This window comes from Delphinapterus leucas, chromosome 3, assembly GCF_059928025.1.
Source record: "Delphinapterus leucas isolate spDelLeu-1000000601 "Yukka" chromosome 3, BTC_Dleu_Yukka2, whole genome shotgun sequence".
In the NCBI taxonomy this organism is placed as follows: domain Eukaryota; kingdom Metazoa; phylum Chordata; class Mammalia; order Artiodactyla; family Monodontidae; genus Delphinapterus; species Delphinapterus leucas.
Genome location: NC_143131.1, coordinates 35,734,717 through 35,878,895, shown reverse-complemented (window position 1 = coordinate 35,878,895; position 144,179 = coordinate 35,734,717). Strand labels below are relative to the sequence as shown.

Sequence of the window (144,179 nt, the reverse complement as noted above, 5' to 3'; positions counted from 1 at the left end):
TATCAGAGTTCTAAGCAACTATTCATTTCAATTCCGCAAACCTTTTTTGGGTTCATTGCTCTCTCATGGAAAACAAATTAATTAAATGTGTGTATTTACTTTATTGACAAACATTTCTATAGCATTCATTATATGCCAGGAACTGTTAAATGTGCTTTACAAAGATTAACTGATTTAATTTATAACAACCTCATGAGGTAAATACTATTATTAGTCATATGATATAAGTGAGGCAACTAAGGCACAGAGAAGTTAAGTAACTTGCTCAAGGCTGCACAGTGGCAATCTAGGATTCAAACTCTGACAGTCTTGCTCTAGAGTCTTCTCTCTTGATTTAGATCACTGGGAGATGCCTTACCAACTTGGCATTGGGCCCCATCTTTGACATTTGCTTTCCTCTGATATTGGCATCAAGGTTGATGAGACACTGCATATTTTTCTACCTTTATGACACTTATAATTAATTGGTGCTAAATAAGAACATTAAACATAAGTTAAAACTTTAAATTATCTGACTCCTCAAATGAATTTTGGATCAATTTGGATGTGAATAGATATTAACTCTTACAGAAAAGTCTCAGATCTGACTTCCTTCTCATTCCTTTTTCTCCTTTTTTCTCATCTTCCTTCCTTATCATATTTCCTTGTTTCTCTTTTTCATGGGCATTTATTTCCCAAAGCACCCACATATTCACAGCATCCATTCCCAATAAACTTGACTATGCCTTTTTTATTATTTGAAATCATATGAACATATTCATGTTCAAGATGATTGGGAGTCCAAATTCAGTGATATTAGAAATCCCAGTCCTATAAGACACAAATCCACAAAATTTTCCTTAAATCATCTGGTATATACTCTTGTTTAATCAATCCTTGCAATTCAGTTTGACCAGGTAGTTGCTAAGGTAACAAGAGATAACATCATTAGTGTCCTCTCTCTTTCTCCCTTCCTCCTTTCCTCCCTCCATCCCTCCATGCTTCCCCGCAAACCCCTGCAGTGGATTATCTCCAGATATTCAATGTGTCCATCCCCCCACCCACAGTAGTGGTGTCTTCTTTGTCCTCTTTCATTTATTTAGTTTTCAGTCTTATCCATTCCTAACTTCACTCAAGGATCACTTGGTCTTTCCTAAGCAAGCCGTAGTAGAAAACTGATCATGAGTCCAGTGGCTTCTTTGAGTGGTGAAAGTTTTCATTAGGTAATATTGCATATGTGTTTTGGTGTTTGACAGTATGCCTAGCATGATAGATAGAATGAGTCATTTTCCTTTTGAATGAAATCCCAGAGTTTGGGCTGCTTGGGTAGCCTGAGTAATATGGATATAGAGAGACTTTCTAGGAAGCTGGAATAATTCTGTACTTCCCCAGGGGAGAAACACTATCTTCCAGCTCTCCCAAGTCTGTCCATAGTCTGTCTATTCCAGTTTCTGGAAATAGCCTGAACTCAGGGAGTCTTTGAAATATTGTATCAGTAAAACCAGCATTTGTTTTACCCCACCTTACTTATCTTACTGTGACACCAAATTTTAAAAACTACCTTTCCTCATCAACTGTTTGTTTTTAAATAATATAAGAAACCTCTATAAAGCATTTTCCTTGTGTAGAAAAGTGCACTAACTTTTATGAGGTGGAAGTAGGGAAGGTGGTGATAATAATTTTAAAAATTAAGCAATTTCTGAAAAAAATAAGAGTAGACAAGGATGAAGACTCTTGTGCTAAGACACTATATTAGTTTGTTATCTGCCATAACAAACTACCTCAGACTGAGGGCTTAAAGAACAGAAATTTATTTTCTCACAGTTCTGAAGGCTGGGAGTGTAAGATCGAGGTTTCATCAGATTTGGTTGCTTCAGAGGTCTCTCTCCTTGGCTTACAGATGACCACCTTCTCGCTGTGTCCTCACTTGACCTTTTCTCTGTGTGTTCACACCCCTGGTGTCTCTTTTTGTTAATCCAAATTTCCTCTTCTTATAAGGACACCAATCAGATTGAATTAATAGCCCTAATAGCCTCATTTTAACTTAGTCACCTCTTTAAAGGCTCTATGTCCAAACAGTCACATTCTAAGGTTAGAGTTTAGGGGGTTCAAGCTTCAACACATGTATTCTGTGGGGGACAAAATTCAGTCCATAACAAACATCTAGGAATGCTGGTTGAAATATAATTTTTTAAATATATGTCTAAGCTTAGAAGAAAGATATAGAAATTCCTGTGAGCCAGAGATGGAGAGGGAGATAAAGGCTAGAGGACCTATCTTCCATTTAAGCCATGACAGATTGGGGTACAAGGTGTGGGGGGGAGGGATAAATCTTAAGTTTGAACATCTTCCCAGAGATAGAAGACTAAATATATGATCCAAAGAGACCCCATAGAAGGGGAAAATAGATACTGAGGCTTCTGATGAGAGATGAAAATATCGAAGGACTACTACCCCAAGGAAACCCGACTAAGTGGACTCACCACTTGGTTTGGGAAAAGTGCAAGATGTTTGTTCCTTTTCTGGTTTTGAGTGGATCAGAAAATGTTTCCCATATTCCCTTAGTGGGATTGGAGCCCAAATTTATCCTACCTAAGTGCTACTTCAAACCCTAGGCTGAGGAAATTGGCATAAAAGTTGTTCCCATGTGAATTATACTTGTGGGGTGAATGGAGGAAGAAAACGCCAAACTGTTTGAGAGCAACACTTCAACAAGCCAGACTCCCCGAAGAAAGAGAGTCAAGATCCCCTTAGGAAAAACAATACTTGCTTAAAATGACCTCCCAAAAAAGTTCCTAAACACACCTGTAAATTATCTACCATAAACATGAGACAGCAAATAATTAATTTGTAAGGCTGGCTGGAGGACTGACATCCAGAAAACTTGAGATGATAGACAAATCATCTGAAAGAGAAATTCATGTAAGTATAGCTAAAATTATTAAAGATAAGATTTGGAATAATTATTTGGATTATTAAAATAAGATTTGGAAGCCAAAAGGAAAGTGGAAGGTGTCATTTATAAGAATAAGAGAAATACGAAAAATATAACAAAACTTCTGTGTATATAAGATTCTTCACTTAATTTAAAGCACAGGATATTGGGTAATAGCAGATTATGAACAGCTGAAGAAATTTGATGAACTAGAAAACAGACCTGAGAAAATTAACAAGATTGCAACACCACAGGAAAGAAATGGAAATATGAATGATAGGGTAAGAGTCATGGAGGATAGAACAAGAAAATCCAAAGATGGAAAACAACAAGGGTTGGTAAGGAGAAAGGTGCAGCTGCCTTGGAAAATAGTTTTGTAGTTCCTCAAAAAGCTAAACATAAAGTTCCATGTAAACCAAAAATTTCACTCCTAGGTATATTCAAAAGAAATGAAACATATGTCCACACAAGAATTTGTATGTGATTGTTCACAGCAGCATTATTCATAACAGCCAAAATGTGGAAATAGCTCAAATGTTCATCAACTGGTGAGTGAGTAAACAAAATTGGTATATCTATCCACGTAATAAAATATTATCTGACAGTAATGAAGTACTGATACAAGCTACAACAAGGATGAACCTTGAAAACATTATGCTAGCTGAAATAAGCCAGTTACAAAAGACCACATATTGCAAGACTGCATTTATATGAAATATCCAGAAGAGGCAAATCCATAGAGACAGAAAAGAGATCAGTAGCTGCTTAGAGCTGAAGATAGGGGAATAAGAATTGTGGGAGAAAATGGCGGATGACAGCTAACGGCTATGGTGTTTCTTTTATGAGGGATGCAATTGCTTTAATATTGTGATGGCTGCACAATTTTGGGGATATACTAAACACCACTGAATCATACACTTTAAACTGGGTGAATTGTATGGTATTAAGTGTATCTCACTAAAGCTGTTTAAAGAGTAAAAAGTAAAACTAATAGAATTTCTGAAAGAAGTAAAGAGAGTAGAGAGTGGGCAATATTCAAAGAAATCAGGGCTAAGAATTTTCCAGATTTGATTAGCAACATGAATCCCCATATTTAAAAAAACCCATGCATCCTGAATAGGAAAACAAACAAACAAAAAATCTACATGCAAGCATATGTAGTATAGTTGCAAAACAACAAAGACAAAGTTCTTAATAGCAACAAGACAGGAAAGATTAATATGTTACAAAGAATAAAATCTATTAGGAGAATTCTCAATAATATCATTAGTGATCAGAAAAGAGTGAAGTAATATCTTCAAAATACTGGTACCAAAATAGTCATTCTAGAATTCTCTTTTAAGATACGTTATTTAAATGAGAACAAAATTAAAGACATTCTCAGAAAAGCAAAAACTGAACGTTCTCTCAGTTCTCTCACAAAACACATCCCGCCAAAATCTACAGGTAGCCTGCTGTCAAGACGAGAACCAGTTCGGGGACTTCTGACTGTGAGGGGCCCTAGAGCACCGGGACACCTGGCTCTGGCATCCTGCCTTCTCCTTGCAGCTGGAGTTGCAGAGATGCCCACCTAAAAGTGGCTGCAGCACCGAACTGCCCAGTTCATTGTACCCCTGCGGCTCACTCGCTCCCTCCCACCCACACCTGATTACTCAAAGACCCTCATCAGTGAACTACCTTAAAAAGAAAGAAACTTTAAGGACAAGGATGCCAGAAGTAAATCTAAATGAACATTAAATGCAAAACAATAATAACAATGATTATTAATTTGGGCAGAGGATTAAAATCAAGGTAGAAATAAGATTTTTGACAATAATGACATATAACGTGGAAAGGAATACTCAGTTTTCTAATATTATGTTTTTCAAGAGGATAGAAACATCAATGCTAGGCTGTAGAGTAAGTATGTTTGTTAAAATTTTAAGGATGAAGAATAAAATAGAAATCAAATGCATAACTTCCAAACCAGTATAGGAAAAAGAGGGAAATAAAGCAAATTTGATTAATACAAAAGAATACAGAAAACAATAAAATAAGACAGAAAGAAAATGTTTAGCAAATAGAAGGCACAAATAAGATGGCAAGAACAAACCCAGATCCATTGAAACAACAGATAGAAACAAAAGATAATTAAGAAACAACTCTATTAGAAAGTACATCAAAGACCCTAACAGATACCTTACCAAAGAAGATATACACATAACAAATAAGCATATGAAAAGATGCTCCACATCATATGTCACTAGGGAAATGCAATTAAAACAACAATGAGATATCTATTAGGATGGCCAAAATCCTGAATGTTGGTGAGGATGTGGAGCAACAGGAACTCTCATTCATTGGTAGTGGGAATGCAAAATGGCACATCCACTTTGGAAAAGAGTTTGGCAGTTTCTTATAAAACTAAATATACTCTTACCATGTGACCCAGTAATTGTGCTCCTTGGTATTTACCCAGAGGAATTTAAAACTTATGTCCATCAAAAAAAACTGCACATGGATATTTATAGCAGCTTCATTTATAATTTCCCAAACTTGGAGGCAACCAAAATGTTACTTTCAGGTGAATAGATAAATATACTGTAATATATCCAGACAGTGGAATATTATTCAGTACTAGAAAGAAATGAGCTATCAAGCCATAAAGAGACATGAAAGAAGTTAAGATGCATATTAATGAAAGAAGTCAATCTGAAAAGGTTTTAATCCATTTTGAGTTTATTTTTGTGTATGGTGTTAGAGAATGTTCTTATTTCAATCTTTTACATGTAGCTGTCCAGTTTTCCAGCACCACTTATTGAAGAGACTGTCTTTTCTCCGTTGTATATTCTTGCCTTCTTTGTCATAGATTAATTGACTATAGGTGTGTGGATTTATTTCTGGGCTTTCTATCCTGTTCTATTGATCTATATTTCTGTCTTTGTGCCAATACCGTACTGTTTTGGTTACTGTAGCTGTGTAGTATAGTCTGAAGTCAGGGAGCCTGATTCCTCCAGCTCCGCTTTTGTTTCTCAAGATTGCTTTGGCTATTCAGGGTCTTTTGTGTTTCCATAAACATTTAAAAATTTTTTGTTCTTGTTCTGTGAAAAATGCCATTGGTAGTTTGATGGGGATTGCATTGAATCTGTAGATTGCCTTGGGTAGTATAGTCATTCTGATAATATTGATTCTTCCAATCCAAGAACATGGTATATCTTTCCATTTGTTTGTGTCATCTTCAATTTCTTTCATCAGGGTCTTATAGTTTCCAGAGTATAAGTCTTTTGCCTCCTTAGACAGAATTACTCCTAAGTATTTTATTCTTTTTGATGTGATGGTAAATGGGATTATTTCCTTAATTTCTCTTTCTGATATTTCATTGTTAGTGCAAAGAAATTCCACAAATTTCTGTGTATTAAGTTTGTATCCTGCAACTTTACTGAATCATTGCTGAGCTCTAGTAGTTTTCTGGTAGCGTCTTTAGGATTTTCTACATATAGTATCATGTCATCTGCAAACAGTGACAGTTTACTTCTTCTTTTCCAATTTGGATTCCTTTTATTTTTTTTTCTTCTCTCATTGCTGTGGCTAGGACTTCCAAAACTATGTTGAATAAAACTGGTGAGAGTGGGGCTTCCCTGGTGACGCAGTGGTTGAGAGTCTGCCTGCCGATGCAGGTGACACAAGTTCATGCCCCGGTCTAGAAATATCCCACATGCCGTGGAGCAGCTAGGCCCGTTATCCATGGCCGCTGAGCCTGCACGTCCGGAGCCTGTGCTCCGCAATGGGAGAGGCCACAACAGTGAGAGGCCCGCATACCGCAAAAAAAAAAAAAACTGGCGAGAGTGGATATCCATGTCTTGTTCCTGAAGTAATGCTTTCAGCTTTTCACCATTGAGTATGATGTTAGCTGTGGGTTTGTCATATATGGCCTTTATTATGTTGAGATGGGTTCCCCCTATGCCCACTTTCTGGAGAGTTGTGTTTTGTTTTTTTTTTTTTACCACAAATGATGTTGGATTTTATCAAAAGCTTTTTCTGCATCTATTGAGATGACCATATGATTTTTATTCTTCAGTTTTGTAATGTGGTGTATCACATTGATTTGTAGATATTGAAAAATCCTTACATCCCTAGCATAAATTCCACTTGACCGTGGTGTATGATCCTTTTAAAGTGTTGTTGGATTTGGTTTGCTAGTAATTTGTTGAGGATTTTTGCGTCTATGTTCATCAGTGATATTGGCCTATAATTTTCTTTTTTTGTGGTATCTTTGTCTGGTATGGTCTTAATTTTTTATTTATAATTTATACCCCACATACTTTTTGAAAATATTTGAGTGTATTATGGCAATAACACATCTGACACAGAGGAATTAAAATAAAAATAAAGGGAGTTAGCAATTTAGATAAAGAGAAAAAAGGAAGTACCATGTACCTCTAACATGGAATTATCAAGCTACTAAAGGAGCTTGTGAAGGAAGCTCAGAGAAATAATTTTCTGACAGTAATCATAATTATAACAGTTAATTCTTTGCCATTTAAGTACTGTGCTAAGTGCTTTACATGCATTACCTCACTTAATTCTCATAACAGCCCATTGAGTGAGGTTAGTCTGGTATTTTCCCCATTTCACAGCTAAGGAAACTGAAGCACAATGAGATTACCTCATCTAACCTGTAGCCAAGTAGCTAAGAAGAAGAGTTACTTCATGGTGAACATAGAGCAAAATGCTACCTACTATTTTCCCGAAACTCCAACTATGTCTTGGCATCATGGAAATTTGTCTGACTTGCCATATATGTTGTCTATTGGAAAGAAAATATCATATCCTAAGAAATCTCTTAAATCTTCCTCTAGCTCTGATTCTAATATTCTGGGAAATTATTCTAGATAATGAATGCATTGTATAGGACATAAGCCCTCTTTTTTTTGTGAGGTTATCTTTATTATCATGAAACCTGAGGGTAGGGAGTATTATCTGATTTGGGGGAGACTTGTGGCTGTAAAATCTTGAGCCACAATATTGAACTGGGAAGGGAGGGACTCTTGCTACTAGTTGCATTTTCCAATTTCCTTCTCACTGGAAACCCCATTAGAGGGCATTTTCTTTCTAAATGCTTACTCCCCAATGCCTATCCTTCCAAACTTCCAACTTTCATGTTTCTAATCACAAAGAAGGAGAAGAGGGAACTAATATTGATGTAAAGCAAGACCCACTGCCATCAGTCAAGGGCTGTGGCCTCAGTCACTCCTCCAAAATGGCAGAACCCAGAACTCTGTTGCCTGCAGCTCAGTCTTGGCCCCTCTCTGACTCTACTGCTTTCCACTCACAAGGTGACTTTATGGTGAACAATGTAACCTTTTGGGGTGTAATGGTTCATCATTTCATTGTGAATCATAAGAAATGAAAAAATATTTGAGGGTCATAGTCTTCCAAAAAATGATGAGTGATTCAGTTGGAATAACAAATGATTCAGATAGTTTATGAGTGAATGTGTTTTCAGCTGGAAACTGGGGCGGAAGATGTGGGGAGGGGGTGTGGCAGGAAGAAGAGAGGGAACAAGAAGATATTATGTCCACTTTAGGAGCCCCTGATCTAGTTTAAGTCATAACCTGGAGGACTTCAGTATATTGCCTAGGATATCACCAGGCACATGTTAAATATTGTTTACCAAAAATTTAATATAACTCATTTTTTGTCTTCAACTTCTAAGTTTATAAAAGACTTTAAGGGCTTTTTCTACTGCCTGTGCCTCTGCTACCATGTAGGGCTTTACGTCAGTAGAATTCCTTGGAATTTTCCATCCAAATACTTCTAATGGCTGTATATGAACAGCAGCCCCCAGACAGGGGTGTGTGGGGCTGTGCGTTGTTCAGAGTAGCTTGCCACAAAGAAGAAAGTCCTCTTCTCCCTCATGTGTATGTATGTGTGTATGTGTTTGATGAAAATAATCTATTCCTTCTTCAAATATCAGGAAAAAATGATGTTTTAGAAATAGATACCATGCTTATGCATTGGCTTCTAGAACACTATGCTACTATGTGCCTATATTCATTTGAATCCTGAAAAACAATACAAAGATAATTCCAAACTGTTAGTAAGTAGTGAGATGAAACAACATTTAAGGCTATTTTCTTTTCTCTATCCCATATATCCTAATCTCCGAAAACCTGCCCAGTCTGTTCAGCCAGTCTGAGGTGCACCAGATCAGCCTCCACTGTAGGCAGATTTCCTTGGCTACCCTCCCCTAGTAACCAGAGTCACCTTGCCCGAATATCTGTGGCTTCCTCACAGAATTCCGGTCATCAAAGGTTTGTACAATACAGATCTGTGCCATAGCTTGACAGCTTTGTGGTGGTCACACTTTCCTAATAGTCAGGGAAAAGATTGGGAAACTCATTTGCAACAATTAACTACTAATCAGGGAGTAGTTAATATGAATGTGTTATTCCATTCCAGGATATTTTTTTCTTCCCTTGGGATTTCTCCAAGGATTTCTCAGAGGCCTGATTGCCCCTCCTCTGTTGAGTCTTCAGTCACCAGCTGTCTTTTTGCCTTGCTAGTTAGAACAAGAAGCAAGGGAATACTTTTTCATGGTCTCATCAAACAGCACCCTCAGCCCCTCTCTTGGTATTGAGCTAAGAGTTATCATCTTCTTCTAGCTACTAGTTCCTGGGGTGGGAAGGAGGAAGCTGACCCAAGAGTTCAGCTGGGGCCCCTGAGAAGGCAGATTTCATCACCTTATCCACCCAGCTACAATGGGAAAACTCTCTTTGTAATGCAGGTATCAGCAATGGAACCATCTTTCAGGATAATAGCCATCGTAAGGAGTAGAAATAGGTATTCCTTCCTGGGATGCTTAGACAGCCCACAATGGGTAATAATAAAAATTGTGATATGTATAAAGCTCTATAATTTACAAAGTGCTATTTCACTCTTTCCCTTGATTATCATAATACCCCAATGAGATATGTGTACAAAGGAATAATGGACACCATTATTATTAAATACAGATTCAAGAAGGAAAGAGAGAGGTCTAGTAAGATATCTAGTATATCATCCTAAAATGGCCCCACCATTGTTCTTGTCATGCCCACACATGTCAGTGCTCCCAGTCTGATGACTGGTCCTGGGAAGTGTCTTTTATTCATATAAGATTAATTGTTATTTCTGGGATTCTGCTGTAGTGGAGGTTTAGGAGAGCTGCCTTTATTATTATTTTTTTAATTGAAGTATAGTTGAATTACAATGTTGTGTTAATTACTGCTGTACAGTGACTCAGCCACTTTGATATATTCTTTTTCATTATGGCTTATCACAGGGTGTTGAATATAGTTCCCTGTGCTGTACAGTAAGACCTTGTCCTTTATCTATTCTATATATACCAGTTTGCATCTACTAATTCCAAACTCCCAATCCAACCCTCTTCCACATCCTTCCCCCTTGGCAACCAGCAGTCTATTCTCTATGTCCCTGACTCTGTTTCTGTTTCATAGATAGGTTCATTTGTGTCATAGTTTAGATTCCACATGTAAGTGACATCATATGGTGTTTGTTTTTCTCTTTCTGACTTACTTAACTTAGTATGATAATCTCTAATTGCATCCATGTTACTGCAAATGACATTATTTCATTCTTTTGTATGGTTGAGTAGTATTCCATTGTATATATGTACCACATCTTCTTTATCCATTTACCTGTCAATGGACATTTAGGTTTTTTCCATGTCTTGGCCATTGTGAATAGTGCTGCTATGAACATAGAAGTGCATGCATCTTTTTGAATTATAGTTTTGTCTGGATATATTCCTAGGAGTGGAATTGCTGGGTCATATGATAATTCTATTTTTAGTTTTCCTGAAGAACCTCCATACTGTTTTCCACAGTGGCTGCACCAATTTACATTCCCACCAACAGTGTAGGAGGGTTCTTTTTTCTAAGAGAGCTGCCTTTAAACCCACAAAGAGATGTGCATCTACTCCTGTCTTCTGGAGTTCACTTCCACCTCTGACTAGAGCAGGGGTCTTAGGTGTGTGCAAAGGACCAATGGTTCTTAAACTTTTTCACCCTGCCAGATCTCTTCTCACATGGAAAGACACTTCACAGAGTTAACTCTCAAATTCTGAAAACTACCATGTCTCTTTTAAGCCAAACCAGATCTGTCTTTGGCAATGGTCCCACACTTCACACAGTGTCTGGCCTGTCATATGCTGGGTTGTGTCACTGTTTAGCAAAAGAGGATACTGAATGGATCTGGTCGTTTTGAACATTCTACTCACTTGGCCCTGGGCACTACGCTGGCTTCCCATCTGCTTCCGAGTACAGCTCTTTGATCTGATTCCAATTCTAAAAGTAGGAGATGGTCTGAGACCCACGCTCATTGGGCCCTGACTCAACATTACATGCCCAGTGCTTCCTTCCTGTTGGGAAGTTATCGTTCAATTCAGTAACTCAACTCAATTCATTAAGCATCTTGAGTAATATGAGAAGAATTATGTTCTAGTTGACAGTGGACTTAGAGTTAGGAGAACTCTACTACAACCAAAGCTATATGCCCAGATAGTGTTTCTTTTCCCCTCCAGATCTCTCCACTGTTCTTCACCTTGCCCTTGGTTTCAGAAGGCTCACTACTATGGAATTAATTAATGGGTTTCTGTGTTCTCAGGTTTACAATTCAGTTTAACCAGTGGAGGTACCTCAAGTGGCTATAGGAAAGTGATGTTGGGGCATTTATTGCTCTGCATCCCTCTCTGAGCTTGCTTTGAGACAGGTGAGTCCCTTCACTGAAGTTGCTTGTCCCTCTCAAGGCAGCCTTCATTACAGCCCTCTTCTACCAGTTTCTGGTAACACTCCTTATCCTTATTCTTTGCAGCCTAGAAGTGGCAACAGTTCTTCAGCTGTTACTAGCCTTGAGACTATACATTACCCCGTCCACATGTTCCCTTTGTAAATAAACTATCCTTGAATTATCCTAATTGGATTTTTCCGTATGTTTTCTGTTGATACTCTGACAGATACACTGTGTGATTTGGGGCAAGTCACTCCATAGGACTAGTAACCTCAAATGTATTGAGAAAAACTTTTATGACCAAGAAGCTAATTCAGCGAATTCAAATATGCTGCAATTCAAGTACATTGGCAGTGAGAAATGAATAGTGGAAAGTAAAATAATAGCCTTCTTGGCAGTATTCTATAGAACTATTAATTTAAAATTCCTTAACGGTAAGGACCATTCTTTTTTTTTTTTTTTTTTTGTGGTATGCGGGCCTCTAACCGTTGTGGCCTCTCCCGTTGGTGGAGCACAGGCTCCGGATGCGCAGGCTCAGCGGCCATGGCTCACGGGCCCAGCCACTCTGCGGCATGTGGGATCTTCCCGGACCGGGGCACGAACCCGCGTCCCCTGCATCAGCAGGTGGACTCTCAACCACTGCGCCACCAGGGAAGCCCAGGACCATTCTTTTAAAGACATTCATTTGAGTTTATTGGAGCTAGAACTTGTCTTATTTATTTTCATATCCCTCATGGTGTTTAGCTTGTTTCCTTTTACATTGCAGGTGTTCAAAATATATTTGCTGATTTGAATTGACTCTTCCAAGTCCAATGCAAAACAAAGTGGCCGTAATAGTTCCTCTTGTTCTGCCTGTTCTGACACAGAAATAGAGCCAGCTCACAGCAATCCCTTCCTTATGTTTGCACAGAGTTTGTGACTTTCATGATCTAATCTTGGGCTTATTCACTTACAAAGTATTTGCTTGGCTTGTATAAAATAAGTAACTTCTAATTAGGGAGTTGTTTTTTTAATTATTTGCAATCTTGTGTGATCAAGTGTTAACTCCCTAAGTAAATTTAAACTCTAACAAGTGTAATACAGTAAATAACAGGGTTTATTGTTATTACTTTTTGTTTTGTTTTGTTTTGTTTTTATATCAACCTGGGATCACTAGAAAATGACTGGTTACCATGGCAGATCATTCTAACTTTCATTCACCAAAAGTGAATAAGAACATGAAGTACATACTTGACCACAATTTAAATCCAATCCGAACAGTTCCTATCAGAAGACAATACAAATAGTCTGGCTCAATAAAAAAGATTTTTCAAATAAAAGAATTTCCTTAAGAAGTAAAACAGCTGTTTGGGATATATTTGTTTCTGTGTGTGCTCTAAATAGTGTGCCTCCAGGTCCAGATAATATCTAGGCTTTTGGGCATGGGGAAGTCTTTGAGGTATGGTCTTGAGTGGCTAGACACTTTAAGGACTGGCAAAAAAGAATATACATGAGGAAATAGAGGTGTGAGGTGTGAGGCATCAAAACTGAAACAAGAAATGCCTGTGTCCTGGGGGGAGCTGACTGAGAAAAGTATGGGATTAGAAGAGGGTCATTATCAGAAGTGAGTGGAAAAGGAGTTCATTGTCACTGTAATTTTCCCCACTCATAACTGCCATGACTTCCACAGCCAGCTTTTAGTGTCCTTTAGTTCTCTTAAGGTAGTTACACAACTCTGAGAGGATGCAGGAAGAAGTGGTAGAGGAAGAAAGATTGTTAAATCATCCCAAAAATGTGTCTACTGAATTTCTGACAATTTTTTGTAAAAAAAAAGAAAGGAAGAACTTTTCTTTATATAATTTATATGAGAGGAAACTCAAAAATGCATACTAATAGAGGAATTGTTAAAGTATGTATTAGCATGTGCAATATGATGCAATCATTTAAACAATATTTGAAGACTATGTAATACTATCGAAAAACATTGATGATACAATCCAATGTGCTTGGTACACACCAATCAATCTATGTAAAATATGAATGCATATGAACACAGACTAAAAGGATATATGGGTAAATGGATAGTTTTCTCTAGGGAAGCTCTCTTAAAGGTAGGAAAATTGCATATCTTCTTTATTTTTTAATCTATCCCTTAATGTTACCACATTTGCTTTGCAGCCAATAAAGTCAACATATGTATGTTGGGATGTGGAAGAGGCAGGAGGGTGAAGCTGGTGGATCACCAGGCCCTAGATGAGACTGTTGGTGTCATTTTTCCCAAGTTTCCATTGTTGTCTTATTTTTTTACCATGAGAGATTAAGAAAGATTTTGATGGCAGAGAACGGCTGTCTATTTTTCTATTGACTGCTAGCCTGGTACAGGGTACATACTAGGTGTTTGTGAAATACTAAGTTAGTTTTCAGTTAATACATTTTGAGTGTCGTTGCAATATTTTCATTTCACAAACAGCAACATCCATTACCCATTTTAGATACAATGTAGAGTCATGGGTTTTTCATTTGAAAGTAAGACAATACTGTATATCCCTGATCAATACTCTATATAACCAATACTATTGCAAGAAATAATGCTTTATAACAAATATGTACTTTGGGTTAAGTGGTTTGGGAATGTTTATATAGCATGTAATACGTATGTGTGTTCTTGGATTTATGGAACAAAATATCATGTAACATTAAGGTGATGCTATTCAGAATCTTCTTAGGTCTAATAATGGTACCTATGTTCTAGTTTTTATAAACCAGTGTGTATGTGTGCACCAGATCTACAGACATTGCTTATTATTTTAGTTTTGCCATGAGTTTGGAAAGTAAGATGAGGTATGCTTTTCTCTACACATACAGATCTCAGATCTCAAGTCTGGAGGAAGAGGAAGGGAGATTGGAAGGAAGACAGGAGGAATAAATAATCCCCATGCCTCAAACACTTCTTTGATAAAAGAAAAAAAGATCCAACTGTTGGCAAGTGGTGTTTTGTGAGGGCATCGTAGAATCAAAGGCTTGTATTTCAAGGAGATGTTATTTCTGTGGCACAAACATGATTAAGGATAATGTTGTGTTATTTCAGATTTTCGTTATTCATAAAAGGAAAACCAATAGTGTCAGACGTGCAAGAACAAAGCTAAATAGGCTTCAGAGACCTTCTGGCTCTCGAATCTAAGAGAATATAATAATTGGACTGTTTATTTGCCGTGTTTCATATTTGATTTCTTAGAGGGAAAAATACAGTAGATATTCTTCATTCAGAATAGTTGCTTTTAGTGATGGGGATTTGGTTTTATCTGCTCTGGTCCCTCCCTTTCCCCAGTACATTTCTTTTGTCTGTCCAGGTAACCAGAGCTGCTCCTGTGCTTACAAATATTCAAAGCTGCCCCAAATTCTGGAGTCTGACACTACAGGGAGGTTTTAGTGGAGAATCCAGGGAAGGAGGTAGAATCCAGGGAAGGAAGTGGCATTAAAAAGACATCAGCGTCTTAAACAGTCATTTCCTAAAGAGGAGTGGGAAGACAGGGCTGACTGTGTGACAACCACATCTGCCTTCCCAACGTTTTTCCTTTCCCTTATGATGCATACTCCCTGAATATGACTGAATCTTCTTTGCATCTCTTTCAATGCCTGCCGTGCACAGTTAGATTTAGGTAGCTGTCCCAAGGATAAAACTACGGGGAGAAGAGATGGTCATGGAGTAAGTTACCCTACAGTTGAGCCCCCTACAGGTGGGTTCTGGCTCTGGATTTTAGGAGAACCTATACTTGTAAGAATCTGGAATGGCATGTCGGTAAGGAACAGAGCCTTCCAGAGATGCTGGCTCTTGGCATTGCTGCATCTGGTACAGGAAAGGGAACTCATGGTCCAGGGAATCAATAAGGGAGAGGACTTTAAAACACATTTATCTATCTTAGGCACTCCTGGATGCTGTGACAATATTTCCATTGAGTAGTACTAAGAATTTTGGGCAGCCATAGTATTTATAACTTTTCGGTGCAGTTCTCATTCGTTTGCTGAGCCAGTATTTGGTGAGAACCTACTATGTGCCAGGCACTTAGTGCTCAGAGTTAATAATGCAGAAATAATAATTAATAGTGATGATAAAAGCCAATATTTGTGGAGTATTTTACGTGATCCATGTCCAGTGCTTATCATTTATTTTACTTTATACTTTTATATGTAGATCGCATCATCTGTCCATTTATAGATTAAGATATTGAGGTTTACAGAGATGGAAAGATATTATTTCATACAACAAATATTTGAGTATCTTTTATGTGCCAATTGCTGTGCCTTTTGCTAGAGATACAATAATGAGCAAGACAGATTAGACACTTACTCTCATGGAATTTAGATTCTAGTGGGTGAGAGGTAGACAATAAGCAAATAAGCAATTAAATAGTATGAAACTTGAAGTTGGTGATAAATATAATACTATGAAGAAAATCAAACTTGATCATGTGCTGAAGACTAACAGGGAGGGTGGGTTGAGTTAGATACTTTAGATACAGGAAGGTCAACTTAAGAAGATGACATTTAAGCTAAGACTTGAATGAAAAGGGTGTCAGCCATGCAGACAACTAAGGGCAGAGCAGAAGGAAGAGTGCACACAAGGGCTAAATTGGAATGAGCTTAGGTATTTGGTTAGCAGAAAGAAGGCTGGTGTAGCTGGGGTGCAGCAAGCAAAGGGAGTCCCATCTTGAGGGGCCTTAGGACCCTGAGCTACATGTTACTAAAGGCTCCTGGGAGTCTGATTTCTTTCGACTTCATGGAGCATCTTTGGGGGCAGTGAATGGAGGAAGAACCAGAGAGTGCTGTGCAAAACAGATTTTCTTGTTTCCTCTTAGGTAAAGTATATCCCTCTCTTAGGTACAGACTGTCTTGTCTTTCTTGGGCTGTCCAGGACCTTTGGGAGTTGAAGCAGAGCAGAATACCAGAGAAAGTGTGGTTTTCTTCTGGTTCTTTCCCACATTATTTACCAACAAAGATCCCTTTGGAGTTCTTCTCTAGGCTCTGCTAAAATAGCCAAGGCCAGCATTGTCAACAAAATATGCCGTTTTCTCCCTGATCTTTGCCACATTTCTTTCATAACCCACAACACAGTGTTTATGACATCTCTCCAAACTTGGAAATCACACAAGCAGAAGTATGTGAATCAATGTGTATGTATGTATTCATGTGTGTGTGTGTGTGTGTGTGTGTGTGTGTGAAAGGGGGAACTGGGAGTGGAGAAGCATAGGAAACTGAGGAGAGAAGACGGTGTAATGGGTATGTAGTCTATGAGCAAGAGATGCCAATATTACCTTAATTCCTCACTATTCAAAGTGTGGTCCTTCAATCAACAGCATTGATAATACCTGGGAGCTTACTGGAAATGCAGAATCTCATGCCCCATCCCAGATTTTAACAAGATCCTCAAGTGATCCGTATGCACATTAACATTGAAAAAGTATAGCCTTAATGATTGCGTATGCTTGGGTATTATTCTCACACTTTATCTTTGGTCATCAAGGATCTCTAGAAGATCATGTCCAGCTCAGGACTGAACAACTATTTTATCAAAGAGTATCACATATAGTTTATTACAGCATTTGTCATACATTATAATAATGGTGATTTTTTTCTTGCCTAATTCACCCCACTATGATATGAATTCCACAAGGATGAACAGCATGGGTTTGAACTACTTGGGTCCACTTATATGTAAATTTTGTCAATAGTAAATACTACAGCATAGCGTGATTCATGGTTGATTGAGTAGGCAGATGCAGAACCACGAATATAGAGGAACCAAGTATACAGGGAGCCACCTATAAATTATACGCAGATTTTTGGCTGCACAGAGGGTGGGCACCCCTAGCTCATGTGCATTGTTCAAGGATCAACTGTGTACTCTTTGATTTCCATATCCCTGACCCAATGCATGGCATGTAATAGATACTCAATAAATGTCTACCAAATGCTCGATAGTCCAGAGCAGGACATGAGGCATAAGGAATACTTAATAGAAGGAACCACCTTCCCTTCCTTTACTTGATAAGTGCTGTTATTTTAATCTCCCAACTGCCCACCTCTTCTCAGCCACACACAGACTCCTATCACAGTGTCTTGCACACAACAGGCACTTTATTTATTAAATAAGTTAAATACGAACCAGACAAATCTAGTCCCTGCAAAACTCGTGCCACACAGAAGTTCCTGGAGTGGAGATGGAGATCAATGAATAAAAGGTACTTATCTGCATGGTTTAATTTTAGCCTGAAAAATTTACTGATTATCTTGAGAATTGTCAGAACAATTGAAAGAAAGTTTGAGGTAAAAATCAAGAGATTGGTAGAAATAAGTGCCTAAGCCACATATTCTGTTGGGTTTCAAACAAACTCAAAACCATGCTTTGGCTGGACCTTCAAGATGGCGGAGGAGTAAGACATGGAGATCACCTTCCTCCCTACAGATAAATCAAAAATACATCTACAAGTGGAACAACTCCTACAGAACACCTACTGAACGCTGGCAGAAGACTTCAGACTTCCCAAAAGTCAAGAAATTCCCCACGTACCTGGGGTAACACAAAAGAAAAAAAACAGAGAAAAAAGAATACGGACGGGACCCACACCAGTGGGAGGGAGCCGTGAAGGAGGAAAGGTTTCCACACACTAGGAAGACCCTTTGCGGGTGGAGACTGTGGGTGTCGGAGGGGGGAAGCTTCGGAGCTGCGGAGGAGAGCGCAGCAACAGGGTGCGGAGGGCAAAGCAGAGAGATTCCCGCACGGAGGATCAGTGCCGACCAGCACTCACCAGCCCGAGAGGCTTGTTTGCTCACCTGCCGGGGCGGGCGGGGGCTGAGAGCTGAGGCTCTGGCTTCGGAGGTCGGATCACAGGGAGAGGACTGGGGTTGGTGGCATAAACACAGCCTGAAGGGGGCTAGTGCACCATGGCTAGCCGGGAGGGAGTCCGGGAAAAGTCTGGAGCCGCCAAAGAGACAAGAGACCATTGTTTCGGGGTGCACAAGGAGAGGGGATTCCTTCCCCGTCTGCCCACAGAAGGCAGAGCACCGCCTAAACAAGCTCCAGAGACGGGTGCGAGTCACAGGTATCAGCATGGACATCAGAGACGGGCACGAAATGCTAAGGCTTCTGCTGCAGCCACCAAGAATCCTGTGTGCAAGCACAGGTCACTATCCACACCTCCCCTCCCAGGAGCCTGTGCAGCCTGCCACTGCCAGGGTCCCAGGATCCAGGGACAACTTCCCTGGGAGAACGCATGGCGCCATAGGCTGTTGCAACGTCACGCCAGCCTCTGCTGTCGCAGGCTCAGCCTGCATCCATACCCCTCCCTCCCCCCAGCCTGAGTGAGCCAGAGCCCCCTAATCAGCCGTTCCTTTAATCCCCTCCTGTCTGGGTGAAGAACAGATGCCAGAGGGTGACCTATATGCAGAGACGGGGCCAAATCCAAAGCTGAACCCCAGGAGCTGTGCGAACAAAGAAGAGAAAGAGAAATTTCTCTGTGCAGCTTCAGGAGCAGTGGATTAAATCTCCACAGTCAACTTGATGTACCCTTCATCTGTGGAATACCTGAATAGACAACGAATCATCCCAAAATTGAGGCAATGCACTTTGGGAGCAACTGTAGACTTGGGGTTTGCTGTATGTGACAGACTAGTTACTGATTTTTATGTGTATATTAGTATAACTTTTAGTGCTTGTTATCATTGGTGGATTTATTTACTGGTTTGGCTGCTTCTTCCTTATTTTTTATTACTTAAAATTTTTTTATTTTAATAATTTTTAAACATATTTTTATTTTAATAACATTTTATTTTATTTTATTATTTCTTTCTTTCTTTCTTTTCTCCCTTCTATTCTGAGCTGTGTGGCTGACAGGGTCTTGGTACTCCAGCCAGGTATCAGGCCTGAGCCTCTGAGGTGGGAGAGCCAAATTCAGGACATTGGACCACCACAAACCTCCTGGCCCCACGTAATATCACTCAGCAAGAGCTCTCCTAGAGATCTCCATCTCAATGTTAAGACCCAACTCCACTCAACGATGAGCAAGGTCCAGTGCTGGACACCCACACCAAACAACTAGCAAGACAGGAACACAACCCCACCCATTAGCAGAGAGGCTGCCTAAAATCTTAAAAAGTTCATAGACACCCCAAAACACACCACCAGACATGGTCCTGCCCAGCAGAAAGACAAGATCCAGCCTCATACACTAGAACACAGCCACCAGTCCTCTCCACCAGGAAGCCTACACAAGCCACTGAACCAACTTTACCCACTGAGGGCAGACACCAAAAACAACAGGAACTATGAACCTGGAGCCTGCAAAAAGGAGACCACAAACAGAGTCAATCAAGACGATCACAAGTTAATCAATAGTCAATCAAGTTCAGGAAGCACAGAGAGTCCCATAGAGGGTAAATCCAAGCAGAAACCAGCCAAGAAACATATTAATCAAACTATCAAAAATTAAATACAACGAAAAAACATTAAAGCAGCAAGGGAAAAGCAACATACAAGGGAATCCCCATAAGGTTAGCAGCTGACCTTTCAGCAGAAACACTGCAAGCCAGAAGGAAGTGGCAGGATGTATTTAAAGTGATGAAAGGGAAAAATCTACAATCAACATTACTCTACCCAGCAAGGATCGCAGTCAGATTCGATGGAGTAATTAAAAACTTTACAGACAAGCAAAATCTAAGAGAATGCAGCACCACCACAGCAGCTTTACAACACATGCTAAAGGAATTTCTCTAGGCAGGAAACACAAGAGAAGGAAAAGACCTACAATAACAAACCCAAAACAATTAAGCAAATGGGAATAGGAACATACATATCGATAATTACCTTAAATGTAAATGGATTAAATGTTCCAACCAAAAGACATAGACTGGCTGAATGTATACAAAACAAGACCCATATATATGCTGTCTACAATAGACCCACTTCAGACCTAGGGACACATACAGACTGAAAGTGAGGGGATGGAGAAAGATATTCCATGCAAATGGAAATCAAAAGAAAGCTGGATTAGCAATTCTCATATCAGAAAAAATAGACATTAAAATAAAGATTATTACAAGAGACAAAGAAGGACACTACATAATGATCAAAGGATCAATCAAAATAAGATATAACAATTGTAATATTTATGCACCTCAATACATAAGGCAAATGCTAAGAGCCATAAAGGGAGAAACTGAGAGTAACACAATAAGAATAGGGGACTTTAACACCCCAATTTCACCAATGGACAGATCATCCAAAATGAAAATAAGAAAACACAAGCTTTAAATGACACATTAAACAAGATGGACTTAATTGATATTTATAGGACATTCCATCTAACAACAACAGAATACACTTTCTTCTCAAGTGCTCATGGAACATTCCCTAGGATAGATCGTATCTTGGGTCACAAATCAAGCCTTGGTAAATTTAAGAAAATTGAAATCATATCAAGTATCTTTTCTGACCACAACACTATAAGACTAGATATCAATTACTATATATCAATTACAGGGAAAAAAATGTAAAATATACAAACACACAGAAGCTAAACAATACACTACTAAATAACCAAGAGATCACTGAAGAAATCAAAAAAGAAATTAAAAAATACCTAGAAACAAATGACAATGAAAACAAAATGACCCAAACCCTATGGGATGCAGCAAAAGCAGTTCTAAGAGGGAAGTTTATAGCAATACAGTACTACCTCAAGAAACAATAAACATCTCAAAAAAACAACCTAACCTTACAGCTAAAGCAATTACAGAGGGAAGAACATAAAAAACCCAAAGTTACCAGAAGGAAGGAAATCATAAAAATCCGATTGGAAATACATGAAAAATGTATGAAGGAAACAGTAGCAAAGATCAATAAAACCAAAAGCAGGTTCTTCAAGAAGATAAAAAAAATTGATAAACCATTAGCCAGACTCATCAAGAAAAAAAGGGAAAAGACTCAAATCAACACAATTAGAAATGAAAAAGGAGAAGAAACAACAGATACTGCAGAAATACAAAGGATCATGAGAGATTACTACAAGCAACTCTATGCCAATAAAATGGACAACCTGGAAGAAATGGACAAATTCTTAGTAAAGCACAACCTTCCAAGACTGAACCAGGAAGAAATAGAAAATATAAACAGACCAATCACAAGCACTGAAATTGAGACTGTGATTAAAAATCTTCCAAGAAACAAAAACCCAGGACAAGATGGCTTCACAGGTGAATTCTATCAAACATTTAGAGAAGAGCTAACACCTATCCTTCTCAAACTCTTCCAAAATATAGCAGAGGGAGGAACACTCCCAAATTCATTCTAGGAGGCCACCATCACCCTGATACCAAAACCAGACAAAGATGTCACAAAAAAAGAAAACTACAGGCCATTATCAGTGATGAATATAGATGCAAAAATCCTCAACAAAATGGTAGCAAACAGAATCCAACTGCACATTAAAAGGATCATACAGGGCTTCCCTGGTGATGCAGTGGTTGGGAGTCTGCCTGCCGATGCAGGGGACATGGGTTCGTGCCCTGGTCCAGGAGGATCCCGCGTGCCGTGGAGCGGCTGGGCCCGTGAGCCATGGCCGCTGAGCCTGTGCATCCGGAGCCTGTGCTCCGCAACAAGAGAGGCCACAGCAGTGAGAGGCCCGTGTACCGAAAACAAAACAAAACAAAAGGATCATATACGATGATCAAGTGGGGTTTACCTCAGGAATGCAAGGATTCTTCAATATATGCAAATCAAACAATGTGATACACCATATTAACAAATTGAAGGAGAAAAACCATATGATCATTTCAACTGAAGCAGAATAAGCTTTTGACAAAATTCAACACCCATTTATGATAAAAACCCTCCAGAAAGTAGGTATTGAGGGAACCTACATCAACAAAATAAAGGCCATGTATGACAAACCCACAGCCAACATCATCATCAATGGTGAAAAGCTGAAACCATTTCCACTAAGATCAGGAACAAGACAAGGTTGCCCACTCTCACCACTATTATTCAACATAGTTTTGGAAGTTTTAGCCACAGCAATCAGAGAAGAAAAAGAAATAAAAGGAATCCAAATTGGAAAAGAAGAAGTAAAGCTGTCACTGTTTGCAGATGACATGATACTATACATACAGAATCCTGAAGATGCTACCAGAAATCTACTAGAGCTAATCAATGAATTTGGTAAAGTAGCAGGATACAAAATTAATGCACAGCAATGTCCTGCATTCCTATACACTAATGATGAAAAATCTGAGAGAGAAATTAAGGAAACACACCCAGTTACCATTGCAACAAAAAGAATAAAATACCTAGGAATAAACCTACCTAAGGAGATAAAAGACCTGTATGCAGAAAACTATAAGACACTGATGAAAGAAATTAAAGATGATACAAATAGATGGAGAGATATACCATTATCTTGGATTGGAAGAATGAACATTGTGAAAATGACTATACTACCCAAAGCAATCTACAGGTTCAATGCAATCCCTATCAAATACAAATGGCATTTTTCACAGAACTAGAACAAAATTTGTATGGAAACACAAAAGTACCCAAATAGCCAATGCAATCTTGAGAAGAAAAGCGGAGGTGGAGGAATTAGGCTCCCTGACTTCAGACTATACTACAAAGCTACAGTAACCAAGACAGTATGGTACTGGCACAAAAACAGAAATATAGATCAATGGAACAGGATAGAAAGCCCAGAGGTAAGCCCATGCACAAATGGTCATCTTATCTTTGATAAAGGAGGCAAGAATATACAATGGATAAGACAGCCTCTTCAATAAGTGGTGCTGGGAAAACTGGATAGCTACATGTAAAAGAATGAAATTAGAACCCTCCCTAACACCATACACAAAAATAAACTTAAAATGGATTAGAGACCTAAATATGAGGCCAGATACTATAAAACTCTTATAGGAAAACATGGGCAGAACACTCTATGACATAAATCATAGCGAGATTCTTTTTGACCCACCTCCTAGAGAAATGGAAATAAAAATAAACAAATGGAACTTAATGAAACTTAAAAGCTTTTGCACAGCAAGGTAAACCATAAACAAGATGAAAAGACAACCATCAGAATGGGAGAAAATACTTGCCAGTGAAGCAACTGACAAAGGATTAATGTCCAAAATATACAAGCAGCCCATGCAGCTGTATATCAAAAAAAACAGACAACCCAATCCCAAAATGGGTAGAAGACCTAAGGAGACATTTCTCTAAAGAAGATATACAGATTGCCAACAAACACGTGAAAGGATGCTCAACGTCACTAATCATTAGAGAAATGCAAATCAAAACTGCAATGAGGTATCACCTCACACCAGTCAGAATGGCCATCATCAAAGAATCTACAAACAATAAATGCTGGAGAGGATGGAACCCTCTTGCACTGTTGGTAGGAATGTAAATTGATACAGCCACTATGGAGAACAGTATGGAAGTTCCTTAGAAAACTAAAAATAGAACTACCATACGACCCAGCAATCCCACTACTGGGCATATACCCTGAGAAAACCATAATTCAAAAAGTGTCATATACCACAATGTTCATTGCAGCTCTATTTATAATAGCCAGCACATGGAAACAACCTAAGTGTCCATCGACAGATGAATGGATAAAGGAGATGTGGCACATATATACAATGGAATATTACTCAGCCCTAAAAAGAAATGAAATTGAGTTATTTGTAGTGAGGTGGATGGACCTAGAGTCTGTCATACAGAGTAAAGTAAGTCAGAAAGAGAAAAACATGTACCATATGCTAACACATATATATGGAATCTAAAAAAAAAAGGTTCTGAAGAACCTTGTGACAGGACAGGAATAAAGATACAAATGTAGAGAATGAACTTGAGGACATGGGGAGGGGGAAGGGCAAGCTGGGAAGAAGTGAGAGAGTTGCATGTACATATATACACTACCAAATATAAAATAGATAGATAGTGGGAAGCAGCTGCATAGCACAGGGAGATCAGCTCCGTGCTTTGTGACCACCTAGAGGGTGGATAGGGAGACACAAGAGGGAGGGCATATAGGGATATAGTATGCATATAGCTGATTCACTTTATCATACAGCAGAAACTATCACAAGATTGTACTTATACTCCAATAAAGATGTTAAAAAAAAAAAAATCAGGGCTTCCCTGGTGGCGCAGTGGTTGAGAGTCTGCCTGCCGATGCAGGGGATGTGGGTTCATGCCCCGGTCCGGGAGGATGCCACATGCCACGGAGCGGCTGGGCCCGTGAGCCATGGCCACTGAGCTTGCACGTCCGGAGCCTGTGCTCCGCAACGGGAGAGGCCACAACAGTGAGAGGCCCGCATAACGCAAAAAAAAAAAAAAAAAAAAGCAGTGCTTCATGTGTGATAGTTTTACTTGCTGTAAGTATTCAGAATACCTTCCAAGTAAAATGGCACAATGAGAAGCATGTGAGAGATGAGTTTTACTGTGGGAAAATGTGTGTGTGGGTGGAGGGAGACAATTCCATGTTTGGTTTCTGCTTCTGGAAATTACTTTATCTGCCTGTACAGTTTCAACTAGAGCAAGCTTTCTCAACCTTGTTAGTACAGTAGTCCCCCCTTATTCTGCTTTTTGAGGTTTCAGTTATCCGGGTCATCTCTGGCCCAAAAATATTACATGGAAAATTCCAGAAATGAACAATTCATAAGTTTTAAGTTGCTCACTGTTTAAGTAGTGTGATGAAACCTCATGCTGACCACTCTGTCCCACCTTGGCAGTGAATCATCCCTTTGAGCAGGGTATCCCGCCCATTGGTCACTTAGCCATCTTGGTTATCAGATAGACTGCCATGGTATCTCAGCGCTTGTGTTCCAAGAAACACTTATTTTACTTAATAAAGGCCTGAAAGTGCAAGAGTAGTGATGCTGGCAATTCAGATAGTTTCTTACTGTGCCTAATTTATAAGTTAAACTTTATCATATGTATGTCCGTATAGGAAAAAACATAGTATATATAGGATTTGATACCATTCATGGTTTCAGGCATCCACTGGGTGTCTTGGAACATATCCCCTGCAGATGAGGGGGACTACTGTACAGACATTTTGGGCTGGTTCATTCTTTGTTGTGGAAGGTGTCCAGTGCATTGCAGGATGGTCAGCTGCATCTCTGGCCCTCTACCCACTCAATGCCAGTAGCACTGCCCCCTTCACTTATAACAACACAAAACATCTCCAGGTGTTGTCAAATATTTCCTGGATCAAAATCAACCCTGGTTAAATACCACTTCTCTAGGGAAACAGATGGGTCTATTGGTCTTTCTGATTACCTAACAGCATTGCTGCTCTATTGATTTCCCTCTTAAAACTTTATGTTTCATATATAGATTCTTCCTGGTCTCAGGACCTTCCCATTTAGGAAGCTGCCCTCACCAATGCTATGCTGGCAGATTTAGAAGTTTGGGATACTGTTATCCCTGGCTTAGCAGCTCCTGTACACAGCAAAACCTCAGGGAATGATTCCATTTGACTCTCAGCTGAGAATGGTACAGGCAGATGCTGCAGTGGAGAGGGAGAATGTATAGCTGAGCAGGTTTATGGGAAGTTATCGGTAATTTAGGGATTCTTTATTTCTTAGGGTGTCTTTTAATTATTTTTCAGACCACCCTATTGATAGTCCTTGAAAGGAAATCTATATGAAAAAGAGGTTTAATAAGTTTCACCAAGGGTGGCAGTTGGAGCAGGCTTTCTTTTCTGCCCCTTGACTGAAACGCTGCTGCTCTAAACTATTCACTGTCAGCTCCTCTATTGGTTTAAAGAAATGACCCAGCAAGTTTAAAGAAATTGTGATGAATATTGAGCTTCTCTACTGGGAGGCATTAATGTAATAAGGCTTCTCAAATTTAGCATCTGGGATCCTGGATCAAAAGACTTAAAAGTAAAGAAACCAACCTCCTTTACTTCAGCTTACTGTCTCTGAGACGTGCTGAGTGAGGCTTTACACAATATGAAAGATACAGATTTATCCAAGGAGAAAACACAGCATGGTCATTTTGATTTTTCCTTTACAAAAGGATTAATCTCAGTGTTCTACAAGATGTGTCGGGTTTAATTTAATATTAAAAATTGTATGTCCTATACATTTATGTCAAGTGAAGTACAAATATTAAATTACAAGTGTGTAGTTTTTAATTATCTGTTCAGTTTTAGAAGTGTTTTAGTTTGTATTACATATTGTGCATTATCTCTGATGACACGAAATCGCTTGTATTGTCCACAAAGCCCTGATCATGTGCTGGAGGACTGAAGCAAGACTACATGACAGGAATAAGGAGTGATCCTTATTCCTCAAGGTTTGACCTTTGTCTCTGAAAAATCCAAATAACCGATCACTTTAATCGATGGGGGAAAAAATTAATGAGATTAATTATAGGTTGTCAAATAATAACCAAATAATTGATTTGACATTTTTTTCTGTCAGATTGAGCACTGTGTAGTTACAATTGGAGAGAATTGACTGACTTCCAAATCAAGTAAAAGTGATTTGAGAATTAATATTTTTTCATAATCTGTGTATGTTCCCTATTCTATTACAGTCAGAAACCAATAGGAGGTTTTGTTTATTAAGTACTACCAGGAATGGGGCAGCACAGATCTACCTGCAGAGATGATCATGTGCTGAGGTCAGAGTCCTATATGCCATCAATCAGGTTTGTACCCTCTCAAGGCCAGAGTCCACACAGAGTTGTGTTTAGGGATTTTAGTACAAGGTAACAGGGAATGGAGCTGACTAATTAGTACTCTGGAGTCAACGATATTGAAGGAACACCAACAGGCAGAGAGACTCAACACATAACTAAATTCTACTTACCAGCCTAACATTTAGTGGTGAAATTTCAGTATCCTAAGGGTGGGATGGAGTCATAAGAGAAAATAATTTCCTTAGAAGACTTGAATACTGGATAAGTTACCAAGGCCAGATTCCTGTTAATGAAAGTGAGACAGAGAGCAAGAGGAATTTGATGAGACGTGCCACTCTATTGTCTGAAATCAATTCTATAGCTTTTTTTCTAAGATTAAGTCCATTCTAGAGGCTGAGGCAGGATAATGCCTGAAGAGGAAGGTTAAATGGTAGTAGCTAGGATAAAGGGAACATTACCTAAAAGCTATGTCAGTGGTCCCAACTGGAAACCAGGCCATTGGCAATGGAATGGAAAAGAAGAGGCCATATCTGAGAGAGGATTTGGAGGTCAGTACAATGCGACTTTAAGACTGACTGAATGTGAGGTTTGAGGGGCAGGTAAGAATTCAAGATGAATCCAAGGATGAGATGGAAGGAATATGAGATAAGTATGATAGGGGCACATATAAAGGAGCAGGTTTGAAGGGGAAGATACTATGCTTCATCTAAAACATTTTAAGTTTAAGTTTCCCATGGAGCAATGAAATTTAGTTACCTGATAGGCAGACAGGGAATCTGTAATGGAGGTCAGATTAGATGGGATCAATTTATTATGCATCTATTATAAGGCATGAGGCCAAAGAAATGAATGAGATCACCCTAGGAAGAAGCATGGAGCAAGTTGAAGTCTTGAATAGAACTTTGGGTAACACTCTCGTTTAGGAATTGGAAAAGCAGCAAGAGACGGCAGAAGGAGACTGAGAAAGGACAGTTACAAGAAAGTAGAAAAACTAGGAAAGAGTCATGGCTAAAAAGCTAAAGGGGGAAAATATTTCAAGAAGGAAGTATAGCAGTATCAAATGTTCCAGCAAGGCTGAGCAGGATTCACTCATTCCTTTACTCAACAATGTTAACTTAAATGGCTGCTAAGCTCTGGGCTAGGATTTAGGAATGAGATCACAGAAGGCTGGTGAGTTTCTTTAGTAGTCACTGAGGATATTTCACAGAGGTTTTATATGAGTTACAATCGTGATAGTGTGATTACAGCAGTTAAAAATGGAACCAAAGTTGGGGAGAGAGAGCCAGGCTGTGTAGACTAATTTTCTGAGAAATCTGAAAGGAAATAGTAAAGAAAAAGGGGGTCAATAATAATGGCCTAATCTGTAAAAATGGTTATTAGTAGAAGTAGTGATTTTGCTTTTATAGCATATCCCATGTGAACAATTTTGACCCATTGACTTGAACCAAATGTTTTTATATTTATAAAGCTGGATACAGTAGTGGGCACAGGAGATTATAAGGCATAGTTTTTTCTTTTGGGGAAGCTTACAATCTAGATTAAAATCAATGTGTATGTTGGGGGATTTCAGGTGGAGAGCAAGATATAAAGACTGAATAAAAATTCAATGAACATAATGAGCATTAGTTACAACATCTAATAACTGATACTGGTTGATGAGAAGGAACTGCCGACTAGACGAACTGTGAATTCAGGGGAAAGGAAGACCACCATGAGTGAACAAAGGCTTTGCCACAGAGAAGGGAATACATGTAAGTTGCAGAAGAAGACTAGGACTGAGACTTTCATGAAGGGAAGACCAGTGGGTAAACTTCACTCCAGAACTCTGTCTCTTCCCATGGAAAGTGGAGATACTACCACCTGCTTATCTTCTACCCTAGAAAAGGGCGTCAAAAGCTAAATATACTCTTTCACCCCTTCATCCAGCAGTCTTCTTTCGGTTCACAGATTGCAGGTACATATGCTTCCCTACTCCTGTGGTGTTGGCCTTATAATCACAAAAGGTACCAAGATATCAAATACACAGGAAACCTGTTCCCAGAAAGCAGGAATCTTAAAAACCTTGGCGCTGTGCTAAATAAAACAGGAATAAAACAGGCAAGGAAAGGGAAATACAGAGTGCCATGCATAAACTTTTGCAAGCAAGCTTAGTGCCCTGCAGAGACCAGGAGAGGAGCAGTTCTTATATTGATGGAGTCAGAGCCTGAATTCTAAGATCAGGATATAGATATCAGAATTGCACACTCATGAGCATGTCAAACCTTAGCCTCCTGGGCCTTCTTGTTCTGAAGGTTCACAGATAAAATGAACTTGATGCATTTTCTTTGATGTTTATTAAACCCATAATTTTGCAGAATTTGAAATGGAACTGTGGCCAAACTGAGAGACCAACCAGAACTCCATCTCAAAGAGCTTTTATAAATAATACTGGAAAGATATTGAATGGAAGAGAGGTAGTACTTAATATACATAACAGATCAATTTTCTTAACATGGCAGAATGTAAATATTTAGCCGCTGTTCAAAGCAACAAGAAATGTGATAATGTTGATTGTCCTACATTTGCTAAATCTTAGACAAGTGATGGATAAGAATCTTATTTTCAAAAAATATTTACATAAATCTAAATCCTGCAACTTAAATCATTTCCATTCCTGCTTGCACAGATGTCCCAGTGTGTGTTTGTCTAGGCAATGTTTTTCTTAGCCACAAGTGAATAGATGTTTTGTGACTAGGTATATCACCATATGAAAATAATTGTAATTTAAGTTTTATAGTTCTTTTATGGAACCTTCATGAACATGGGTTCATTTCTTCCTTGTAAGAATCATATGAAGTAGGTGTGGAGAGTATCTTAATTGAACAAATTGGAAAATCCGAAACCAGAAGAGTTAACAATCTGATGACCCTCCAGTGTTAAACTTTGAGTTAGTAACTGAGCTCAAATTCGAGCCTAGTCTTCCAACACATTCAATGCTGTTTTCAAAGTACTGTATTGCCTAATTTAATATTAAGACCAGGCTGCATCAGTCTGAAATCAAAGTATTGGCCAAGGCTGTAATTTCATTTGAGGCTAAGGATCCTTTTGAAAGCTTGCTGATTGTTGGCAGAATGTAGTCCTTTGAGTTGTAGCACTGTGGCCCTCAGCTCCTAGAAGCTGCCAACTCTTCACTTCATAAGAAGGAAATCTTTTCCTCTTCCAGCTTGGGTCCAGTGATTGGTGGTCTACAAATGAATCAACAATAGATAGATTAACAGGAGAAAAGACAATGTTTATTTATGCATGCACAGTGTACATGCAGAAGCACTCAGAGACTAGTAACTCACTGGAATAACCAGAAAGAAAAGGCTTACATACTAAACTTAACAAAAGAGGGGTAGATAGGGCTTCAATGGGAGAGTATGGAAGGTTCTATTTTTTTTTTTTAATTCTAACAAGCAGCTGAATTCACACTTCTGGTGCTAAGTGTCGCTTTTTGTTTTTGTTTTTGTTTTTGTTTTTCCCCAATCAAGTAACTCCCTGGGAGGGAAGTCAATGGTAACTATATTTTCAGAGGTTCTATTTAGATTTAGATAATGTTTCTGTCTGCGGCTGCGATTGTTCAGATATATTCAGCTCAAAGTAATTTTCATATCATTTTGGTAGGCTATTAATCACTTCAACTGCCACACGGTCCTCTCTACCACATTGCATTTTGTTTCTTAAGGACAACAGAACATCTGCTGCTGCCTGTTGTCTGTTTGATGGGCTTACCTGCTTAGGTTAGGTCCACTCAGGATAATCTCTCTTTAGTTAACACAAAGCCAACTGATTAGGGACCTTAATTACATCTGAAAAAAAAAACTCTTCCATATACTGGAACATAATCATGAGAATGATATCCCTCATATTTACCATGTTCAAGTGGAGGGGATTATACAGGACATCTATAACAGGGGATGGAAGTTTGGGGAGCCATCCTAGAAGTCTTCCTACCACAGCAAATTATAGGATGAGATGTTAAGTTCAGTACTACAAGAGACCATAAAAATGAGATGATCACACAGATCCCTTACACTGTTGAGTTAATAAAATGGATGCTGCATTCTAGCTAATTAGACTATATGACATCTAAGATCATCCATACCAGAATGCAGAATGGAGTAACTCCTCCATTCAAGAAAACTTTTTAAACCAACTTGATTTCTTTCACTCTTTCTCTTAGCTGATACATAATTTACAAGCATAAAGAGGTGTGTATGAACATTTTAAATTTAATTTCTCTTCATTAACATTTCAAGTTCTTATATTAGGCACTTGGGTTTGTAGACCTCATTAACTCCAAAGGGTTGTTATAGCTTTCATTAGTTAACTATTGCTATGTAACAAATTATCCCCAAACTTAGTCACTTAAAACAACACACAGTTTCTGTGGGTCAGGAGTCTAGGCAAATATTAACTGAATCCTCTGCTTCAAGATCTCTCACAAGGCTGCAGTCAAGATCCCACTGGGGCAGGATGTACTTCCAAGGTTACTCAGTGGCTGTTGAAGGATTCGGATCTTTGAGGGCTGTTGGACTGAGGGGCTCTGTTCCTAACTTGCTGCTGGCTGGAGGCCATCCCAGGTCTTTGTTACATGGACCTCTGCAACACAGCAGTTTGCTTCATCAAAACCAGCAAGAGAAAGAGTAGCATGATGGAAGTCACAGTCTTTTGCAGCATAATCTCAGAAGTGGTATCCCATCATGTTTTTGTTATTTAATTTATTAGAAAAAAGTCACTAGATTGGACCTACACTCAACAGAGAGATGTAAATGTCAGGATGGCAGGGAATGTTAAGGTCTGGCTTAGAAGTATGCCAACTGTCTGAATGAGGGAATGATGTAGCCGACTGAGGAGAAACTAATAAAAGTGGCTGTTTCTAAGAAATGAAAGAAAATAACCTCTTCCATTCCATTCACTTATTCAGAGCCAGAGCAAAGGAACTTGACTGGCCTGGGTTCATAATGGGAGTGGCCAGCTCTTGTCTAAGTAGAGAGGACAAATCAAAGCCAAAATTGAAAGGCTTAAGTTCAGAATCAAAGGAGCAACTTTAAGTATCATGTCCAAGGTACGAGTTTGGGCGGTAGATAAAATAAGAATAAGAGGACAAGAGGACAGGAACACTGAACCAGTGTAGAAGCAAAATATTAGACCAGATAAGGCACACAAGTTGTGGATTTAGAACAAAGAAATAGTGTTTAGCACTGTTTTGCTCATGGGCAGGCTCCCTGATTTTAAAGACACAGGGCTGGGCCAGAGGCTTTCTCTGTTATTGAAAGTCATAAAGTTGTAGTGCTGTATTTTTGTTTTAAGTTCAAACAAATAGAAAGCTTCATGGTTTAGAGGAAATTTTGAAATTTGGGAGGAACTACTATTCCAAATGAAATTAAAAGTCTTGAAAATATTCTTTCTTGGCCAATGTTAGATTATGTATTTTCTCCCAAAATGCATAGATAGTGTTTTATGTTGATTGATAATTTAATTCTCTTCAAATAATATTTGCATCTGGTGAATAATTCTGCTCATCAAGCTTAGAACAAATACTGGTGGGGGTATCAGTGGTTTCTTCTTCTGCGTGTTATCTGTTTTTAATTTTTATTTTTAATATTACCTTATTTTGGCCTTAATAACAAATTAATATTTCTAGCAACATGTCAAAAACAAGGAGCAACTCATTTCTGAAAGAAGTCTAGTCATATTTAATTCCCTTTCTGTGTGCTTCCAATTATGTCTTCTATTAGATTACAGAAGTAACTAATTACTTTCATTCACCTTTTCTTCACGTGCCTGTAAATTAATTTAAAATTTTATAAATTAACCCTTATTTTGAGGGTTTATTTATTTATTTATACTTATTTTAATCCAATCCTAGATCATTTCATTATAACTCTCTTTTTTTGGTACGCGGGCCTCTCACTGTTTTGGCCTCTCCCGTTGTGGAGCACAGGCTCTGGACGCACAGGCTCAGCGGCCATGGCTCACGGGCCCAGCCGCTCCGCGGCATGTGGGATCCTCCCGGACCGGGGCACGAACCCGTGTCGCCTGCATCGGCAGGAGGACTCTCAACCCCTGCGCCACCAGGGAAGCCCATTATAACTCTTCTTAAGCTCACTTTTTTATTTCTTTCTTTAAACATAATCTTGCTGTATATTAAACCATAGTACAGTTTAGTTTCTTCATTTATATTAGCCATTCACTGAACAGCAACTAATAAATCAACATGCAGCAATTTAAATCCCTATTAAAATTTGCCAATGCCAGATCCAAACTGACAGTTTTCCTTATCCAGAAAGTGCTGACATTTTCTTCCCATACCATCTACTAAAGATAAATAGATCAGATAGTTCCAGATGAAAGTAAATGTGGCATTTCTATATTTTGGGGTTACCTTTCATTGTTTGAAAAATTCCAATAATTCTGAGGAATTATCTGTTCCAAGTCTTGAAAGGTTATGATTTACAAGGTATCAAAGTATGTTTCAAACTATTTTTTCTAACAACCCACCATGGTGTCTAATATCCATACTCTTGTAATTACTGTGGTCTGTTTACTGCTAGACATAGATAAATAGATATATCTCTATAGGCATAGAGATATAGATTGACATAGATATGGAATATAGACAAAGATAAATATTGCATCACTAAAAAATTTTGCTTCAAATAGCTTAACAGTTAAAGGCCCTGAGATGATAATAAACTTACAGGGGTGTGTGTGTGTGTGTGTGTGTGTGTGTGTGTGTGTGTGTGTGCACGTGCACAAGTACACATCTTGGGTTGGAAGAGTGAAAAATCTAGAAAAAGCTGTACTTCAATGGATGTAAATCAGGAGTGAGCAACAAGGTGTAAGGAAGCCTGAGTAACAGATGGGGAATAATGACATCTGCCTTTTCTAATGTGTGAAAAAGCCAGAATATATTAATTTAATTTTACCAAGAAGTAAAGGAGGCTTTTTTTTTTTTTCAAAGTCAAAAGAACTTTATTTTGATCTGGTAATCTTACATTTACCTTTAAAAATTATTTAAAAGAACTTTTAAGTGAAGATTCTCTGTAATGTTTCTGAATATTTTTTTAATTTTTTAATGTAATTTAATTTATTTTTTATACAGCAGGTTCTTATTAGTTATCCATTTTATACATATTAGTGTATATATGTCAATCCCAATCTCCCAATTCATCCCACCACCACCACACCCCGCCACTTTCCCCCCTTGGTGTCCATACATTTGCTCTCTACAGCTGTGTCTCTAAAATTAAAATGAAATAATTTTCCTTTATTGTGTCCAATGATATTTTAAATGGCACTCTGTACTTACAGGCAAATCATACACATGTTCATTGCTACATTTCTGGAGGTTTGATATTTGTAACTGCCAAAAATAAATAATTAAATAAGTTCTCCCTAGGAAGAAATTCTTCTAAATTTGGAAGCAACTCCAAAGAGAGCATTCACTGTAGACAGGAAATATCTGTGAAGAAAATAGTCTACTAGTTAATTTTTAAATACCATCAGTTGTGTTAATTTGCAAGAAAAAAAAATTGTTTATTCAATATGTAAAAAGTACCTGACTTCATCTACATTCACAATTGCCCAAATGTAGGTCAAGAATGATGTTAAAATATCAGAAATTGTACCGTCCTCTTGCCTTATTTCTCCCCTCCTTTATTCCCGTGACCTCTTGTGCTTTCCAAAGTGCAGGAAGTAACACTGATCATCTACCTGTGAAAAGGTCTTCTTTATTCATTGAAACAAGCCCTCTAGGCTTACAATCAACCCAAAATAGAGGGAAAGGGCAAGATTGTAGACAAAGTATTTGGGAACTGGTGAGTTCCTATAAATTGTACTTTATGAATGGTCACTTATGCCACCTATATGGAAAACCAACCCTAATGAATATATTAAATTCTTGGTTTACAGAAGTAGAAGATGATCTTTTGAATTTTAAAAAATTGATTAGTTGGGATTTTTTTTCTTATCATTTTACAAACCATTTGGTCAGTTGAAGTCCTCCATGTACTACACTAGGTTATAAAAAAAGACCCTTCTAAGACATTCGAATGTACTAGGTAAATATTCCTTAGTATTTCCTTTGGCTCATTTGAGGGAGAGATATGGACATGGCAAGAGGGAAAGAAGTTGGGAAGGACAAAGGACTGAAATGTAACCACATTGTGCCTTGTTATTCTTCTAGGATCTCATGATTCCTTCAGCTTCTACATTGATGAAGCCTCTCCAGTGGGGCCTGAACAGCCAGAAACTGTCCAGAATTTTGTCTCTGTGTTTGGAACTGTGGCGAAAAAGCTGATGCGGAAATGGCTAGCCACTCAAACCATGAACTTTACTGGTCAGCTAGGAGCTGGGATCCGTTATTTTGATCTTCGAATTTCCACCAAGCCTAGAGACCCCGACAATGAACTCTACTTTGCTCATGGTTTGTTCAGTGCCAAAGTCAATGAAGGCCTTGAGGAGATCAATGCATTCCTCACAGATCACCATAAGGAGGTAGTATTCTTGGACTTCAACCACTTTTATGGGATGCAGAAGTATCACCATGAAAAACTCGTCCAAATGCTGAAAGACATCTATGGAAATAAAATGTGCCCAGCGATTTTTGCCCAGGAAGTGAGTCTAAAGTACCTGTGGGAGAAGGACTACCAAGTGCTCGTCTTCTACCACAGTCCAGTGGCTCTGGAAGTACCCTTTCTCTGGCCTGGGCAGATGATGCCAGCACCTTGGGCCAACACCACAGACCCGGAAAAACTGATCCAGTTTCTTCAGGCATCCATCACGGAGAGAAGGAAGAAGGGATCATTTTTTATATCTCAGGTGGTGCTGACCCCCAAAGCTAGCACCGTGGTCAAAGGGGTGGCCAGTGGTCTCAGAGAAACAATCACAGAAAGGTAAGTGTCCTTAAGTTATCAGGGGAAATTTTTAAATAATTAAACTCAAATTCAAATAGTTAATTAGTGATGGAGTTAATTCACACCCATGTGAGTTAGTTTCCTAGGGCTGCCACAACAAAGTATCACAGGCTGCTGGGTAGCTTAAAAACAAAAGAAATTTACCATCCTTCAGTTCCAGAAGCTAGAAGTCTGAAATCAAGGTGTCAGCAGGGCTGGCTCCTTCTGAGAGCTTTGAAGGAGAATCTTTTCCATGCCTCTGCATTAACTTCTGGCGATGGTTGGCATCCATTGTGGTTCTTAGCTTACAGATGCATCACTCCAGTCTCTGCACCCACATTTACATGGCATTCTTCCCCGCTTCTCTGTCTTCTCTTCTTATAATGACTAGTCATATTGGATTAGGGCCCACCCTAGTGACCTCATCTTAATTTAATTACATCTGCAAATGCCCTATTTCTAAATAAGGTCACACTTACAGGTACTGGGGATTAGGACTTGAATATGTCATTTTGTAGGACACAGGTCAACCCACAGCACCATGGTTTTTGTTTGTTTGTGTTTGTTTTTGTTTCGTTTTTACCACACCATGCAGCTTGCGGGATCTTAGTTTCCCAACCAGGGGTCGAACCTGGGCCCCCTGCAGTGGAAGCACAGATGGAGTCCTAACCACTGGACTGCCAGGGAATCCCTGCACCATGCATTTTGACCCCATGTCCAGTTATCTTTTCATAGCACTCCTTTTCACATTTGCATAGCATTTTATAGATTACAAAGCCCTTTCTCTACTTTTTCAGAGTATTTTCACATACTTGATTCCATTTGATCTGCATAACAATCCTGGGAAGTAGATACTGTATAACAGATAAAAATTAAAGTTCAGAGAAGTGAAATGTTTTGCCTAAAGCCACTTGGACAATGAATGATGAAACAAAGACTCAAGCACCATTTTTCTCAAGCTGTATTCTATGCCTTTACACTACATTGTTAGCAAGAATCAATCGTTAGCAAGAATCAATCTCCAGAGAGTAGGCATTCCATTGGTCAAGCCCAGACATACATATAGTCACCTGTGAGGTGTAATTAGCAATCACCAAAGATCTTTGTAACTCATTCCCCTGATACAACATGTAGCATTGTACATATTATTTATTCTTTTGAGTTAAAGTATTAAACAAGGCAAACATTGAAGAACAAACACAATTCCTATCACACCTTTTATTTTTAACTTTAACTGATATTTTGAATTACGGTAAAGAGGCAGAGAATGAATGTTTTGCACAAGGTCTTGTAGGGAAAGACAAGAAAAGGAGGAGAAAAGATTCAGAGGTGAAAATGCTGTGGGTGGCCTTTAGAGGTGAAAATGCTATATGGTGGAGAATGGCAGATGAAATTTGTAGTGGGGCAGGAACACATTTGCAAGAAGGCTAAAAGCCTTCTTGCACAGTCTAGAGGACATAGTTAATGAATTGTACAACTTAAAGTGATGAGAGATTAAATTATAATGAATCTAAATTTTACCATATTAAATATAATAAATCATAACATATAAAAGAGAAAAAGATGTCACCATCACAGGTGAGGTGGAGGAGGGCTCTGGGGTTGTAGCCGGCACTGGTCAGAGCTTAGGAACTGGCACTGAGGACGGCTAAAAGCCAGGCTACAGGGAACGTCATCCTATGAGCAATGGGGAGCTAGCAAATGATATTTAGTGGTGGAGTGACTTGACCAGATGTGAATTTTGGGTAGATAATTGGTGGAGCATGGAGGGTAGATGGAGTGAAGAAAGTAAGCAGTTAAGAGGTGCTTGGAACCGTTTTAGCAAGGATATGCAAACTAAACTGAAGAAGGGAGAAAATGTAGAAGGGGACAGTATGCGACAGCAAAAGTTGGATGACTATTTAGCTATGTGGTGTGAATGAAAGAAAAGAGGGGAGAATAAAGTTTCTTCTTGAGAAGTAGAATGAGTGATGGGTGCATTCAAAGAAGCAAGAAACAAAGATACAGGGACTTGGGGCGGACAGGGAGAAGATACAATCAGGATTATGCTAAATTTAAAGTGCTAGAAAGGCATCCAAGTAGATCCAGTTGATCATTAGGAATATAGGTTAACTCGTTTGGGGGATACTGCATTTTTTGGCAATGAAAGCCACAGGTCCTTGGAGAGGAAGTATTCCTCCATGCAAAAGTGTAACGTCCTTCTGTTATTCAGGTATTTGCTGGGATCTCCCTGTTCTTTCAATTGAAGTAAGATCCCCAGCCCTTACTGGGGAACCTCATTGTATGCTCTATGCAAGTGTAAAGCCTTCCCTAAGATTTCTGCTGATGTCTAGATTTCTTACATTCTTGTGGAACGAGCCCTTGTTGCTTCTGGATTACGTAATTTTATGGATTGATTTTTCCATGTGGCCTATCCACGTCCCACCCTCTATAACCTGAGACATGAAACTTGCTTCTTGCTCAATTTCTATATAGTGGTTTATTTGGACTTTACTGAAGATCTGAGCATAAAAGGGAGGTTTTATAATCATAATAATGTAGATGCCTTAAAGTTGAATTTTAGACTCATCTGGAATTACAAATCTCCTGACCTGGAATATCTTCTGAGACATCTGTACCACTTTTCACCCTAGACTCTAGTCCTCTGACTGAATCCTCTCCTCCACCCGCTTCCTGTCCTTTCCTCATCTGTTTTCTTCCCCCAACCCCATATTGCGGTGGAGACGCTACACTCTCCTCTAGATTATTGCACCAAACTATTCACCTCTCTCCCTGGCCCTAAGCCTACATTCAGTTAGTCCCATCAATGTATTCATCAGAACAAGAAGACTTTTTCTTTAATAGAACCACTTTCTATAAAAATTAATTGTTCTCATAAATAACAACTTACCTTACATACTTAAAAATAAGGGAATTATATACACGTAAGAATGTGTTGTTTCCAAACCTACCCCATAGAGCCTCCAGATTTTGAGGAATCCCCAGTAGAGGTGGGAAGGGGACAGGAGGGGTCTGGGGAATGGCTGACTCTAATTCTGTTCATTGTTGCTACACCTTTAATTTAAAAAGCTTTACTTCGAACATTTACATATTGGGCATGAAAGGAGTCTTCCCTTCCAGCTTTACCTTCTGTTGTATAGTTCTATGCTTAGTTCTATGTTGTATAGTTCTAAACACTTTTCTGTACCATTTGCCTACTTTGCATTTGGCCAAGAACCATATCCTGACTCCATACCTGTGTAGGGAATAGCCTTTGGGAAGTCAAGAAGGAAAATCTACTCAAGGAATAAATGACTTTCATTTTTCTCTCTTATGCAATTTCATGCAATAGGACTTTGCAAGTTATACGTTGAACTGCTTTTTGGTTACTTATGCTTTAGTACAGCATTACCAAAGTAGGATTTGTAGAATAACGATCAGATAATTTAGGAGAGAGTTGAAAATGATAATATATATCTACACAACTCTCCCAAAAGATTCACAATGCACATTAGCATATAAAAGGCACTAACAAGTATTTAAGTGAAGAATCCTATTTAATTATAACTAATACAATGTTTTCCAAGCACTTGATTTTTTTTTTCAGATAACACTTATTAACAGCCCATGGAATTAATTTTGACAAAATGTCCTCAGCCATCTGCTCTAATTCAGATCCTTTCACTTGCCTCTGGCTTATATATCTGGAAAAGTAGAGTTTTACCAGTGAAAAGAGAGAGTGGGAAAAGAATTTAAAAAGTAGAAATGAAGACCCTATAGGTAGAGTCAACTATTTCCTCTCTAGGATTATGCAAATGACTTGCAAATATATCTGAACCTGGCCATGATACTTGTGCTATAAGCATTCTCAATGGAGTTTGTCTCAGTACTAGAAAGCCCCTTTTTAAACCAGTTACAAAATGTGTATTCTGTGTATGGTGTTAATGTGAAATCCAGAGGTTTGGTTTGGTTTGGTTTGGACATATTTCAGCTTTCTGGGTGAGGCCTATAGGGAAAGGTCATTGTCAATCCTTGGATAATGCCTTGCAAAGGTAACTTATTACTCCTGATACAGGTAGTGAAAAAACACTTGACTCCCCCAAAATATATTTTTCTCTTCTCACCAAGTGATAAAGCCCACAAAAAAGACTTTTACTGTCACTTTCCTTTTGCTGTTGTGCCAAAGCTGCTCACTGAGAAAGTCCTTTGCCACCAAAGGAGAAGTCACTAGGCAATGTTAAGACTTCTCTGGACCTTTAGTATATTTTCATTTGCAAAATTTGGAGTTTGAATTCAATTATCTCCAAGATCCTTTCCAGTTCTAAAATCCTACAATCCTGGATTTGACTAGTTTCACTATAATTTTTCATTATGTCTATATTTGGGTTAACAAAACTCTAAGCACATGAATTTAGAAAACAGTGTTTGAAGATGCGGGTGGCTTTCAGGGAACTAAATCCAGCCTGGATTTAGGTACCGTAACTTTCAATCTGGCCACCGGTTCTAAATACTGCAGATGCGTTCTCTACATTTTAGCAATGCCAAAAGACACAGATTTTAGTTTCTTAAAGACCTATTTTTAATTTATTTTTCAAACACCAGCTTTTGCACCTCACCCCCACGGAATTCACACGTTCTTAAAAAGAAGGTGTGTAACTTGAGTCAAGTCCTTCCCTAATTTGTGGAAGTTTATTAAATTATAGGTTTTTTTAGTTAAAAAAAATTCAGCTAGACCACCTGTCAGGATATTTAAGGAGCAGTGCATCTTTGTAAGTGAATTGAAGCCAAATTAATTTAGAAAATGTTTATACAAGTCAGCAATTTATCTCATGATGATGATGACAATGGTAATAGTAAAATGATGATTTATTAAGTGCTCTCTTTTTAATACTATGCTAACTGCCCTGCCCATTTATTCTCATGGTCACAGTCATTGCCTTGAGGGTAAGGAAGAAGGATGTGGTTGGTTTTTAATAAGCACCTTTTATCCAACTGGGGAAAGGGAGGCAACTACATTTGTTGAGCCCACTTTCTGTGCCAGGCACTGTGCTAAGTGCTTTACATGAATTGTATCCATTTAATCCTCCCTGCAGCCTTGCAAAGTAGGCATTACATCCATTAGAGGTGGAAAATGGAGCCTGAGAAATGTCTAGTACCTTGCTTAAAAGTCCCAGATTAGTTTAGCAAAGGCAGGATTGTTATTTGGGTCTGACTCCGAGTCCCATGCTTGCTCCTGCAAATTAGGTGAAATTCACCTTTCTTAGCAGTGGGTGCATGTAATGCATTATTTGTCATCTTGGAAGGCAAAGTCAGGTCTAGGCATTGGGAAGATAAAGTATACTGGAGGTGGGGTGGGAAAAGCTATGAAAGAGCAGATCTGAAGTGTATGGCTTTGCCTCAAGATAGAACGCTGGCAGGGGTCCCCTAGGGAAGCACTGCTGTTGGATAATAAAAAGGAAGGGAACTTAGACGTGACCTGACTCAGTCCTCCTTGCCTTGTGCCTGTTTCCCATGTCACTGTTTTCCATTTAGTAAGGAAACTGAGGCCAGAGGACTGCTAAAATGTCGCCCAAGGTCACAGAGCTAACCGGCAGCAAAGGTGGAATCATAATCAGGTCTCCCAGCTTGCAGGCAGACTCTGCCCTCCATACTTCAGGGAGGGATGAGGACAGAAAATGGACAGGAAGATCAGGGGGGCCAGGGAACATCAGGCTGCAGGGAACAACGTGGAAGGGCGAACCAGCTGTCAGACTGCACTGTGCACAGCATAACATGGTGCCCTGTAACCTTGACTAGAGTGGTCAGAAGTTGGGCCTGGGGATGGACCACAGATTTTGTTCAGGGCAGACTTCCCTGGGTCCTATCTCTTTCTGCTTCACAAGCACAATAGGCTATTTTTTCCTTTCAGTTGGGACACATCCCAGCTCACAGCAACTCCCCAAACAACACTTGTGCTGCTGATTTACCCTGTCAGTGCACTCACCCAGCTGGTGGGGGGCTGGGCTCTGGGAAGTTGTTCCCCTGCAGCACCAGTCATCCTAGCAGCTTTGGGGAGCCAAGAAACACCACACTGAGGGAGTGAGACTCAGAATGGTTCAAAGACAGCTACAGGTGACATCAATCTTCATGACGGACAGCTTTCTGGCTCCGCCCCCTAGACTACGCCCCCAAATAGGTCAGCACATTAGCTGGTCTGCTAGCATTCTATTCAGTAAAAGGGAAAGCTGCTTCTTTGGGCTACATATGCCTAAGGAGAAAGAATATCAAGGACATTATGGAAAACCAGCATTAGAATAATCCTTGTTTACAAGATGCTTTCATTGTATGATTCTTTTTTTCAACATATATCTATTAGAGGCTTCCTTTGTTCAACAGATGTTATTCCCAATTTGCAATTTAGAAAATCAAAGGACAATAAGGCTAAATAATTTGTTCAGGTGGTGGTGTGAGCCAGTGCTGCTATCAAATCAGAATCTAGATTTTTCGCGAAAACTCTAATTGGAAAACATACATACATGTTCATAGTAGCACTATTTACAATAGCCAAGACATGGAAACACCCAAGTGCTCATCAACAGACGATTGGTTTAAGAAGATATGATACACACACACACACACACACAGACACACACAGACACACACTGGAATATTACTCAACCATAAAAAAGAATGAAATATTGATACTGCCATTTGCAGTAACATGGATGGACCTAGAGATTATCATACTAACTGAAGAAAGTCCAACAGAGAAAGACAAATATTGTATGACATTACTTATATGTGGAATCTAAAAAGTAATACAAATGAATCTATATACAAAACAGACTCACGGAAAACAAACTTATGGTTACCAAAGGAGAAATGGAGGGAAGGAGGGATAAATTGGGAGTATGGGATTAATACATACAAACTACTATATATAAAACAGATAAGCAACAAGGATTTACTGTATAGCACAGGGAACTATATTCAATATCTTATAATGACCTATAATGGAAAATAACCTGAAAAAAATGTATATATATATAACTGAATCCCTTTCCTGTACACCTGAAGCTAACACAATATTGTAAGTCAACTATACTTCAATTAAAAAAAAAGAGTCTAGGTCTTTTGAACCACTAGAACAAGGAGTCTTGCTTGTAAATCAGAAGGAAGCTCCAGAAAGCATTCTTTTCCCTAGCCCAGGGCTTGGCAAACTGGGCAGTGCTTATGTCACCCTCAGAGGCTATGATTCATGAATCGAAGCTCAAAGAGTTTCACTTCTAACGTACCCCAGGTGAGCCTCACTTTGAGCAGCCCTGCTCCTGTCTGCCAACAAGCTATGCCTGAATCGTCCCCACCAACAGATGAAGTTGGTTTTAAAAAATCTGGAAAGAGAGTCAACCCCAAGATTTATCAGTCCCCTCCCCACCCCAGGTTCAGATAGTTCTTCCTTAAATCTAAACCATGACTCCTCTACCCACAGGACCTGCCAGATTTAAGTTCAAATTTGCTTGTCCTATCACTAAGGTAGAGCTGCCCATCATCGATTTCCAAATAATGGTCCTCTGCTATTCTCTCCCATGTATCTTCTCTCCCATGTCACATAGCTCGATCCTTGGATTACTGTGCTTCAGAAGCACAGGGAAATGCTCCTGGGAGGGATTCTTTGTTCCCCTGGGCTCTAAAGCACACCCCATGGAAGAAGCCTTAGTAACTTCCAGACTCAGTGTCTTCCACCAAAACCAATAAACATTTCAGCGCCAATTAACATCACAGCCCCTTGCAACCCAATGGCCTCCCAGCCCTGATTTTAAGCAGTAAAAAAAAAAAAAAAGATTCTGTAATAGCTTGCAACCCTGAGGCTATGTGACAGAAGAGTGATTTTAGCCTGGGTCATGCTGGGGTATGGAAGGAGGGAGGGTTTTCTTGTAACTCTCTCTTAACAACTTTTGACCTAAGAATTTTTGAAGCAGGCACACGCATAAAAGCTCTTGCTCTCCTTCATTCTGCTAATGTTGTAAGATTAAAGTACAGGCAAATGCGGATAGGAGCCTTTCATTATCTGTAGCAAGAGAGTCAAAGACCGGAGAGAATTGCCAAGCTATTGAGAGGTCAGATACCCATTCAGTGCCTGGTGAGTGTGTGTGTGTGTGTGTGTGTGAGAGAGAGAGAGAGAGAGAGAGAGAGAATACATCTACTTTTCTAAAAAGCATGGAAGCATGGTTTAGGATAGAGGTTTACTCACTTTAGTAAATCTCTCTGGATCTCAGTTTTCTTATATGGAATTGCTGGAGCTTAATATCTGAAGAGGAACTAACCTAGTATGTAGCTGGCGATGGGGGTAGAGAGCATAAAGATGAGGTGTCTAGGCAGCAGGGATATTTAGTCAACCAGGTCATGACACAATAGTGTGGGGACTTCAGCCAGCAACTCAGGGAATGGGGGGTTTGTTTGGGTTGAAAAGAACTGTGGCATGAACTGCCAAGTAGATGAACAAGTAAGAGTTTTCTGATTCAAGAAGTAAAATGGACTAGATGTGGACAGCCCAGACCACGTTCTAAGGCTGTGAGAGGAGGCCTTTGGGAGGACACACACAATGGGAACCACGAGATATCCCAGTGAGAGAGGGTAGAAAGGACTTCTTATAGAATCAAGGTTTAGGTTGGTGACTTGGGGGAAGGTTTAAAGGAAGCAGAGGTCCTCTTTAGATTGGATGCTGTCAGGGCAAGTCTATAATTGGGTATCTCAATATGTCTTATCTATAGGACTAGAGCGATGATAAACTAATTGGCAAAGAAATCAAAGTTGTTCATTTTAGTCTAGAGAGGTCAGTGTTTTGTATTTTGTAGGTGATACGGTTTCTGTGCTCAGACAAAATTACAAAGTATCCTTTTTTATCTCACTTTCTCATGATCTCAAGTAATCTTGTCAGAGGTTGGTATTCTGGGAGATTATGCCCAACAGGAGGAGAACTTGGCCTAGTTGTGAGAGTCCGGCCAGTTTCCAGATGTCAGGACTTGCTTTCAAATTTCTTTTCATTCACCCCTTTTCAGTGCACTTATTTCCATTTGGTTGGAAAATTTCTGACGTGAATTAGGCTTTACATGTTCTTTTTCTTTGTTGTTCTTTTTCTCATTAAAACAATTGAGGCTGTATCTATGCAGAAGCCCAGATCATGTTGACAATGAGGCAAATCAAAGAGTTGGTGAAAACCTAGCCCAGGGCTTATCTACTAAAATGCAAACTCTTCAGATTGAGTCATATAGACAATCAACTTTCTCTGTGGTCTTAAGTTTCTGCCCATCTCATTGGGCAAAGTTGGAATTGACTGACAAGTATCGGGAATCCTGGGTGGTGGAGACCAAAGGAGTTGAGACGGGGGTGGGGGGGGGCGATGTGTAAACAAAGCATTGTGTAAAGGGAATTGCTGATTCTTTAATATTGGTAAACATTCCAATTTCCTTCCCCAAGGTTTTACAACTCATTCCAGGCAGAAAGGAGCAGGAGGTGAGATGGCCAGCTATCATATTTTCAACCAATTTTTTTTCTTGCCCTTTTTGGCAGCAGGAGACGAATTTTTCTTGGCCTTGTTTGAATGAGTGTCCCTGAAAACTTGTTTGTGCTGTGTGTACTTGCAAGACACAGCTTTGGGTGACTGATCTATTAATTATCAAGGGTGATTCCAATAAGTATAAGTGCTTATTTAAGTGAGGTGATATAAGCCAACATTTCTCTGTCAAAAGTGTGCCCCACCTGGGCTTCCTTGGTGGCGCAGTGGTTGAGAGTCCGCCTGCCGATGCAGGGGACACGGGTTCGTGCCCCGGTCCGGGAAGATCCCACATGCCGCGGAGCAGCTGGGCCCGTGAGCCATGGCCGCTGAGCCTGCGCGGCCTGAGCCTGTGCTCCGCAATGGGAGAGGCCACAACAGTGAGAGGACAGCGTACCGCAAAAAAAATAAAAAATAAAAAATAAAATAAAAAAAGTGTGCCCCACCTAACAAAATTGTTGCAAAAATCTCAAATAACTTTCTAACACCACTCTACACAATGACATTTCAGCTTCTAATGTATCACGTTCAGTTGATAACATGTTTTCTTTCATAATCTTTTCAATGTAATAACAACAATAAAAAAAATGCTGGGTATATGAAAATTTCTCAGAATATCTGGTCTTGGAGGACTTTAGAAGAAAATTCTGCATGTATCAACTGAAGACACTAATATTTGGCTTTACTATATGAAGTACAAATCTTCTAGCTCTTGCTCTGTATGTCTGGGATTGTAGCCTATTGCTAATTAACTTATTTCAAAGTACTAAAAGTAATTCAACAAGAATAGCTAGAGACTTGTTTGTCATAATTGACTTTTTTTTTCAGAAATCACAAGTATAGTTTGAATTTTGCATTTAAAATATTCCTTCCTCCTACCCCCTGATCACTTATTTCCCTGTGGCCTCAGCTATTAAAAGAGAAGAAGCTTACAAGTTGTTTCTGGAGCTGTGACATCCTGTCTTGAAGGAGCGGTATGTGGCAGTGAGATTGTAACGTGTGATTTCATTAGTGAATGCTAAAAGCACAGACTGCCCTTTGGAAATATATGTGAGATTTGGCTAATGTAAAACTGAGCGAATTCACCATGTAGCTGCTGCTTATCTAGAATACTAAACAGAAAAGCCTATATGATTTAGCTCAGGTTCAAAAATGACCCAGTCATGAAAATAAATAACACCATAATGTTATATAAAAAGTTATTCATGAAAGTACATCTTTCAGATTTTATTAGATTCATTTTGAAAGGGTTAATTTATATTGCCTGTTTCTCCATAAAAAATACTTGTAATAAGTAGCTTGTCATGAATAGATTGTAGGGAAACTTGGTTGAGTGCAAGGTTCAGTCTAAGTTCAATCTGTTAACAGAGACCACATGTGGATTCAGCAAAGTCATGATGGATCTGTTGCTAGAAAATAGCCAGGAAAATTAGTTTTATTCCCACCTCAGTTTTCAATTTATTGGTTAGCAGTTAAGGGGGTTATGCAATGAACTTGAATCTTACTGCCATTCACAAGCAGAGCAGGCTGCCGTGTGCATACCTACATGCTTCTACGAGACATAGGAGAATTTCACACCTTTCAGGCACACACAACTCATTGCCACTGTGTGTTTGCACTTTTCCCATGTGTCCAGGCAGCCTCCAAACCAGATATGGCCAATGACTCTTGTATCATAAAGAAAGGCTCCTTAAAGCAGTGAACCATGGGCAGGGACATTTTGATGTTTCCATGCCATGGGCTGTGCATACAAAGGCTGTTTCAGTGAGCCACCATTTTCTGCTCCAACTAGCACGAGGTAGGCAGCTTTAGGCTTTAAATGTGTGTGTGTGTGTGTGTTGAAAAGGGTGAGAGGTAATTAAAATAAGTAGAAATCTAGTCTTCTCTCAACACCTGTGAGAGTACGTTGCTTTACTCCTGCTCTTGCAGGAAGGGTTTTTTTTTTTATTGAAGTATAGTTGATTTACAATGTTGTGTTAATTTCTGCTGTACAGCAAAGTGATTCAGTTATACGTATATATACATTCTTTTTTTAATATTCTTTTCCATTATGGTTTATCAGAGGATATTGAATAAAGTTCCCTGTGCTATTCAGTAGGACCTTGTTGTTTACCCATCCTACATATAATAGTTTGCACCTGCTAATCCCAAACTCCCTGTCTACACGTCCTCCAGCCCCTTCCCCCTTGGCAACCACAAGTCTGTTCTCTATGTCTGTGAGTCTGTTTCTGTTTTGTAGATATGTTCATTGGTGTCATATTTTGGATTCCACATATAAGTGATACCTTATGGTATTTGTCTTTTTCTTTCTGACTTACTTCACTTAGTATGATAATCTCTAGTTCTATCCATGTTGCTGTGAATGGCATTATTTCGTTCTTTTTATGGCTGAGTAGTATTCCATTGTATATATGTACAACGTCTCAGGAAGGAAGAGTTTTACATCCAGTGTTTCCTTATCTTCCAATTGAGGGTAGAGGAAAAAATGCTCGAATACCTAACATAGAACTTTCTCACCTAGTTTCATAATTGTCCTGGAACGAGCATTTACATTCTTTAAGCTTGCTCTAGACCTCATTTCTTCTTTAGTGTTTTTCTTGAGGGGTTTCTTTGGTGGTTGTACTCAGGAAAACTTTTTCTCTTCCCCAACAGTGCATGACTTATCTCTGTGATATTTGGGGGGCTTTTTCTTCTCTAATCCTTGCTAAAAATTCAGACAGAACTTAGATATGGTGAGGTGGAGAGGGGAAAGAAAGTAATATCACCAGTTGGTGACTAGGATGTTATTTATTCTATGTCATTAAAGAATTTTAATTTCTCTTTTTCAAAATGAACCAAAGCATTTTTTCCCAGGGTCCCAGCATAAGAATCCATCCATTTATTGAGTCAGCCAGTTCTTCGACAACAACATAATAAGACCCTGCAGTGCGCTGGGCATGCAGACAAGAGAGGCATGGTGTAGAGTCATAAAATTTTGCCTCATGATCTTTGCCCTTGGTTTGCAGGGCAATCTCCTTGGCGTGTGAGATTTACATGAGACACAATTCCAGAATGGTATAAGACAGAGTGCAGCTGCATACTAACATTTCGACCTGTAGCTTTCATATGCCGGAGGGGCTCAAAGAAAGGAAAGATGACAAAAGTGACTTCTCTAATATCTCAGGACAATAATACCCTGACCTTTCCTGCCATTTACCTTTCCTCAAACGATTGTAATATTTTGCTCAAATATCAAGAGCACGTCTATTTTCTCTACTTAAATGTGATCTACTTTTGTGGTTGTCCAATCATTGACCATTGAAAATAGTAAAAAGCGTCCTTTCTAAGGTAGAAAATTATGCTTGGTTTGGGGACTATTTCCAGACAATAAGGTTCAGATTAGGCCAACAAGGGAGAGTTTCATGGAGCAGAAAGACCCAGCCACAGACATTCAGCACTTTGTGTCCTCACTGGTGTCAGTGACAATTGTTTATGAGAGAGAGGGGGAAAGCAAAAGCATGATGTAATTACTTTTGACCACAAAATTCAGCAAATTCTCTGAGAAAATTTGGTAACTACATGTTACATGTTTTAATTTACAAACCTGAGGTGGAAAAGAATGCTTTTAGGCTTGACATTCTGTCCTATACAATGTATAGGCCAAAATGTATGCTTTATTTTCAAAGTTACATACCAAGCCAAGTACATTCCTTCACTTATTGAATTGACAACAGGGGAGCCACCTTTGGGACACCTGAAAGACAGTTGAGAAGCAACCTTTTGACACGTGTGGTTGACCTTTACCCTGTTTTCCTCCTCTCTTCTCAGTTTTTCAGTGAGGGGGACAAGTTTATAGCAACTTGACAAAACAGCAGAGCAGGAAGTCCCAGCTGTTCTCGCTCCAGCTGCCTCTGAGAGCTAATAATATAGGGTGGGAATAGCACATCTCTCTAAAGAGCACACACATTTTAAGTTGCTTTAATTTTCCTGCCAATTAGAGTTTTAAGATGCCAAATACATCTCCAGCAACCTCTGTGACAATTTAGTACTCTTTGGTAAAGGAGCCTAAGGCCGAGGGAAATGTTCAAGTGGCAAAATAGCATGGAACAAATTTACTCTTTCATCACCAAAGAAGAATTCATGCGCATCCTTTCAATTATGGAAACGGGGACATGGGGATATTAACAGTGATACTAGTGAAGGCCACCAAAGAGCCTGGGAGTCAGAATTCTCAGCCTAGAGTAGGGTTTTTCTCAGCCTCAGCAGAACTGACATTTTGGAGAGGATAATTCTTTGTGGTGGGGGGCTGTTCTGTGCACTGCAGAATGCTCAGCACCATCGCTGGCCTCATCTGCCGGATGCCAGTAGCACTTCCTCCCCTCCCCCTAGTCATGGCAGTCGAAAATGTCTCCAGACATTGCCAAATATTCACCCTTCAGGGGTGTATGTGAGAAAAAAAAAAATCCCCCCCTCCCCCTGGTTGAAAACCACTGGCCTAGGGCAGCCACCCACACGGAAGGTCTTGTGATAATCACTTCTGAAGCTCAGTTTCTTTACTTGTTAGATAGATGGTACCAACTTCCCAGGGATTAAGGAAACATAAAATATTTAGTTATATAGCTTGTTTTTTGTGTAAATGAATTTATGCCAAAATGTATCTGTTTTCAGTGTCTGCTGCCTTCAGATTAGTCACCCTGGGAATTTATTCATCCATCCAAGTGATACTGAAGAAATTTAAGAATAATTTTAGCGAGGGGTAAATCTTGATCCTTTCAAGGTGAATTGGTTTTTGAAACAGCCTGACTCATTCAGAGCCAAGTAAATAAGGTGGGTGAGCAAAGCTGACGAGGAATGCTGTTTGGAGACAAATCCAACTGGAACAACAATGAGGTTGATTTTTCTTATGTGCCTTGTGAACATATTCTGAAGGCAAGTTCAATAGAAGGGTCATAAAAAGATTTTGAGTCTCCTACCATTGACGGGTTGAGTGAACAATCATCTCCACAGGTAACAATTCTGAATGACAGCTCACTTTCAGCTTGTAAGTTTGGGGGTGTTTGTTATAAAAAGAAAACCTCACTACGTGGGAGTCATACTTCATAGAATAAGATTAAGAGAAAATGTTCTTGATTTTTGAAAAAAAAAAGTCTTTCCTTAAATATATTTATTATTATTTGTATTACTTAGATAAAATGATAGATATTTACAAAACTTTTACTGAGTCTGTGCTAAGTTCCTGCACTTCAGATTGACTGTGACGCACACCCTGGTTCTCAAGGAGGTTACTTTCTAGTAGGGAGACATATTCATGAACAGTTTATTCCAACAGTGTAGTAAGTGCTAAGATAAATCAGAAGCAGGTGTTTACCTGGTTTCTCAACCCAACACTGCCTCTTCCTAACTAACTGAGTAAACTGGAGGAAGTCAGTTAATTTTACTTGCCTTCAGTTTCCTGATCCTGTACAGAGAAGGCATTGCTAACCTTTGTCCTCTCTTCTAGCATCAATATTCTGAGCCTATGACAACAGTGACAATTCCCAAGTGCATATGAATTACAAGTGTTTTGTAAGGGAAATCTAATCATATCGTATCTAAATATTAACCATTAGTTCCATTTGAATCATTACCAAAACAGGACGAAATGCCCCATTAGATGTTCATGAGCAACTGTTGAGAGATGTGACCTGTTACTGATAGTTCATTATTAAAGAATGATCATAAACTAAGTGAATTATCCTGACTTTCTTCTTCCTGGACTAGGCAGGGTTATAATGAGCTATATGTAGCTTTGGTGGACCACAAGTTGCTATATCTGAGGAAAATGGCAAGCAGTGGGAAGTGAAGTATATAAACAATAAAATGTCTATATTGAAAATAATTCACAAATTCTTCGTTAAATTAATGTATTATTGGAAAACAAAGTAAGTTACATCCATCAACCTAGGTTCAAGTTTGTATGACTTTCAGGCCATCGGTTTCTGACCTCAACAGAATTCTCCATTCTCAACTGTAAAATGAACGGCTTGGAATGAGAAATAATATATTCTAAGTGACTACTATAGACACATAATATATTTTCTTATTTTAGAGCTCCTAACAAATGAATGATGCAGGTATTTTCACTTCTATTTTATATGTGGGGGAAAAAATGAGGCTCAGCAAAGTAAACCAACTCACCTAACCTTATACAGTGTCTGTGGCAGAGCTGGGAGTCAAACCTATGTCTGTCTGATTTCAGGGTCTGTGTTTCTTTTCTTTACCCCCATATATCCCTCCACCTTTGGAGTTGTTTGTGATTAAGTTCTGAAATTATATAATTCTTTTCACAAGTAACCCATAGTGATAGTGTGAAAGTATCACATATTTACTAACAACTGCAAAATAAAAGAGAAGAAAATGTTTATATCTACTTCCAAATTCAGGGATTTTAAATGGCCAACAACTTAAAAGTCCTGTCAGGAGGGTAGCTTTCCCCAACATGTGAAAATGACTTCCAAAGAGTGTCATTAGTTCTTATCCAGAATATTTTAAAATCCCAATGCTTCAGGGAGAGGGGAAAAGGCAATCCAATCCGCAGGTTATCCCTTCAATCGGTGTACTACCAGACATGCTAACATGAAAATAAGTGCGCTGTTCTGTTTGGTGGCTTGTCCAAAGAGCAGCCACCTCTGTCTCTAGCTTTTAACTTCTGTCTGTGAGAGACTTATTTATATTAAAATCATGATAATTAGTTCAAGATTAAAATAGTCAATTAAGTGAAATATCCATTTTAACTATATTACGTTTGGGTCATATTGTAGTATGTAAAATTGTAGAGAATTATAAGGCAAGAAATTAACTGACAGCCTTGAGATGTGGCTGCCAACAAAGAGCAAACATCTGTCCATTCATTTCTTCATTCCTTTATTTGTTCTCCCTCCTGGGAATGAGTGAGGCAGAGTCTCATGTTCATTCCATTAGGGAATCTCATTCATGTTTCCAGTAGAGATGAAGTAGCTCAGAGCATTCACTCTGGACACAGTGCTGGGCTTGTCCTGACTCTGCCACTTGGCCATTGTGTGACTTTTGGCAAGTTCCTTAAACTCTCTGAGCCCAGTTCCTTCTCCATAAAATGGAAAAAAAATACACCCGTCTCATAGGACTATTGTGAAGCATACAGGAGACAATCACCCAAGGTGTTTACCTCAGTGCCTGGCACACCGTGAGTGATCAATAAATGTTGACTTTCATTATTATTATTAACAATAAGAGTTTTGTAAGGACACTCAATGATGCTCTGCTAAATTAAAAGAGTAAATACTCCTCTTTGAGAACCTGATTTCCTAGGAAGAGATTTTGTTATAAGACTAATTAAGTTTACTTTAAATAGAACTGCATTGAAGTAGAGTTTATCATGATGATTTGGATTTTTCAATACATGTGGGCACACATAACAATTCCATACCCTAATTGTCAGATGTTTTGTGGCCGTCTTGCGACAGATATCTTGGGGTTTTGTTTCTAATACTAATATTATAGATTTCTATTATATTTATCATTATTTTTATTTTGCTATAATCATTTTCAGAACTAAGCTGAAGTGTGTTACAGTGATTTTGTGCATCAGAATTACCAGTGGGACTTTACAATCTACACGTGTCCTTGAAGAAATGGACCACCACCTCTTCAGTTTTGTACCCCTAAAATGGCTTAAAATATATATTATGTATTTTGTGAGTAGTTTTGGAAGTCAGATACCATAGAAGATAATAAAAGAGAACTTGAGTTATGTATTCCGAACAAAAACAAAGTTTTTGTTTTAAGAAATGAATTAATATCTGACAAATTCATAATTGGCCAATGCTACCTTAAATTATGACAATAACAATTTTTTAATTGACAACATTGTTTTCTAGAATCTCAGTCTCTAGTATTTTTCTGACATCTATTGATATATCAATTTATACCAAGGAGCAAAGACTAGGCACAATGAATGAAGAGTTTAAATACTTGTTCTTCAGGGATCTGTTGACAGGTTGGGCTGGCTGGATAATGTTGACAAAGCACTGTTCTGAGAAAGACATGTTTTTGTCATTAATCACATTGCCATTATTTAAATACATAAAACAACCCAGCAGATTCTGTTGCAAGTAAGCATATGTCCATCTCGGGGTGAGGCCAAGCGTGTCTGCATACATAGTGTTGTGATAATAAAACTGAAAATGGTTCATTAAGTTGATTCTAGGATCTCTGTCACCCTTGGTGACAACTTGGTGTGACTGGGGTAATTGTGCAGCTAATTCTGGGAGCTCATGTGGAGCCCTGGGATGTATGAATTTTCCAAACTCCCATGCAGCTCTCCCTGTTGCCATGTACCTTACAGTAACACCATATGACCCTCCAGATGGCATGGCCTACTGAGCCTTTCCTATTTTGTCCCCATCAGCAGAAAGATGAGAAGGGAGGATGATTCCTCCTATCACTGGAGGCGTGTCCCCAAGAGGTTTTGATAAAGCTTCATAGCATGTGTTTCAAAATACATTGATAGCAGAAAGCTTTGTCCAGATAGGATACTCTGTAAACTAGGTTATATGTAAACTGGGTTAAAGTGAGATGCCATTTTCATTCTTAAAAACAGGGATCCACACAATTTGGCAATTATTGATATGTCCAATAATAACAAACTTAACACTTATGTTAATGAAGGGACAGTTAAAAGGAGTGACCCCAAAGTCAGTCAATAGTAGTAGTATCTCAGTAATTGCTGGTGCCTGTGCTTTTAGATCCACACACACGAAAAGACTTACCCAAAGTCATTTACTAATTTTTGCCTTGATCAACATCTTCTATAATCATGCCTAGTTTTCTCCCCACTAGCACAGGAGCATCTTTTGGTAATAATGCCCATTATTGTAGTAAATCTGTCAAGGACATCAAGATGCTCAGTTTTTTGGAGAAGAAGTGATTGCGTAGTAAAGATAAACAACCCAGTTTTGCAAACAATCATTTCATATAAGTTAAAAATTGAAGCCAAAGGAAACCATTTTATGTCCAAAGAAAAAAGATACAGTAGTTGGAACATAAATAAGCCCTGAGGTAGAGTGAGCAGAAGTTATTTTCTGCTCCTGATATCGTCACCTGTCCCAATCCAAGCTCAAGCCTGACTAACACTCCCCCCTGCTGACTCTTCATGTCTTATATGCAGCCCGCTCTTGTGAGTAGGGCAGTGTATATGGGGAGGAAGACATCATTTAGTGAATAGAAACAATGCAAAGATACACATTTCCTTTCAATGTGTCAAAGGGATTCAAGAAAAATCCCTAGGCAGTCTTCCAGCTTCCCCAGCTGACATTGACATCCTCTCCAGGCATCGCAGGGAGAGTTTGGACAGAGTGTCAATGAACACTGACAGTCCATGGCATGACTCTGTTAAGAGTTCAAAAAGAGCTGGAGCTTCAGGCTTAAGCAGGAGCATGGAGGTTGCAGTAGATGTGGATTGTGATGTTATTATTTTAGATAAGTGCGTTATTGCCTAGAGGGATACTTATGCAAGCTGAAGAGTGTTCTAGAGTACATCATCCCTGTTCTGGCTGGAAAGGTGTTTCCCCAGGTGCTGTGTGGCTCTTTGTAGCTCTGTGTATTTTAAAATACAATCTCCAAAGACAGAAGAATCATTTACATCACACAATCAAACGTTGGGTTAGGAGTTGTGATGTCTAGAACTCTAAGGGTATTTTCTGTCTGTCATAGGTCTAAGAGACTGCCTACTTCTGTACTCTTAGTAGACTGATACCTGGAATCAGGCCAGTGTTAGGGGAAGGAAGAGATGGGGGTACAGTCAGGTCTGTCTTGGAGTAAGCATGGACAGAGTTGGGGTATCAGAAGCTTGGTGTATATCTGTCTTTACTCTGCTAGGAGTTTTTTTCTTTAGATATATAAACCTACAATGTATCTGGAGGTAAGAGACAGCACACAGTGCATTAGGGAAATAGAGAGGGGTTCTGTGTATTGTAATATAGCATTTGAGATTAAAGCAAGAGATACGTTTAGAGGAAAAAGCAGTGCACATTATGAAGGGCTTTCCTTTTATTTCATGCTAAGAAATTTGAGGATTTTCTTGAGAACTAATTGAAGTGTTTTATTCAGGGAAGTAATAGTATCAGATTTGGATTTAGTGGAGGGAATGAATTTGAGTGGGAAAATACTACAGCCCTGGAGACCAGAGAGAAATTACCAGACCAAAATCCCCAATGAAGCAGGGACTTTGTCTATTTTTGCTCCTCAGGATCTAGGTACATAACAGGTAGTCAATAAATGTTTGTTGTTGAATGAGGCTGTGATAGTAATTTAGATATCATATGATGATGGACTAAGCTAATGCGATGACAGCAGGTATTGAAAGAGGAGAGGTGGACAGAGATTCTAAAGATGTTATGAGGTAGAATCTATAGGAGTTGAACACCTGACTTGTTATAGGGAGAGGGGAGGATTTGGTGGAATCAAAATAAAAACAGAGTTTTCTGGCTTGGATCACCCATGATGCCATTCGCTGAGGTCGGAAACATTGGATGTAGAGCAGGTTGAGGGAGGGAAGATGATACTTTTCATGTATCAGCTATGTGGATTTTGAGTGGTATGTAGGACATCCATATCCTGAGGAGCATTAGGCAACCTGGATAGAAAGGTCTAGAGTTCTGGAGAGAGGTCTGGGCTGCAAAAGTATTTGGAGGGGTTACATCACACAGATGGGAATTAAACTATGGGAATCATGAGATTGTTGAGAGAGGGAATGAAAATCCCAAAAGAAGTAGACAGAACTCTGACAATCACCAACATTTTAGTTTGGGGCAGAAGAAAAGTGGTTGCAGAAAAACTGAGAAGGGGCCAAAGGTTGGAAGAAAGTACCTCAAGGAGTATGGCTTCCTAGAAGCCAAAGGAGAAGATCTCAAGAAGGGGCCCATATTTTATACACTGAAGACATAAAGATAAAAGAAACATTGTTCATCCATGGAGAAGTTCAAAGTCTGCTGAGATGGGAGACAAGTGGATAATACAGAGCCACCAACACCCAGAGTAGAGAAATGAAGTATTGCTGGAGCCCAGAGGAAAAGTGCTTCTACCTGTCCCTCTACGCCTAAGTTTCCAACTAAAGAAGTAGAAGAATCCTGAGCAATTGCTTACTTAAGGAGTGGTTTCATAGCACAGCGTAACTTTGTATTTTACCTGATAGTTTGTTTACTATCTGTCTCCCTTTGATAAAATTGAAACTCCACAAAGGCATAGAGTTTTGTCTCTTTTGATCACATTTGTGTCCCCAGTGCCTAGCATGGTGCCTGGCATAGAGCAGATGCTCAAAAAACATTTGATGTGTGAATAAAATGTCAATCATACATCTGGACTGGTTGTGTACTAACCTCAAACCATATCTAGGAAATCCTGCTTGTATAAAACTACTAATATGAATTCATTTTCTTGTGTTTGGCTTCTTCTCTTGAAAGCTGAATGCTCAAAGTATTGGTTTTGACTGAAGTTTCCAGTGTGCTGACTTTAGTTAAGCAAGAGTTCACTGTGTCATGAGGATTATTCAGTGCCTCTAGTAAGACTTCTTAGCATGATGGGCACCGTCTTTAAATCATATGGGAAAATCTTCATATTATCTTGCTCTCTAAAATGTTCATTAAGAGGATTCTCCTTCAGATAGGTTCAACTCTGGGAAGTATTCCGTAGCCAGTGACGACACTATGGGTCTTTTTTCAAGTTAATTCCACTCGTGTAGAACTCTCCTAGAAGATTACCTGAAACTTAAAAAAAAAATTCCACAACTCCAAAAGAATGACTTGTTAAAAAACATTTGTTTCATTTTAAGCTCTCTAAACAAAGCATTTTTCAGCTGTCAAGAATTGTTCAGAGGTATGTTTGTTATTTGCTTGAATAAAGCAAAGACACCTGGGTCTTCAACATTTCAGACTTACTAGTACAGAACTCTGAATAGAAAAGGTGGCTTCTATAAGGGATTACACCTTTATTCTAATCGAGTACATTAGAAAATTAAGAAAAATAGCCAGATATTTAATACTGGGTTAATTATCATTCATTCATATCTCAAGCACCTGCTTTTCCAGAATTTGCTAGATGTTGTCCATTTAAAGTTAAATAAGACACTGTCTCTGCCTTCATGAACCCAGAGGTTTTCAGGAAAACTTCACAGAGAAAGTGGTTTTTGATCTGAGAGTTTCCCAGATGAATGTGAGGAAAAAGAATTTTTGAGGCAGAAGGACTACTATATATAAATTGTAGGAGGTGTGAAATAGGGAAGAATGTTCATATTCAAGACACACAGGTATTTAATGGGTCTTGAACCTAAGTTCATGTGGGAGGGACCAGATGAAGTAACAAGAAGTTTAAAAGAGGTCAGACAATGGGGTGTTTCCCTTGTGTGCCGAGCCTTTTGATTGACAAGAAGACACGGTTCTGTATTTTATAATTTTAAATACATATATGCATAGGGAGAATGTATCTGTGGCCACAGTCCATACTGTGACCAGTTTTATCATCAGTCAAGTTCATTGCTTAAAATTCTCAGAATGTGGACATTTTTGGAAGAGGCCATTTCTGGCCTCATTAAGCCCACATAACTTAATGTTGCAGTAGATAAATTAGGTAAAAATGCCTTAGTTCTGAAATCTAAGAGTCACCATGAAATTTAATATTCACCATGCCAGAATACTGCAATTATTTTTCTTTTTTTTCCCAAATGTCTCCTCAAAAAAAAAAAAAGGCATATTTCTGACATGTTTCAAAGCAGTAAAGTGATGCATGGAAGTTGAGTGATATGAATTAATTGAAAAATAATACAGACTCAACATCTTGAGACCAAGATCTAATTGGTCCTTAAAGTGTAATGGGCAGTAGTAATATCATTAACATTGCTTATTCACTGAATGAATGAAGAAACAATTTACTACACTGGCAGCAGAAAGAGCCCTGGAATTTGAAAACAGGAAGACATCTCAACCATTCTCCTTATTGCAACTTCATTTTAAATATATGAAAACTGATGACCACAAATCAAAGAGAAATTTAGCAGAGTTGGTCCTAAAATTCAGGCCTTTGGACTCCTGTTCCAGTGGCTTCTTTCCACTCTATGTCTCCTGTCATCACTGAGATAATGTTTGAACGGCCTCTGTTCTGCAAGGAGCCCAAATAGGAAGTTGGAGGGAGATCCTCATTTCCCTTGTATTCATTGAAGCCTACTGTGTGCTCAGACCTCCTGCCAGGTTCTGGGGATACAATGATGGAAAAAGGAAACAGCATCCCTACTAGCCTTCAACAGGAATAGATATTAGCGTGGTACTAATGAAGTCACATTGATGTGAAACGGCAAGCTGCAAGGCGTGCTACGTGGAAAGATGTATGGCCCAATGGAAACACTTGTCAGAGGGACCTAGTGAGTCAAATTATTTACCCTGATTTTGTCGTTGTTGTTGTTTTCTTAGAAGTCCAAGCCATCTGAAGATTAGAGCAAGTTTGCTTCAAAAAAAGTATCTGCTCTGATTTCTTGGGATTTCTTTGATAGTTCATGAAACATATCATCACCTAATTTAATGTTTTTCCAATCCTTGCCACAAACGATAGTATAAAGTATGGTTTGGTGAATTTTGCCCACTGTAAGAGTAGGAATCAGTTCTTTGTAGAGCTTTTCATTTCAAGGTGGTGGTAAAGGCATAAATAAAGTTGCCAAAAATAGATACTAGTCCCATATTCCACAATTTTAAAAAAGATAAGATCTAAAAAGGAATTCAACTATTGAGATTTTTATTAGTTTATGCAAATTTTTTTTGTTTTTCATCATACTTTAAGAGGTAATTTTCTGGGAAAAATTCTATTGTTTATAATTGCCCTACTTCATGGATTTCTGGGACTTTTCCATATTGAGTATTTTAGAATGGCTACCCAGAAAAATTTTATTGACCTCCTCTTTGGACAGGATTGCACCTAATTTTTCTGATACAATATGCTCAGGTAGCTCTTATTGTATTCCTTTAAGTGTGATTCAGGAAAGATGAACTTTCTATTTAGTTACCCAGTTCTCCATTGCCTGAATAGTTTTTCTAATGGAATGTATCTAAACCCTAAGAAGAAAGAATCCCGTGAAAATTCATAGTGTCCTCTGCATAATGGAGATAGGACCTAATATCCTAAGATTAATTCCCTTACTTAAGCTTCAGGTGGAGAGAAAGGAAAAAATGGAGGAAAAGAGCAAGTGGAGAGAGTTTTAAAAAGAGCTGGGGTGTGCAGCAGACGTGGGGTCAGGTGGTGAGAACTGTAGCAAAAAGACCTCTCCCAGGACCTCCCTTATGGGGTCTGCTGTAGAATTGCCTAAAATCAAATATGCCTCATGCATCTTCAATGAATAAACAGAGAGGAGAAACTAAAAGAGTAAGAGAACTGGGCTCTTAAAGGGAGGGAAGTGGAGAAGAGGCGAAGCCAGGAGTAAGGTGTTTCAAGCTCGGTCATTTCTAGGATTCTCACTGTGGAAATGACCTTGAGTATTTTATTTTATTTTTTTTCGTGGTACGCAGGCCTCTCACTGTTGTGGCCTCTCCCGTTGCGGAGCACAGGCTCCGGACGCGCAGGCTCAGCGGCCCTGGCTCACGGGCCCAGCCGCTCCGCGGCATGTGGGATCTTCCCGGACCGGGGCACGAACCCGTGTCCGCTGCATAGGCAGGCGGACTCTCAACCACTGCGCCACCAGGGAAGCCCATCCTTGAGTATTTTAAAGTAAGGGTACTCAAGCAGCATGTTGCAAAACTGCATGCTGAGCTGTCAAATTTTGATCAATGTGTAGAATTTATTTAGACTTTGTTGTGAAAATAAAGCAGACTGCAAACTGCTCCCGATGTTTAGTACATGAAGAAGAATAGACTTAGCAGATACTCAGCACAGAGGAGCATGATTTGGCTTTCCAAGCTCCTCGGTACCTTGAAGTTAAAAATGTTCTATGCAGAACTACTTAAAAACTTGAGCAAACGGGAGATGTGTGAGGATTATGGTATCTTGTGACACAAGGGACAGCGGAAACTTCTGGCATGGGAAGTGAGTGGGGTCTTCATCAACCTCAGGCCATCGTGGAGTCATCTGAAAACAGATATTAGCTCAACTGCACAGCTTAGGCAGCACAGGGTAGAGCTGGATACAGTTCTCTGCAACAAGATGGTGCAGAGCAGTTAAAAAAAAATAATAAAACCTGTGTTTTACGAGGACGTTCCAACTTTGCTTTGGGAGTTCACGGGTACAGTCAGGGCTGTAAAAAGAATAAGCATAGTACTAAAGGACCACCAAGGGACTAGTGCTACGTAACCCTAGGTGATATATAGGCACTGTGTTACATGTGATTGTGTAGTAATAATTACTCACCTGCTTATTGCTTTTTTGTCTTTTAATCTCCTCAAGTGTGCAGCAAAAAAATTCTAGCATTTTAAAGTGTCATTTAAATCTCCAAAGGACAAGAACCACTGCTTTAAACCCTTGGACCATTTCATGTGGGAAAAGTATGAGATGTTTTTGACAACCCCTCACCTCCAACTCCACACCCACCATGGAGTGGGATATGCCCTGGTTGCTGCTGCTTCAAAGAACATTGATTTCTCCAGGATAATGTCCTTTTATCACACTGTGTGACAGAATTTAGTACAACAAAATGTTAAAGAATTCCATACACTTTTTCTAACAAGAGGACTTGACATTTCTGAATGTGGGAAAAGTTATTTCCCTGAGAATGACAGCCCTCCTTAGGAGCTGTTTGATTCTCAAAACATTTTTTCATCCAGACATAACACTTTGAACTTCTGATTGCTCCTTTTTTCCTAAAGTCATGTTTAGTGTTCTAACAGCCTCGAATGAGCCCTGCTATCCTTTTAAGAAATAAAGCTTGCTTTGGAAATACTGGCCAATTAAACAACTATTGGATAAAATTAGGAGTCTTCTTGCAGATGCAGAACTGGTAAAATATAAGTATCTAGACTCTTTCTAATACTTTTGCATTGATAGTCACTATCTGTTGATGCATATTGTCAATACATCGTAGGAAAGATTAGCAAATCACATTACAGTCATCTAAGGATTTTGAATTATATGTTTTAGATCCAGTTACTGGATAAGTGGAGCAAGTACTTGGATGTGTGGTTACTATTTGACCTTGTTAAACCCTACCACTTTTCACGGCCCTTGGCAGACTTTTCAAAGCTCAGTGTTTCTACGTTTTCTCTGAAAGTGAAGGCTTGTTCTCATTCTCAGGCAGTTTAAAGTCTCTCTTCTGTACCATTTTTGTAACCCTAAAAAATGGTACAAATGAACTTATTTACAAAACAGAAATAGAGTTACAGATGTAAGAAACAATCTTATGGTTACCAGGGGGAAAGAGAGGGAGGGATAAAGTGGGAGATTGGGATTGACATAGACACACTACTATACATAAAATAAATAACTAGTAAGGACCTACTGTATAGCACAGGGAACTCTACTCAATACTCTGTAATGACCTATATTGGAAAAGAATCTTAAAAAAGAGTGAATATATGTATACGTGATTCACTTTGCTGTACACCTGCAACTAACACAACATTGTAAATCAATTATGCTCCAATAAAAGTTAAAAAAAAAAAGAACCAATCAGATCCTTGGAAAAAAGAGTCCAAAAGTGCTTGGGAATCACGTGGTCAAACAGCAAATTAATAATTTGTTACATAATTTATAATCACAAAAGTATCATACAAAATTACAAAAGAATCTTGTAATTTGTCATTTTACAAGTGTAATTTTGAGTAAAGATTTCCACAAGAACACTAAAAAAAGTCTCTCTTTTTCCTTACCTATTACTCATGGAGAAACTGCAGGTCTCGATCCCAATGCCTTTCTAGGTAGTGAGCCTGCATTGTAGAGACTGCCAATCACCTAATGTATTCAACATCATCTCTGGCCCCATGGCTTTGGGATCTAACCAAATCAAAGAAAAACCCCCTGGTAATTTGCTCTATTTGCAATTCATCGTTTTATATGATGGTTATGACATTTCTGGAAAAAAAAATCTGTTTCAGAGTTGGAAGACGTTTTGTTATTATATTTGCAAAGGACACTTTGTCTTGTTAATTAACTAGTTAAACTAGAGTAGTAGGTATTGACATTGTACCTGGAGAGGTGGGGAAGCAAAGGGAAAGACTGATAAAGCCATCAACTTTCATTGTTAATGGACTAGTTACCCCTTGGGGACTATTTTGTTTTTTCTCTCTATCTTTTCTTTCTTGTCCCTACTTGTTGATTTTTTGAGTAACAGTGCCTCTACTTGATCTAGTTTTAGAACAGGGAAAGGCCAAAACTGCAACTTAGGGCAAAAGTGTTAGAGAGAAGATAGGGAGACTGAGGCCAGGATGGATGTGAGCTGGGCTCACACGTCCTCTACTAATATCTGTCATAATCAGGAACAACTCTAAGATGACGACCATCACATATAGACATTGTGCTCAGCACAGGGCCACAGTCTCACATACATCAAGCTTTCTGCCTTTAGAACCTCAGAGTTCAGTGAGAAAGTCTGGCATTGCAGTAGATAGTCACAGTGCAGTGTGATAAGCAAGTAATATAAGTATGAACAATGTGCTATGAGAGCTCAGAAAAAAGATCAATCATTTCATCTTGGAGTGAAAGGTTGCTAAAGACCTAGAAACTGATCTAGTAAATATCCAGAGTGGACCAACTCTACAGAGTGTCTAGCTTTGCCAATAATGGACCAGAGATCGTTTAAATAAGTGAAGCATTTTCTTTTACTGTGCTGAGGACTCTCTTCAACATTGTAATTTGGAAAGTTCTAAGATGTCCATTTATTAAAACAATGAGATACCACTACACAACTATTAGAATGGCTGAGATCCAAAATGCTGACAATACCGAATGCTCCACCAAATGTGGAGCAACAGGAACTCTCATTCTTTCCTGGTGGGAATACAAAATGGAGCAGCTATTTGAAAGACCGTTCGGCAGTCTCTTAAAAAGCTAAACGTAGTCTTACCATATGATCCAGAAATCTCATACTTAGGTGTCGATCAAAATGAGTTGAAAATATGTCTACACAAAAACCTGCACATGGATGTTTACAGCAGCTTTATTCATAATTGCCACAACTTGGTAGCAACCAAGATGTCCTACAATAGGTGAATGGGTAAACAAACTGTGATACATCCATACAACAGAATAATATCAATATGAAAAGAAACGAGCCACAAAAAGGCATGGAGGAAACTTAAATGATTTTGATAAGTGAAAGAAGCCAGTCTAAAAGGCTACATGTTGTCCAATTCCAACAACATGACATTTTGGGAAAGGAAAAACTATAGAGACAGTTGGATAGTGGTTGATGGTTGCACAATGTGAATGTACTTAGTGCCCACTGAACTGTACACTTAACAATGGTTAAAATTGTAAATTTTACGTTATGTACACATACACAAAACTATATAGACATAAAAGATCAGTGGTTGCCAAGGGTTTAGGGGAAGGGAGGATAGGTTGAATAGGTGGAGCACAGAGGATTTTTAGGGCAGTGAAACTGTATGACACAGTAATGGTAGATTCGGGACATTTTCATTTGTTAAAACCTATAGAACTGACAGCACAAAGAATGAATTCTAAAGTAAACTATGGACTTCAGTTAATAATAATGTATCAATATTGGTTCACTGATTGTAACAAATGTGCCATACTTATGCAATATATTAATAATATGAGGGGAAGTGGGATAGAGGGTATATGTGGAAACTCTCCATACTTTCTGTGTATTTTCTGTAAATTTAAAACTTCTCTAAAAACTAGAGTCTATTAAAAATATCCATTTGGATAAAGTCAAATAAGTATACAGGAAAAATGAAATATAAGATTGAGCTTGAATTAATTTCAGTTTTGATTTGAGCAAAAGAGTAAAAATCTATTAAAGTTAGTGGCTCTAAACCTGAAAATATACATGCACACACACACACACACACACAAATAATTTAGGGAAAAGGATTAAACATGATAAGTAATTGGAAACTTACAAGATATCTGGTTGTATGCATAGCTATAATTTTCTTTCAGCAGTGGCTTGAGCTGAGTGATAGGTTGTGTTCAGAAAACAATTGTTCCTTCATGAATATTCTCATTTTCTTGGCTTTCTTAGCACATTTTATTCCAGTTATTGCCTTAGTGCATTCGATAACATTAGATGAACCAGACGTAGAGTGGTACAGATGAGAGGGATTCACTCTGGACAGGACTTTAGCATAATGGGGTTCTAATTTCATCTCTACCACTGAGTGGAAACAAGGCAAAGCAAGCTACTCAATCTTCCTCACGCATAATTTCCACATCTATCCAATAAGAGGGTTGGACTACATGCTCTCTGAACTACACTTTTGCTCTCAAGTTCTTTTGTCTTGTCTGGTTAAATTTAGCCAAGACATAATTTGGAGAATCTCAAAGAAAAGCCATGTCTGCAGAGACAGTTTCATTTTGAGGCAAATCAAATGTTGACTTACATCATCAATTACTATTTGGACTTTGAAAAAAAAAATATCCAAGTCAGTATCCTGACTACCCTGACTGAGTCAAAGTCACCCTGTTATATGCACTTATAGAGCCATTTAACCTCCTTACATATCTCTTACCACAGTTTGTAATTACATCCTTATTTTTATGATTACATTGTTAATGCCTGCACACACACACACACACACACAGACCACTAAATTGTGAGTTATGTGAGAGTAGAGAATGAATTTATTTTTTTCACCATTAATTACCCAGTCCCTGGAGCCCAGAGTAGGTAGGCAATACATATGTAAGTAAATGAATGAATGGATAAATATATTAGTTTAATGAAATACAAATATAATTTTCAATTATGTGAAGTAAAATAAAATTATGAGTTTTTTTTTTTTTTTGCGGTACGCGGGCCTCTCACTGTTGTGGCCTCTCCCGCTGTATAGCACAGGCTCTGGACACGCAGGCTCAGCGGCCATGGCTCACGGGCCCAGCCGCTCCGTGGCATGTGGGATCTTCCCGGACCGGGGCACGAACCCGTGTCCCCTGCATCGGCAGGCGGACTCTCAACCACTGCGCCACCAGGGAAGCCCTAAAATTATGATTTTTAACACATGCTTTACTCTGAATGAATTAGGAAGCTTTTCCTAAATGGTATCTAACATAGGTTGCAATCTTAAGCTGAAAATTTTCCAACAGGAACTTAGGAATTTTAATTGTTAGGAATCAATAGTAATTTCCTTTACATTAATGATTTACTGTTAATTAATGTGAGTCATGGGCATCAGTTACATTTATATATTTTTCACCTAAAATAATTTCTAGGCAAACTGATGAGTTAAAATTAAGTCATAAGAGAAAATTAATGAGAGGTATGCTGAGTATAAAACTTAAAACAAAAATATTTTAAGTGACAAAGTGGAAATAGATTTTTCATTTTAGATTCAAATATTTCTTCAATTGATGATTTGGTCATTTGGAGTTTATATTTTCATTTTGCTGTGGAAAAAGTAACTGACAAATACAAAATGTCCTACTTTTTCTTGAATAAGAGCTGAAGCAATCTGAAATCTTAATTTCAGATTTAATTTACCCTTTCTAAAAATAAGTTGCACTTCTGGATGGTTGACTTGGCACTTATTCTTTCGGTCAAATATGTCAATAAGCTATTGGACAGACTACCTTTTGCCTTCTTCTATCCTGTGTTCATGGAGATGATTCTTAATGCCAGCTGAATTCTTGCCCTTTATGACCAATTTATTATTCATGTTTTAGAAGTCCATCTGAAATCATTCCTTTTCAACATGCCCATTAATTCAAAGTATCAATTTAGAAAGATTATTTCTTCACTCCAAGATAATGTTCTATGGCAAATGGAGAACCACAGATGCCATTTAAAACTCAGAACAAATACAAGATAGTAAAAAAGCTATACAGTTTTTTGTTACTCATCTGAAATTGAAATAGATGCCTGAGGTGTAAGAAAGAATTTTTCAAACAAAAGAATCATGCAGTTCAGCTCAAGCAAGTAAATAACACAATTAAAATGTTTGCCTTGTGTATAACATATATAAGCTTGGGCTTTAGGGAAAAATGCTTTAATATGACTGTGACTTGACCTTGAAAAACATTTTCATTAAGATCAGAAAAATGTCAGAATACACTATTAGCTGAAGTCATTATTTTCTCCAGGTTTACGCATATTGGATTTTCATTGTGAATAAAAATATACTCAGTCTAGACATGTGTTATGGTCTTAAATTATGTCAATCCAATTGTCAGGCTGTAGCTTACACACTGAGTTTAGTGATTTTTGCGGTAGTCCAACATAGAACCACCTACTTGGGTTAGATATTTTGACTTTCGAACTGAATTGACCATTTATTTTAGCCAAAAGGAAGGCACTTTGTATATAAACAAAGTTAATTTTCCTTTGCCTAATGGTAATTCATTTTCAAAATATTCATTTGGATACTTGGAGATATTTTGTTTTGGCTTTGGATTTTTTTTCTGTTTATATAAAAGATTTTTGAAGCAAAGCAATAGATTTCAAATAAACATAGTCTTCAGATTGCATAATAAAAGATAGTCCCTCTGTTCGAAGGAAAGAACATGTTTTTAATACCTTTAGTCCAATTTCCCTGTATCATTGCGGTGTATTGAGTAGTCTCCACGTACCATGCCCTCGGAAGCTCAGTATATGAAGGACCCAGGGCAGAAAAAGCTAGAGCCACCTGGTTTAACTCTAAGGATCCGACAGCGTGTGTGAAGTTGAAGCAGCTTTGATAGCACAGCGTGTTGATGGTAATGAGTTACCATTAAAATTGTACGTGCTTCTAATGAAAAGAATATCCATTTTCACTCTATACTCACATTCAGATAAGTATAGGCCTTTGAAGCTGTCAAATGTTCAGCTCTAAGGACATGGCGACCTCTAGGACCCACCCAGTCATTCACCACTATTCTTAGCTTTGTCCAGATGTTATCCTTCTTAGGTAAAATGCAGAAAACGCCAAAAGGGGGAAGGAAACAACCATTGCTCATATTTTCTGTATTTGAAGCAAGGATATCAGCTTATTGAAATAACTAAGTAGATTACAAGATCTTATATATGTGAATTTTGGACTGAATCAGCTCCTTCTTTCCTGTTGTTTTACATTTTTGCTGCACTAGGGTGTTTTGCTTCTGTTTTGAAATTTTTCCTATCACAGTTGCTGGTGACTGTTGATATATTAAACAGAGACAAGAATGAGATGCTGAAGTTGATAATAGAATATTGACATTAAATTTGCAAAGCATTCTGGACATTTTATTTTGTATGTTCAATAAAATATAGTTTGTGAACCTTCGTCTTAAATCATCAAGCTGCATTTTGGCTCAAACTCTTTGAGTTTTACCAAATCTTTTACCAAACTTTTTGTACCATCATTAAGGAGTTTGGTGGACAGAGTTAGTAACATCTAACTACTGCACAGATGGTGAAACTAGGGCCATTTCCTGAGTTGATGTTCTAGTGTTTGGTTTAAACTAGAAGCTTTAAGGTCTCATCTTCACATACTCTTCTGAGCTCACTCTTCAACACCTGGAGCAGTGCCTCCATTGCCTAGCACAGTACCTGGAGGGCAGTAGTATTTGGTTTAACAGGAGCAAATAGAAAACTATGGCATCATTAGCCAGAATGATCCTAAAGTGAAATACTCTGCTCAAGCTGATGTTACCATGGCTTGATCAACTGGGGGATATAAGGATTACCCTGTAAGGGATGGTGACCTCAAAATCACATCTGCTTGCTGCTGTACTCATTTACAAAATGGACAGATCTCTTCCAGGCTACCTGGATTTATTCTTGAGTAGATAGATGAGAAGACAGGAGACCTCAGCCCCATAATCAAGTCTCATTTATTACAATTGGAAGAAAACCTTCTTGTGGATGGTAGAAACTCCAACTGAGGGGAGCTGTGGACTATCTTGAGCAAGAAAACATGACTAAAAATGTGCTCCTTTGCCACCCAGTTGAGTTGTTTGGTCCCAAAGCAGCAAGCTGGAATTTCAGTTTATAACGTATAGGTACATAGTACTAGATGACTCCAACTTTGTTTTAGATTCAAGTCATTTGAGATTAGCAACATGGGGAAGACTCCAAGAAATGTAAAAATACAGAGTGATAGAAACTCACTTTCTGCCATGACCTTGACTATTTTCCACCACTCTTTATGACCTCTAATAAGGTAAAAAGAATGATGTATAGCCAAGGCAGGTTGGATGAATAAACATGGAAAACCCAATGGCAATCCAACCCTTTTACAAGTGAAAAGTTCAGATGAGGTCACGAGGATTTCCAGTTTACACAATTCCACATAATTCATTTAATTGGAACAACTTAAACTTGTAAGGTATGTTGCAATTTTCAAGGGTGTTCACAGTCATAATTATATCTGAGCTTCCCAATACCCCTGAGTTGGAGTGATATATTTCCATTCTGTATATTGCACAGAGAGGGTCAGTGACTTGCACACATGGTTTAAGTAGGGTTGCAGTCTTGGTTTCAAGAATGACTTTTTCACAGTCAGGAAGAATGATGTCCATGTGGACACTGATGTAGCAGTTTAGAGATGTGAAATTGATGCTGTTGTCTTCCATGGGTAGCCCTTAGTAGTAGAACCAGGTTTAGAATCAAAGATTCACAATTCTCAAGTCAATCTTACTGATTTTCTTTTCCACTCAGTTCTACTAGATATAATAACATAATGTAGCTGAGAAAAGTAAATCATCATTATGGACCATTATGGAAATAGTAATGAGTGTCATTCAAAAATGGAAAGTATTTTAGGAGCAGCATCTTTTACATTTATGTGAAATGTCATACTTCAGTAGGATATTATCAAAGGTTTCTATTTGTTTTTTAAATATCAGACCCTTTTCATCCCCTAAAATAGAACTGAATACCACCAATAAAACCTGTTATAAAATATATTCTATTATTAGTAGCTTCAAAAGCCACACATTTGAAGATATTTTCAACTGATTTCTACTTAATGACTTCCAGTGGGACATGAGTTCCTAATAAAATTAGAAGCAACATTCTTTAGGTTCTTTCCTGCTGATTTCAGCTTTTAGTTGAAAAGTATTCATTAATTTTTTTCTCTTGAAAATAGCGCTGACCCTCTGAAACAGTTCCCCATCAGAGAGAATTTTACACCTTGGGAGAAGATTCTACTGTGTCCTTGCCTCTCCCTCGTAAAGCTGTTGAGAAACTGGCCCATACAGCCGTCAGAGACAGTGCCCATCACAGGGGCTGCCATCTAGTTCTCCACCGACTTCCCTTTGTGGGTTCCTTTTCAAATTTGGACTCGAGCTGTTTGAAAGAAAAGCTTCCAGTCTAGAGTGAAAAAGAATACATGGCATTTCTTTTATCATTGTACTTCTAGTCTAGAACAGAGAAACTGAGAACACTTGGCATTCACATTATTTTATGACTTTCAGGTAACTGATATATAATATCAATTATATATCATATGTTTTGTTGCCTCTAGGGTAATTTTGATATTTTAGTATATTAGTTATTTAATTAAATTGTTTTATAAGATCATGTTATCTGTTTTCAGGACACTGTGTGCAGTCAATTTCAAAATTCAGTTGTAGGCAAATACCCTGACGTAAGGCTGACTGTGGTGCCTGCTGGCCATTGTGTTCCCTGAATGAGACTGCTTCTTAGTATCTCACAGAGGTACTGCTAACAGATGTCAAGAGAGCAGCATCTATATAAAAACATGCAGTTAATGCAATTGTAGGTGTGACTCTATAGAATTTTGGAAGTTAATTGAGATCCCAGAAAACACACACACACACACACACAAACACACACACACCGCCTCTTTTCTGAATTTTCAACAGGTCTTCATGTGCCCACCTGAAGGCTTCTCTGACCTTCTTTATGGCCAGTGATTTTTCTTCTATTCCAGCCAGAATAAATCCTATAACAACTTTTAAAGACCTATCCCTGCAAACCTCCCCTGAGATAATCCAGGACTGGATAGGGTCTGCCATGAGGGAGCATTTTATTTCACCTTTCTAGGAGTCATTTTTATTGCATTCTAGATGAATGTGAGGGAGATTTTAATTAAGAAAAAAAAAGGGTAGCAAGTGTCTTTTTAGGACCACATTTTCAAACACTGCCCTAAAACATAACCAGACACAGTTGCAAATAATGCTTCTCCTTCATAGGGCACATTATATGCTCAATGACTCTTAGAATCAATAGCTAGTTAATTAATGACTTAATTAAAACTACAGTGAGCACCAGCCCTGAGGAAGGGCAGCATTATTGTCATCATGTCACTTTGCCAAACCCTGCTTCTGTAGTCACTAAGTGCAGACTCAATCAGGCAGGCAGATAATTTACATGGCCAACTATTCACATGCATATATGATTCCAAGTTTTGAAAAAAATTAGATTTCTCTGTATTCATTGCTATCTTTACTCTAAAACAACCCAGTGGAGACTCACCTGGATGTTTAGCATCCCCTGACAATACCGTTGCTGCTGCCAGCTGGGGCTACTTCCTAGAGGAACCAAACTTCCATATTTCTCGTCTGCTGCTGCTTCTTAGTCTCTAGCAACTATCCAGCCTCAGATCACTCTCGAAGGCTCTTCTTAAATTTCTGGTGGGACCTCGCCTCCTGCACCCTTGGTACCTTTTTTGGTGGCCGAGAGGAGATTCCCTGAACTCAAGAGGAAGAAGAATGTGTAAGGTAACAAGCTAGTGTTGATGCTTCTAGAAGGAGAGCTGCTTCCCCTCCATTGGCACCACCTAATACCTTCCTCCTTCCTTCAGAAGAAGCCGTTAAAGAATTCCAAGGAAAAGATGGCAATGGAATGGCTGGGAAACAAGAATAGAGAAATAGTCAGAATCTTTGGCCATAATAAGAGAAGCATAGTACCCAGAATGAGGGTGGAGATACTCTATTATACTCTATACCTAAGTTAGAAAATTGCATGATTTTCCAAAGGTAACTCTTTTGTAGGGAATATACACAAAGTGGAGTGTTCAGAAGGGAGTGGCAAGGACAACCAAAATGTTCCAAATGGGATGTTTAAGATGGAGAAGGGCAGGTACAGATGGTGGGGTAGGAGAATCCCAATCATTTTCAAATATTTAAAAGAATATCATGTTGAAGAGGAGCAAACTTGTTCTGGGGGAACCTAAGAACCTTCTAACAGTGGAAGCAGTCTTAAGATGGGAGGGTCTGACTCAGGAGGCTGTGAGAATTTTCAGTCCTTGAAACATATGACAGAGTTGAGTCTGAAAAAGATGCTTTCCAACAATAATTCCGGAACAGTGTTCTGTAGAACATTAGGTCCACTAGATGTCTGTTGGTTGTTTGTAGGAAGAAATTTAAAAGATGTATTTGTGTGTGCATGCCCATGCGTTAATAGTTTGGGGACTATTCTTGGGTCAAATAAGTTTGGAAAACACCAGTTTGAGGACAGGGGAATAAGTTCTTGACTTATCTCAATGTCCTCAATATGACAATATGCTTAATATGCTATTATGTGTATTGTGAACATCAAAGAGGCTTCACTGTTACCTAAATTTATTCAACCAATATTCAAAGGAATATTTATTTGTTTTAGGAATCTCTTTCAATAGCTCATGAAACATTGTAACATGGAACTCTGTTTAGGTAACATTTTTTAGAGAATATGGTCTCAGATTATAAACATCTTAGAGACATTTTCAAACCTGATAGCCTCTGGTGCTTTTCTAAATGTGGCAAGGAGGAAATATACAAGGAAGAGGGAGGATGCATTAGCAAATTAGACACATATATGGCACCAATATGGTTTGGCAATATTTATTGTACGTTTTTAAGTTCCTAGGAATTTTCCATGTTGTCAAAGAATGCTAAAGTGGAATATTTTTAAAGTGTCAGGTAACACGATTTCCCAAAAATATAACCAACAGAGAACACAACGGAAAGCACTCTTCTCATACTAACTGACTTAAAATTTTGCACTCTTTCGGTACTATTAAAACACTCTGACTTTGTAAGACCATTGTCAGGAGGAAATTATAGAATTAACAGCATAATGAATCTTATTCTCTTGCAGAACAAATGACATGTTCCTCTGCCCTTTGCAGCTGCAGTTGTCACTGATTAAAGGGGAAAAGGCCAAAGAAATCACCCCCTGATAATTATGCATGATTGCAGGGGCCCAGAGACACACAGACACATTAGTACCTGGGAAATTATGATCAAATTAAATTCTGTTTGTATTCATTCTGCATGTTAACATTTTCTCTAAGGAATGGGAAATCTCTGAATTTGACTTTTTAAAACAATTGAACATCTGAAATGGATGCTATAACAACATTTAGCTTTGAAAGAGCATGTCAGGGACATGGAGTTGCACAAAGTACTATACAGAAGAGGCTGTGATGATGGAATAAATACCACCTCGCCACCACCACCCCACCCCCAGCTTCTGCTGGGCAATTTGGACTGGAAAAGTCTCCCATCAGAGTGGCCATGACAATTGTTTCCTTTAGAAGTAGGTTTAGATGTTCTGAGCTTCTGTTACATTATTCATAGCATAATGGTGTCCAGAGGGAAATCCTAACAGATGACCAATGTAAGACTATGTGGTCACTATTTCTAAGTAGTCTAGACTTGGTAGCCTTTCTACCAAGAGTAAGTGGAGGTACCCACATGATTCTGCATAGTGCACGGCACTAAGCATAAAGGAGGTTTTTCTCAGGTGATCTTCTCCCACTCTCCCTCTTGAAAAACAACCCTCAAACCACGATAGGACCTACCCCATTTGCATTTAAGAAATGGAAATGTAATTTTAATTTCTCTATCTCATTAAGGTTACCAAAGGCTACCCTTGATTCCTACTTGGGTGAAAGTCCATTGATCACAGAATTTCTTGCCATCTAAATTGAACACTTGTAGGTTGGGTTTCCCAAGAAATAGACTCTAAGGCTCTGAGATTTGTGGGCAGTTTTATTCCAGAGTTCACTTGGGATCCATGCCTATGGGAGAGTGACACAGGAACAGGATTGAGTAGAGGGAGGAGTCGGCTGTGATGCAGTCACAACAAAGGTCTTAGCCAAGCCTATAGGAAGCTCTGGAGCTGGGATGAACCTTCCGAGTTGTCCCACCTCGAGGCAAGTGCCTGTATACACTCCTTCCCAAAGATCAGTCATTGGATGCAGGTTGTCCCCATAAAGGGTGTGTGACCTTGAGTGATGTGACTAACTCTTTAGCTGAGGGCAATTCTCAGACGGAAACTCAGCTGACAGCTGACAGCCAACAACATTCCTAGCACTCATTGAGATGAGTGCTCTCAATCTGGAAGGGAAAATCTGGTCAGCTCTTCACAGCAGGCACTACACATCAATATAGAGAGTAACTTTTTCATAGAGTTACTTGCCTTCAAGTAATCTGAAAGTAGGAAAAATGAAGGTAGCTAACATTTATTTACTGTCTACTATGTACTAGGCACTTCAAGCATGAACACTAAGAATGGAGTAACAGCTATCATTTATTGAGTTATCACCACTCAAGTATTATGTTAAAATTTTATGCATGCTATTTCATTTAATCTCCACATTAATTCACTCTTTTTATTCTCTTTCACAAGTGAGGAAACTGAAGCTAGAAAAGTTTAAGTGACTTGCCTAAAGTTACATGAGTATTAGTGAGAGTGCCAGGATTTGAACTCAGTCTGCTGCAAAGTCCTCTTTCTTAAACTCTATGTTACACCACCTATCCATCTTGTATTGTTTTGTTTTAGTCTTGCAAAAACCCTAGGATTTACATATCATTATTATCCCCATTTTACAGTGAAAAACAACCTTCCCCAAAGTCACACATTACTAATAACTCAAATAGGGCTCTGTCTAATTCTAAAGCTCTTATTCTTTCTAGTGCCCCTGTATCAATTGTAGGCAGTCCATTAAGACTCAATAAATACTCACTTAACTTATGAGTACTTAGAGAGTAGTCTTTATTTAGCCTCATAAATATATAAGATTCCATGGAATATTTCCATTTGGAATTGGAATGTGTGCCAAGAAAGAGGCCAGCAGCTAGTTCATGAGGCCAAAAGAGGCTTCATGGACATCATTGTCAAATGTTTTCATGCAACTCTATTCAGAGCAATTAAACAATTTCTATTTGTAACAATTCAAGTATTTCCAGAATTAGTCCCATAATTAAGGCAAGGGCCATGTCTGACTCATCCCTGTACCTACCCCAACAATTGCTACATGATTAGTACTCAATAAAATCTATTGAAAGTGAGAGAGAATATATGAACATGATGGGGACAAACAGTTCCCAGGATTTCACCATCAAGAATCTCTACAGATGGATGGATAAAGAAGATGTGGTATATACACAATGGAATACTACTAAGCCATAAAAAAGAATGAAATTTTGCCATTTGCAACAACATGGATGGACTTGGAGGGTATTGTGCTAAGTGAGATAAGTCAGACAGAGAAAGACAAATACTGTATGATTTCACTTACATGTGGAACCTAAAAAATTCGACAAACTAGTGAATAAAACAAAAAAGAAGCAGATTCACAGATATAGAGAACAAACTAGTGGTTACCAGTGGGGAGAGGTAAGGGGAGAGGGGAAATATAGGGGTAGGGGAGTAAGAGGTACAAACTACTGTGTATAAAATAAGTACAAGGATATATAGTACAACACAGGGAATGTAACCAATATTTTATAATAACTATAAGTATAGTATAAGCTTTAAAAACTGTGAGTCACTTTATTGTACACCTGTAACTTATATAATATTGTACAGAAACTATAATTCAGTTTAAACAAAGAATCTCTTACACCATTTTTCCTCACAGAAACCATCTTCTCTTAATACATGTATATTTTATAGGTAATAATTTATCTCTCCATTGTTAAAATTAAAAGTATGCAGATTTCCACTAGAATTTCAAATAAGCAACAGATGGTCAGTACTAAACCTGAACTGATAAAATGGTTCTGCCCATTGTTAAGAAGAGCAGCATTTCAGTTAAGCTGTGTGACCACAGTTCATGGGTGACTGATTTCTTTTGTGACTTTCAACATTATTACCTTTGCTATCCCGAGATCCAGGATCCCCAGGTCAGGAACAATTGAGAGTGAAGGGATAAACCTAGATAGTCCTTGACATGTTTGTTCCAGGCAAAACCAGAAATGTTAAAACTTCTTTTCTGCACAGGTGAGCAGCAGCTCTTTCTCTGCAAATGGAAATCTTTCCAAAGAGGAGAAAGGACAGGCAGGTGCCAGCAAATAGAAACTGTATGCTTTGAGTAAAGTAAATTGCTTCTGAGCTTTGAGTCCCCAGATTCCTGGAGCATTTGTTCTGAGTGAGCGGCTATTTGGTACTGAGGAAGAGACTGTGAGGTGAGAACACTTGATCCCACACAGATGTGTTCATTATATTGAGACTCTACCCTTGAAAGAAAGCCCACTGTCTGCCTCATTGGCAGTCTAAATCTTATTAATACACTGAAGGGTCTCTTTGTTTAGAATGTACGAAGCTTTCTTTCTTCCTTCTCTCGCTTAGAAAATCAGCAGACAGAATAGTGCGGAGGCCCCATCGAGGGCTGGCTGCGCTCATATTCTGTCTCCTGCCAGGGTTTATGGCTTATTCTGAAACAGGGGCTGAAGGGAGTGATGGGCCTGAGGACACAGCACATTTTATGAACTCTAAACACCATTCTTCTTGCAGTTTATTTGATCTTATTTTAATTGAAAATGGATTTTTGATGGTTTTCTTCCTTGCCACAATAAAAAGGGCTACTTTTGCCATCATCAAAGGAAACAGATGGGGTCTTTTGCTTTGATTTGACTGCATTACTTTTTGTCAAACAAACACAAAGCTAAACTAAACTAACAAACTTCCAGGCATGAGAGGGAGGTGGGATTGTTCCCATGTCTTCTTGAGAACTTGGAATCTGTCCCTTTGAAAACTGAAGGTGGCTAGGATAGTTAGGGTGAAGGCGAGGGTCAGTCAGTCCCCCGATATTCCTGGTGTGACAGTGGCTCTTGTGTCCTTATCTTGTGGCCCCCCGGAGCATGTCAGCCCTCATGGCTGTGGCCGAGGTGTTATGAACAACCCCGACCTTACATCTGAATAGTACCCACATAGAGATCATCACCTTGTGCGGGGGTGTCTACCCCAAGTGTTCTCACACCTAATTTTCCAAATAGGAAAAATTGGGACTCACAGGGTTAATATAATTTATGCAAGATTATAAAACACAATAAAAGACATTACTATAGTCAGGGCCAGAACTGAAATTTCTCTCAACACCAATCCAGTTGACTTGATAGTTTTTGTTTGTTCATTTTTTTGTTTTTACTTTACATATAGTCTTTATTTTTTTTCTAACATCTTTATTGGAGTATAATTGCTTTACAATGGTGTGTTAGTTTCTGCTTTATAACAAAGTGAATCAACTATATATATACATATGTCCCCATATCCTCTCCCTCTTGCGTCTCCCCCCGACCCTCCCTATCCCACCTCGCTAGGTGGTCACAAAGCACTGAGCTGATCTCCCTGTGCTATGTGGCTGCTTCCCACTAGCTATCTATTTTATATTTGGTAGTGTATATATGTCAATCCCACTCTCTCACTTTGTCCCAGCTTACCCTTCCCCCTCCCCGTGTCCTCAAGTCCATTCTCTATGTCTGCATCTTTATTCCTGTCCTGCCCCTACGTTCTTCAGAACCATTTTTTTTTTAGATCCCATATATATGTGTTAGCATACGATATTTGTTTTTCTCTTTCTGACTTAATTCACTCTGTATGACAGACTCTAAGTCCATTCACCTCACTACAAATAACTCAATTTTGTTTCTTTTTATGGCTGAGTAATATTCCATTGTATATATGTGCCACATCTTCTTTATCCATTCGTCTGTCGATGGACACTTAGGTTGCTTCCATGTCCTGGCTATTGTAAATAAAGCTGCAATGAACATTGTGGTACATGACTCTTTTTGAATTATGGTTTTCTCAGGGTATTTGTATGGAAACACAAAAGACCCTGAATAGCCAAAGCAATCTTGAGAAAGAAAAACGGAGCTGGAGGAATCAGACTCCCTGAATTCAGACTATACTACAAAGCTACAGTAATCAAGACAGTATGGTACTGGTACAAAAACAGAAATATAGATCAATGGAACAGGATAGAAAGCCCAGAAATAAACCCATGCACCTATGGTCACCTTATCTTTGATAAAGGAGGCAAGAATATACAATGGAGAAAAGACAGCCTCTTCAATAAATGGTGCTCGTTGTTTGTTCTTAATAAATCTCTCTCTCTCCCCAACTAGAAGGTATAGACCAAGAGGGCAAGGGTTGGGTCTCTTTCTGAGCACCCTGGCGTCCTCAGCACACAGAATAATATGTAGCACATAAGAGGTGCTTTATAAATATGCATTGAACAGATGTCTTTATCAAGCTGCAGATGGAGTTTGAACTTGATTTGAGCAGAGAATCTGAGAAGGTTAAGGAGAGAGGGATTTCTTCCTTTCATGGCCACAGAGGGAAAAATTCAAACCAGCTATATGTTTAGTTGTAACTTTCATTATTTTCTGTTTTACACCTAAATAGTTGTGGGGATTTAGTTCTGAAAGTACATAGTGCTTGTCATAGGAAGACTTGGGAGGACTTTAGTCTCTTATTCAAGAAAGCCCAAGTCCTCTAAAATCTCTAGAGTTGATTTTAGGGCATTTGTTTTGCAGATCATTCACATGACTTCATTCTTTCTCTGAGTGCAATCTCAGGGGAAAAAGGTTTTTTTTTCCAAAAATGAGTTATTTTTATCAGGCATAAATCAGATATGCTCCTTTCTAAACAGAAACAGGTTTAGCAAAAAATGCTAAGCCTTGTCTTCATGCAAGTTACAATCTCTGAGATACATCCATCTGTCTATCTGAAGTTATTCTGAAGCCCTTTCTGGGGTTTAAAACTACAGATGCAAAGGCCCTGCCTTTTATCAATCACTGTATATTCAGTGCATGAAATACCAACCTTTTGGGAAAGAGTTTCTTTTTGTTTCATCTTTCCCTCCTTTACATTTTCAAGTGAAATTTCTAAGCCTTCAGAAATGGCTAGATTGACAGGAAATCACATTTTAAATATGTCAGACTTGAGTTGAATTAGTTGGTCCTGAGTGACTCAGTTGCCCAAGGGAAGAAAGACCTGTGATCATTATTTTAAATTTTGCAGACAAGTGAAGCCTCCATTTCTCAGGAGAGGCTGGGTTTAAGAAAGGCAGTAACAAGGCTCTGACATTTCATTGTAATCTTTATTTCCAAGGGCATCAGAGAGTTCTGTAAAAATTAATTTAATTTAAAGATTCTATTTCGTTCAACAAAAGAAACATTTCATTGAAAATTAAATATATTCAAATAAAATTCACTGAAAGATTCAAGTGTTTTATTATCCACATTGTTCATTCATAACCACAAAATACAACAGTTTAGAGAATTTAGAGAAGTAGCATATATAAAATGCATTTTTTATAAAGTATTAGGTATACACACACACTTGAATATGAATTTGACATGGGTTCCTAATAAATTTAATTCTAATTAAATGATAGGTAATTATAATTAACAATAAATTGATAGTAAATAAAGAAATCTGTTTAATTAAGTTTAATGCTAATAAACTTTATTCTTAGAGAGATGATGACTACTATTGTCATTATTAACACAGACTCTCAGGACACTTTACGTGTAATGCAGGAAAAGTCATTTTGCAAATTGACTGTTCAATTTGGAAATTTGCCAGTAAGACCTGCCAAGTACAGAAAAGTTAAAATCCTTCAAGTTAATTTTTAAAAGACTTTTGTTCAGCAAAATAGCAGTGAATTCACAAACTAAAATCTGTGGCAATAGCCACGGTGAGGAAAACTGAGCAGTCTTTCCATGAATTATGTTACTGCCTGCACTTTTATTCTAAAACTCAACCTTTTGTTTCTAAAAATAAAATCTATTTATTCAATACAAATTTATTGAGTACTCAGTCTATGCCAAGTGCTATGCTGAGCCTTTGGGCTCCAACAATGAGAAAACAGACAGTCTTTGTCCTCAAAGCCACTGCTGTCTAGATAGGGGGCAGGTGTTGATCAAGCATGTAAATATAATTACAATTCTGACTAGTGTTTTGAAGAAGTGACATTTAAACTATCACCTGAAAGAAAAGTGAGTGAGTTGGTCAAGTGAAGGGGCAGGGAAGATGAGGTTTTCTTGGTGAAGAAAAAAAAAAAAAAACAGCGAACAAACAACAGCCCTTACAATGTTCCCTGAGGAAAATTAGGCTGGTCAAAATGAGTAAGACTGTGGATGTGGCTAGAATTCAGTGAGGGAGAGAGGGACCAGAGATGAAACTGGAGGAGCAGCTAGTAGCTGCTGTTCAGAGCCTATAGACCAGTTAAGAATTTTTATCTTTACGCTAAAAGCAGTGAGGGGTGATTGAAGCATCCTAAGTAGGAGACTGACATGAATTAATAAGTCAGGGTCAGCACACTGAGGGTTACTGAACTCAGCACTTCCAATTCCTAAATCTTTTCCTTTAAATCTTTTCAAAATTGTTTCTCAAAGCTAGAACATCAGAAGACCTGGCTCCCACATCGCTGCTCTCCTGTTGCTTCCTTGGAGGAAGGTTTTCTGATTCCTGTAGACTTGCCTGTTTCTTCTCTAAGAAGCCTGCAAACTGTTTGAAGATGCCTTTCCTCAGGAGAGCTCCATATTCTGGAGAAGGGCTCTGAGGTTTCACGTACCAAATTTTGGTTCTGGACCTGCTCTTTTGCTAACTTAAGTTAGAATCTATGATGGGAAAAGCATATTTGGACGTTTGCCCCAATTATGTGCCCCCCCAAAAAAACCCTTCCAAGGATACTTCCCTAAAGCTTCATTGCCGGTCTTGCCCTTATACACAAGGACATCCCCCCCACCCACTTTCTATCATTGATAGGAAATTGTGAAGGTTGGAAAGAAATCCCGCAGGCTCATTTTTACATCACAACTGTGTTATGGCTGGGTGTTGCCCTCAGAATTCCCTGCTGCCTTCCTTCTTTGAGACTCTGGAGCAGGGCATTGCCTGGGCTGTCACTCAGTGGATATTCAATACATTACCACTCACAGAGAGCCAGGCACTCATCTAAGCACTTTAATCCTCATTAATATGCTAATGTAATAGATGATAAAACTGAGGCTTAGAGTGTCAACTAACTTGCTCATAATTAATGCCGGTGCTGAGACTTGAGCAGAAACAGTCTGGCTCCAGATTTGACACTAGTGCTAGGATTTTATTTAAATTTTTCTTTATCTTGAAATGATTCTCCTGGTAGTCAGTGAGGTCTTGTGAATAAACAGACTAAATCCACACTGTAAATCCAGCATCTAATGAAAATGAGAGATTAAGAAAAAGAGGGGCATTTAAAAGACAACATTGCAGTACCTATTTAGTCACATCTTTCTATGTGACTATAGGAGACCAAAGGAGACTATTCCATAAATAGATACTAAAATATTAATATACAAATTCAAAGAGAATTTAGTAATCTCCTCAGACTACATAATTTCACTAAGAAATATTTTCCTTCATAATATTAGTGAATGCTCTTCAAATTTCTGCTAGCAACTTTTTGGTTATAAAGGTGGAACTAATATGAAAAAATGAATGAATGAATGAGCAAATGAGGGCTTTTTAGGATCTCGTAGCAATCTGAGAACTTCCAAAGGGAACTTCCTAAGCTCTTTATTTATAAGTGAAGAGAATACAAGTTTCAGTGCCATTAGATGATAGACTTTGTATGGAATTAATATTAGATTCTTCATTGCATGGGAAAATCAAAGAACTCTTCTTTAGACGAAATCAACAGCAAACCTAAGTGCATATAAAGGGAAGCTCTGACTTCACAGGTTGTTAAAGGAGGCATTAACCATCTGGCCCAACACATTCCTGTTCCTCCCCTATTCCAGTCAGTCCCCCTAGTGTCCCCACACCTCCATGGCGCCTACTCTCTGGTCACCTTGTCTTTTCTAATCATGTCCTCTCTTTCATGCCCATATGCTTTTTTTAAAAAAATACTTTATTGAGGTCTGACATATAAAATGCTGTACATTTTTAATGTATACAACTCGATGAGTTTGGAGATAGGTACATACCCATGAAACCATCATCATCAAGGCTATAAATATATCCATCACCTCCCAAAGTTTCCTCCTGACCCCTTTATTATTTTTTTATGTGTGTGTGTGGTAAGAGCACTTAACATAGGATCTACCCTCTTAGCAAATCTTAGTATACAGTACAGTTTTGTTAGGAGGGCATTATGCTAAGTGAAATAAGCCAGACAGAGAAATACAAATACTATGTGATCTCAGTTATATGTGTAATCAAAAACAGTCAAACTCATAGAAGCAGAGAATAGAATGGTGTTCACAGGTGCTGGAGAGAGGGAGAAATGGGGAGGTGATGATTAACGTGTACAAAGTTTCTGTTATGAGAGATAAGTTCTGGAGATCTACTATACAGCCCATATTCTATTGGATGTGCTATTCCCTTTTCTTGAAATGCTTTCTTCTTCTTCATCTAAAAAGTCTTGACCAAGCTCATATGTCACCTATTTTGTGACATGCTCATTAAATTTCTCCATAATTTCTCCCAAGTGAAATAAATTATTTTACCTACATGCTCCCATAGAATCCTATGCCCATGTCTGTTGTGCCATATTGTATTGTCATGGTTGGTTCACATCCATTTTACTTGTTAGACTTTGAGACAGCTGAGACCAGGATTTCTAGGTAACATTTGAGTTCAATAAATGTGCTATTTTCCTTTTGGGTCCCAGGGATTGTGGCAAGTACAGGGGATATTTTGATGACTATGATATGATTTTTGTTTTTTGAAAAGTGTGCAGGTGCTGATAGAAATAGGCATGGAAGTGGAAAATCTGAATGCCATGTGCAGTGTGTAGTTACAGAACTGTGCTTATGGAGATAAAGCATCAAGAAAAGAGTTCTTCACCCAGATTTGGACTTGAGGGATGGAGATGCTGCCTGGGCCAAGTCTTGAAGGGCAAGCAGAAATTAGACCAAGAAGGGTACTGAAAGAAAGAATGGTATTTCATATAGAGAGAAGCCCTGAAAAAAAAAAAAAAAAGAGGCATGAAACCACAGGGTATGTTTGGGAGAAAACATAAGCATTTCAGTATTGCTAGAGAAAAAATGAGCATGTAGGAAGTAGCAACAAATGCAGCCGAAGAGAGGTGAGTGTGGTGGATGTGTGAGGGAGGATGGAGGGACTCATATATACTGATCAAGAGCCTATGCATCTTGTAGGTGACAGAAGACTTTGCAGTGTTCGTGTAGAAGAATAATGCATTTGGTTGAGAGAAAGAGTGCTGTGACTGTAGTGTAGAAAAGGCACGAAAAAACAGTTTGGTGGCAGGGCTGTGGCAACGTTTCTTGGAGAGAGGTGAGGAAGGTCTGAACCCCAAAATGGCTCTAGAACGCTGTCTTCCACAGATACAGTATATCTTTGTTGAATGAGTGATTTTTTAAAATTAAAGTTAAACCAGTTTTTCTTTTTAATTTTTTAAAAATTAAAAAAAAATTTATATTGGAGTATGGTTGATTAACAATGTTGTGCTAGTTTCAGGTGTACAGAAAAGTGATTCAGTTATACGTGTACATATATCTACTCAATTTTAGAGTCTTTTCCCATATAGGTCATTACAGAATATTGAGTAGAGCTCCCTGTGCTATACAGTAGGTCTTTGTTAACCAGTTTGTCTTATACCATGAAAATTATTACACTGAGACAATACTTTATTACCACCAGAGTAGGCTTTTCAATTTACTCTAATTACCTAATATAAAAATTGATTCTCAGGAGGGCAAATTTACTCTTTTTACGTAAAAAGCACAGGTATATACAAACAACTTATAAACATATTTAGAGTCTATCTGTGGTATTAAAATTTTATTGAGAAGGAGGGTGAGGAGGGAAAAAATATTTTAAAAGGCTCCATAAGGGGGAAATAATTTTAAAAGTTTAAGAAATGCCACTCTAAATAATCATCATAACTTCAGTAGCATTTGCTAGTTTTTTGTTTTTGTTTTTTTTTTTGCGGTACGTGGGCCTCTCACTGTTGTGGCCTCTCCCGTTGTAGAGCACAGGCTCCGGACGCGCAGGCTCAGCGGCCATGGCTCACGGGCCCAGCCGCTCCGCAGCATGTGGGATCTTCCCGGACCGGGGCACGAACCCGTGTCCCCTGCATCGGCAGGCGGACTCTCAACCACTGCGCCACCAGGGAAGCCCCATTTGCTAGTTTTAATCCAGTATACTGAGTCTTTTTGTTTAACATAATTCTACTTAAGTCTGTCTGAGTATTTCATATTCAACTTGGTGTTATTGCTTGTTTTGTCTTTGGTATCATACTGACTTACAAAACTATATCTGAACAGAAAAAGAGAAATATTCCCATGATTCAGAGAAACAGCATTTAAATGTAAAACTCCTATTTCACCTGAGGCCTAAAAGCTATTCCAAGATGATATTTCATCAATCCTCAAAGCAATCTATTTTATAGAGAAACAGAGAAGAGCACTCATATTCTCCTAACATAGCTCCATGGGGATAACGATTAGTTGTTCTAAATACAGGCCCAGGAATTTCAGTCTTAGAGCAGTAGTGGGCATCTGAGTATCTCTTTCTGTGATGGTCATGGTTCTAAAATGGGGGTTCTGTTGCTCAGGAGCCTCCCAAAACCTAGTACCCTAGGGATCTGGTAAGCCAGCTACTTGGTTAAACTTAATACATCAGCATCACGCTTCTCTACCCCACCTCTCACGTCTCAAAGTGAGTATATCTGCTAGAGAACTATTCTTCCCAGGAAATGCACTCGTTCTGATACTTTTTCCAAAGAGTGTCTGCTTTTTCTAAAATGCCAAGGTGATACTATATTCACAACAGAGATATAACCATCTGCCCTAGCAAGTGCAGAAGAGAAAGTAATGGAATTCAAACCCAAGTGGCTGCATACACATTGCCACGGCATCTGTCTTTCTAACGAACTTGAAAACACTGAGCCTGTGCTCTAGGGATCCAGATTTTTCATTTCAAGATAGAATTCTCTTCTGAAGCTGTTGTTGTGAAGACCAAATTTCTCCACCTGCCAGTCTATTTTCTGAAGGCAATGGACCTTTTATTTATATATTTATTTATTTATTTATTTTGGTAATGGACCTTTTAAATCAATGTTATGCTCTTTTAGAAGCACTTGTATCCTCCTCTATCTGTATGCTGAAAAATGTGGATCTGAATTTTTAAGGTATTACTCACAGGATGAATGTAGTCCAAGGCAGTTGATTCAGTTTTGCCTGGATGGGTCAAGCTTGACTGGATACACTTTCTGAGGTCTGGAGAAAGACACACATATTACATTCTATGCTTCAACCTCACAAACCAAAAGAAGCATGGATTTCTTTTCTCCTTTATTTTCATGACACTACCTGCTCCTAATTTTCATCGTACTTCTATACCTACTTCTCTCTTTTTTTAATTGAATCAACTTTTCTGCCCATGTTGTTGATTTTCAAATTTTCTCTTCTCGTCCTTCTTTATACTATCTTCCCAGGTCATTTTATCCACTCTCATAGCTCTAACTATTCTTTCTATGTAATGACCCTTGACCAGCTCTATGTCCTGAATATCAGAACTGTACTTAACTGTGAATTAAGATCTCAACTCATATGTCCCAAAGTCACCTCAAAGTCAACATGTCTCAGATTGATCTTAGCACATCCACTGGAAAGCCTTCAGTGCTGTCTTTCCAAGATTAGCGAATGATGCTCACCTGCCAGAATACCGCTAGAAATCTAGGCATCATTCATGGCTTCTTTCTCCCTCTCCATCTACATCCAATCCCACACCAGTCAAATGTTGTCATTTTATCTCCTCAGTTCCTTTCAAATATATCTATTGTTTCCACTGAGATGTAAGCTACCATTATCTCTGGTCTGGCTTCCTTCCACAGCTCCTTAATTGTTAGCCCTGATCCCAGTCTTGCTTTCTTCCATTCATTTGTTCACAATGAAGGCAGACCACTCTGTCTGAATCACAAGTCTAAGCATATTATTTCCCTGGTTAACAGCTTTCAGTTGGTCTACATTTCTGAAAGCCCTCTATCATCCGGTTCCTTCTTATTTCTCCAACATTTTTAAGACTTCCTTAAATTTTGTAACTTCTCTGAGATTCTTAATTTCATCATTGTCTCTCTACCCACTCACTTCTCTCTCTCCCTCCATCTCATCCAGGAAATTAATGTCCACATGTATTTCCTCACTCTTTCATTGTCATTGCACTACCATCTCTCAGACCTCAGTTCATTTATCCCTTTTTCATGTCAACCTCCCTTCCCGCTCCCTTAGGTCATAGTGGTTTCTCTTCAATATGCTGTCATAGGATATTGCATCTTTCCTAACATCTCCTGGATCTGTCTGCACGCCCTACTCCTAAGCACGCCCTATTCCTGTCAATGAATGAAGGAATGCTATTTCTTCTGTCTGAAAATGCACTGCATCACCCTGTTCCCACCTTTACCCAGCTAAATCTCCCTAATCCCTCAACATTCAGGGAGCGCTCTTCTGAAAAGTTTTTCCTGACTTGGCAAGCTAGGCTAGGTGACTCTCCACTATGCTGTCATGGTAATGAATCATCTTTTATAATTAAGTCAGATCATAACACTCTTTTGCTCAAGATCCTCCAAAGACGCCCCATTTTGCTCAGAGTAAACCTCAAAACCCTTATAATAGCCTACAGTGCTCTACAGCATCTGTCTCCCTTTCCTTATTATTTCTCTAACTTCATCTTTTAAGACTTTCTTCTTTCTTTTGCCACATTTAGGCATGCTACCATTTCAGGGCCATGGCAGGAACTGAAACGCTTTCCCTAGCTTTCTACATGACAACTCCCTTGTCTCCTTCAAACCCTCGCACAAATGTCCTCTTGTCAATGGACCTGCATAAGCACCTATTTTAAGTTGCGATCTGCTCCACACCTCTCTATCTATGCACTCCAAATCCTCCTTTTTTGCTGCGTTTTAATAGCACTTATTCCTTCCTATCAAATGATATAATTAATTTATGATTATTAGTCATCGTTTGTCTTTCCTTATTAGACTGTAAGCTCCACACAGGTGGATATTTGTATCTGCTTTGTTCACTCAAGTTTTCCAAGTGCCTTCAAGGGTGTCTGGAACAGAAGAGGTGATCAGTAAATATGTTTAAAGGATGAGCATTGATTGTGCTATACAGTATTAAAATTTTCTTCCTTGTCCACCTGCCCACCACCAAACCATGCACTTGTCAAATGCAGGGAGTTTTGCCCTTAAATCTATTTACAATATCCAGCATATTTGCTGAAAATCGTGGGTTCATAATAAATGTTTGCTAAGTGCATGTATGCATCTCTGACCTCACTACCCCATAGCTTTGCAGGGTTTGCAATCACACTATACCAAACTAGAATATGAGTTCAAGAATGTTGTTTCCTTAGTAGAGAAGCTTCTCTATAAATTCTCATGGCATCTGAGATCTCCAAAGATGGAGTCCAATGTGGACCAAGGTAGTGACTACAGCCATCCTTCCATATCCTAGGGTTCCGTATCCATAAAATTGATCCCGGGTTGGTTGAATTCACGGATGCAGAAACCGCGGATGAGAAAGGATGACTTTACTACTTCATTTTATATAAGACACTTGAGCATCCACAGACTTTGGTATCTGTGGGAATTCCTGGAACCAATCCCTCGTGGATTCCAGAGATGGCTGTATTTCTCCTGCAGAGTCACTTCAGAGGTTAAGAATTTGCCATTGTCCATTTAGCTTTTTTCTCCATTCTGTGTCTGTAATTGGGGCATTTATTTTAATAAGTTAAAAAACTAAAGGAAGTCCTGGGAATCGTGAGCTCGAAAAATAATATCTTTCCTTCTGTGACTTCTCTTTTTTCTTTCCTTTCTCAGAGCTCTTCCTGCCATGATGCAGTGGGTCCGCACGCAGAAGCCAGGAGAGAGTGGCATCAATATTGTCACTGCCGATTTCGTAGAACTTGGTGATTTCATCAGCACTGTCATAAAGCTCAACTATGTCTTTGATGAAGGGGAAGCCAACACTTGATAGTACCATTTGGAGTGCCAGTGAATAAGATAGAGAAAACTCACTGTATTAGGCATATTATCTATAAACACTCTGATCTTCCTATTCCACTGAGTCTCTGAGGGAATAAGGGCTGAAAGTGGGTGGGAAAAGGGGGAAACCATTTCTTCAGTGATTATTATCATACTCTACATTACTATAAATATTTCATTTCTCATTTGATGATCAAAACCTACTTCTAGTGTTAGGAATAAAAAAAAAACTAGTACATTTCGTTTCTCAGAATTAGTTTTTGTAACTTATGAGTGTTTACTTGATTGTGTTTCTGATTTCAACCTAGGGCTCCTACACTGTGTATCCTCTAAATGAACCTTTCTGCTCCCTCTCTAGCTCGCTCTTTTTAATCAGCTGTTGTATGGGACTTAAAAATAATTAAATGCCCAACATAACGTGTATTATCAATACATTGTTGTGCTGAAATGTACTTGTTTTGTGGGACCTGGTATAATATTCTGTAGTCTGCAATCTCACTAACTTTGGGTCATAAACAATATGCATCAAATCTGTTTCCCTGCATAAGTAATATTGGTGGGCATAATCAGTAATTTTTGTGTTATATAAAAACAATAGTGTTTCACAGTATTTCTATTTAAGGCAGCTATAAATATAGAGTAAAAACTTTTGTGGAAGAACTATTAGTGCCAACTCCATAGTGAAAAATGGGGGTGGGGGAAGAGATGGATATCATTGTAATTCAGAAATCTCTTAACTAATATTGTCCTACAAATGCTCAGTAAATGAAAAATTATGACAAGTGTTGTTAAAATCAGAAAACTCTGAAAATAAATCTTATAAAATTTCTTCTAACAATTATCTTGACTGAAAAAATAAAAAGAAGAAAAGAAAGAAATGAAAGATTGAGCAAGCTTTCCTAACAAATTGAGATTTCCAAATATGTCATTCTAAATCCCAGATTTTGAGGAATATATTCTGAGAAGGTTCAATCTGAGTTTTTTTACTTGAAGTTGAGGAAAATGGAAGGGTGGCAGAGTGAATTAGAGCAATGTTTTTGAAACTATGACCGTGAACTCTCAAGGATCAGTGAAACATTTTTAGGAGATTCTTAAATACATGTGATTTGGGCAGACTTATTGAAAATCACTTCTGTGTCCCACCCCAGGGTCAAGTTTGAGGCAGAGGCCCAAGTTTCACAGAAAGTTTCTGCCATCCACCATTTGATAGTCCAGGTGTATGAGGAAGAAAAATGGTAATGCAACTTTGAGCACTGCTTCTGCCTTGGTGTCTTTGTGATACTTGACAGCTCTAAACAATCTTAAAAGAGCATGATAGCCCTTACCAATATGCCTCACAGGAATATTGTGAGGCATTTATAAAACTCTATAAAATTTGCTGAATTTGTACAATTCTGAATTATTTTATCTTCATGTTTAGAAATAATCTCACCTCAATAGTTTCCTGGGAAAACACAGTCCATGTAAAATGGGGCCATAGAGAAATAAAAGCATGCTCTCAGTTTTCAGTTAATTTAGATGTATGACATGTGGTTTAATCTCTGAGTCCTAGGTAAGGGATTTAATTACAAGGTTACATACATCAAAATTATAAATATTCAAGAGTTGATTAAAAGATTATAAATACTCACTATGAGAAAATAGTGCTTACTAGCAGCTGTGGGGAAGGAAGAGAAATTGTTTATACTGAAGAGAACATTTATGAAAAGTGTGCAGGTGTGTGTGGTTGACCAAGTAGCATGCATATACACACAACAGATATGATCTCCATTCCAATTGTGTGTATATGTCTCAACAGACAAAATATATCAATATACACCCACTCTTGTGCAGGCAGACAGACACAAATACACACAAACACACACAGTCATGGACAGACACAGTGAAATTCTTCTTTTCAAGTGAAAACTTAGGTAATATTAAATAATTTAATTTTAGGACCAAAACCCTTAACAATGTATGAAAAAGAGTTGATGAGATTTTTGAAAGTAGAGTAGCTGATCATGTTCAAATATTTTTGTAAAAATCGATATTAATTATCTACAAATATAATTTTCTTTCTGCTTTCCCTCCCCTTGCAGTTTTATTGCCTTTCTATCTCTCTCACCTGCTCTTTATATGCAATTGAATATGAATCCTTTCTAAAGGACTATAGCTTATTGAAATTTATGTCCTGTGAAGTTGTTTTTTGGGGAGGTTTTCTCTGACTATTCATTATTCATCCCTCAGGAGGATCTTTAGCCAAGCACACTTGCAATGACACAAGGATTTAACTTATAAATGTATGAGAAAACAGATCTTTCAACATATTCAATACAAATGAAAAATGAATAAAATATAGAGGTAACTATGTTGTGTTTTCTTGAACTTAGATGCTTTCTTATGTTTGCTTAGAATTAGCTTTGTCATATCTGTCATTTGGGTGCTGGAAAAAAACAAACATGCTGAAGCATTAGATTAATTTTCCGGTTTCTGAGTTAGAGAAAGCTTTTAATTGCTATTAATGATATGCACATAGAGTCCTTGTTTGACAAAAGATACTTCCAAGCCAATGTTTGGTGTCCATGTGGATGTACAGTATCTATGTAACAGGCACTGGGAGTAAATGGACTTGCCTTAATTTCGAAAGGAGGGAACAGGTAGAAGTGAACCATGCATCCTCCACTAGAGGAAGAGTTCACTAGGAAGGATTCCTTTGCAAGGGGAATGGAGGGAAAATGCCTTTGGCTGTCTTCTGCCCATTGGCCCTGCTCTGGGACACACTTAGGGAGCAGGCTGTGGGCCTTAAATAAAGAGGTAGGGGGTGAGGACTAGTGGTATGCAATCAGAGCTTAGCATCAGCCTAAGCTCCTTTGTCTTAGCTGGGCATTGAGTTTCCAGAGAGTTAGAGCACAAGGGCTACAAACAGACCCCCAAATGGTAGGAGATACATCTTGGTGCATTTTTTGTTCTGCTTATTTCTTAAGACTTTTCCATCACAGGTCCTGCAAGGCAAAGAAAACAGAAACAAAATCCAACTTTTACCCAATTTACAGCAGGAATTCAAAGGAGTGGCTGAGATGAGGGAAAATATACAAAGAGTATCATTTTTTGGTTTGCTTTCCTGTCTGTAATTTCGAAGGACAAATATTTAGATACTCCTGCCATTATTCTTTATGTCTCCCTTATTACTACACAATCATATGAATGCAGAGAATGACTTTTAAAAGCCTTAGGATATTCTATATGATGACCTCAATATTCACTTTCAGCCATACTGGGAAAACTCACGTTTCATGGAGTGCCACCTAACAATGAATGTACTAGAGCATAAAGTATTTGGTATGTATGCACCTGTGTGTGTACACACGTACTCACACACACACACACATACACACACACACACACACACACACACACACACACACACACCATGCACATCTCACACATTATTCAAGCCGAAACTGCACTCTAATCACTCAACCTGATTCTATTGTCATTTTAACTCTTAAAATTAATATCTCCTACGTAAGTAGGGACAAACATAATTTAAATATTTAAGAGGAGAAAAATCACTAGAAAACCAATGAAAAATGAGATCTTCATGAATAAGAAATGCCTAGCAGTAATAGTCTAACTACACTGTCAATTACACTTCAAGCTAGAGAATCAAGGATGGACTTAAATATAAATCACAAACAGACAGACATGGCATCTTCGCTTAATGTTGTTTTAAGTTCTTTGAGTTCTAACATGTTTTAGCCAAGGTTACCCATTCAGGATCTCCCCTGTTAGGATTCCAGACTGGAAGTTTGGAAGTCTCAGGAAATGTATGTTTTCATGACTTTTTCAGTTCTACAATTTTAATGATCCAATGACACAATCTTCTGACCTTTGGTTGCTAGTCCAAATGAGAGCTCCACAGGTAGAGTGCTGGCTTTTTGAATTGCTAATAGAAAATAATGCGTAGTGTCCCTCAGGATATGCTAAACAAGGTTTTTAAAAGTATTTTATTTTATAGCACTTTAGTTTTTTCAACTAGATTTCAGTGACACGATGGTGTAAATGCTGTATTTGCCATAACTTACTGGTGGCTCCTGTGTTACATACAGTTTTAAATAATGCTCTAACTTATTTGTTTTCCCAATGACAGTGATAAAATGTTCCGTAGAATTTGTAAAACGTGTTAAGTCAGTTGAAAATTGTGCAATTTTTATTTCATTTGTGATACTCTTTTGTAGGTATTAGTCCTAAATGTGTATTTGTATGAGTCAGAAGTACGTGCTTGTATGTGTGTATTAAGTATACTGTATCTTATACAAAATCAAACTTATCCTAAAGAAAAAGGGCACATTATGACCAGCCTTAATTCATTGACATTTTTGTTATTGTTTCAATTTGGGATTAAAATTTTAAAAGAAATTATATTTTTGTTAAAAATGGGCTTTTTTTTTAATCACATGAGAAATGTGCTTTAGCACTCATTTGAGTTCCACAAGCAAATAGTCCAGCTTGTGGAACACCCAATGCTCTTTAAGTTTCAAACGTCAATTAATTTATTAACTTCATTAACATGCAAAGAAACTAAATTCAGATTCATTTCCATCAACAACAGAACCAGTGCATTCCTAAAGCTGTTCTTCCAAATATGGAACCCATTTTGCTTAAAGGATAAGCTTTCCATAAAAAATTGTTTCTCCAAACCATTACTTTTTAAAAAATTGGATCTTCTCAAGTGAGATGAACTGCCTTGGCCCTGTGAGAGTCAGTAAAGACCCATCAACATTAGGTGGTACCCTTTGCAAAAAAACAGGATGCAACACTCTTAAATTTTTGCTATCTGCCTATATGCAGTTTAGCAATAAAAAACTAAATACTAATTTGAGGATCTGCACAGGTGGCCATGTTCAAAGCAAAACTCTGTAATCTTTGGGCCTGGGATCTTGGTATGGAATATTAATCAATCTTCTTTCCTCTCTTTCTCCATCTTCAATTATTTTTGTCCCATATTTAAGGTTGCTAGGTAGAATACAGGACACCCAGTGAAATTCAAATTTCAGATACATATGAATATTTTTAGTATAAGTATTTTCCCAATATTTCATGAGATGTACTTATACAAAAAAATTACTCATTGTTAATCTGAAATTCACATTTAACTGGTTGTGTTTGTATTTTTCTCTAATCTGGCATCCCTATCCATCCTGACTTTCTACTTTTTTCATCAGGGCTACCTACCTATAGGGGGTAAAATCCTACCTCTTTCTACACTCCTGTGTTAAGATACTTCACGAAAATCCATAGTCCTAATACCCTTCATGAAGGAAAATATTGGCCCATGCCAAGTCCTACAAATGCATTATGAAGGACCAACTCAAATATAGGAGGAATAATCATATAAGAACTTTTATAAGATTAATGCCACATTCACTGGCCTGTTGTGAGATACAAGTCTCACTCCACCTGCCCCCCTTAATCCCTTAAGTAACATTTCTCAATAATTGGGACAACCAGTAACACACCCAGACATTTAAAATGACCCTGGAGTATAGTAGCACCTTCCAACCCATACCAGGACCTCTTTTAAAATTTATTATTTTTTTCTTTCAGAGAGGTAACAAACTAATCCCTTACTTTTCTCATTAACATCTTACCACAGATTATTTTTATCAGATTAGAACTGGTCTCCTACAGAACTGTAGAAAATTTGACATAGAAAGGAACTCTCTTGACTGCCTGAGGAAGAGAGGAGTCTGAGGTCTGAACACAGCTTTGTCGGTGCCTACTCGCGCAGCAGGTGGGAGATAGAATGTAGTGCCTGACAATGAAGCCAGCACCTGACAGAGACGCTTGCCAAAGCAGATTATAACAACCAGCACTTTTTCTGAGGAAACCCAACACGTCCCAGAGTAAGAGCAGTGGGATCTAAGGCCAGTTTCTAGAACACTTTTCAGAGAGTAGAACCATGTCGGCATTCCTAAAATAGAGTTTTCAAATACTGTTGTATCCAATGGTGAATCCTTGACAGAGTCCGAATGTGGATGGAGTTTCAGAACATTTGGATAGCTACCTCCTCTCTTGAAATTTGTGTAAGTGATAAGAAAATCCAAATCCCTTAATGTAACATTTCCATCTCATGGCCCCTGCTGTCACACATTTGTGTTGATTTGCTTCATGTCTAGAGGATGGGAATTTGCAGAGCTGGTGACATTTCCTTCATTGGACACTAGAAATTCACCAGAGGGAGACAGATCTGTGCCTTCTCTTTTTAGGATCTGGTCATTGATACTTTAATAAATGTGGTGTATAGAAAATACATGCCTACAGTTCTGTTTAGCAAATGTGAAATTTTTTTTGATAAGATCGTGTTCTTAATGTTTAGAAAAGTTTCTTTGTATCCAGTGAAAAGCTTAATAAAGTCCTGATACCAGTTGTCTTAATATTTTTATTTCATATTCATCAGTGCTTCATGATAGCCCCAAAGTGGATCTCTTAAATAGGACACGACTCAGAGCAACAGGAAATATCATTCCTTTTTAAAAATATAAATCACCATATTAGGATTTCCTCTGTGAAAGAATATAGTATTCTCCACCAATAAAGGCAATGCCATGAGTGCTTCCATTACATCAAAGTTAGGTATCTCCGAAGTCTGATGCTTTTAGCTTCTGATATTGCCACAAAGGCCAATATCAGTATAGCAATACTATGTTAATATAGTATATTAATATTATAAAACAGTGTCTTGAGGTTAAAAGCTTAATGTGAAATCTACTTTTGCTGAACCTCCACTATGTCCAATGCGTGAAACATTATGTCAGAAGTGAAATTGTATTTCACCAAATAAACCCTACTTGTTGGGTTCAAATCAGTCTTAAAACAAAACTTAAGCATTGTAATAGTATTATAAAAACCCAGCAAAAAATTGTGGTCCAAGATTATTTTTGAGGTTGAATTTGGACATAAATCCCCCAAAAGGCTCTGCTTGTTATATACACTAGTAGGTTCATGATATTAGAGGATTCTATTTATAAAGCTGTAATGATTTCTACATTTATGAAATCATATATATCTGCAAATAATATTCCATGTAAGTATATCTTTGACCTTAACGTAACACTGCTATAGTTTTGTCACAGCCATTATTTATTTATTCAGTAATTCAGCAATTATTTGCCAAATGCCTACTATACAGCAGGTCCCCTGCTAAGCACTACAAAGCATTTCTAAGATGTTCTTTAGGACAGTGGATAAGTACATCTCAGGTAGTTTATCATTAGAAATAACAGGTGGCATTATTTTGTCCTCTAAACAAACAAATATAAATTCATTCTCAATGATCTTTTCAAAGAAATATCCCCAGATAGTAAAACTGTTTGAACACAGTTGTTCCTGAAAGCCTGAGAAGAAAGGGACAATTTCTACAGTAAGTATAATGGGAAATAGGTTGGTCATACCATGAAGAGTGGATCCCCCCTCTCCCCTGCCATGATCCCTGTCACCATGCATAGGATGCTGTGTATGAACTTGGGTGCCATATTCTATCCATAGCTCCAAAACAGCAAAACCAGAGGCTCCGTCCCTTTTCTTTGCTCCCCACTTCCAGAGCTTCAGATGAAACTTCTTCTTCTCGACAGCAGAGGCTGACCTCCTAAAGTAAAGCAGACCCCATAAAGAAGTGTCTCCCTCCCATGGGGTAAAGATGATGATACCTCCTAGACCAAAGGAGTCCACATATCAGCTGGCTTTGGAGGAAATATTTCTTTTTTAGTGGAAAGTAATATTGTGGTACGATGGAGCATTTCAACATTGGATGTCAACAGGTGGTTTAATATTTGTCCGTCATAATAACCGCCCTGAATTAAGTGGCAAGACATGAACCTAAATGTAACTGGGCGTCTTCTACCGTATTCATCTTTCAGTCCTGTGGATAGAAATATTCCTGGGAGCATCTGGAGCTTTAGGCAACGGTGAACCACATTAAATTCTAGAAAGTGGGATTTAGTGCCCTGAGTGAGAAGCAGAGGAGGGTGGCGGAGAACTCCAGGGCTGGCAGCTCCAAGCTTTCCTTGGCAGAACGTTTATCCTCTACTCACACTTTTCACCTCAGAGGAACATGTAAGCTTGACCCCTTGGGGTTTTACTGAGAAATAATGAAGGAAAAAAATCTCTTGCCTCAACACAACTGCTCAGCTATTATTAAATTGTACTCTTTCATTATGGAAAAAGAAAAATGTGCCTGCAGACTGGTTTCTATTTGGGCATGGGGAAAAGGCAGACAATATTAATTTCGAACCAATAATTCTTTTCTCATTGGACTAAAAGGTTATGAATCTTTGATTTAAGCTTTAAAGTTAGAGGCACATCTTCGCTGTTTTTGTATTCCCAGGGCATAGCAGTTATTAAAACAGTTTGGAAACAATGAAATGAAATTGTGACAGGTTATGACCCAATCGAGCGGTAGACAAGTGCTTGATCAGGGCTGTGCACATGCGGAGCACAGTCGGATGTTGGTGAGTGTTCCGAAAAGTACCAGCAGTATCCTCCACTTCTTGCATTCCTTGGAGAAATATTGACAATATTGGGAGAATTTAGGGGAAAATACACTGCGTGGTGTTCTCTTCAAACACTAAGGCCTCTTCTCTTAGCTGTAAAGTCAACTCTAAATCTTTGTGAAGAATATGCACCCAGGGGAACTTGCGTTAAGATGCATTGATTTAAAAGGAGCTGAGAAAGGGTACGAGAGGGGATTCCATTCTGAGCTTCAACAAATCTCTTGTTAAATTTTCCCATCCCTCATCCTTTTGCAGATACAAGTGGGGTTGTGTGAATACATTAACTAAAATTCCACAGGCTCCTGTTTCCACACAAGAGCTCTGCTCACACACCCTTTGGAAAGACTGTCCCCTTCACCACACTTTCCTGCATCCCCAGATGTTTTCTGTGCCGAGTAAAACTCCGTGGCCTCTGGCTACTGGCTGTTGCTGCACTCTCATCTCAATGCCCCCTGTGGTCTCCAGTCATTGCCCTTTCTCCACCAGAACCAGCAACCTGCCCAATTGGCACTGCTTACCCCCAGCTGAGCATCACTCCAGAGGTAAAGTCCTCAGGTGCCAAAGGGATGAGTAGTCTAGTGCCAAGTGAATAGAAGTGAGGAAATACTTCTCTCTTTATGTTATATTCTTGTGTCCCAAAATAATTAATTAACCAAGATCAGAGGCAAAGAGCTTATTCAACTCCCCCCCCCCCCACCTCTCTTTCTCTCCCCGTTATGGGCTTGGGACAGATATCAATTCCAGTGACAGCCACCATGTCATTCTGAAAATCACTGCTCCCCTCTGAGGACCAAGGCTTTTTTGCTGGTCAAATTTATCTTCCTGGTTTTTCCTTCTCTCAAGAAATTATCTTAGGGATTTCCTTAGTTCTTATACAATAGGCCTCTGATAGACCCACCCTCCCAATTCTGTTATTTAGTTTCATTCTACATTCCACAGATGCATGTGGCCTAAAAGGACCAGCAGCTCCTGCCCATAGCCATCTCTACAAGATGGGCAAATGAGCAAACTGAGTAAGGGACTTTGTGTACAGGTACCTAGCTTCTCCTTACTGGGGTTCCTCCTTCCCCTGTCCACCACAAAGAAAACTTATTCCCTCACAAACAATCTGATGAACTTATTCACAATGAAGTATTGATATTACCAGGGCTTAAAATAGTGGTTTTCAAACATTTTTTACTTTAAAGACACATTTACAGAAAGGTTAAACTCACAAAACAGCATATTACAGATGGGAAAGGCCAATGGCTCTGTGCCCCCCTTCTATGAGTTCTCCTGGGTATTCCTACAGAAATTCCTAGGACTCCCCTGAGCTGTACTTCTCAAACTTTATTATGCCTACAATTACCAGAATCTTAATAAAATGCAGATTCTGATTCAGGAAAATGAGGATGGAGCCCCAGATTCTGACTTTCAAACAAGCTCCTAAATGATGCTGATCCTGCTATGGCAGGCATCCCACTTTGAGTAGCCAGGCTATGGAGCCCAACTTTAGAACAACTGCTAAGTCTTGACTTTTCCATGAGATTTATTTGGTGGGGGGGGGGGTAAATGACCAAATCTTTAACTATAAAACAAACAGTTTGAGTGGAGGAATTATTATAGGAAAGAAGAAAACCAAGCCTCGTCAACCGAAAGCCACCAGTAACTACTTGTGGTCTTATGAAGTCAGGTTTATTTACCCATCGCAGTAAGAGAGACCAGGCGGAAGATGAAACATGGATTATCTCACCAAACTAAGGAAAACAGAGTTGTTACAGAGTTCTGTGCAGGGGTGGGCTTTAGATGAAATTTAAGTCTATTATGATAGGCTCAAAGCAAAGTAAGGCTGTGTAAAGGGTCTGGGCTGCAAAACAGGCCTAATGTCTTGGCCCTTCAAAGTTAATATAGCTGAGGAAGGCTGTGTGCAGAAACCCTGGATGTGAACTTCTGCTCTCAGGTTGTGAATTGAAGCTGATTTCCTGTATCAAAGTGACTTAGATCCTGCATGCATGAGTGAGATGTTTCATTCTTACTGATAGAATTTCCAATAGCCTTCATTACTCAAGAAGGGGGTTATTATGACACTTTAGAGCTGCAGTGTGTCCTTGAGAGAAGTATTTCCTGTTAACTTTGAAGAGCTGACTTTATCTATGCCTGTTATTCCAGCCTAATGAATGGCCAGGCAGATTTTACTTTCTTAGTCCAAGCTATTTTTTTTAATTTCTCAGTTCGTAAGTGACAGAAATACAACCCAAATTAATTTAAGCCAAAAGAAAAAAAAAAAAGCGGGTACTTTTCAGGCTAATTGAAACTGAAAAAGAAGTAGCTTTGGGGATAACTGTATCTGTGCTCTCATACAATATCATTAGGGCTTGATTTTTCTCCATCTCTCAGTTTTACTTGCCTCTGCATTGACTATATTTAAGTTGGGTTTTTTCACACTAAGGCAAGATGATCAAAGAGAATTTCTTTTTCTCAATAATTTGAACTGAAAGAAAATTTTGAGTCTCATTGGTCTGAGTTGGGCTTCACGTCAATTCCCAATTGTGAGAATGGATGGAGAATGGGGAAATGGCAGCTTACAAGGAAAATTGCAGTTCTGGACTAGAAGATGTGAGAAGTTGCTCTAGCCAAGTACAAACACAGATGTTCTTTACAGACTTTCCCAATACCCTGAAATCATGTCCTGTAGGGTGCACTGCTTTCCTTTATTCAAAATGTTGGCCTTTATTGCTTTCAGTCTGAATTCCAGAGATGAGAGAGCAACAATTAATGCTAAGTATATTTTTAACTTTTATGTTTTGGGGTCTTTTTAAAAATCTTTTTTATCGTAAATAATTTCAAACTTACAGAAAAGTTGCCAAAATAATGGAGAAAACTTCCATGTACACTTTCCTCAGAGTCATTTGTCGATTAATATTTTTTCAATGTTCTAAAAATAGTGTGTTTTAAAGTATTATTCACATTCCAGAAGCAATTAAGATGTCATAACTGAAAACTTTAAAAATCTACATCCTTGGGAGGACCTTTAAGATGGCGGAGAAGACATGGAGATCACCTTCCTCCCCATAAATACATCAAAAATACACCTACATGTGCAACAACTCCTACAGAACACCTACTGAACGCTGGCAGAAGACCTCAGACCTCCCATAAGGCAAGAAACTCTCCACGTACCTGGGTAGGGCAAAAAAAAAAAGAAAAAACAGAGGCAAAAGAATAGGGAGGGGACCTGCACCAGTGGGAGGGAGCTGTGAAGGAGGAAAAGTTTCCACACAATAGGAAGCCCCTTTGCGGGCAGAGACTTCGGGTGGCGGAGGGGGGAAGCTTTGGAGCCATGGAGGAGAGCGCAGCCACTGGGGTGCGGAGGGCAAAGCAGAGAGATTCCCGCACAGAGGATTGGTGCCGACCGGCACTCACCAGCCCGAGAGGCTCGTCTGCTCACCCGCTGGGATGGGCAGGGGCTGAGAGCTGAGGCTCGGGCTTTGGAGGTCGGATCCCAGGGAGAGGACTGGGCTTGGCTGCGTAAACACAGCCTGAAGGGGGCTAGTGCACCACAGCTAGCCAGGAAGGAGTCCAGGAAAAAGTCTGGACCTGTGTAAGAGGCAAGAGACAATTGTTTTGGGGTACACAAGGAGAGGGGATTCAGAACACGGCCTAAATGAGCTTCAGATATGGGCACAAGCCACGGCTATCAGCACGGACACCAGAGATGGGCATGAAACGCTAAGGCTGCTATTGCAGCCTCCAATAAGCCTGTGTGCAAGCACAGGTCACTATCCACACCTCCCCTCCTGGAGCCTATGCAGCCCGCCACTGCCAGCATCCCATGATCGAGGGACAACTTCCCCGGGAGAACACACAGCACACCTCAGGCTGTTGCAACGTCATGCCAGCCTCTGCCTCTGCAGGCTCACCCCGCAATCCATACCCCTCCCGCCCCCCAGCCTAAGCAAACCAGAGCCCCCTAATCAGTGACTTCTTTAACCCTGTCCTGTCAGGGGGAAGAAAAGACGTCAGAGGGTGACCTACATGAAGAGGTGGGGCCAAATCTAAAGCTGAACCCCAGGACCGGTGCGAACAAAGAAGAAAAAGGGAAATCTCTCCCAGAGCCTCAAGAGCAGCGGATTAAGTCTCCACAGTCAACTTGATGTACCCTGCATCTGTGGAATACCTGCATAGACAACAAATCATCCCAAATTGAGGTGGTGGACTTTGGGAGCAACAGTAGACTTGGAGTTTGCTGTATGTGACTGACTAGTTTCTGATTTTTATGTGTATCTTAGAATAGTTTTTAGCACTTATTATTCGTGGATTTGTTTATTGGTTTGGTTGCTCACTTCTTTTATTTTTATTACTTTATTTTTTTGTTTTAATAATATTTTCTTAATTTTTTTTATTTTAATTATTTTATTTTTTCTTTCTTTTTATTCTCCCAGTTCTTCTGAGCCGTGTGGCTGACAGGGTGTTGGGGCTCCAGCCAGCTGTCAGGCCTGAGCCTTTGAGGTTGGAGAGCCGAGTTCAGGACACTGGACCACCAGAACCTCCTGGCCCCATGTAATATCAATGGGCAAGAGCTCTCCCAGAGATCTCCAGCTAATGCTAAGACCCAGCTCCATGCAAGAACCAGCAAACTCCAGTGCTGAACACCCCACTGAAAAGATCCAGCCTCATCCACTAAAACACAGGCACCAGCCCCCTCCACCAGGATGCCTACACAAGCCACTGAACCAACCTTAGCCACTGGGGGCAGACACCAAAAACAACAGGAACTACAAAACTGGAGCCTGCTAAAAGGAGACCCCAAACACAGTAAGTTAAGCAAAATGACAACACAGAGAAATACGCAGCAGGTGAAGGAGCAAAGTAAAAATCCACCACACCAAACAGATGAAGAAAAAAATAGGCAGTCTACCTGAAAAAGAATTCAGAGTAATGATAGTAGAGATGATCCAAAATCTTGGAAATAGAATAGAGAATATACAAGAAGTGTTAACAAGGACCCAGAAGAACTAAAGAGCAAACAAAAAACGATGAACAACACAATAAATTAAATTAAAAATTCTCTAGAAGGAATCAATAGCAGAAAAACTGTGGCAGAAGAACGGATAAGTGACCTGGAAGACAAAATAGTGGAAATAACTACTACAGAGCAAAATAAAGAAAAAAGAATGAAAAGAATTGAGGACAGTCTTAGAGACTTCTGGGACAACATTAAGTGCACCCACATTTGAATTGTAGGGGTCCCAGAAGAAGAAGAGAAAAAGAAATGGACTGAGAAAATATTTGAAAAGATTATAGATGAAACCTTCCCTAAAATGGGAAAGGAAATAGTTAATGAAGCCCAGGAAGTAGAGTCCCATACAGGATAAATCCAAGGAGAAACCCACCAAGACACATATTAATCAAACTATCAAAAATTAAATACAAAGAAAAAATATTAAAGCAGCAAGGGAAAAGCAACATACAAGGGGATCCCCATAACGTTAACAGCTGACCTTTCAGCAGAAACTCTGCAAGCCAGAAGGGAGTGGCAGAATATATTTAAAGTGATGAAAGGGAAAAAACTACAACCAAGATTACTCTACCCAGCAAGGATCTCATTCAGATATGATGGAGAAATTAAAACCTTTACAGACAAGCAAAAGCTAAGGGAATTCAGCACCACCAAACCAGCTTTACAACAAATGCTAAAGGAACTTCTGAGGCAGGAAACACAAGAGAAGTAACAAACCCAAAACAATTAAGAAAATGGTAATAGGAACACACATATTGATGATTACCTAAAATGCAAATGGATTAAATGTTCCAACCAAATACATAGACTGGCTGAATGGATACAAAACAAGACCTGTATATATGCTGTGTACAAGAGACCCACTTCAGATCTAGGGAAACATACAGACTGAAAGTGAAGGGATAGAAAAAGATATTCCATGCAAATGGAAATCAAAAGACAGTTGGAGTAGGAATTCTCATATCAGACAAAATAGACTTTAAAATAAAGACTATAACAAGAGACAAAGAAGGACACTACATAATGATCAAGGGATCAATCCAAGGAGAAGATATAACAATTGTAAATATTTATGCATGCAACATAGGAGCACTACAATACATAAGGCAAATGCTAACGGCCATAAAAGCAGAAATCAACAGTAACACAACTATACTAGGGGCCTAACACCCCACTTTTACCAATGGACAAATCATCCAGACAGAAAATTATTAAGGAAACACAACCTTTATATAACACATTAAACAAGATGGACTTAATTGATATTTATAGGACATTCCATTCAAAAAAAACAGAATACAATTTCTTCTCAAGCATCTTTTCTGACCACAACGCTATGAGACTAGGTATCAATTACACGAAAAAAAAAACTGTAAAAAATACAAACACATGGAGGCTAAACAATACACTACTAAATAACCAAGAGATCACTGAAGAAATCAAAGAGGAAATCAAAAAATACCTAGAAACAAATGACAATGAAAACATGATGACCCAAAACCTATGGGATGCAGAAAAAGCAGTTCTAAGACGGAAGTTTATAGCAATACAATCCTACCTCAAGAAACAAGAAAAATCTCAAATAAGCAACCTAACCTTACACCTAAAGCAACTACAGAAAGAAGAACAAAAAGAAACCCAAAGTTAGCCGAACAAAAGAAATCATAAAAATCAGATCAGAAATAAATGAAAAAGAAATGACAGAAACAATAGCAAAGATCAATAAAACCAAAAGCAGGCTCTTCGAGAAGATAAACAAAAGTGATAAACCAATAGACAGACCAATCAAGAAAAAAAGGGAGAAGACTCAAATCAACAGAATTAGACATGAAAAAGGAGAAGTAACAACTGATACTGCAGAAATACAAATGATCATGAGAGATTACAAGAAACTCTATGCAAAAAAATGGACAACATGGAAGAAATGGACAAATTCTTTGAAAAGTACAACCTTCTGAGACAGAACCAGGAAGAAATAGAAATTGTAAACAGACCAATCACAAGCACTGAAACTGAAACTGTGATTTAAAATCTTCCAACAAACAAAAGCCCAGGACCAGATGGCTTCACAGGTTAATTCTATCAAATATTTAGAGAAGAGCTAACACCTATCCTTCGCAAACTCTTCCAAAATATAACAGAAGGAGGAAAACTCTCAAACTCATTCTACAAGGCCACCATCACCCTGACACCAAAACCAGACAAAGATGTCACACACACACAAAAAAAACTACAGACCAATATCACTGATGGACATAGATGCAAAAATCCTCAACAAAATACTAGCAAACAGAATCCAACAGAACATTGAAAGGATCATACACCATGATCAAGTGGGGTTTATCCCAGGAATGCAAGGATTCTTCAATATATGCAAATCAATTACTGTGATAGACTATATTAACAAATTGAAGGATAAAAACCATATGATCATCTCAATAGCTGCAGAAAAAGCTTTTGACAAAGTTCAATACCCATTAATGATAAAAACTGGCATAGAGGGAACCTTTCTCAACATAATAAAGGCCATATATGACAAACTCACAGCACACATCATTCTCAATGGTGAAAAATCCTCTAAGATCAGGAACAAGACAAGGATGGCCACTCTTACCCTTTTATTCAACATAGTTTTGGAAGTTCTAGCCACAGCAAACAGAGAAGAAAAAGAAATAAAAGGAATACAAATTGGAAAAGAAGAAGCAAAACTGTCACTGTTTGCAGATGACATGATACTATACATAGAGAATCCTAAAGGTGCCAACAAAAAACTACTAGAGCTAATCAATGAAATTGTTTAAGTTGCAGAATACAAAATTAATGCACAGAAATCTCTTGCATTCCTATACACTAGTGTTGAAAAATCTGAAAGAGAAATTAAGAAAACACTCCCATTTATCATTGCAACAAAAAGAATAAAATACCTAGGAATAAACCTACCTAGGGAGACAAAAGACCTGTATACAGAAAACTATAAGACATTGATGAAAGAAATTAAAGATGATACAAACAGATGGAGAGGTATACCATGTTATTGGATTGGAAGAATCAATATAGTGAACATGAATATACTACCCAAAGCAATCTACAGATACAATGCAATCCTTATCAAATTACCAATGGCAATTTTTACAAAACTAGAACAAAAAATTTCACAATTTGTATGGAAACACAAAAGACCCTGAATAGCCAAAGCAGTCTTGAGGGAAAAAAATGGAGCTGGAGGAATCAGACTTCCTGACTTCAGACTATACTACAAAGCTACAGTAATCAAGACAATATGGTACTGGCACAAAAACAGAACTATCAATCAATGGAACAGATTGAAAGCCCAGAGATAAACCCACACATCTATGGTCAACTAATCTACGACAAAGGAGGCAAGGATATACAATGGAGAAAAGAAGTCTCTTCAATAAGTGGTGCTGGGAAAACTGGACAGCTACATGTAAAAGAATGAATTTAGAACACTCCCTAACACCATACACAAAAATAAACTCAAAATGGATTACAGACCTAAATGTAAGGCCAGACATCATCAAACTCTTAGAGGAAAACATAGGCAGAACACTCTATGATATAAATCACAGCATGATCCTTTGTGACCCACCTTCTAGAGAAATGGAAATAAAAACAAAAATAAACAAATGGGACCTAATGAAACTTAAAAGCTTTTGCACAGCAAAGGAAACCATAAACAAGATGAAAAGACAGCGCTCAGAAAGGGAGAAAACATTTGCAAGTGAAGCAACTGACAAGGGATTAATCTCCAAAATATAAAAGCAGCTCATGCAGCTCAACATCAAAAAAACAAACAAGCCAATCGAAAAATGGGCAGAAGACCTAAATAGACATTTCTCCTAAGAAGACATGCAGATGGCCAAAAAGCACATGAAAAACTGCTCAACATCTCTAATTATTAGAGAAATGCAAATCAAAACTACAATTAGGTATCACCTCACACCAGTTAGAATGGGCATCATCAGAAAATCTACAAACAGCAAATGCTGGAGAGGGTTTGGAGAAAAGTGAACCATCTTGCACTGTTGGTGGGAATGTAAATTGATACAACCACTATGGAGAACAGTATGGATGTTCCTTAAAAAACTAAAAAGAGAATTATCATATGACCCAGCAATCCCACTACTGGGCATATACCCAGAGAAAACCATAATACAAAAAGACACATGCACCCCAATGTTCATTGCAGCACTATTTACAAGAGCCAGGTCATGGAAGCAACCTAAATGCCCATCGACAGATGAATGGATAAAGATGTGGTATATATATACAATGGAATATTACTCAACCATAAAAAGGAATGAAATTGGTTTATTTGTAGAGACATGGATGAATCTAGAGACTGTCATACAGAGTGAAGTAAGTCAGAAAGAGAAAAAAATATCGTATATTGACAAATATATGTGGAACCTAGAAAAATGGTACAGATGAACTGGTTTGCAGGGCAGAAATAGAGACACACATGTAGAGAACAAACGTATGGACACCAAGGGGGGAAAGAAGTGGGGAGGGGGTGGTGTGATGAAATGGGAGATTGGGATTGACATATATAGACTAGTATGTATAAAATGGATGTCTAATAAGAACCTGCTGTATAAAAAATATAAGTAAAATAAAATTCAAAAATTCAAAAAAAAGAAAAAAAGAATGGTAGAAAATATTTGCAAGGGAAGCAACTGACAAAGGATTCATCTCCAAAATATAGAAGCAGCTCATGTAGCTCGATATCAAAAAAAACAAACAACGCAATCCAAAAGTGGGCAGAAGACCTAAACAGACAGTTCTTCAAAGAAGATATACAGATTGCCAACAAACACATGAAAAGATGCTCAACGTTGTTAATCATTAGAGAAATGCAAATCAAAACTACCAAGAGGTATCATTTCTCACCACTCAGAATAGCCATCATCAAAAAATCTACAAACAACAAATGCTGGAGAAGGTGTGGAGAAAAGGGAGCCCTCTTGCACTGTTGGTGGGAATATAAATTGATACAGCCACTATGGAGAACAGTATTGGAGGTTCCTTAAAAAACTAAAAATAGAACTACCATACAACACAGCAATCCCATTACTGGGCATATACCCAGAGAAAACCATAATTCAAAAAGAGTCATGTACCACAATGTTCATTGCAGCACTATTTACAATAGCCAGGACATGGTAGCAACCTAAGTGTCCATCGACAGATGAATGGATAAAAAAGACGTGGCACATATATACAATGGAGTATTACTCAGCCATAAAAAGACATGAAATTTAGTTATTTGTAGTGAGGTGGATGGACATAGAGTCCATACTTCACATAGTGAAGTAAGTCAGAAAGAGAAAAACAAATACCATATGCTAACACATATATATGTAATCTAAAAAAAAAAAATGCTTCTGACGAACCTAGGGGCAGGACAGGAATAAAGATGCAGATGTAGAGAATGGATATGAGGACTCAGGAAGGGGGAAGGGTAAGCTGGGACGAAGTTAGAGATTGGCATAGACATATATACACTACCGAATGTAAAATGGCTAGCTAGTGGGAAGCAGCTGCATAGCACAGGGAGATCAGCTCAGTGCTTTGTGACCACCTAGAGGGGTGGGATAGGGAGAGCGGGAGGGAGACGCAAGAGGGAGGAGATATGAGATATATGTATATGTATAGCTGATTCACTTTTTTATACAGCAGAAACTAACACAACATTGTAAAGCAATTATACTCCAATAAAGATGTTAAAAAAATCTGTATCATTGAAAACATTCATATAATAAAGTAGGTCTTCATTCAAAATGCACAATATTCCAAAGCACCACACGGAATATAAAAATAAAGCCAATGGCTCATATAAAAAGAAGAGGAAGGAAAATGTATAAATTGTACATCTCTAAAATGTATAATATATTGCAGGATGTTAAGTATGCTGTTTTGTCTGGATAAGATGTGGAGTTTTTACCGTGGGGGAAGTGACAGGCAATTCTTCTGAAAGAGACTATTTTCAGAACAAGGGGGCAACATAGTCAAATTAATTCAATATTGGGAGAAATTTATAGCCTTGGTAGCACCAAATTATTTCTCCCTAATCAATGATAATCACAGGAGATCCGGAAGTCATCAGCTCATTCCTGGGGTAACAGTTAAAACCATTAGCTAAACCTAATCTACCTGATTCCTGAGATAAAGCATTTCTGAATTAAGGAATTGGATAAAGTGGTGTGTGTGCCTGTTTGTGTGTGTGTGTTAATATTTAGGTGCTCCATTGGATTTTCTGCATAATATCATCTTAAAACTTTTATTAATAATTGAGTTGAAAACTTAGAGATATCCACATGTAATAAGATCCTCCACAAGGCCATATTTCCAAATTTTAGCTGCCATTTTAGCAGGTGCAATTTCTTATGACGCTGTAAGAAGAAAAAGCCCTTCCAAATTGAAAATACCATGTAAAAATAAGTTTTTAAGCTAACACTGAAAATATCAAAAATAATTAGCAGCCCGTGGGGACAAAAGTGATTTTTGTCTTATTACCTGTGAATTACCAACACCTGCCGTTACAAACACAATAGCTTAAAACAACAGATGTTTATCCTCTCACAGTTCTTCCAGAGGCTGTAAGTCTGAAATGAAGGTGTCGGCAGGGTTGGTTAATTCCTGGAGGCTACAAGGAAAAAACGTTTCATGCTTCTCTCTTAGATCACGGTAGTTGTAGGAAATTCTCTCGCATTCCTTGGCTAATGGGTGAATAATTCCAATCTCTTCTTCCTAGCTCACATTGCCTTCTCTATATTTATGTCTGTGTTGTCCTCTTCTTGTAAGGACACCAATCATTAGACATAGGTCCCACCTTAATCCAGTATGACTTCATCTTAAATAATTACAACTGCAAAGACCCTATTTCCAAACTAGGTCACATTCTGAGATTCTAGCAGACACTATTCAACCACTACCAATCAGTACATATCTTAAAGAAATGCTGGATTAGCCACTGTGTGTTAAAAAATATTAGCATATCATCCATCTTTCTTTTGAAAGATTCCTCTATAATTCAGTGGGCTAGTTGTTCAGTAAATATAATTTATATCAAAACAGTGTAAAATAAAATTCAAATTACTAGTATGTAAAAACCCATTTGGAACACTTTTTTCTCATATACTGACAATATAACAAAGAACTACATGACCTGGACTCCAAAAATCGACCTTTTTACATTGTTATGTAACTAGAAAAATGTTCTAGCACACTCTGCTCAACTAGTGTGTCTTTTTTCTATAACTCTCCCATTACAGGTCTCTGTAGACTTCTTCTCAAGTAGAATGATTACATGACCAATAATCCTGTTTTCCTTTTTTATCTACCATTTTTTGAAATGTTTCACTTCAAGAGATATAATAGACTGAGCCCTGTATTAATAGGCTTATAGAATGATATCCAAATAGAACAGGTTTATTGTATTGTGGTCCCATATAGATAATAATAAACCCTGGTGCATCCATCAGGATCAAACAAGGGGACAGAAACCACAGAATAATTTGAACAGAGAAATAATTAACTAATACAGGGGATTGAAGTAATGAAGTATTGGCTACCAATACTAGCAATGTTGAATGGTAACCAGAATAAACCAGAGTAGAAGTATTCAGGGAGGGGTATCATAGAGAGCAGAACTTGGTGAGGTAAACAATTCTGCCCAATCAATTCCTCTATTTTCTATAGGCCACTGGGATGGGGCTAAAAGTGCGTTCTGTTTCTATCACTTAAAATGTTTTTAGCAACAACTCATCCATCTTTATGTCCAATTCCAGTGGACCAATAGATATCAGATCAATTCTGTGGGTTAGGGATCGGGCATACCGTTTTTCGTTGCTTGGAATGCCTGCCTGAGAAAAAGATGAAGCAATTTTTCTCTGGTAGACATTCAGGGGATACTGGATATTTTGATGATGCAGGATTAATCCTAAGTTTTCTTCCTTCCCTCCAGGGCATCTACCAGAGAAGTATGAGCTAGAATGGCTATGCCCCAGGAAATTTTAAACTGATTAACTGCACACATATAGCATACAGAAGAAAGATCCTAAACTCTTCAGTCAATGGAAACAGACCCTTCATCGGTTAAAAACAGAGAAGAAGAATTTTCCACTAGTTACTAATGTGCTTAAGGAAGGCTTAAATTTTTCTAAGGTATAGAATTCTGGAGAATCTGCAAGTCAATATTCTAGCCAGCCAACATCCTAGGAATTAAAGAGCCTCACAGACCAGGAAGACCAAGACAAAGGAATTGAAGTAAAGAAAAAGAAAGAGAGAAATAAGGGATGGAGTGTGGGAAGAGAAAATTAACATTTATCCAACTTCTATTACCTGCCAGCCTTTTCATGCATGTTATTTTTAACCTTGGCAGCTGTGAAGTTGAAGAATCAGGACCTCTCAAAGGATAATAATGTTGAAAGCATTGCAAAATTTGTAAATAGGATTTCAACCCAGGGCTGCCTGACACCAAAGTTCATGTTCTTTGCAGTAAAATAGAAGGTGTAAGAGAGAAAGTAGAAAGTGTATTCTATTCCCAAGAGTCCTGAAATACTTGCTAATAACAACATGGTTACAATAAATATATGTAAGTTAAAAACACATTCCACGTGCCCTGAAACAGGCCAGACAATACGAAGTCTAACTTTGGTACCTCTTCATGCAATTTCTCTTAGCCATCCTTATTGAATTTGTTTGATTGTCTTGCATTTTCCATTGGCAGCTGCCTAGTGGTGTCTCTGTGATTAGCTATAACCTGTGTCTGCCCAACAAGTTATAAACACATATTTATTGAAGCACTCAAACAAAAGGACAAGGTCTGACTTGCCAGTGATGTGCCAACCTAGACAATTAATGAACACAAGTTTAGAATCACAAGATGTCTTCCTGTCTTGAGAAAAGCTCAGTAGAGACTGCTGTCTTCCTGTATGTGCTGTTTTCAAGTGTGAAGAACTTCTTACCAAGGCAGTTAAAAGGAAGGCAATTTTGCCAAAAAGAATAATGTGTAGTCCAATGCAAAGAAAAATGTGTAGTTCAATGTTTCACCTGTTTTCATCAGTTTAGCCATAGAGATGTCAATCATACACCCAAGCCTAAATTAAAAATTCAGAATCTCAAGAAATAGCTGAACTCTCAAAGAGAAGAGACAGTCATACATTCATTGAATTAATTTTTTAATTGAACACCCCTCTTTTCCAGGTACTCCCCTATATCCTATAGATATAGAGGTGAACCAGATATAAACATGCTTGTCCTCCCAGAAAAAAACTTACATTATAGCCAGGAAAAGTAGAACTAATTATTACACAAATAGTTACATAATCACAAATGTGATATGATATACGAAGTGAAAGTCACGATTTTAAGTGAATGTACATACAAAAGAATTACCTGACTTAATCTGGGCATCGTAGCAGGCTCCTAGAAGAAGTGATACTTTAATTGAGTTCTAAAGGGTAAGTAGGTGCTAGCTAGGGAAAGAGGGAGGAAGGTTCAGGGAGAGCTTGGGGAGCAGCATTAAGTGGAAGCATGGAATGCTTGGGTATCAGAAAGAATTCCAGTGAGGCTCATGAAGACTGAGGAGGAAGGCGGTTGAGATGGAGCTGAAGAGGTTATACAAGGTCTTGTGGACTGTGAGAAGCATTCCAGACTGTATTTTAAAGGCAGTCTCATGCCATTAAAGGATTTTAAGCATGAGAGGCAAGTAATCATAATTTTTGTTAAAAGATTTCCCTGGACGCCATATGGAGAATATATTGGAAGATCCAAATAAAAATATTTTGCAAAAATTCAGGAAAGAGATGATGATCGTTTGGACTAGAATAAAGGCAGTGGAGGTGGAGATAAGTAAGTGGGTTTAAAACACAGAATTTACGTGTCCAGAGCCTGTGCTCCGCAGCGGGAGAGGCCACAACAGTGAAAGGCCCGCGTACCGCAAAAAAAAAAAAAAAAAAAAAAAACACAGAATTTAGTCTTTGACTCAATAGGAGGGTCAGGAAGAAAGAAGTCTAAGATTACTCACATGTTTGTAACTTGAGAAAATCAAGAAATTGTTGTGCTAACTATGAAAATGGAAGAGATTCCAAGATGCACACATTTGGAAAGATGGATCATTGGTTCAAACTTTGGGTATAACGAATTTTATTTTTTTTACATCTTTATTGGAGTATAATTGCTTTACAGTGTTATTTTCTGCTTTATAACAAAGTGAATCAGCTATAAATATACATATATCCCCATTTTTCCTCCCTCTTGCACCTCCCTCCCACCCTCCCTATCTCACCCCTCTAGGTGGTCACAAAGCATGGAGCTGATCTCCCTGTGCTATGCAGCTGCTTCCCACTAGCTATCTATTTTACATTAGGTAGTGTATATATGTCCATGCCACTCTCTCACTTCGTCCCAGTTTCCCCTTCCCCTCCCCCATGTCCTCAAGTCCATACTCTACATTGACATCTTTATTCCTGTTGTGTCCTTAGGTTAATCAGAACCATTTTTTTTTTAAGATTCCATATATATGCGTTAGTACACGGTATTTGTTTTTCTCTTTCTGATTTACTTCACTCTGTATGGCAGACTCTAGGTCCATCCACCTCACTACAAATAACTCAATTTCATTTCTTTTTATGGCTGAGTAATATTCCATTGTATATATGTGTCACATCTTCTTTATCCATTCATCTGTTGATGGACACTTCAGTTTCTTCCATGTCCTGGCTACTGTACCCTGAGAAAACCATAATTCAAAAAGAGACATGTACCACAATGTTCACTGCAGCACTATTTACATAATGAATTTTAGATACTCTGTGATGGGGTGGGTAGCTCTTGAGTAGGCAGCTGGGTGAACTGGCTGAAGACAAAAATTGAAGAACAAAGTGACCTTCTCTAGATGTATTTAGGAAGAGAACCTGGATTGAAACAAGGCCCCCTCTCAATTATTAAGGCTATATAGGATGATGACAGCAGGACACAGACATGAGCAAATGAGATACCATTAATGGATATCTTCTGTGAAAAGTATTCTCCTCCTATGTGGGACCTCAAGTTAACTTTTATCTTTTGTGACAAGTATTCTCCTCCTATGTGGGACCTCAAGTTAACTTTCCTGGCCAACTTTAATCCAATCTCATGTAAGTGGCTTCCTTGTGTTTCAGTTCTATTGGGATAGGATTTGAGCCATCAACAAATGGGAGTGAAGAAGTGAAAGGAACATTGTCAAGAACTTTATTCCCCTAAGAAATGGTAAAGGCTAAAATTTCAAGTATAAAAGAATATATTCATAGATGAAAATTTCACAATATAGATTAAACAGAAACCAGAGGCTAATATCAAGAAAGAGAACATAGTTCCTCAAGTATAAATTCTCAACACTGACCTAGCAGTATATAGGGTATTTTTAAAATACTTGCTATACATCATGTTTATTATTAATCAAAGGTAATTAAACATAGATGAAAGATATTTAAGTATTAAATGGTATAGATTTAAAAATCAGGCTATGCTCAAACATATGGTGTATTTTATTTGTTCAATTAATACTCGCTGAGTAACCATTTGACAGACTCTGTATTGTATCTATATCTGAGGATACAAAGATGAATAAAATATTAGTTTCATTATGGAAAGCCAAGTTTGGAGGGGAAAACAGATGAATATCAAATAATTACAAGCATAATAAATACACATTTCCATGGGAACATGTAGATAGAATCAAATTAGTGGGGGAAGGGATATCGATTGAGGTTAATATTAAAAGGTAAATATGCCAAATGGAAAATGGTGGAGAGGTTTGACAAATGTAAGACATAGCATGACAAAAGAATGGAAGGATCGAAGAATGAAAGACTGTGGTGGGTTCAGTGACCGATATACAGGTGTATGGTGGAAACTGGTAGAAGAGTCTGGAACGATGGATTGGAGCTTTGTGTACTGTGCCATGGGGTTTATCTTGCAGGTAATGAGCGAGGATATGACCTATTCCCAAGAGGGAGATGAGCCATATTCCATCAGGAGACCTAGGTCTGGATACTGGTTGAACAGAATGTTACCTGAGTAGTCATAGGAGTATAACAAATTATGTTCAAAAGAGAACACAACTGCTACAAAGGCAAATCTGTCAAGTGTGAGGGGTAAGTGCTCTAAATGAAGTCAAAAGTATCATAAGTCAAGTGGTTGCAGGAACAGGTGAATAACAAAAAGCAGGGGTACGGTAAAATCAAGGGTCCCAAGGCCTGGAGAATCAACGATTTGTTGGTTTTTGGCTAGGACATGGATGAGTTGCCTTGGTTAAAAGGAATCCCGATGGGGGAGCTCTCACACAGGGAGACACTGATGGTTGTTGAGCAAGGGCCTAGCATAATCAGAAGGTATTTTAGAAGGATTGCACTGGGGCATGGTGAAAGACAGAGTGGAGATATAGTAAACAGGGGTCAGCAAAGCATTCTTTCGTGACAGTGAAAGAGAGTTTGATGAAGGTCTGAGCTAGGGCAATGTCCATGAGCAGGAGTAGTTTGATCAGTAAGGGGAAAGATAATGTGATGCCAGGGTGGCTGCTCAAACTTCAAGGTCATTTGCAGGGTGGGTAGACTTTAGCTTGACAGTGAAGAATGGAGAAGGGACTCCATACAGGAGGGAAGGACAGCAGAACTTTTTCCAGAAGAGCAGATTTGGCAGACTCAAGCCTGACCCCATCCGGCATTTTGATATTCATATCTGGTTCCTGGTATGAGCTCCATCTCTTGGAAAGAATTTGTAAGTGGCCTCAGCACCATACTTGTTATTGTCCAGTGGCCTCCTGCATCAGTCACCTTTAGTTTTAGTACAACAGCCTACAGTTGGAAACCAATACAAAAAGAGCTTAGCTGTGGGCTCAAGTTTATTTAGGAGTCTAAAAAGATATTTCCTGAGGTTCTCACTATCCATTCTCTCCATCTCCACAGGATATGAACTCTTCTCAAATGTAGCTGAACTTTAACACAGGATTATGCACCATGGTGTAGTGGAAAGAACTTGAGCTTTGACCACATATTTAGCTAAGTGATTGATGAAAATTACCTTACAACAGAGGATGACTGTCTGTCAAAAGAAAAAATGATATGGCTTAAGTACCTGCACATCGAGTTGCAGTGGCTTCCGTGGAGACGTTCTTTAGACTGGTCACTGCTTTTTAATGATTCCACTGACGTCAGATGGTGTCTAGTGCAACCAGCTATTTTTATGTATCAACTGAAAATGCAGCAGCTATCTCTCCTCTGAATTAGATCACAGAGCAGCAATGAAACACATGCCTCCGCCATAAGGTAGATGAACAGGCACTTCTGGGTTATGTTAGAGAGAATATGACTTTTTCTCCATCTGCCCTGAAGCAGTGGTTGCAGTTGTCAATTGTACAAATCACCGGGTGCTTTTTCTTGAAGTATTTGTAAGGAAAGAAGAAAGGGAATATATTGCTCTGTTGATCTAAGCGTAACTGCAGGAAAGCCGAGCACAGTACACAGAGCAAACCAATCTTAAGGAGAGAGAGCAGCAAGACTGTCAATGCCAGACAAGGAAAGGAGTGAGCATAAAATGGTTCGTGTCCGTCTCTCGATCCTAATGCTGTTTCCCTTGATGAAAAGGAAACTAGATGATCAGGTTCTGGGCCCGAGAACTCCGAGGGGCACCTTCTGTGACTTGAGACTATGGTTTCCAAAGCTGAACTGAATATATCCAACTGGATGTATTCTGATGCAGACATTACTGAAAATACCTTCTGCTGTTACCGTACAGTAATCTCTGGACTAGGAAATCTTACTCATAATCACACAGAAGCAGCACAACTACCATTGGTATTCTAAGCAGAATTCCCAGAGTAGCTTTGAACATATTTTCATGTGCTTCATATTTTGAGCAGAAATAAAGCAAACGATGATCAACAAACATCACATGATGCATATTCAAGAAAAGTTTCTTAACCATAATAACAGAGACCATGTAGTAGATGTTTAAATTTCCCTATATAAAATTAGTTTCTTGTACATAGAAGTTTGTTGGTTGCAGAAGGTAGAAGTTTGTTATTTTCTAAAATTGGGGAGTGAGGTGGGGGAGGAATAAATATTCAAATTCAAAACCATCAACTTTTTGTGATTATGTTGCTTTCCCAGATAAGTACAGACATTTCAGCAAGACCCTTTGTTTGCTGGGCTGTATTATACGACGGCACTTTATAAATTCTGAATTTTAAATTGCAGACAATAATATCAGCTCTCAAATGTCAGACATCATGATGAATTGGCTCTTCAACTTCTCAGGCCATTCACTTTCTTTGTTTCCAAAATGTCAAGTGTAAAGGCTCCTGATAACAAAGCTGTGCAAAGCATGTTTTTTTTGTTGTTGTTGTTTGTTTTGTTTGGTTTTTTTTTTGCATCAATCATAGTACTTAATGGACAATCCTTCCAAAGCTTGTTTCTCATATGCAAAAGCCTGTGCTCTTTGCCTGATATTCTAATTGTTCAGACTGAGTCAGCTTTTTTTTTTTTTTTGCGGTACGCGGGCCTCTCACTGTTGTGGCCTCTCCCGTTGCGGAGCACAGGCTACGGACACGCAGGCTCAGCGGCCATGGCTCACGGGCCCAGCCGCTCCGCGGCACGTGGGATCTTCCCGGACCGGGGCACGAGCCCGTGTCCCCTGCATCGGCAGGCGGACTCTCAACCACTGCGCCACCAGGGAAGCCCTGAGTCAGCTTTTAAGTAAATTAATCAATAAAATCCAACCCCCCTCAATTTAGCACATTTGAAATGATTGATTTCCCCCACTTCTATAGTACTAAAATTTGTGTTAAAAAATGTCTATCCAATCCTTAATTAAGCTCTTATTTTTAATTTGTCTTTTGTTCCAGGCACACAGATGCCCATTTGCCCTTTTGGAAAATGAAGGTCGGGCAGCTAAAAAAGGAATTTCAAGGCTCATGAATTTTTCTTCATTAACATCTGAATTTAGCAAAACTGACATCAGAATTGCACCTTATACTTCATGGAATGTTCCTATAAAGAACTATTAAAAACTGGACAGTTATACCTTATTTTTCTATTTTCATCAAAGCTCAAACATAAATACTCATTGTTGAAAAGTGCAGAAATTAAACATAGATTGTTTGATTGGTCGTTGATTTATTTATAAAGGTACTCGTCTATTCACTCATTCAACACATATTTATACAGTAGCTACCAAGTTCTAAGCATTAGGCTAGGTAAGAAATACAAGGATAAATAAAGCACAGTTTCTGGCTTTGAGGAGTGGAATTTAAGGTGGGAACAGGCTATACCATAGCCATAGCCATATTGAGCAAGAGCTCAGTAGGTCCAAGGCTACTCATTTCTTCTTTCCAGACATGACTTTGAAATTAAGTTCCTGAATTTCTGAAAATGAATATTACACAATAATTCTTGAAAAATGTACCTAAACTATAATCTAACATAGCTCTGAAGGTCCCTCTTTGCTTAGGCCACATTACCTTTGTATTCAGTGATGTTTCCCCTATAACATGAGGCAAGGCACAGCGCCCTTATACTTTCCATAATATAGACAAATACAGATTCCTAACAGTGATCCTCAGGAAAAAATAATTGCACGTATTGCTACATTTTCAGCAAATTACTTCTCCATTTTGTGTTTTATCTCTCAGGAAAATGAGTTGGCATTCTAGTCAATTCTTATAACGGTCCTGAGCTTGCCTTTTATTACAGAGGGTGCACATAACTTCCAGATGGCTTAACTGATAAGCAAAATCATCAGCACAGTAGACTCAAAAACCCTTCCTCCATATTGGCAACAGAAGAAAATAAATATAGTCATATTATATATGCATCAAATATCTCTAGAAATATATACAAGAAACTGGTAACATCAATTTCCTCCAAGATTGGGACCTGGATGGCTTAGAGGCAGTGACTGTAGGAACATTTTCACTATATATCTTTGTAAGCCTTTCAAACATTTGAAATGTGCATGTATTACATATTTAAACACACATACACACACAGAAATGCTAGAGATTAGAAACTTCTCAGCCCCACTAAACAGAATATTCTCACTTAGTTTCAGGACCCATCATTGATGTGGCTCTCTAAACCAGAGGTCCTGAAATTCTATGATTTCCTCTCCCCGGTCAAGCCAGCATTCTCTTCTTCATTCCATTTTCCTTTTCTGCACCATCTTGTTCAGCATCTTAAATGCCGACAATTTCTAACTTTCTATTTGCCACTACCCTCTACCCCTACCCCCTCTCTCCTCATGCCCAAGGTAGTTCAAAGTCTCTGAGAAACTGCCTTTGTTAACTAAGTCAGGGGAACAATATTTTTGAGGACTGCAGGTGATCTATGAACACTGACTTCTACTCTGTATTCCTGTCCCTGCTCTCCATATAGAAATATATTTTTCTAATAAAATAAGTTAAAATTCAAGTGGCTATATGAAAAATATATGTAAGTTTGTCAATTCTTGTCTGACTATCTCCACAATGACCTGTGATCTCAGAGGAGGTCACAGATCTGTGAGCCTCCCAGGTGCAAAGGTGACAAAAACATACATTGTCTTGAGAAGTGAGGTCGGCCTCACCCACCTGTCCCCAAGATGTCAGAAAGGAAAGATGCTGTCTTCTTCCTGGTTAAGGACTTTCTGAGGCCATGTAATTTATTCCCGATTTCCAACAACCAGAGAGTAACCTAAGAAAGTATTTTTTTCCTTCCTACATTAAAAAAAGTACCTACGTTTCTCTTCATTAAGTTCCTTTTATAAAGAATACTGCTATCTTTGCCTGACTGAGTTCAGGTACTTAACTGTTACATCTAAAATGACATTTTATATGAAATATTAGTCATATATTTCAAGAAAGAATTACTTTTCTTTTAAGTGATACTCTATTTTGAGTGAGTGCCAGAGATAGCAAATCTAGAATACAGAGTAAATCTGTTATAATAATCCATGACTGTGTCACCTTTTCAGATCTTGTCCTATACTTGATGCTTTCCTTTGAAAGAGCGTTGGTTGGTGTCTTTTGTTAGAATTTAGTCTGTTGCTAGGAAATTAAGGACAATATAATTTATCACTAAACTGGGTCTGTTGTATTTAAGTGTTAAAACTCTTAACAGGACATACCATAGGACATTTTTATAGAATGTCTTGAACTCTTACTTAAAATATGTATTGTGTGTTTTTATATCTTGTCTCTCAAAATATGCTACACGCCAAATCTTATTTAATCCACAGCATCTGCCTCAGTGTCTTCAAGAAATGGTTGAATAATAAATAACTTGAAAAACTAGAGTCAAGAAACCACAGGGAGGGAGAAAGATATAGCCTGGAGGAGAAACATTTGGGCCAGTACGAATAAACCATTTTCTTAAGGATTAGTATCCTCAATGGAAAATCACTTGACTGTCAAAAATAACTTAAGAAGTTTCACTTTATTTACAGAGGAAAATAGTCTAGCTACTTTGACAAGTGAAACTCATTATTTATTAAATATGCATAATTAGTTCAAAGGAAAAGTAAACTACTGTAGTTCTCAACTCATAATCAATTAAAGCAACGGATCTAAGGAGGCAGAAGAATTTTTAGAAAGGAAAAATAAGGGGGAAAAAAGCAGGACAGATTAAGGGAGAAAATTAATGAAGGGAGTAAGAGGCAAGAGTGTGAAGGACAGAAGTGAAGATTCAAAGGGGTGTGATTTCCAAGATGTTGGTTGGTTGTACGTTTTTATTGTTTATTTTGGGTTGTGAAGCTCAGGGTAAATTATTATTAATCAGCTTAGGAAGCTCTTTGATACTTTAAATGATAGTTTTTACATTTCCTTAGTGATGAATTAGTTCTTTGACTGATATTCAGTGCTCATGTGCTTGACTATTGCATGGTTAGCTGTGGCATTCCACCACTGAAATATGGTAACGGAGAAACACAGCAGGCATTCCTATGAAATCACCCCAAGAATCAACCTATCCTGAGAACTAGCTGTCCATGACCCCTGACAGGCTCCTTCCCCAAATCCAGATTCTGGAGGCTTCTATGTTCGAATTAAGACTATTCTGAACTAGAAGAATGGAAAAACTCAACATTTTTCTCAATGAGAGAAGCAGTATCAATTGAAGATTGTTACTCTAATAATAATAATAATACCTAACACTTATTAAATGACTACCATGTATTTACTTATAGATGCTGTGATTTGCCTTTTACATTCATCATCTCATTTTCACTGCTACGATCCTAAAAACAGACCATGGGCCAAAGGTAGCCCAATGCAGGTATGATGCCTTCAAAACCTGCTACATGCAATCACAACTGCCATCCAGCTGTGCTGTTCAGTGGAACTTGAATATGCAAGTTCACCTTGAATATGCAAGGGTAACTTTGGGAATAAGGACCAAAGAGAGCTTTACCTCTCTGTATTTGAGAGCCGAGAAGCCAGCAATATTGTATGGGGCTGAGAAGGGATTAGATGAAGTAGAAATGAGAATGAGGCTGCCAAGAAACTGTCCCCAGTGGCATGGTGGCTTAAGGACTTTTATCCCAAAGATGTCTACAGTTTAATGTGAACTTGTTTATTGTATGTGATGTATACTCTGATATAATTCAGGAAAGTCTTCTACACAAAATTACCTTGTATGGGAGTCTGCTTATTTTTGTTGGTTCATTTTGTGAAGTGGGGGATTGCATTTTTTCGTGTATGTGGAAAATAAGGGAAATATCCGTGTCCTACCTCAGAGTCGACACAGTAGGAGAGGAACAACATGAGCAAGACAGCAATCCAATTCATAAAATCAGGGCCAACAGTGGAAGCACATGTCCAAAGCCAGAAGTGACCACGAGAGCACAAGTCCCTCTGGGGCTCATGACTATCTTGGAAAGGGCTCTGGTCATCCACAGTCCAGGGAATGGGGCCCAAATCAATCCTTTTTAGATCTAAAAGGATAGGAAGAACTCCAGATACACAGACTACATAAATATTTACTTTGAACAAAGCACTTTCCCTACAATTAAGTTATTACACAGACCGCAGGCAAAAGTTTTGTGTGTCTATTGCCTGTTAGAAGGCTATGTATTGATTACATCTCCTGAATAAAAACTAGATTTCTGTTTTCCCTATAAGAACTTCATTTTTTTTAAGTAGTTTGGTCCCTAGAGAACTGATCTCTTGAACTAGAATAACACATTATATACGTAATTATTTCTCTGGAGCTTCAGCATTCATTTCTCCTAAACTCCCAGAGACCTGGGCTAAGGGGGTGTACATGCACCAATATTTTGGGGTCAAAGGATTATGTTCTCTTGTCTCTGGTGACGTATTTCTATAGAAACCCTATTTGAATTTTCTGTAAAATGGTCGTTGAAGACATTGTGCATTTTTTTATTCTCTGTCTGTGGCAGAGACAACCAGTTGCTTATCAGATATTTTTAGTTGTATTCATTACTACCCAGAAGAAGACTGCATTTCACAGCCAACCCTACCTTCCTATGTGATGTGGCATGTGACTAAATTCTAGCCAATAAAATAGATGAGGAAGTGTTTGGTGAGACTTCCAGAAAGCTTTCGTAAATGGGAAGAGACAAATGTGTTTTGTGCCTTACTCCTTCTTGCTGACAGCCTGAAACTCAGATGTGATGATTGGTGCTCCAGCAGCTATCTTGGACCAAAAGATGAAAACCATACATCTTGAGGATGATGGATCAGAAAATAGGAACCTGAGCCCTTGGTGACATCATAAGAATTCTCCAAGTAAGCCTGGGATTCACTATGTCTGACCTTACTTTACATAAGAGAGAAATAGCTGCTAATTTGTTTAAACCATTTTTATTTGAGTTTCTCCTGTTTTATACAGCAAATCTAACTGCCTGTCTCTTATATTAGGATATGTATCATAAGTTTCTGTAGCACTGTTAACAAGAAAGACTACCTCTTCCCTAATAGGTTTACTTCATATCTCACTCTCTTTGCTCTTTTTGGCCTGGTCTACTAGGATAAGCAGAGATGGATTTAGTGGTTGTTTGCAGTAATGACACTTGTCCTAGACTGCTGGTATAATGATTGCCATCCCCTCCCTCCACCCCCAGCCTGACCCATTCCCACATCTCTGGTAGTTTACCTCCATTTGAATAGTCCAGTTGCATATCTTTATAAACTTCTTGAAAAGTGTTTTTAAAAAAACATAATCAGAGGATTTAGTATAGTCTGCTGATTAGGTGACAATGCATTTAAAAAAGGACTAATATAGGAAAGGGCAACTGTGACTTAAATCATTGATATTTAAATCCTAAAACGACTTAGTCGTTCTTATTTGAAACAAATCAAAGCCAAACAAAAACTAAAAACTCTCTCTCTATATATCTATATCTATATCTATATCTATATATCTATATATATAAAAACATTTATGTAGTAAATATATATATACTTACAATATATACTTACAATATGTATATATTTACAAAAATAATACAGATTATAAATAAATATAGTTCTTATGCCATTGCTTCCTTTGCACACATAGAACTCAGGAACCTGATACATGGCTACTTACAGGTACTAAATTAATTGGTGTTGGATATGAACTTTTACAGCAATAGTTGGTAAGTGGCAGAGCCAGGATCTAAACCCAAGACTGTGTACATCTCAAGCCTCTGCTCTCTGTTCATACTGATTCCTACATGTGGAAATATTATTATTTATAAGGCACAGTCTCAAAAAAAAAAAAAAAGCTAATCTGCTAAGCCATCTCCTACCCTCTCCAAAGATTTTTTTTTTTTAATTAGAAGAACAGATAACAGAAAATAAGGTGACACAAATCCCACAGTTGCACCTTTGCCTCCTGTCTGAGGTGCGGGCATCTTGAAATCAGTAACTTTATTTCCTCCTGCCCCTCTTCTACCTGTTCTCCTGCTTCCTCCAAGACGTGGTGGAAACTTCTCAGATCTCAGGGACTTGCTACAGGTATAAATACATAAGAGAGAAGTGCGGGGTGATTTTCAACCACATTATACAAATATGTGCAAAAAAATAGAAGCCTTATTTTTATTGAAACATAGTTCTGACTGCAGTCTCTTTTGTGGGTGGATAAAGTTGTGCTCACAGTAGATGATTTTGCTAAACCTGCTGTCAATAGGAGAAGAAAGTTATATTTCCTCCCAGCAATCTCTTACTTAAAACACAAAGATTTTCTTAAGCAAATTATTTGGAAAACATAACTCAATATAGATCAGTGTAAGGGAATATTTTTCCCTAAGAAATATCTTGAAATAACCTTTTAAAAGCCCAGAGAGAGAACTGGCTCAACTGCTCCTGGACATAGGTCCTAGTTTCCAGAATTGTACTGACCCCCTCTATTCACTCCTCGGTCAGTACTTGCCTTAGGATAGTGATGCCATGTCTGTATCCATCGGTCCCCACTGTTGACTCTTCTAGGGCAGGGACTGTAGCACAGTGCCAGGAATCCATACAGTGGTGACTCCACAAATGCCAAAATGAAGTGAGTTGCTAATTTGAGTCCCTCTTGCCAGTTCCCTGTTCTTCACAGAGAGATCTGCTCATACCCACACTTAATCTATTCTTTTATTTGAAGATTTGCAATCACCTCTACATTCTGCTCTCCAAGCCATTCGTGTTTGTTTAATTATGTTATTCTTTCCTCGTTTGATGTGGTTCTTGGTCTTTTGACTGCTCCCCTCCCTTTATGAGTGGGCAACTAACTCTCTCCTTCACTGATAAACCAGAAGTAGTTGCAACAGCAATGACCCCAGGGCATACTAACTAGAATACCAAAGATTCAGCAGGCCGGCATAGACGGCTCTCTCCCATGAGACCTGGTCTCATCGCTGAGCTCTAGAGCCTAAACACTGACTCCTTGATGCACTTGACATCCTGCTACATGGCGAGTGTATGGCATGAGTTTTGTTATTAGTCAATTATTCTAATTAAGAAAGATTAGTCTAATTAGTCCTTAAATGAACTGCCAATTTCCAAAGAATTTAAATACAACAAAATATAATAAATAGAAAAAAACATGTTGTACAAATATTTTTTTCAAGATCCAGAAAGTATGTCAAGATTGCTCGTAGATCATTTTGCCCAGTCCCTGGAACATAATAAGTTCTCATAACTGGAATCAGTTTTATATTAAATGGAGATTATTGTGCTCAGACATGTCAGTAAACAAAGTATAGATAAAACATAAAAGCAAAGTTATAGGAACTGCCACACAGGTTCTTATAGGTCCAAGGCAGGAGAGGGTTTCTTCTAATAGCACAACTCACAGGCCACTTAGGAAGCTAAAGGTTTATCAGAGTCAGTCTGTCCGCTGCCTTGTGCTCCACTTCCCACCCCCATCTGCAAACCAATCTTACCCCCTTGCCATTCTCATAAAACAAATCATATTTAATCTCCCAGGTATAATCTCCCAAGTATACCTTCCAGAACTCACTGGATAACAATGAAGCAAATTCACATCTAAGACAAAATTTCCAGCCTAATAATAGAAAGCTTGTGTTGCAGAATCTGCAACAAAGTTGCAGGAAGGAAGTTTATTAGGGAGTATTCTTGGGATCAATAGTGGGGAGAGAAAAGGGACCAGTATTGGACAGAGGGAGAATTGGGGCTTTGATGCATTCAAATCAAGGCCTCAACCAACCACCCTGGAAGCTGCAAATATAGCTGGGAGTCTTTAAGAGTTGTTTCACGTTGGGTCAATAGGCCCAGGCTGTTACTTCCCCAAGTCAACCAGTCAGTGGAGCAAGCTGCCCTGCGAAAGAGTTGTGACCTCAGGCAAGATTGGCGCTCTTCAGTCAAGGCAATATCCAGACAGGCAGACAGCTCTCCCCAGCTGGAGAATAAATCTTTCATCCCGGAGGGGGATCAGAGTGGCACAAACCAGCATCCACATAGGGTACACATTTTCTCCATTTAAGTTTTCTAAAGTCGCTTGATATTTTTAGAATTTACTTTACTTGCTTTATGCATGTATGCAATATGTTGATGTCTCCTGATTAGTATTATAATTACCAATTCTAAGTAATAAAGACACTATAACTTTGTGGATGATAAAACTTAAAAGCGCTGAATTGGTTGGTATGTTCATACCTCCATTTTCAAATAGAATAGCTTGCCCTTCTTTCTTGCCCAGCTGTTGCTAAGTAATTTACAACTCAGGAAAGGCTAATGGAGGTATAAACAATGCACAGATGTCTCTCTGATTTCCTTTATTTTGTTCTTCCGGGAGGTGTTATGGAAATCATTCCTCCACTTTGCCAGAGTTCGTTGAGGAGGTTGATCATAATGGAAATGAACAAGAGCAGGAGAACAAAGAGCAGTTCTGCTCTTTTCATCAGAAAAAATGATTGGAGGTGCTAAAGTCAAGATGCCAGCAGAAGGTGGACTTTGGGAGAATTGTTTCATAGAGGATTTAATTATGGTACATAAGCAGCCATTTTCATTCTAGACTATGCAGAAATGTGATATTAGCTGGTTCTAATATTAGCTTCTATTAGCTTAATTACTAATAGAAGAGATATTAGCTTCTCACTTAATTACTTTATCCATTCACCAACAAATTTCTGAGGGCCCACTAAGAACCTTGGAGATACAGTAGTGAGTACGAAAGATACAGCTGGAGAAGCTTCAAGATGGCGGAAGAGTAAGACGTGTTGATACCTTCCTCCCCACAAATACATCAGAAATACATCTACATGTGGAACAACTCCTACAGAACACCTACTGAATGCTGGCAGAAGACCTCAGACCTCCCAAAAGGCAAGAAACTTCCCATGTACCTGGGTAGGGCAAAAGAAAAAAGAATAAACTGAGACAAAGAATAGGGACGGGACCTGCACCAGTGGGAGGGAGCTGTGAAGGAGGAAAGGTTTCCACACACTAGGAAGCCCCTTCGCGGGCGGAGACTGCAGGTGGCGGAGGGGGGAAGCTTCAGAGCCACGGAGGAGAGCGCAGCAACAGGGGTGCGGAGGGCAAAGCGGAGAGATTCCCGCACAGAGGATTGGTGCCGACCAGCACTCACCAGCCCGAGAGGTTTGTCTGCTCACCCGCCGGGCAGGCGGGGCTGGGATCTGAGGCTCGGGCTTCGGAGGTCGGATCGCAGGGAGAGGACTGGGGTTGGCGGCGTGAACACAGCCTGAAGGGGGCTAGTGCACCACGGCTAGCCGGGAGGGAGTTCGGGAAAAAGTCTGGACCTGCCGAAGAGACAAGAGACTTTTTCTTGCCTCTCTGTTTCCTGGGATGCGAGGAGAGGGGGTTAAGAGCGCCGCTTAAAGGAGCTCCAGAGACGGGCACGAGCCGCGGCCATCAGCACGGACCCCAGAGACGGGCATGAGACGCTAAGCCTGCTGCTGCCACCACCAAGAAGCCTGTGTGCAAGCACAGGTCACTGTCCACACCTCCCCTCCCGGGAGCCTGTGCAGCCTGCCACCGCCAGGGTCTCATGATCCAGGGACAACTTCACCGGGAGAACGCACGGCGCGCCTCAGGCTGGTGCAACGTCATGCCGGCCTCTGCTGCCGCAGACTCGCCCCGCATCCGTACCCCTCCATCCCCCCGGCCTGAGTGAGCCAGAGCCCCGGAATCAGCTCCTCCTTTAACCCCATCCTGTCTGGGCGAAGAACAGACGCCTTCAGGCAACCTATATGCAGAGGCAGAGCCAAATCCAAAGCTGAACCCTAGAAGCTGTGCGAACAAAGAAGAGGAAGGGAAATCTCTCCCAGCAGCCTCAGGGGCAGCGGATTAAAGCTCCACAATCAACTAGATGTGCCCTGCATCAGTGGAATACCTGAATACACAACGAATCATCCCAAATTGAGAAGGTGGACTTTGGGACCAAAGATATATATATATATATATATTTTTTTTTTTTTTTCCCTTTTTCTCTTTTCGTGAATGTGTATGTGTATGCTCCCATGTGTGATTTTGTCTGTATAGCTTTGCTTTTACTATTTGTCCTAGGGTTCTGTCTGTCCGGGTTTTTTTTCTTTGTTTTTTAGTATAGTTTTTAGTGCTGATTACAATTGTTGGACTTGATTTTTGGTTTGGTTGCTCTCTTCTTTCTTTCTTTTTTTTTTTATTACTTAAAAAAATTTTTAATAACTATTTTTTATTTTAATAAATTTTATTTTATCTTCTTTTTTCTTTCCTTCTTTTTTCTCTCCCTTTTATTCCAAGCCACATGGATGACACGCTCTTGGTGCTCCAGCCAGGTGTCAGGGCTGTGTCACTAAGGTGAAAAAGCCAACTTCAGGACACTGGTCCACAAGAGACCTCCCAGCTCCAGGTAATATCAAACGATGAAAATCTCCCAGAGATCTCCATCTCAACACCAGCACCCAGCTTCACTCAAGACCAGCAAGCTACAGTGCTGGACACCCTATGCCAAACAACTAGCAAGACAGGAACATAGCCCCACCCATTAGCAGAGAGGCTGCCTAAAATCAAAATAGCTCAACAGACACCCCAAAGCACACCACCACACATGGACCTGCCCACCAGAAAGATGAGATCCAGCCTCATCCACCAGAACACAGGCAGTAGCCCCTCCACCAGGAAGCCTACAAAACTCACTGAACCAACCTTAGCCACTGGGGGCAGACACCAAAAACAACGGGAACTACGAGCCAGCAGCCTGAGAAAAAGAGACCCGAAACACAGTAAGTTAAGCAAAATGAGAAGAGAGAGAAAAACACAGTAGATGATGGAGCAAGGTAAAAACCCACCAGACCTAACAAATGAAGAGGAAATAGGCACTCTACCTGAAAAAGAATTCAGAATAATGATAGTTAACATGATCCGAAATCTTGGAAATAGAATGGAGAAAATACAAGAAACGTTTAACAAGGACCTAGAAGAACTAAAAAGCAAACAAACAGTGATGAAAAACACAATAAATGGAACTAAAAATTCTCTAGAAGGGATCCATAGCAGAGTAACTATGGCAGAAGAATGGATAAGTGACCTGGAAGATAAAATAGTGGAAATAACTACAGCAGAGCACAATAAAGAAAAAAGAATGAAAATAATTGAGGACAGTCTCAGAGACCTCTACGACAACATTAAATGCACCAACACTTGAATTATAGGGGTCCCAGAAGAAGAAGAGAAAAACAAAGGGACTGAGAAAATACTTGAAGAGATTATAGTTGAAAACTTCCCTAATATGGGAAAGGAAATATTTAGTGAAGTCCAGGAAGCACAGAGAGTCCCATACAGGATAAATCCAAGGAGAAACCAGCCAAGAAACATATTAATCAAACTATCAAAAATTAAATACAAAGAAAAAATATTAAAAGCAGCAAGGGAAAAACAACAAATAACACATAAGGGGATCCCCATAAGGTTAACAATCTTTCAGCAGAAACTCTGCAAGCCAGAAGGGAGTGGCAGGACATATTTAAAGTGATGAAGAGGGAAAACCTACAACCAAGATTACTCTACCCAGCAAGGACCTCATTCAGATTTGATGGAGAAATTAAAACCTTTACAGACAAGCAAAAGCTAAGAGGATTCAGCACCACCAAACCAGCTTTATTACAAATGCAAAAGGAACTTCTCTAGGCAGGAAACACAATACAAGGAAAAGACCTACAATAACAAACCCAAAATAATAAGAAAATAGTAATAGGAACATACATATCGATAATTACCTTAAACGTAAATAGATTAAATGCTCCAAGCAAAAGACATAGACTGGCTGAAAGGATACAAAAACATGACCTGCATATATGCTGTCTACAAGAGACCCACTTCAGACCTAGGGACACATAAAGAATGAAAGTGATGGGATGGAAAAAGATATTCCATGCAAATGGAAATCTAAAGAAAGCACTAGTAGCAATTCTCATATCAGACAAAATAGACTTTAAAATAAAGACTATTAGAAGAGACAAAGAAGGACACTACATAATGATTAAGGGATCGATCCAAGAAGAAGATATAACAATTATAAATATTTATGCACCCAACATAGGAGGACCTCAATACATAAGGCAAATGCGAACAGCCATAAAACGGGAAATCGACAGTAACACAATCATAGTAGGGGACTTTAACACCCCACTTTCACCAATGGACAGATCATCCAAAATAAAAATAAATAAGGAAACTTTTAATACATTAAAGAAGATGGACTTAATTGATATTTAGAGGACATTCCATTGAAAAACAACAGAATACACATTCTTCTCAAGTGCTCATGGAACATTCTCCAGGATAGATCATATCCTGGATCACAAATCAAGCCTTGGTAAATATAAGAAAATTGAAATCATATCAAATATCTTTTCTAACCACAACGCTATGAGACTAGATATCAATTACAGGAAAAAATCTGTAAGAAATACAAACACATGGAGGCTAAATAACACACTACTTAATAACGAAGAGATCACTGAAGAAATGAAAGAAGAAATAAAAAAATACCTAGAAACAAATGACAATGAAAACACGACGACCCAAAACCTATGGGATGCAGCAAAAGCAGTTCTAAAAGGGAAGTTTATAGCAATACAATCCTAACTTAAGAAACAAGGAACACCTCAAATAAACAACCTAACCTTACACCTAAAGCAATTATAGAAAGAACAAAAAAAGCCCAAAGTTAGCAGAAGGAAAGAAATCATAAGATCTGATTAGAAATAAATGAAAAAGAAATGAAGGAAACGATAGCAAAGATCAATAAAACTAAAAGCTGGTTCATTGAGAAGATAAACAAAATTGATAAACCATTAGCCAGACTCATGAAACAAAAAAGGGAGAAGACTCAAATCAATAGAATTAGAATGGAAAAAGGAGAAGTAACAACTGACACTGCAGAAATACAAAGGATCATGAGCGATTACTGCAAGTAACTCTATGCCAATAAAATGGACAACCTGGACGAAATGTACAAATTCTTAGAAATGCACAACCTTCCGAGACTGAACCAGGAAGAAAAAAAATATGAACAGACCAATCACAAGCACTGAAATTGAAACTGTGATTTAAAATCTTCCAACAAACAAAAACCCAGGACCAGATGGTTTCACAGGCGAATTCTATCCAACATTTAGAGAAGAGCTAACACCTATCCTTCTCAAATGCTTCCAAAATATAGCAGAGGGAGGAACACTCCTAAACTCATTCTATGAGGCCACAATCACCCTGATACCAAAGCCAGGCAAAGATGTCACAAAGAAAGAAAATCACAGGCCAATATCACTAATGAACATAGATGCAAAAATCCTCAACAAAATACTAGCAAACAGAATCCAACAGCACATTAAAAGGATCATACACCATGATCCAGTGGGGTTTATCCCAGGAATGAAAGGATTCTTCAATATATGCAAATCAATCAATGTGATACACCATATTAACAAATTGAAGGAGAAAAACCATATGATCAACTCAATAGATGCAGAGAAAGCTTTCGACAAAATTCAACACCCATTTATGATAAAAACCCTGCAGAAAGTAGGCATAGAGGGAACTTACATCAACATAATAAAGGCCATATATGAGAAACCCACAGCCAACATTGTCCTCAACGGTGAAAAACTGAAACCATTTCCACTAAGATCAGGAACAAGACAACGTTGCCCACTCTCACCACTATTATTCAACATAGTTTTGGAAGTTTTAGCCACAGCAAACAGAAGAAAAAGAAATAAAAGGAATCCAAATCGGAAAAGAAGAAGTAAAGCTCTCACTGTTTGCAGATGACATGATACTATACATAGAGAATCCTAAAGATGCTACCAGAAAACTACTAGAGATAATAAATGAATTTGGTAAAGTACCAGGACACAAAATTAATGTACAGAAATCTATTGCATTCCTACACACTAATGATGAAAAATCTGAAAGTGAAATTAGGAAAACACTCCCATTTACCATTGCAACAAAAAGAATAAAATATCTAGGAATAAACCTATCTAAAGAGACAAAAGGCCTGTAGGCAGGGCTTCCCTGGTGGTGTAGTGGTTGAGAGTCTGCCTGCCGATGTGGGGGACACGGGTTCGTGCCCCGGTCTGGGAGGGTCCCGCATGCTGCGGAGCAGCTGGGCCTGTGAGCCGTGGCCACTGAGCCTGTGCATCTGGGGCCTGTGCTTCACATCGAGAGGGGCCGCAACAGTGAGAGGCCTGCGCACCACAAAAAAAAAAAAAAAAAAAAAAATGGCCTGTAGCAGAAAATTATAAGACACTGATGAAAGAAATTAAAGATGATACAAATAGATGGAGAGACATACAATGTTCTTGGATTGGAAGAATCAACATTGTGAAAATGACTATACTACCCAAAGCATTCTACAGATTCAATGCAATCCCTATCAAACTACCACTGGCATTTTTCACAGAACTAGAACAAAAATTTCACAATTTGTATGGAAACACAAAGACCCCAAATAGCCAAAGCAATCATGAGAAAGAAAAACGGAGCTAGAGGAATCAGGCTCCCTGACTTCAGACTATACTACAAAGCTACAGTAATCAAGACAGTATGGTACTGGCACAAAAACAGAAATATAGATAAATGGAACAGGATAGAAAGCCCAGTGATATACCCACGCACATATGGTCACCTTATCTTTGATAAAGGAGGCAAGAATATACAGTGGAAAAAAGACAGCCTCTTCAATAAGTGGTGCTGGGGAAACTGGACAGCTACATGTAAAAGAATGAAATTAGAACACTCCCTAACACCATACACAAAAATAAACTCAAAATGGATTAAAGACCTAAATGTAAGGACAGACACTATCAAACTGTTAGAGGAAAACATAGGCAGAACACTCTAGGACATAAATCACAGGAAGATCCTTTGTGACCCACCTCCTAGAGAAATGGAAATAAAAACAAAAATAAACAAATGGGACCTAATGAAACTTAAAAGCTTTTGCACAGCAAAGGAAACCATAAGTAAGAGAAAAAGACAACCTTCAGAGTGGGAGGAAATAGTTGCAAAAGAAGCAGCTGACAAAGGATTAATCTCCAAAATTTATAAGCAGCTCATGCAGCTCAATAACAAAAAAACAAACAAGCCAATCCAAAAATGGGCAGAAGACCTAAATAGACATTTCTCCAAAGAAGATATACAGATTGCCAACTAACACATGAAAGGATGCTCAACATCACTAATAATTAGAGAAATGCAAATCAAAACTACAATGAGATATTATCATCTCACACCAGTCAGAATGGCCCTCATCCAAAAATTTTCAAACAATAAATGCTGGAGAGGGTGTGGAGAAAAGGGAACCCTCTTGCACTGTTGGTGGGAATGTAAGTTGATACAGCCACTATGGAGACCAGTATGGAGGTTCCTTAAAAAACTAAAAATAGAACTACTGTACAACCCAGCAATCCCACTACTGGGCATATACCCTGAGAAAACCATAATTCAAAAAGAGTCATGTACCACAGTGTTCATTGCAGCTCTATTTACAGTAGCCAGGACATGGAAGCAACCTAAGTGTCCATCAAAACATGAATGGATAAAGAAGTTGTGGCACATATATACAATGGAATATTACTCAGCCATAAAAAGAAATGAAATTGAGTTATTTGTAGTAAGGTGGATGGACCTAGAGTCTGTCATACAGAGTGAAGTAAGTCATAAAGAGAAAAGCAAATAGTATATGCTACCACATATAAATGGAATCTAAAAAAAAAAATGTTCATAAAGAACCTATGGGCAAGACGGGAATAAGGATGCAGACCTACTATAGAATGGACTTGAGGATACGGGGTGGGGGAAGGGTAAGCTGGGACAAGGTGAGAGAGTTGCATGGATATATATACACTACCAAATATAAAATAGATAGCTAGTGGGAAGCAGCTTTGAGATACTGAGGGGTAGAGTTTCAGTAGCAATTTGACTTTGCTTTGGGGCCTCCCTGGGCTAGACATGTACATTAAAGCCATGAGACAGAACGATACTGACCAGGGATAGTTTTGAGACCAAAAAGAGTAGCAGACTTAAAACTGAGCCAGGAGGAAAATCAATGTTCGAGGACTGGGCCAAGAACAAAGTCACAAATGCATCTGAGAAAAGAGCATGCAAAGTCTTAGGAAGAAAACAAGAAGAGTTTATTTGGCAGAGATTTTTATCTGAGCATCAATCTGCTTCTTCTTCTTTCTAGACTATTTTTCCCAGCCTACCAGGAAGTTCGGTCTTACCATATGATTAAGCTCTGATTAATGGAATGGAAGCAAAAGTGTTGAAGGCCACTCTCAAAGCTGATGCTTAAAAACCTCCCATTATGATCTCTCTTCACCATCCAGTGGCTCAATGTCAACACCCAGAGGAAGCCAGAAGTGCTCCTCATCCCCTGAGGGAAAGCACTATTGGATTTTACAGAGTGAGAAATAAACTTCTTTTGTGTTAAGCCACCAAGATTTAGGGGTATATCTACTGCAGCAGAAGCATTGCCTTCACTCCTACAGTGTGGAATCATAGAAGCCAAGGAAAGAGGCCATTTCAAAAAGGAGGGGGCATTCAACAATGTCAACTGATGGCTGAGAAATCAAGTAAGTTAAATACTGGAAAGAGACTCTCAGATTTAGCAACCAATAGGTCCTGAGTGACCTGCATGTATCAATATTTGCAACTGAAGATTTTAGAATAAGCCTAAATATATCTAGGATCTTGTTTTGAGGTTGTTTCTGCACTCATAAACCAATTCAACTATTTTGACAAACTTTGTGTGGGGGGCGTTTTCAATGTCATTTTTCAGTCAAATAAGATTTCTGAGATTGGTTACATGATTGGATTTTGATTTATTGACTTGGTCCTCAGTTTTGACTGACTGAGCAGATTATTTAACTTTGACTCAGTTTGAATGAAAAAACAAAGCCTGTTCAAAGTGTCAGAGAAAAATGTGAGATTTATACTAATCAATCAATCAATGAACCAGCGGCTGTTTTGCCTGGTTGAAACAATTACACCTACTGTGAACTCTTTGAATTTTCTAAATCAGTGATTTAAACCTAAATTTTATACCCACTAAACCTTAGTGTGTATAATAGTCATGAAGACTTAGTTAAAAATGTAGAGGCCCAGAACCCCACATCCGAATATTGTAATTCAGCAAATATTGGGTCTTGGGTCCAAGAATTCACATTTTTTTTTGAAAAGCACTTCGGGTGATTCTGATAGGAGTGGTCCTCAGCCCACACTTTGCTAAACACTGATCTGCATCTACTGGAATGCTTTAAAATTCAAATTTGTTCTCAAAAGAGGAACTACACCTAAGCCGGAGGAGTTGGCATCAGAAACAAAATTTGAAAAAAAAAAAACAGAAAAGCATTTTTGTTATAAAGCAATGGCAGGGAGAGTTACAAAAAGCAGTCACATTTTTCTTTCCTTATAAATTTACAGGCATTATTTACTCCAATTTAATACATACTCTCCTCATTGTGAAATTCAAATAAAATGTCAATTCAATGATGACATTTTCTCCTTTCAGAGCCCCAGAATACAATTAGCAAGTGATGCAACAAGCTCCTATAGTATTTCGTTGCATTATGAACACATTATGAAAACAAGAATGGTTTTTACCAATATTCAGATGCACAGAAAGGCAGCTGAAGATAATATCACCTACTGCATTCTGCTATTGCCCGAAGCCTGTGCCTTAGGCATCTCGCACAATGCCTGTTTACCATTAAAATTTCATTTACTCCCATTAAATCGATTTCTGAAAGAATTTCTCTATTAGCAGCAATTTCATATGTGGAGAAATAAGCAACTGAGCCTTTCAAGAGCTTGTATACAAGAGGTTTATGGGGGACTCCATATTCCATGCCCGGCCTGAGTTTGTGCTGAGCTAACTTCGGTAGGTAACCCAACTAATTTGGAAAAAAAGAAGGAAAGAAGGAAGGAAGGAAGGGAGGGAGGGAGGGAGGGAGGGAGGGAGGGAAGAAGGTAGAAATGAGAGATTGCAGTTTATCAACTCCAGTGGACCAGAATAACCAATTTTAGTGATATGAGCCTGTACAATGACTATAGTCATCATACACAGCATAGCTTCATATGAACTATCTACTGAAAAGTTGAAGGAAAGCTTGAAAAGCTGAATTAAAAGGGGAATTGGTTATGCATATAAACTTTTGGCAAAACTTGAAAGCCAGTTTTCATCAATAAGGTTATATGCCACTTTTACATGATAGCATCATTCTGACAGAACCTTAAACCCCAGCAAATTCACCTTTTAAGACTGCCCTCCCACTCCTTTTCTTTATAATTTAAAGAATAGGACCTCACCCTCCCACCCCATCCAGATGCATATCCATTTAAAACACTCTTTCTTCTGCTTTCTCTTTATTCTCTCTGGATCTCAGTTTCCTCATTTGTAAAGATGGCATAGTAATAGAACCAACCTCATTCAGTTGTGAGAATTAAATGAGATAAGGAATGTAAAATGTTTAGTAAAATGTCTGGTCTTTTGTAAGTCTTATACAAATGTTGTTCAAGAAAAATACTAGGCACAGGCGTTTCTGCCATACCACCATATGTATCCATTCTTCACTTTTTTGCAAAATCACACACTAAACATAAGAGCACTCATGGGAAAAATAGGGTCAGGAGCAGACACTGCAAAACCTAGGGTACTTTTTAACCAGGACACTAACAAAAACAATAAGATTCTGGAAGATACTAGAAGAGTTAAGTCTCCACCGGTCTTTGCCCCACAATCTGAGCCAGTCTACCCTTTGAGGTCTCAGACCCTGGAACTCAAGCTTCCCTTTGGAGATACAGATCTTTAACAAGAGCCACTTTACAAAAAGACAGTTACATCCAAAATAAAATATATGATTCAGAAGTTTGGGGGGTTCTTTTGTTGTTATTTTCTATTTTTCTTTTTTTTTTTTTTTTAAAAGAAGACTTCAAGCAGTCTTTTTTTTTTTTGGTCTTTATTGGAGTATAATTGCTTTATAATCGTGTGTTAGTTTCTGCTTTATAACAAAGTGAATCAGTTATACATATACATATGTTCCCATATCTCTTCCCTCTTGCGTCTCCCTCCCTCCCACCCTCCCTATCCCACCCCTCTAGGTGGTCACCAAGCACCGAGTTGATCTCCCTGTGCTATGCGGCTACTTCCCACTAGCTATCTATTTTACGTTTGGTAGTGTATATATGTCCATGCCACTCTCTCACTTTGTCACAGCTTACCCTTCCCCCTCCCCATATCCTCAAGTCCATTCTCTAGTAGGTCTGTGTCTTTATTCCTGTCTTACCCCTAGGTTCTTCATGACATTTTTTTTTCTTAGATTCCATATATATGTGTTAGCATACGGTATTTGTCTTTCTCTTTCTGACTTACTTCACTCTATACGACAGACTCTAGGTCCATCCACCTCACTACAAATAACTCAATTTCGTTTCTTTTTATGGCTGAGTAATATTCCATTGTATATATGTGCCACATCTTCATTATCCATTCATCCAATGATGGACACTTAGGTTGTTTCCATCTCCTGGCTATTATAAATAGAGCTGCAGTGACCATTTTGGTACATGACTCTTTTTGAATTATGGTTTTCTCAGGGTTATTTTCTTGTTTTAACACAGGAAAGTGCCCAGGTTCTTAATCTGTATTTACAGTTTTCTCAGGTAGTTTAGCATAATGGACAATAGAGCAGGTCTCCACACTATTGAACCAGCCACCGTTTGCACTAAAGGCAAACATTTGGAGACTTCTCAGCTTTTTTTTTTTTGAATCTCTTCAAATATCATTAAAGCTTGTATTTTATTGAACTGTGAAAAAGCTGAACCTTGATCACCTCCAAGAATGGTCACACTACAAAAAATCATGTTTGGTCCAATTTGTTTTCTGTGTTATGCTGACATCATTCCCGTAATTACCAATTGAATGTGAGTTGATTTGTATTTTAAAATATGTGCTGTAGCAGAACAGACTGTAGATGTAATTTTAAAAAAAACTCAAAGGAGTTGAGCATTTTGCTATGATAAACAGTGCCTCAAAAGTCCAACCCCCTCCCCACACTGTATTCTTTTCAGAAGTGACAACCTCCGATCTTTTTTTTTAATTTTACTTATTTATTTTTTATACAATGGGCTCTTATTAGTTATCTATTTTATACATGTTAGTGTATACATGTCAATCTCAATCTCCCAATTTATCCCACCACCACCACCACACCCCCTGCTTTCCCCCCTTGGTGTCCATACATTTGTTCTCTACATCTGTGTCTCTATTTCTGCCTTACAAACTGGTTCATCTGTACCATTTTTCTAGATTCCACATATATGCGTTAATATACGATATTTGTTTTTCTCTTTCTGATTTACTTCACTCTGTATGAAATCTCTAGGTCCATCCACGTCTCTGCAAACACCCCAATTTCATTCCTTTTTATGGCTGAGTAATATTCCATTGTATATATGTGCCACATCTTCTCTATCCATTCATCTGTCGATGGACTTTTAGGTTGCTTCCATGACCTGGCTCTTGTAGATAGTGCTGCAATGAACCTTGGAGTGCATGTGTCTTTTTGAATTATGGTTTTCTCTGGGTATATGCCCAGTATTGGGATTGCTGGGTCCTATGGTAATTCAATTTTTAGTTTTTTAAGGAACCTCCATACTGTTCTCCATAGTGGCTGTATCGATTTACATTCCCACCAACAGTGCAAGAGGATTCCCTTTTCTCCACACCCTCTCCAGCATTTGTTGTTTGTATATTTTCTGATGGTGATACCTCACTGTAGTTTTGATTTGCATTTCTCTAGTAATTAGTAATGCTGAGCATCTTTTCATGTGCCTCTTGGCCATCTGTATGTCTTCTTTGGAGAAATGCCTATTTAGGTCTTCTGCCCATGTTTTGATTGGGGACAACCGCTGATCTTGTTAGAAGTTTGGAATAGTGTGTGCATTGGTGCAGCCTGGTGGTTAGCAAAGGACAGTCAGACTTGCTATATTTGGCTAATATATTAATGAAAGAAGGCAGCTCTATTTTTTTAACTTCCTTTATATCTCAGCCAGTAATAAACAAACAAATAAAACTCAACTCCAAGCTTTCTCAGAGGACATTCTTTTGTTGTTGGGTTTTGTTTTTTTCATTTCTTTGATCATCACTCCTTGCTTGTTTTGTTTTGTTTTGTTTCTTTTCTCATTTCTCCTGCACAACTGAGATGGAAAATAAGTAGATTTATACTTCTTGTTCTAAAACCAAGAGCTGTTTCCCTGAAAGATTTTAGCTCCTAGATTCTCTGAGGGTAACTAATGGAATGTGATATTAAAACAAGCAGCAGTTCTCAAATTGCTTGTGGACCCTCTTCAGGATAACTGGTGCTCATATAGATTACTTGTCACACTCACTCTTCCTGCTCTTGTTGGGGAACAATATCACCAGAGGAAAGAGGAACCAAGAATTGCTATAAATAAGGCATCAACTGCTGTATCAGCAACGAGAAAATAAGTCTCGTTATGTTGTCAACATTTGTTCTACTAGATATGTGGCCACAGCCTAGAGGGAACGTAACCACACTCTAAGGATCCCAGTGGTAGAAAAATCACAATACAGAACACAGCTCATGGCACTCCATCTCTCCACAGCCCCAGGCTACACAAGTTTCTCTGAAAGGTAAAGTTTTCTGAGGTCCTGCACCTAATCTTTCAATATGTGAACGGTAGTCAGACTACAGTGGGGGCTTGCTTAGTTTTACATAGATGAAGTTGATCCATCAGGCTTACCCACATTAGTTGTGACCATGAACAAAAAAGAAGGCAACAGATCTCAGGAGAATGCAAAGCAGAATGCAGAGCTCAATTCCTCCTCAATTAGGAGCTATAGAGTGGAGGAAAGGGAAGATCGTCGTACCCCTTAGAGAGGGGTGGCCTTTTTGAACATGTTTTGAATCCCCTCATTCTTGCAGCCATTTCCCACGGCCTCACCAGTTGATAGAATGTCATCGGCATCCATCATACTGCATCTGCCTTATTTCATAGACCCTCCATGTAAACTCGGAACTCCTAATGGTAAAGCCTAGAATTCTGGCCACATGTCCCCTGAAACTACATTCTTTCTGAGGTCAGTAGCAATTCTCAAACCCAATGGATAAAACCGAGTCCTCATTTGGCTGGCGTTTGTACTATATTTGACCTAACTGTCCAGTCCCGCACCCTCCTCTCAGAAATGATCTTCTCCCCGTGGTTCTCTTTGTGGGTCAATGCCTCTCTCACTCTCACTTTCACTCTGACTGCCTGCTCCTTCACTTCCGCCTCTCTGAGCTTCACAGCTCCATTTTCTTATCCACAGACTTTGCTAGGCCTGCAGCATTTCTGCTGCCCTGCATCATTAACTTACTTGTGGCTTTAGCTTGTCATGAGATCAGAGCTGACCACATGTCTCCGTGATCATTTGATCCCGTGTATAATACTGTATGGTCAGTCAGAGTCACCGACCATATATCTTGAGACAAATGTCTGAGATAGAGAATCTGCTTGGTCACAACGGAGCCAAAGGATGGACTGACTTTGAGCAGGTACACGCTCTGGTCTAATCAGCTGTAGACGGTGATAAGTACGCTACCCGGCCAGAAAGCCCCAGAGGGAGCACTGGGCAAAGGCCAACTGACTGTAAGTTTATGGCATAGGAGTTCTTCACTCTGTGCCCCCAGCTCGTCAGCTCGTCTCTACCATAATCCATTATTTATCTCTTGTTATTCCCTGCCTTCCCCACTTTTGCTACATCCACAATGGAAGTTTTACCATTTTTTCCATACTTTTTCAAGCTTTTGCAAATGTCTGCCTGAACTGTCCTCTACCATTTCTTTGTCAGCAAAATTTATTTCTTAAGATCCAAATTCACCTTCTCTGGAATAATTTCCTTACCCTTGTAGGCACTGTTGTCATCTCTAGGTTCCCATTCTCCTTTGTATTTATTCCATTTTAGTACATTTTCATAGTTACTATACTCCATGGGCCCTGTTTATTAACTCGTCTTCCCTAATAGAATGTGAGCCCCTGGAGGGACACGTCTAGCTCTTTAGTCATCATGGCTTTTTCACCAGTGCTTAGGACTGTGTCAGGAATGCAGTAGGGAGGCAATAAACGTTTTCTGAAAGAATCCGTATATAAGAGAATGAAGTATTTGGAGAGAAAATAGAAACAGTAAATCAGGGGTCAGTAAAAGAGGAAGAAAGAAAACGATAGTACTCAGGCTATAAATGACAGTCGTCCTCTTTAAATACTTTTTGCCAAACAAATACACCTGTGCAAGGCAAGTTTGTACTGCATCAATTGACTTCTTTATAAAAGGTAAGCCTACATTTATTGGGAAAGAAATTGATATTATAGCTTATATACACAATGAATACCATTTTCAAACTCCTTTTCTATAAAATAAATAGTAGCTTTTCTTAATGTTGACATCCTGGGCAAATTCTTAAAATAGCAAAACCTGGAATTGATCAGCATTATTAAATCTTTCTAAATGGTGTTAATCTGGGATAAGAATAGGAGATGAGAAAATTTTTCATTTATGGAAAATGTAGAATTATATACTTTTAAAACAAGGAACTGTTTCAGTTATTTATGACTGCAAATAAGCTATCCCAAAACCAAGTGACCTGAAACTACCATCATTTATTTTATCTCAAGGTTTTCTCTGCCGCGAATTCAACTAGGATTCAGCTGTGTCCTTTACTCCACATGTCATCGACTGCTGTCACTTTGCGATATTTAGCTAGAAGCTGAGCTGAGGTGGAGAGTTCAAGATGGCTTTCTCACATGCCTGGTAGCCTGGGGGCGGGGGCATGGGGGCGGTGCTTCACCAGTGACGCTGAACTTTGTAAATGACAGCTTCAGCTTCCAAGAGACCACGGCAAAAGTTGCTGTCTTCCTAAAGATCAGGACCCGAACTGATGCAGTGTTGCTCTTACTGAACTCTATTGGTCAAAGCAGTGACAGGCTGGGCTAGATTCAAGGGTGTTGAGGAATAGACTTCATCTCTTGATGGGGGGAGTAGCTTGTGATACAAGCAGAGAAGAAAGAAAGGTGGCCATCCTAAGGACAGCTACGATGGAAATAAAATTTTATTTCTTTTAAGAAGGTGGGTAACTTGATTCAGGTTTAAATCTGTCGATGAATAATTATGGAGTATGTATTGTGGGCCTTACTCTCTGCTCAGTTTATCCGGCCTGCCTTAAAGCCCTTAGAAGGCCTCTTTTCACGATAGATGTTACTGCTGATGATTGCTTCCTGGAAAAACCGTCTCAATTTGGCCTTAAAAAAACCCAGCCCTCCCTGGGTTGAGTCTCAGAAGAAGCAAAGTCTCATTCTAGCTACCTGTGTGATTTGGGGCAACTTAGCAGAACTTTTCAGAGTTTCTGTTTCTTTATCTGCAATATTTATTTAACAAGTCTTAGTATCTACTCTATATCTGTTCTGGTCTAAGTACTAATGATACAAAGAAACACAGGACTATTTATGCCTCAAAGAACTCACAAGGAAAGGGGCACATTCATATGTAAGTATAATGTACAGTTTTACAACAGTTAGTACTGATTGCTAAGGTCTCTTTCATGTCTAAAGTTGTGTGACTCTATGAGTTTTGATTAACTTATACATGATTTATATGTAAATGAGTGTCTTTGAAGAAATTATTCTGTTAAGGATTTAAAATATGCATCTGTACAATTTGTTTACGTTATTAATTTGTAATTGACTGCATTTTAATCTCTTCTTACAGAGTCATAAGACTCTAGAACTGAAAGTGGTTAGGAATGCATTCACTCCTTCTTCTATAGACAAAAAAACTGAGACACAGGTTAAGGAACTTTGGCTTACATCACACAGCTTGTTACTGGAAAAGGAGGCCACACCAATGCGTTCTGCACTTCACAGACCTGCTTGCTTTTAAACACACTTTAGTCCATTATCTCTTTGCCCACTGAGATGCTAAGTTCTAGAGCTCTGCCAGTTTTATTGCATCTTGTTCACCTTCTCCAGAATTCCTGTACTGTTTTGATGAAGAGAATCTCTCTACTTCACAAATTTTGGAATTCATATGGTGATATGTTAACACTTCTTTGGCCATGGGGGAAGGTCCCTAACTATGTACACACTAAGACATAAGGTTACCAATTCTACTTTCACTTGCACTATAATTCCTAACTAGGGTGAGCCTAGAAAATATAGTTGTTCACAAAAGTAAAAATTTTCATTTCTCAAGCCATAGTATTAGACTAGTTTTTTATTACTCATAATCAACAAGACATGCACTAGAGACACAGCTTTTCTGAACCTCTTTTCTTTCTCTGAGCTGTCAGGGAGAAGCATAGATGTCCAGACTACTGGCACTGGAATTGATCTTAGAATACCTTGAAGTCGGTCTCCACATTTTCCAGATATGAAAACTGAGACCAGGGCTTAACAGGCTTTTCTAGGTCCCATAGACAGTCATCAGAACTTAGAGTCCAGCTTTCTCATTCCCAAGCAGTGCCTGTGTCTAAATGAAGGAGCTTTGCTGGAGCATCCTCAGAAAATTATATTGTAATTTTGGAGGAATGCAAAAAATGAAAGTAAAGCTATTCTCCTCCAAAAAGAAATGCTAATAGTTGCTATACATCAGAGAAATGCTTTCGAAATCTATCCTTCTCTCTCATTCACAAAGACATTTTCTTCTCAGGTGGCTCAATCGGTCTATATAATAGGCCCTGAATGATAGGCAAACAGCAATTTGCCTTAAGGCAAGTACGACAAAAGGGAGGAGACTTTCACATTTGCCTCAATAATGTTTTGTTGATATCAAAATGGTTGGCTATGGAAATTCCTTGAGCCATTGTTTTCTGCCTACAGATGGTTTCCTCAAATTTTTTCAAATTAAGAAATTGTTGACATTATATTTTAAAGATAAATATTTATGCAAATTAGGTCTTCCTTCAACTTCAGCCAAGATGAGTGTGGACACACTATAAACCGGGGCAGAAACTATTGGGAGACAGCCAGGCCTTGCAGCAGTGCTGAGCACATTTGTGCCCAGTGGTGGCATATTGGTCTCTTTGCTATTTCTCTTCATTTAGCCCCCAAAGACCACCAAATCTTCCTGTGTAAATCTTTTTAACTCTTCTGCACTCTTCCCTCTAAACTTATACTCCTTATCTTACTGTGATCTTTCTTGTGTTTTCCGTTTTTCAGATATCAGCATAAATCTAAGACAGGACAATGTTCAGGCATCACAAGAGTTTATATCACATAAACCAATCATCTGAGAGAAAAAAATCAATAGTTCACTTTTATTCTCTATGTATGGATGTTATATAGACCTCTTATGACTCTACCTGTATTTTGAGTTAGATAGGAAGAATTTGGTTTATTTTCAGAATAGGCTCCAGTGAGTAGGTTCATTTCTCTTGACCTAACTATGAAGAAAACACTTAGATCTTTCAAAAATATCCGATTCTGACTCCCAGGCAGAAATGCTACTGGCGTCTTCCCTAGTGGCACACTGGTTAGTAATCAGCCTGCCAATGCAGGGACACGGGTTCGAGCCCTGGTCCGGGAAGATCCCACATGCCGCGGAGCAACTAAGCCCGTGCGCCACAACTACTGAGCCTGTGCTCTAGAACCCGAGAGCCACAACTACTGAGCCCAGACACCACAACTACTGAAGCCCGCACACCTAGAGACCGTGCTCCACAAGAGAAGCCACCGCAGTGAGAAGCCCGCGCACTGCAGTGAAGAGTAGCCCCCGTTCGTCACAATTAGAGAAAGCTCACATGCAGCAACGAAGACCCAACACAGCCAAAAATAAATAAACAAACAAACAAATAAATAAAAGAAATGCTCTTGGATTCAAATCTGACCTTCGGGGTACAAATGCTGGAGGCTATTCACTTACTCTTCTCAGTGGGATTTGCTGATATTTTCCTCTGGTTCTAATGTAGCCAGCAGTCATGTCTTTAAGACAGCTTTTAAAAAATTAAACAGAGAAAGCAAAAAGCTAGCCTCAAGGATATAGGCAAACAGAGGCCAGACTCATCTTTTTGGCAGACTAAGACATCTCCATCTGGTTGTGGCCGCAAGCCTAATGAGAAGGAAAGGCATTAATTGAATAAACAAACAACACAGTTTGATCAGAGGAGGCAATACAGGCAGTTAGCCAACTCCCAGCTTTTTCTAGGAAGGAATTACACATATTCCAAGGACTTGGTTTGGTCTCACCCTCCACAATCACTTCCAGAGAAAGAACTTCAGCGTATATGCTTCTGAATCATTGAACTTATCCTGCATTTGGGCTTTACCTTAGAGGCTAAAGTTAACTGTAACATCTTGGTTGCATCCCTTCTGCATGAGGAGAGACTGAAAGACAGAACTATCCCAGGCTCCAGGTTTGAGGAGATACATAGCCTAGAACAGTCTGTTGGCTCTCTTCACTTGCTGGCTCCCATACCCCATGTGTCTCATAGTCTACCCTCAGGGAAGTTGGGAACACTCCACTTTGGGTCCTGTCTTCACTACACTATTCATGGTGGAGACAGATGATATGAAAAGCTCTGAGTGCTGTTTTTCCTCTATTATCTG

The 144,179-nt window shown here is 38.7% G+C and overlaps 1 protein-coding gene and 1 long non-coding RNA gene across 2 annotated transcripts; both read left to right on the top strand.

Annotated features, from left to right (window-relative positions):
- The first annotated feature begins 35,410 nt into the window (after window positions 1-35,410).
- On the top strand, window positions 35,411-94,685 carry PLCXD3 (phosphatidylinositol specific phospholipase C X domain containing 3). Its single transcript, XM_022598439.2, has 2 exons — window positions 35,411-36,283; window positions 87,899-94,685. Exons 1-2 carry the CDS (start codon window positions 35,688-35,690, stop codon window positions 88,050-88,052), a joined length of 750 nt encoding a protein of 249 aa, XP_022454147.2. The 5' UTR covers window positions 35,411-35,687; the 3' UTR covers window positions 88,053-94,685.
- Window positions 94,686-138,882: 44,197 nt separating this feature from the next.
- On the top strand, window positions 138,883-140,705 carry LOC149749537 (uncharacterized). The gene is made up of 2 exons (XR_016392634.1): window positions 138,883-139,232; window positions 140,256-140,705. It is a non-coding gene; the product is annotated as an uncharacterized LOC149749537 (long non-coding RNA).
- The last annotated feature ends 3,474 nt before the right edge of the window (window positions 140,706-144,179 follow it).

Bases quoted from the DNA above. Each gene is read 5' to 3' on its own strand.
- PLCXD3 (XM_022598439.2), top strand. From the start codon at position 35,688: ATGCGGAAATGGCTAGCCACTCAAACCATGAACTTTACTGGTCAGCTA. The intron at 36,284-87,898 runs GTAAGTGTCCTT...TTCCTTTCTCAG, and splicing joins AGAGAAACAATCACAGAAAG to AGCTCTTCCTGCCATGATGC.